Here is a 144,179-nt window from a genome sequence, read left to right on the forward strand (position 1 = left end):
ATATGAGGCCATACCACTCAAAGGATCAGAATCTACATATCATCAATGCTTGTCTGCATCTATCATAAGCAAACTTCATCTACCGCCAACTTGCTAGGCCTGTCACAGCTTCCCCAGACAAACAACCATTGACAACTACAGGCAATTTAGAGTACCCAGTTAGCCTAACTGTATGTCTTTGGATTGTGGGGGAAACTGGAACACCCAGAGGAAACCCATGCAGACACGGTGAGAACATGCAAACTCCACACAGTCCCAGTCAGCTGCTGGGCTCAAACCCAGAACCTTGTTGCTGTGAGGCGACAGTACTAACCACTGCACCATCATGCTATCTATAAGGACCAGGATCTTCTTCTTTAGTGTTCTGCCTGATGGTAGGTCCAAGTTTCTCAGGAAGAATTACAGTAGTGGTTTCCCATTGCCTTCTAGTGGATTATTTATCAAGGTTTACTCCTCTCAACCATTCACACCTATGGGCAATTTAGAGTAGCCAGTTAACCTAACTACATGTCTTTGGACTGTGGGGGAAACTGGAGCACCCGGAGGAAACCCACACAGATCTGGGGAGAACATGCAAACTCCACACAGAAAGGCTCCCCAGTCAGCTGCTGGGCTTGAACCCAGAACCTTCTTGCTGTGAAGTGCTGCTAACCACTGTACCACCATGCCACCTACAAGGACCAGAATCAAATCAATCAAAGTCCTTCCCACACTTTGTGGTGCATAGGGCGGCACCAATCTCCATTTCCGTAGCCCTCGGCCTCTCACCTATTACATAGCTAGGGTTACAGTGGGGGGCTAGTCCTCTGGTAACCGCGAGAGTTTGACTCCCCACTCACATCTGTATTGCAGCGTGCCTTGCCAGATGGCAGTAGGTACCATTTTTTTTTTTTATGATGGTGTGGCAGCGGGGGCATGGTCAAGCGTCGGTCTGTAAATGGAGGGCAGAGTCAGGGAAGGTAAGTGGTAGAATCACTGCACCTGATGGGAATTAACCTGTGTTTGTGTGTCTTCCCCAGTAACCACGCCCTATAAGAGGAGAGGGAGAGCAGAGGAAGGGAGCTCTCCCCCAACCAGAACACTTGTGTGCATGCGTGCCTGGGAGAGTGTATGTAAAAGATGAAAAGCTAAGAAAAAAGTGTTTTTTGAGAACTCAGTTCTGGCCTGCCGTGCTTCTGTGCTCCACCCACCTGGTCTGAATTCCACAGATGGTCTTTGGTATGACCCGACTGTGAATAAAACTCGTGATCTCCCGATCGAGAGGCAGACACGCTAACCACTAGGCCAACTCACGGTTAAGGACCAGAATATTACCACTAAATGGTCTGAATGGGCTTTAAAGTCCACAGAGAACACAATGACATCATCCACATAGACAAGAGTTTGACAACTGGAACCCCTGACACCTCTGCATCAATTCACCTCTGTCTCTTGTTGTATTTGTTTAAAAAAATGCATAGGTCATGGATCTAGTACACAAGTATAAGAAGGTCTCAAATTATTATTATTCTGAACCCCATATTGACATGCAGCACTACAAGGTTATAGAGAAAGCCACATGTGCTCTCCCAAAAGGTAGCAGTGCTCCTGATGAAACCATCAATAAAATGTATATATGCTTGTATTCAGATTTCACTGTATGAAACACTGATAAATAAGAAACATATTAAAGAAGCATGATGGTCTTGTGAGAAAATGCCAACAGTTTTTCTTCCCTCCACTAAGCTAAAAGTGTTTTATCAAGTTCTACAGTTGTATTTTTAAGTTTGTTTAACTAAGCAAAACAATTGCTATTTAGAAGTCTGCTGACATCCATTCCACCTTATGAGTTGATGACATTTGTCACAGCTAAATTAAATATTTTTTTTCAGATGCAAATTGATCTTGCAAATCAGATATTGCAAAATATGTGATCATAGATGACGGATAGCTAAATAAATTTGTGTGCTGCTTTGATCTTCCTTTCATCTTTCTTCTTGCATCATGAAAGCTCTTTTGCATGTGTTATTATAAATTATAATACATACCAGACACATTTTCCATGGAATAAAAACATGTATTCTACAACCCCGATTCCAAAAAAGTTGGGACAAAGTACAAATTGTAAATAAAAATGGAATGCAATAATTTACAAATTTCAAAAACTGATATTGTATTCACAATAGAACATAGACAACATATCAAATGTTGAAAGTGAGACATTTTGAAATTTCATGCCAAATATTGGCTCATGGGGTGGCACGGTGGTGTAGTGGTTAGTGCTGTCGCCTCACAGCAAGAAGGTCCGGGTTCAAGCCCCGTGGCCGGCGAGGGCCTTTCTGTGCGGAGTTTGCATGTTCTCCCTGTGTCTGTGTGGGTTTCCTCCGGGTGCTCCGGTTTCCCCCACAGTCCAAAGACATGCAGGTTAGGTTAACTGGTGACTCTAAATTGACCGTGAGTGTGAATGGTTGTCTGTGTCTATGTGTCAGCCCTGTGATGACCTGGCGACTTGTCCAGGGTGTACCCCGCCTTTCACCCGTAGTCAGCTGGGATAGGCTCCAGTTTGCCTGCGACCCTGTAGAACAGGATAAAGCGGCTAGAGATAATGAGATGAGATATTGGCTCATTTGAAATTTCATGACAGCAACACATCTCAAAAAAGTTGGGACAGGGGCAATAGGAGGCTGGAAAAGTTAAAGGTACAAAAAAGGAACAGCTGGAGGACCAAATTGCAACTCATTAGGTCAATTGGCAATAGGTCATTAACATGACTGGGTATAAAAAGAGCATCTTGGAGTGGCAGCGGCTCTCAGAAGTAAAGATGGGAAGAGGATCACCAATCCCCCTAATTCTGCGTCAACAAATAGTGGAGCAATATCAGAAAGGAGTTCGACAGTGGGCGGCACGGTGGTGTAGTGGTTAGCACTGTCGCCTCACAGCAAGAAGGTCCTGGGTTCGAGCCCCGGGGCCGGCGAGGGCCTTTCTGTGCGGAGTTTGCATGTTCTCCCTGTGTCCACGTGGGTTTCCTCCGGGTGCTCCGGTTTCCCCCACAGTCCAAAGACATGCAGGTTAGGTTAACTGGTGACTCTAAATTGACCGTAGGTGTGAATGTGTGAATGGTTGTCTGTGTCTATGTGTCAGCCCTGTGATGACCTGGTGACTTGTCCAGGGTGTACCCCGCCTTTCGCCCGTAGTCAGCTGGGATGGGCTCCAGCTTGCCTGCGACCCTGTAGAAGGATAAAGCGGCTAGAGATAATGAGATGAGATGAGTGCGACAGTGTAAAATTGCAAAGAGTTTGAATATACGTATCATCATCTACAGTGCATAATATCATCAAAAGTTTCAGGGAATCTGGAAGAATCTCTGTGCGTAAGGGTCAAGGCCGGAAAACCATACTGGGTGCCCGTGATCTTCGGGCCCTTAGACGGCACTGCATCACATACAGGCATGCTTCTGTATTGGAAATCACAAAATGAGCTCAGGAATATTTCCAGAGAACATTATCTGTGAACACAATTCACTGTGCTATCTGCCATTGCCAGCTAAAACTCTATAGTTCAAAGAAGAAGCTGTATCTAAACATGATCCAGAAGCGCAGACATCTTCTCTGGGCCAAGGCTCATTTAAAATGGACTGTGGCAAAGTGAAAAACTGTTCTGTGGTCAGATGAATCAAAATTTGAAGTTCTTTATGGAAATCAGGGGCGCCGTGTCATTCGGACTAAAGAGGAGAAGGACGACCCAAGTTATTATCAGCGCTCAGTTCAGAAGCCTGCATCTCTGATGGTATGGGGTTGCATTAGTGCATGTGGCATGGGCAGCTTACACATCTGGAAAGACACCGTCAATGCTGAAAGGTATATCCAGGTTCTAGAGCAACATATGCTCCCATCCAGACGACGTCTCTTTCAGGGAAGACCTTGCATTTTCCAACATGACAATGCCAAACCACATACTGCATCAATTACAGCATCATGGCTGCATAGAAGAAGGGTCCGGGTACTGAACTGGCCAGCCTGCAGTCCAGATCTTTCACCCATAGGAAACATTTGGTGCATCATAAAATGGAAGATACGACAAAAAAGACCTAAGACAGTTGAGCAACTAGAATCCTACATTAGATAAGAATGGGTTAACATTCCTATCCCTAAACTTGAGCAACTTGTCTCCTCAGTCCCCAGACGTTTACAGACTGTTGTAAAGAGAAAAGGGGATGTCTCACAGTGGTAAACATGGCCTTGTCCCAACTTTTTTGAGATGTGTTGTTGTCATGAAATTTAAAATCACCTAATTTTTCTCTTTAAATGATACATTTTCTCAGTTTAAACATTTGATATGTCATCTATGTTCTATTCTGAATAAAATATGGAATTTTGAATCTTCCACATCATTGCATTCCGTTTTTATTTACAATTTGTACTTTGTCCCAACTTTTTTGGAATCGGGGTTATATTCCCTTCTAGTGGGTTTACTGATGGCATGTAATATTCTTATCGTATCACTTATCCTCTGTGTATGACACCACTCTCCCCAATGGAGAATGAGTGTGCAATATTGTTATAATATTGCACGTTGCCAAGACAACATGACATCAGAGCTCATGCGACGATCCAATGACAAAACTTTTCTGCTGTGCATGCACACAATCATTTCTTTGTTGGCTGGGAAAGAGAGAAGATCCAGTGCTAGGGTTAAGCACTAAATAAATGAACTTAAACTAAAGTCACGCTGAACACCTGAAAGGCTACCAAAACTTCATTATATATTCTTTACACATATTTACAAGACAAAAATGTACCAACAGACATAAAAAAACTGGAAAAGAAATGTAAAACTTCAAAGCTAGGGAGTTACTGACAGTTTGTACACAAACATGGCTGCAAGGTTTGCTTCATTAAAAGCGGAAGATTTAGAGAGAATTTTGAAAGAGAAAGATGCGCTGAACACCCAAAAGGGTGCCAAAACTGCACTGGATATTCTGCATGCATTTAACCTTCTACATTAAATATATGGAAACGCTGGGAAAGAGACACGTCGGAGATGTAAAACTTCTGTGCTAGTGAGTGAGTGTGACAGTTTGTACACAAAGATTAGATTAGATTAGATTAGATTAGATTAGATTAGATTAGATTAGATTAGATTAGATTATTGCTATAATATCCGATATATGTACAGTGAGCAGGGTGGGCAAAAATCATGAATAATCCATCCATCCATCCATCCATCCATCCATTTTCTTCCGCTTATCCAAAGTTGGGTCATGGTGGCAGCAGGCTAAGCAGGATATTCCAGGTGTCCCTCTCCCCAGCAATGCTTTCCAGTTCCTCATGGGGGATCCCAAGGTGCTCCCAGGCCAAATGAGATATATAATCTCTGATTCTGGTTACAAGTGTCAGTTCCTTGTATTCATCATATTTTGCTGTCCAGGTCATGTGTATTAGCTGGTCACTAGGAGTCTCAGGGGATGGATTTTCAAAAACGAAAGCAAAACAATTGGCAAAGTACTGTCCCATTTCATCCATAACTGGAAGTTGAAACATTTGGAGAAGAAGGTGTTGTGTTTACCCATAAGATCTGATGTACTGCTGTTTAATTACTGCTGACTGGGAAGCCATGGCCTAAAGGTGAGAAAAGCAGCTTTGGGATCAAAAGGTTGCCCGTTTGATTACCTGGACCAGCAGGAATGGCTGAAGTACCCTTGAGCAAGGCACCTCACCCTTGGTCATTGTTGCCTTTTGCCAAGTGTAAAGCAACCTTGAACAGGGCAAACATGAATAAATGAGCTTGGCAGTTAGGTTTCAAATGTAGAAAAGTCATGACTGAGCACCAGTTTTTATTCGAGTTAATATAGCATACAAAATCTCCATTGATTAACTTCCCATGAGTTATGAACTACTCTCCTCTAGATGCCATATGTCAATTGATTTCTGTTGATTTCAAATGATTTTGGCCTGATGATGTCCTGATGAAGTAAACAACCCACACTCCACAATCCTAAAACTGGAAGAGAACTGATGATTGAATTCAGAGAATGAATAGATGACCCTTTGCAGTATTGTATAGGATCAGTTGTACATTTTGTTTAAGACATAGTCATGTACCCAGGGTCTTTGGAGAAAAAAAAAACATCATGATTAATCTTCCAACCATTAGGCCAGGGGAAGCCATGGCCTAATGGTTAGAGAAGTAGCTTTGGAACCAAAAGGTTGCCGTTTTGATTCCCTGATGCCCTTGAGCAAGGTACTTAACCCCAAATGCTCCCCAGGCTGCTCTGGCTATGTTGTACATTGCTCTGGATAAGAGGGTTTGCTAAATGTGATGAACATAATATAATGTAATGTCATCTAGCTAGTTTGATTTGGCACTTTAAACTCCCTATGAAATAATTTCCCAAAATGTCTGTGGAGATAAAAAGTATGAAAGAAGGCAATTTATTTAACAGATTAATTAACATGGGGGGAAAATGTAATGATAGCCTGATAACTGTTACGGATTCCTTCCTATTTACCCCACTAGCTTTATGCCCCTGGCTACAAGAAGACTTCTCTGAGAAAAATAATAATAATAATTTGAATTGCAAAGTGACAGCTTGAGCTCAGGTTGATTCAGAGCATATGAAGATCAGAAGTTATTTGACATTTTATGATATCTTAATTTGATAATTTGCCTTTAGCTGCTTTTTAGAGCTAATAATTTTGATATTTGATCTTACAAACCCCATATAACAGATTACCACTTATGATAATGTCCATGTTTGTTTGAGACTGCAAGGAACTGCCTATGAACAAGTTATATTAATTCATCCAGATGTTAGATGTACAGTATATATAAAACCCCTCCAAAAAGTATTCACTCCTAGTGTTTATTTCTCTTTTTGCAGTATTGCAACATCAAATTTAAGTACATTACAATTGGATATTTGTCTGTTCATTTTGATGTGACTCTCTAAAGAAATAAACATTAAATAAAGTATTTAGTTTTCCTTGGAATTATCTCATCTCATCTCTAGCCACTTTATCCTGTTCTACAGGGTCACAGGCAAGCTGGAGCCTATCCCAGCTGACTATGGGCAAAAGGCGGGGTACACCCTGGACAAGTCGGCAGGTCATCACAGGGCTGACACATAGACACAGACAACCATTCACACTCATGGTCAATTTAGAGTCACCAGTTAACCTAACCTGCATGTCTTTGGACTGTGGGGGAAACCGGAGCACCCGGACAACATGCAAACTCCGCACAGAAAGGACCTCGTCAGCCACGGGGCTTGAACCTGGACCTTCTTGCTGTGAGGCGACAGCGCTAACCACTACACCACCATACTGCCCTGGAGTTATGATTTTTTTAAGAAAAAGTCTGAAAACGGCATAATAAATATTCACCTCTTTTCTTTTAGCAATCGAAATTAGGACGAGTATTTAATTTTTCCAGGGTACACCCATGTTAGTATTAAATCCAGCTGTGTCCAGTTGAATGCATGCTTGCACAATGAATATCAATAACTTTGGGAGGTCTCACAGGTAAAAAGCCAGATCGCATTAGTCCTGCGGCCATGAAATCCAAGGCCCATGATGCTTTAAAACAGGGGTGTCCAAACTGATCCATAAAGGGCCGTGTGGCTGCAGGTTTTCATTCCAGCCATGCAGCAGCACACCTCATTTGGCTTATTCAATCAACTGACACACCCACCCTTTAACCAAGGGTGGGTGTGGCTGCAAGTATTTGACTGTGTGAAGACAGTTCAGTTGATTGAATGAGCCAAGTCAGGTGTGCTGCTGCATGGCTGGAATGAAAACCTGCAGCCACACGGCCCTTTATGGATCAGTTTGGACACCCCTGCTTTAAAACAATATCTATCTATCTATCTATCTATCTATCTATCTATCTATCTATCTATCTATCTATCTATCTATCTATCTATCTATCTATCTATCTATATTAGGAAGATACAAGATGGAGAAGGTTATCAAAACATCAGCAAAACTTTGAAACTCTTTAGGAGCACACTGAAATCCATTATACATTAAGTGGAAAAAAATATTGCACAACCCAGAAACTACTAAGATCAGGCCAAACTGAGTAAAAGGGTGGGGGGCAGTTTCAATCACCAATACATCTGTATTTAGGGTAAAAATATATGTTACAACAGGGCAATGAGCCAAAGCACATGGAAAATAGTGAACTGGGGGGGGGGGGGGGGCATACAGTGATGCTTGAAAGTTTGTGAACCCTTTAGAGTTTTCTATATTTCTGCATAAATATGACCTAAAACATTAGATTTTTACACAGGCCCTCAAAGTAGATAAAGAGAACCCAGTTAAACAAATGAGACAAAAAATATTATACTTGGTCATTTATTTATTGAGGAAAATGATGCAATATTGCATATCTGTGAGTGGCAAAAGTATGTGAACCTCTAGGATTAGCAGTTAATTTGAAGGTGAAATTAGAGTCAGGTGTTTTCAATCAATGGGATAACAATCAGGTGTGAGTGGGCACCCTGTTTCATTTAAAGAACAGGGATCTATCAAAGTCTGATCTTCACAACACACGTTTGTGGAAGTGTATCATGGCATGAACAAAGGAGATTTCTGAGGACCTCAGAAAAAGCGTTATTGAGGCTCATCAGGCTAGAAAAGGTTTCAAAACCATCTCTAAAGAGTTTGGACTCCACCAATTCACAGTCAGACAGATTGTGTACAAATGGAGGAAATTCAAGACCATTGTTTCCCTCCCCAGGAGTGGTTGACCAACAAAGATCACTCCAAGAGCAAGGCGTGTAATAGTCAGCGAGGTCACAAAGGTCTCCAGGGTAACTTCTAAGCAACGGAATGCCTCTCTCACATTGGCTAATGAGATGCACGAGTATATTCACCCCCCTCATATGAACCATCCTTGTGCAAGAACTGCAGATTTGAGTTGTCTTAGATACAGTGTGTGTGTGTGTATATATATAAAATTTTGAGGACATCTAGGTACTTTAATTTTAGGTCTGTAAAGATCACTTCAAAATGAGCAGGAAAACAAAACATTCTGATATATTAAATTGTATTTTGCAAACAATACATACTCTCTGACTTCACCTGATCTGACATAGTGTATTCATAGCTTGCCTTTGGGGTGGTGTAGTGGTTAGCACTGTTGCCTCACAGCAAGAAGGTTCTGGGTCGAGCCCAGAGGCTTAAAGGGGCGTTTCTATGTGGAGTTTGCATGTTCTCCCTGTGTCTGTGTGGGTTTACTCTGAGTGCTCTGGTTTCCCCCACAGTCCAAAGACATGCAGGTTAGTTATATTAATTGGAGGCTCTAAATTGACCGTAGGTGTGAATGTGAATGGTTGTTTGTCTCTATGTGTCAGCCCTGCGATCATTTGGTGACTTGTCCAGGGTGTACCCACCTCTCACCTGTAGTCAACTGGGATAGGCTCCAGCTTGCCTGCAACCCTGCACAGGATAAGTGGTTATGGATAATGGATGGATAGTTTGCCTTCATGAGTTGTTTTTCCATCATCTTAATGGATTTCTTGCACAAGTACCAATTTTCCAATTTTCACTTGTCATGCATGAAACCTTAAAAAATAAATACTTTAATGTCAACCATAAACACAACATTACAGTTTATTGAAGCATTACATTAATGGCATTTAGCAGACACGCTTATCCAGAATGACATATAACATACCCAGAGCAGCCTGGGGAGCTGTTGGGGGTTAGGTGCCTTGCTCAAGGGCACTTCAGCCATTCTTCCTGGTCCAGGGAATCAAGCCAGCAATCTTTTGGTTACAAAGCTAATTCTTTAACCATTAGGCCATGGCTTTACCACTGATTGATTGTGTAATAAATTCAGAATTCAGTTTCAGGGATTCACTGCTAAAGGGTTAACGATTTTAAACGGTTCATCACATTCATTAAAATGCCTTGGGGACTTTCATTAACCTGAGATCAAAAGGAGTAAAGGAGTTCCACCCCATCAGTGGTACCGTATAAAACTCCGTCCCTAGGATCAGACACTAATTCTGTTCTCACAGAATTTGCCTAGTGTGTGCATCTTCTCTTCTCTTCTCTTGCTTTTTGCCAGCATGAGCTGTCAGGGAAGAGGACAAGGAAGAAGAAGGGGTCGTCGTGACCATAGCAAGAGCCCTCCCAGGAGAGGGGGTAGTCGTGACCATAGCGAGAGCCCTCCCAGGAGAGGGGGTCGTCGTGACCAGAGCAAGAGCCCTCCCAGGAGAGGTAGTCGTGAGAGTAGCGAGAGTCCTCCCAGGAGAGGGGGTCGTCGTGACCAGAGCAAGAGCCCTCCCAGAAGAGGGGGTCATCGTGACCAGAGCAAGAGCCCTCCCAGGAGAGGGGATCGTCGTGACCAGAGCAAGAGCCCTCCCAGGAGATGGGGTTGTCGTGGCCAAAGCCCTCCCGAAAGGCCGTTTTTTGTAAGTAGTCTTCTGATGGTAATGCATTATTTGCTTTTGTTTGCAATAGTCAACTCTAAATCAGCAAAATATCACCCACCCCTCCCAGCTTAGTCCCTGCAATTTATTTGATTGAGTTGTATGTAGTTCTGTGCAAAAGTCATATAGCACATGCAAAAGAATGCTGTAGAGGAAACATGCCATCGAAAATAATGAAATTAAATGTTTCTATGTTAAAAAAAGACATAATATTAACTTCAGTAAACAGTAGTAAATGAAACAATATTTGGTGCGATAACCCAACAAAGCATGAGCTGATTGATTTCCTAACATAGGATTGCAGCATTCTCTCCTCTCGTCAGTGTACAATAGGATTTTGAACATTCATAACTGACAAAGCTTTTTTTAAATAAAATGTTTGGGGTTTTTTTACTTTAAAAGTGAAATGTAAGGAAATTTTGTTCACCTCAAAATAAAGTCACTTCGAACAACATTTGATGAACAGGAAACTGGCTTCAGCACATGAAGTCACACTAAACACGATTACATTTTAGAGTTATCACCTCAAAAATATATGACAATTCACTAATATGAAGAGGTTCCTCTCTCTGATATATTTTTCTCCCCTGTATATACTGCATATAATGTGTATACAGTGAGTATACCGTATACTGTTTCAGTGTCCTGTATGTTCATATAATGACAGTTATCTCAGGCAGTTCTTTCTAATTTTATCCTGTGGTCAAGTGTGATTATTTTTGGAAATAGGAAAAGAACAAAATGTAAAATTTTTGAGACCGTTCAACTTCATTCTAATGTCTACTTTTTTTTTTCCATCCAGCAGGGAGGATGGCCAGGATTGCCATGTACAGGGCAAATGAAAATCGGCATGGGAGTTTCATTTCAAACCAGCGGAACCATCCCATCTGAGGTTTCAAATCCAGTTATCCAACCTGTGAGTAAAAAAATGCACATAAAAAAAGATAAATGACTTGGCGTAATCATATTGATGATCTCTCTGGAAAAGTAGCTAAAAGATTATACCTTTTGAGGAGGATTAGAAAGTATCTCACTGTGGAGACGTACAAGTATCTTCATGACACTTTGGTTCAGCCTCTTTATGAATACTGTGATGTAGTCTGGTCTAATGCTGACAAAACAAGCCTTGACAGATGACTAAGGTTGCAGAAAAGAGGTGCTTGTATTTATTCTACAAAAGAAGAGCAGAGAAGAACAGTCTGAAAACTTGTTTAGAGAGCTGGGTTGGATCCCTTTAACTGATTGTTGGACTTTCCATAAATACCTATTTGCATTCAAATGCTTGAAAGGAGGGCAGCACGGTGGTGTAGTGGTTAGCGCTGTCGCCTCACAGTACGTTCGAGCCCCATGGCCGGCGAGGGCCTTTCTGTGCGGAGTTTGCATGTTCTCCCCGTGCCCGCGTGGGTTTCCTCCGGGTGCTCCAGTTTCCCCCACAGTCCAAAGACATGCAGGTTAGGTTAACTGGTGACTCTAAATTGACCGTGAGTGTGAATGGTTGTCTGTGTCTATGTATCAGCCCTGTGATGACCTGGCGACTTGTCCAGGGTGTACCCTGCCTTTCGCCCGTAGTCAGCTGGGATAGGCTCCAGCTTGCCTGCGACCCTGTAGAAGGATAACGCGGCTAGAGATAATGAGATGAGATGCTTGAAAGGATTTTGCCCATCATACCTCAAGAACATGTTTACCACAATGCTGAAGTATATAACTGCAACACTAGAAACAATTTTAACATTCACATGGTTGAAATATCATCCAAGTCTGGTTATAGATCCTTCAAATATTCCGCTTCTAAATTATTCAACCGTCTCATTTTATAGTTTAAAACTGTGTCAAATCATTTTGCTCAAATTATTGGTTATGTATATAACAAAAAATGTTCTAGATTAACTCTAAATTGTCCAATGTACTCAATCCTCTATGTTATTATAATTTTCATACTATTTCTGAAAGTTTCCATTATCAATACAAATCGTTATAGGTTTTAACATTTTATCCACATTATTATATTTTATTTATTCTATGTCATTATATATTTGCCATTAATTTATATTTATATTATACACAGCTTTCATGTAAATAGGTGTCAGCTTTTGAAATCCTGTGCCTAATAAAGTTTATTATTAAATACAACAATTCCTATTTTGTTTTTAACAACACTATGTCCAGTATAATGCACCAAATATTAATTTATATTAATGTCTTGGTAATTGTAATTTCTTCATTGTGCCACAGCCCATTCCTTATGTTGGAACAATAGATGGAGGTATAAGACCAGGAATGCGACTGCATGTCGAAGGGATTGTCCCTCTTCATGCCAAACAGTATGCTATCATTTCTTTCTAAATATTTTTTTAAACATTATAATTTTTGGTTTGTAGCTGCTACAGATATATAAAGTGCATTTATAAGTCAGCATTACTTTGAATGACATCTGTTCTATTTTGTGATTGTAATGTTTTTCCTATGCAGATTTCAAATAAATTTCAAAACAGGAGAAAAAGATGCTGATGACGTCGCTTTTCATTTCAACCCCCGGATTGGTCTTTACGTCTACATGAACATCTTCAGAAATGGGAGATGGCAGAAGGAGGAATTACGTCCCGGAAACTTTGAGATGGGGGCACCCTTTAAATTGCTGTTTCTCATCCATAAGGATTTCTATGAGGTGGGTTACTGAATGAATAAAAATAAATTGAAAATTAAAATAAACAAAGTATTTAAGTAAAATCTAAGCAAATGTGCAACTTTTCAACAGGTCCATCTGAATGGAGTGCTTTTCTACAAGTTCAGTCACCGCATTCCTTTAAACAAAGTTACTACACTTGCAATGTCAGGAGATGTTTTAATAATGTGGTTCGGATTTGAAGTAAGTACATTGGTTTATAGAAATTAATTGGATCATTTTTTATTATTTTAGATTATTATTTTTGGGGTGGGGGCTGCATGGTGGTGTAGTGGTTAGCGCTGTCGCCTCATAGCAAGAAGGTCCGGGTTCGAGCCCCGTGGCCGGTGAGGGCCTTTCTGTGTGGAGTTTGCATGTTCTCCCCGTGTCCGCGTGGGTTTCCTCCGGGTGCTCCGGTTTCCCCCACAGTCCAAAGACATGCAGGTTAGGTTAACTGGTGACTCTAAACTTGACCGTAGGTGTGAATGTGAGTGTGAATGGTTGTCTGTGTCTATGTGTCAGCCCTGTGATGACCTGGCGACTTGTCCAGGGTGTACCCCGCCTTTCGCCCGTAGTCAGCTGGGATAGGCTCCAGCTTGCCTGCGACCCTGTAGAACAGGATAAAGCGGCTAGAGATAATGAGATGAGATGAGATTTTTGGGGTGGGGGCTGCACATTGGTGTAGTGGTTAGCGCTGTCGCCTCATAGCAAGAAGGTCCGGGTTCGAGCCCCATGGCCGGCGAGGGCCTTTCTGTGTGGAGTTTGCATGTTTTCCCTGTGTCCGCCTGGGTTTCCTCCGGGTGCTCCAGTTTCCCCCACAGTCCAAAGACATGCAGGTTAGGTTAACTGGTGACTCTAAATTGACCGTAGGTGTGAATGTGAGTGTGAATGGTTGTCTGTGTCTATGTGTCAGCCCTGTGATGACCTGGTGACTTGTCCAGGGTGTACCCCGCCTTTCGCCCGTAGTCAGCTGGGATAGGCTCCAGCTTGCCTGTGACCCTGTAGAACAGGATAAAGCAGCTAGAGATAATGAGATGAGATGAGATTTTTGGGGTGTGGAGGGGGAGTCACTTCTTGAAAGCTCATTCTTGATTTATTTATTTCCTCACTAGAAATGGACACAGCCTTCATTCAAAAACAGCAAACTGATACTGATGGGAATCGGAAGCACAACATTCATCCCATTAGAGGTTTCTGATCTGATCACCAATCCAGTGAGTAAAGGAGGCTAAAAGAGACATTGGACATATGTAAAAAATATATTAAAAAAAGACATTTTCATGAAAAAAAGATATAAAATGTACAAAATATGCATTTTAACCTTAAATTTTGGAAGAGTTCTTTATAATTGACGTGATGGAAACTTGATGAAGCACATTGTCTTTTCTCTGCCAAGGCACTTCCATATGTGGCTGCAATCCCAGGATGGCTAAAACAAGACATAGCTTTTGTTTTCCAAGGGATTGCTCCTGAAGATAATAATCGGTATGCTATTAAAGCACTTTGTAGTCCAGGAGAGTGAGGAAGTTTTGATGGAGATATCTGCAATACCTTTGTTTCTCTTCACAGCTTTGAGATAAATTTCAAAACGGGGCCATCTGATGGTGATGACATCGCTTTTCACTACAACCCTCGCATTGGTAGTATTACTGCCCTGAACAGCTTCAGAAACAGAAGCTGGGAGCTGCAGATAGACGCACCTGTTAAACCCTTCACCAGTGGAGGAGCCTTCATAATTCTCATCGTCATCAACTCTCAGGGCTATGAGGTGTGTTTATTTCTTTCTAATAAAATACAGAAGATCATTGTAATCACAGGAATATTGGAATCGATAATCAAATAAATCTTCTTTCTGCAGGTCTATGTGAACGGCTTTAAACATTGCACATTCAAGCACCGCATTCCTCTCGAGAAAGTTTCTACAGTTCACGTTGGTGGAAAAGTTTCCCTCCTCCTCTGTGGTTTTATTGCTGTACGTTTACAAGTTTGTTGTTATTAATGGCAGAGTGCTGCAACCTGAATATATGTTTTATTTGTGTATGTATGGACAGTATGTATGTACAGTACTGTACAAAAGTTTAGGCACTCAATATATTAAATACGAACTTTATTTCATGACATATAAATTATCAAGACAGTACAAATCATTGTAGATGGTTAACATTAGTTTTCCAGAACAAAATAAAATGTCACATAATAATGTCTGGATATAATTAAAGAAAGCAGCATATTACATAAGCATAACTTATCAGACAAAAAAAAAAAACATAGAGAAGGCTGCTGGATTTTGGTTGAAAAATAACAGGCAAGTGTCAAAATTCAAAGTCAAAATTAAAGCCTCCAGAAGAATTGTGGCTGGTTCTGCAAGATGATCCATAAAGATTAGAGAAGCTAATTTCTATATTAGAGATATCACAAAACAAATTCTGTGTGAAGCGAGAATTGTTTTCACGATCTGAAAGGTTTCTCCATGAAAAATACTACAAAGAGCAGGAAACAGTTCTCAACGAAACAAAGTCAGTATTTGGTGTTATGAGACTTTGTAAGGAAAAACAAAAATAGTCGTCTCAGGTACAGTGAATGCAGTTTTATAAGGAAATGAGCTTTAGGTTTTACTGAGCAACTGAAAGAACCAGCCACAGTTCTTCTGGACACTTTGACTGTCACACTTGCTTCTTATTGTGCAGCGAAGCCCAGTTGCCTTCATTATGTTGTCTTTTTGTTTGTCTGAAAAAGTGACTCTGTTGCGAATTTTCTGTCCCATTTAATTTTGTGCTGGTAAACTAATGTTTAGAAGTCTAACATGTCTTTGTTAATGTAGAGGGGGGTGGCAAGGTGGTGTAGTGGTTAGCAATGTTGCTTCATAGCAAGAAGGTTCTGGGTTTGAGTCCAGTAGCTGACAGGGGCCTTTCTATGTGGAGTTTGCATGTTCTTCCCGTATCTGTGTGGGTTTCCTCCATGTGCTCCGGTTTCCCCAACAGTCCAAAGCAATGCAGGTTAGGCTAATCGGTGGCTCTAAATTGACCGAAGGTGTGAATGTGAGTTTGAATGGTTGTTTGTCTCGATGTGTCAGCCCTGCAATGATCTGGTGACTTGTCCACGGTGTACCAAGTCTCTCGCCCATAGTCAGCTGGGATAGGCCCCAGCTTGCCAGTGACCCTGGACAGGATAAGCGGTAACAGATAATAGATGAACAATAATGTGGATGTCAAAAAATCAAAATATATAACTAAGTTTGACCTAAGAAAAGAGGTGAACCCTTTTGCACGATACTGTATTGACTTTCTTTCTTACGTGTTTCCTGTTCAAGTGGCATTTCTACAACATGCTTGATATCTTCATTTTCTCCTCAGAGCTGGAGTACCACTTTATCCTATAAGGAACTAAAGAAAATCACAAGCACACAGACCACAACCTCGAGTTTGACATGCTTACCTTTCGACATTTCAAATCCAATCAGTATGCCTGTAAGTAAACCGGTACATTACTTGAACTAGAAAGACACAAAATGTATGAAGGAACTTTTTCAACTCCAACAACATAGTTTATAATAATGTGCAAATATGTATTATTAAGATTATGTCTTGGAATATTTGCTCTCCTTGCCATGATGGATAGCTGATAGTGCTAATGGTGCACATAATTTGTTCTGACTCCAGGAACTTCCATATGTTGGCAAAATCCCAGGAGGGTTAAAACAAGACATGGCTGTATTCTTACAGGGGACTGTTCATGGAGACGCAAAGAGGTACACTTCTAAAGCCCTCGGAATAATAATGAACAAAACCCCATCTGTAACTAGTACAGTTGGAAAAGCTTGCACAATTAAATTCAGGGATTTCTTTTTACACTGGAGTCCATGAGAGATAATCAGTTTCTGACAGATATTTGTAACACTTTTGTTTCTCTTCCCAGCTTTGCAATTAATTTCAAAACGGGCCCATCTGACGGTGATGACATCGCATTTCACTTCAACCCTCGCTTTGGTAGTATAACAGCCCTGAACAGCTTCAGAAACGGAAGCTGGGAGACGGAGGAAAACGCACCTGATGAACCCTTCACCACGGGAGGAGCCTTCCAAATTTTTATTGCCATCAATTCAAATGGCTATGAGGTATATTTTATACCTACTTCCACTTTATTGGAGGAAGTTATGTTTACAACTGTTTGTTTCTTTCTTTGTTAGTTTGTTTGATTGTTTATGTTTTACGAATTTAAATAAAAAATCAGTGAATGGATTTTGATGGAATGTTAAGGAAAATTGGTCCATGGGCCAAACAACAACTGAATAGATTTTGATGTAAATCTGGATATGTATGTGAATTCAAAATTTTTGTTTATTTGTTTCTTTGGTTGTTCCCCATGTAATTCAAAAAGTAATGAACAGCTTTTTGATTAAATTTGGTGGACAGCTTTTTTAGTGTCCTAGGTTCAAGTTATTTGATAATGATGTTGATAATATGTGGCGTTGTGGAGGTAAGCACTCTCTTGAGTGCCCTTCTAGTTCATCATCTGCAGCAGGATGCTGGAAATCAGACAATCATGTGATACAACAAGTCCTACTTTGTTTCTGCAGGTCTACGTGAACGGTTTAAAACATTGCACCTTCAAGCACCGGATTCCTCTCGACAAAGTTTCAGCACTTAGTGTTAATGGAGACATTTCCCTCCTCCTATGCGGTTTTATTCAGGTAAGTTAACGAGATCTTTCTATTAATGGTAAGGGCATAGTTTAATGATTTGTATTATTTCTTTTTATCATAAATTGTTCCTTTAAACATCATGCTTGGGATTTTCATTTTCTCACCAGAAATGGATGTGTCCTTCTTTGTTCGTGAAAGAGAAGAAATTTATACTGATGGGAAGTGGAAGCTCAACATTTATCCCATTAGAGGTTTCTGATCCAGTCAGCAACCCAGTGAGTAAAGCAGCCTATTACAGACATGATGAACTGGTATCAAACAGCACAATATGATTTCTTACAAATTCCTTTATAACATTAACAAAAGTAAAGAATGAATCCTTAAACCTTGGAACACTTCTTTTTAATTGACGTGATGGAGACTTGATGGAGCACATTGTCTTTTCTCTGCCAAGGCACTTCCATATGTGGCTGCAATCCCAGGAGCCCTAAAACAAGACATAGCTTTCGTTTTCCAAGGGATTGCTCCTGAAAATAATAATCGGTATGCTATTAAAGCACTTTGTAGTACAGAAGAGTGAAGAATTTCTGATGGAGATATCTGCAATACCTTTGTTTCTCTTCACAGCTTTGCGATAAATTTCAAAATGGGGCCATCTGATGGTGATGTCATCGCTTTTCACTACAACCCTCGCATTGGTAGTATTACTGCCTTGAACAGCTTCAGAAACGGAAGCTGGGAGCTGCAGATAGACGCACCTATTAAACCCTTCACCAGAAGAGGAGCCTTCATAATTCTCATCGTCATCAACTCTCAGGGCTATGATGTGTGTTTATTTCTTTCTAATAAGTTACAGAAGATCGTTGTAATCACAGGAATATTGGAATCAATAATCAAATAAATCTTCTTTCTGCAGGTCTATGTGAACGGCTTTAAACATTGCACATTCAAGCACCGCATTCCTCTCGAGAAAGTTTCTACAGTTCACGTTGGTGGAAAAGTTTCCCTCCTCCTCTGTGGTTTTATTGCTGTACGTTTACAAGTTTGTTGTTATTAATGGCAAAGTTGCAACCTGAATGTATATGTTTGATTTTTGTATGTATGTATGTATGTATGTATGCATAGTTCTGTGCAAAAGTTTAGGCACCCGATTTTTTAAATCCAAACTTTGTTACCGATTTGTATTTTATGACTGATATATTATCAAGACGGGCGGCACGTTGGTGTAGTGGTTAGCGCTGTCGCCTCACAGCAAGAAGGTCCGGGTTCGAGCCCCGTGGCCGGCAAGGGCCTTTCTGTGTGGAGTTTGCATGTTCTCCCCGTGTCCGTGTGGGTTTCCTCCGGGTGCCCCGGTTTCCCCCACAGTCCAAAGACATGCAGGTTAGGTTAACTGGTGACTCTAAATTAACCGTAGGTGTGAATGTGAGTGTGAGTGGTTGTCTGTGTCTATGTGTCAGCCCTGTAATGACCTGCCGACTTGTCCAGGGTGTACCGGTACCCCGCCTTTCGCCCATAGTCAGCTGGGATAGGCTCCAGCTTGCCAGTGACCCTGGACAGGATAAGTGGTGACAGATAATGGATGGATAATAATGTGGATGTCAAAAAATCAAAATATATAACTAAGTTTGACCTAAGAAAAGAGGTGATGAACACTTTTGCCCCATACTGTATTGACTTTCTTTCTTGCGTGTTTCCTGTTCAAGTGGCATTTCTACAACATGCTTGATATCTTCATTTTCTCCTCAGAGCTGGAGTACCACTTCTTCCTATAAGGAACTAAAGAAAATCACAAGCACACAGACCACAACCTCGAGTTTGACATGCTTACCTTTCAACATTTCACATCCAATCAGTATGCCTGTAAGTAAACCGGTACATTACATGAACTAGAAAGACACAAAATGTATGAAGGAACTTTTTCAACTCCAAGAACATACTTTATAATAATGTGCAAATATGTATTATTAACCTTATGTCTTGGAATATTTGTTCTCCTTGCCATGATGGATAGCTGATAGTGCTAATGGTGCACATAATTTGTTCTGACTCCAGGAACTTCCATATGTCGGCAAAATCCCAGGAGGGTTAAAACAAGACATGGCTGTATTCTTACAGGGGACTGTTCATGGAGACGCAAAGAGGTACACTTCTAAAGCCCTTGGAATAATAATGAAGAAAACCCGATATGTAACTAGTACAGTTGGAAAAGCTTGCACAATTAAATTTAGAGATTTCTTTTTACACTGGAGTCCATGAGAGATAATCGGTTTCTGACAGATATTTGTTACACTTTTGTTTCTCTTCCCAGCTTTGCAATTAATTTCAAAACGGGCCCATCGGACGGTGATGACATCGCATTTCACTTCAACCCTCGCTTTGGTAGTATAACAGCCCTGAACAGCTTCAGAAATGGAAGCTGGGAGACGCAGGAAAACGCACCTGATGAACCCTTCACCACGGGAGGAGCCTTCCAAATTTTTATTGCCATCAATTCAAATGGCTATGAGGTATATTTTATACCTACTTCCAACTTTGTTGGAGGAAGTTATGTTTACAACTGTTTCTTTCTTTGTTAGTTTGTTTGATTGTTTATGTTTTACGAATTTAAATCAAAAATCAGTGAATGGATTTTGATGGAATTTTAAGGAAAATTGGTCCATGGGCCAAACAACAACTGAAAAGATTTTGATGTAAATCTGGATATGTATGTGCATCCAGAATTTTTGCTTGTTTGTTTCTTTGTTTGTTCCCCATGTCATTCAAAAAGTAATGAACAGCTTTTGATTAAATTTGGTGGACAGCTTTTGTAGTGTCCTAGGTTCAAGTGATTTGATAATGATGTTGATAATATGTGGCGTTGTGGAGGTAAGCTCTCTCTTGAGTGCCCTTCTAGTTCATCATCTGCAGCAGGATGCTGGAAATCAGACAATCATGTGATACAACAAGTTCTACTTTGTTCCTGCAGGTCTACGTGAACGGTTTAAAACATTGCACCTTCAAGCACCGGATTCCTCTCGACAAAGTTTCAGCACTTAGTGTTAATGGAGACATTTCCCTCCTCCTATGTGGTTTTATTCAGGTAAGTCAAGGAGATCTTTCTATGAATGGTCAGGGCATAGTTTAATGATTTGTATTATTTATTTTTATCATAAATTGTTCCTTTAAACATCATGCTTGGGATTTTCATTTTCTCACCAGAAATGGACGTGTCCTTCTTTGTTCGTGAAAGAGAAGAAATTTATACTGATGGGAAGTGGAAGCTCAACATTTATCCCATTAGAGGTTTCTGATCCAGTCAGCAACCCAGTGAGTAAAGAAGCCTATTACAGACATGATGAACTGGTATCAAACAGCACAATATGATTTCTTACAAATTCCTTTATAACATTAACAAAAGTAAAGAATGAATCCTTAAACTTTGGAACCCTTCTTTTTAATTGACGTGATGGAGCACATTGTCTTTTCTCTGCCAAGGCACTTCCATATGTGGCTGCAATCCCAGGATGGCTAAAACAAGACATAGCTTTCGTTTTCCAAGGGATTGCTCCTGAAGATAATAATCGGTATGCTATTAAAGCGCCTTGTAGTCCAGAAGAGTGAAGAATTTCTGATGGAGATATCTGCAATACCTTTGTTTCTCTTCACAGCTTTGAGATAAATTTCAAAACGGGGCCATCTGATGGTGATGACATCGCATTTCACTACAACCCTCGCATTGGTAGTATTACTGCCCTGAACAGCTTCAGAAACAGAAGCTGGGAGCTGCAGATAGACGCACCTGTTAAACCCTTCACCAGTGGAGGAGCCTTCACAATTCTCATAGTCATCAACTCTCAGGGCTATGAGGTGTGTTTATTTCTTTCTAAAAGTTACAGAAGATCGTTGTAATCACAGGAATATTGGAATCGACAATCAAATAAATCTTCTTTCTGCAGGTCTATGTGAACGGCTTTAAACATTGCACATTCAAGCACCGCATTCCTCTCGAGAAAGTTTCTACAGTTCACGTTGGTGGAAAAGTTTCCCTCCTCCTCTGTGGTTTTATTGCTGTACGTTTACAAATTTGTTGTTATTAATAGCAAAGTTGCAACCTGAATGTATATGTTTGATTTTTGTATTTATGTATGTATGTATGCATAGTTCTGTGCAAAAGTTTAGGCACCCGATTTTTTAAATGCAAACTTTGTTATAGATTTGTATTTTATGACTGATATATTATCAAGACAGTACAAACCGTTTTAGACGAATAAACATTAGTTTTCCAGCACAAAATCAAATGTCACAAAATAATGACGGGATGTTAGGAAAGAAAGTGGCATATTCCATCAGAACAACTTCTCATTATCTCTAGCCGCTTTATCTTGTTCTACAGGGTTGCAGGCAAGCTGGAGCCTATACCAGCTGACTATGGGCGAAAGGTGGGGTACACCCTGGACAAGTCGCCAGGTCATCACAGGGCTGACACATAGACACAGACAACCATTCACACCTACAGTCAATTTAGAGTCACCAATTAACCTAACCTGCATGCCTTTGGATCGTGGGGGAAACCAGAGCACCCGGAGGAAACCCACGCGGACAACATGCAAACTCCGCACAGAAAGGCCCTCGCCGGCCACGGGGCTCGAACCCAGAACCTTCTTGCTGTGAGGCGACAGCGCTAACCACTACACCACCGTGCCACCCTAAAAACAACTATCAGATTAAAATAAATAAATAAATAACTTATTGTCAGCTGCTAGATTTTGGTTGAAAAATAACAGGCAAGTGTCAAAAGTCAAAGTCAAAATTATAGTCTCCAGAAGAATTGTGGCTGGTTCTGCAAGATGTTCCAGAAAAATCAGAGAAGTTAATTTATATATTATAGATATTGAAAAAAAATACGTATGTGAGGCGACAGTTGTTTTCACGATCTGAAAGGTTTCTCCATGAAAAATACTATGAAGAACAGGAAACAGTCCTAAAGGAAACAAAGTCAGTATTTGGTGTTATGAGACTTTGTAAGGAAAAACAAAAATAGTCATCTCAGGTACAGTGAATGCAGTTTTATAAGGAAATGAGCTTTAGGTTTGACTGAGCAACTGACAGAACCAGCCACAGTTCTTCTGGACACTTTGACAGTCACACTTGCTTCTTATTGTGCAGCGAAGCCCAGGGTCCTTCATCATGTTTTCTTTTTGTTTGTCTGTAAAAGTGTCTCTGATGTGATATGCTCTTTTTATTCGTGCCATGCAAAGATTTTTCTGTCATATTTAATTTTGTGCTGGAAAATGAATGTTTGGAAATCTAACAAGTTTTTGCACTGACTTGATAATGTAGAATTGGTTGGCACGCTGGTGTAGTGGTTAGCACTGTCGCCTCACAGCAAGAAGGTTCTGGGTTTGAGCCGAGTGGCTGATGGGGGGGCTTTCTGTGTGGAGTTTTCATTTTGTCTGCGTGGGTTTCCTCCAGGTGTGCCGGTTTCCCCCACAGTCCAAAGACATGCAGGTTAAGTTGATTGGAGGCTCTAATTTGACCGTGAAGAGCTTTGGCTGTCTCTGTGTCAGCCCTGCGATCATCTGGCGACTAGTCCAGGGTGTACCCCGCCTCTCACCTTTAGTCAGCTAGGATAGGCTCCAACTTGCCCGCGACCCTGCACAGAATAAGCGGGGATGGATAATTATGTAGAAGTCATAAAATCAAAACATATAACTAAGGTTGACCTAAGAAAAGAGGGGAACAAAGCTTTTGCACGATACTGTATTGACTTTCTTTCTTGCGTGTTTCCTGTTCAAGTGGCATTTCTACAACATGCTTGATATCTTCATTTTCTCCTCAGAGCTGGAGTACCACTTCATCCTATAAGGAACTAAAGAAAATCCCAAGCACACAGACCTCGACCTCGAGTTTGACATGCTTACCTTTCAACATTTCATATCCAATCAGTATGCCTGTAAGTAAACCGGTACATTACATGGACAAGAAAGACACAAAAAGTCTGAAGGAACTTTTTAAACTCCAACAACGTACTTTATAATAATGTGCAAATATGTATTATTAACATTATGTCTTGGACAGGCACGTGCACACATAGGGCTTTAGGGGTGCTTGAGCCCCTGCCCTTTTTGCCTTGAATTAAATGTTGCCCTTTTAAAATAATAATAATCCTAATAATAAATAATACAGTCCTGTTAGAAGTTTAAAACAATGGCGGTACAAAAACTCCACGGCAATCTACCAATGTTCCTGTAATGCGGGGTGGCTGTGTGCGTTGAGCTGCCGCTTCTCTGTGCATTGCTGCTCTGCTTGAGCGCGGCCAGAGAGAGGGAGCGCGCGGCCAGAGAGAGGGGGCGCGCACTGAGAGAGGGGGCGCGCGGACTGAGTGAGAGGGAAGAAGCCGCTGCGCGCGCTGCCACAATGATAACAGAGGAGCCGCGACAGTGAGGCAGCTTGAACATGTGAGTTATGGTCTAACAGTTAGCCCTTTCAAACTGTATGGACATGACATTTGGGCGTTTGTAGGCCTACTGACATTTGTGCAAATAATTTAAGTCTCTGTAGTTTAATAATCTGCTTGTTAACTGACGTGACCTGACCTGTTACTGTTCACAATTGATTACCTCGGCCATGCTTCGGTGTACATGCAAGTATCATATATCGTCGGGAAGCTTACATTCTCCTCTTGTATATATAACTAGTCGTCGACCTCTTCCACAACGTGCTCAAATCAAATGTGGGTTATGTTTCAGAAAAAAACAAAAACAAAAGCTTGTGAAAAATGTACTCAGAAGCCTGTGCAAAGAAGAGAGGCTCTCTGATCTCCTTCTCCTCTCGATTGAAAAAGACATACCCATAAATCACAATGAGGTCATTAATATCTACAGGGACATGGCCCCCAGAAGGTTATTGCTTTAAGGCCCCTGGAATGTTAGGCTTCTACCTTTATGAGAGGAAGGACTGATTTTTATCATTTTGTCCATCAGGCTATTTACTTATTTGTTCAAAGTTGAGGTTTCACTGTTCAATGTTAAATCTTTAACAATAAAAAAGCCTAATAATGCACCAGTGTTTTATTGCTTTGCATGTCTTCCAAGCCTATGATAATGTGAGTGACAATTTTGCTGACACAAAAGAAATGGCAATTGCATATCACTTTCACCAACACACTTACCTTCCTATTAGTACGTTAATTTTAATTCTACATTTCTATATTTTGGAAAGGACCGGGGAAAAAAATCATGCACTTGCTGCCCTTTTTCTGACTTTGAGCCCCTGCCCCTCTATAATCCTGTGCACGTCACTGGTCTTGGAATATTTGTTCTCCTTCCCATGATGGATAGCTGATAGTGCTAATGGTGCACATAATTTGTTCTGATTCCAGGAACTTCCATATGTCGGCAAAATCCCAGGAGGGTTAAAACAAGACATGGCTGTATTCTTACAGGGGACTGTTCATGGAGACGCAAAGAGGTACACTTCTAAAGCCCTCGGAATAATAATGAAGAAAACACCATATGTAACTAGTACAGTTGGAAATGCTTGCACAATTAAATTCAGGGATTTCTTTTTACACTGGAGTCCATGAGAGTTAATCGGTTTCTGACAGATATTTGTAACACTTTTTGTTTCTCTTCCCAGCTTTGCAGTTAATTTCAAAACGGGCCCATCTGACGGTGATGACATCGCATTTCACTTCAACCCTCGCTTTGGTAGTATAACAGCCCTGAACAGCTTCAGAAACGGAACCTGGGAGACGGAGGAAAACGCACCTGATGAACCCTTCACCACGGGAGAAGCCTTCCAAATTTTTATTGCCATCAATTCAAATGGCTATGAGGTATGTTTTATATCTACTGCCAACTTTGTTGGAAGAAGTTATGTTTACAACTCCGTTTGTTTGTCTGTCTGTCTTTTCCCAATGTAACACAAAAATCAGTGAACAGATTTTGATGGAATGTTGAGGAAAATTGGTCCATGGGCCAAACAACAATTGATTAGATTTTGATGTAAATCTGGATATGTATGTGCATCCAGAATTTTTGTTTGTTTCTTTCTTTGTTTGTTCCCCATGTAATTCAAAAAGTAATGAACAGCTTTTGATTAAATTTGGTGGACAGCTTTTTTAGTGTCCTAGGTTCAAGTGATTTGATAATGATGTTGATAATATGTGGCGTTGTGGAGGTAAGCACTCTCTTGAGTGCCCTTCTAGTTCATCATCTGCAGCAGGATGCTGGAAATCAGACAATCATGTGATACAACAAGTCCTACTTTGTTTCTGCAGGTCTACGTGAACGGTTTAAAACATTGCACCTTCAAGCACCGGATTCCTCTCGACAAAGTTTCAGCACTTAGTGTTAATGGAGACATTTCCCTCCTCATATACGGTTTAATTCGGGTAAGTCAAGGAGATCTTTCTATTAATGGTCAGGGCATAGTTTAATGATTTGTATTATTTCTTTTTATCATAAATTGTTCCTTTAAACATCATGCTTGGGATTTTCATTTTCTCACCAGAAATGGACGTGTCCTTCTTTGTTCTTGAAAGAGAAGAAATTTATACTGATGGGAAGTGGAAGCTCAACATTTATCCCATTAGAGGTTTCTGATCCAGTCAGCAACCCAGTGAGTAAAGCAGCCTATTACAGACATGATGAACTGATATCAAACAGCACAATATGATTTCTTACAAATTCCTTTATAACATTAACAAAAGTTAAGAATGAATCCTTAAACCTTGGAACACTTCTTTTTAATTGACGTGATGGAGACTTAATGGAGCACATTGTCTTTTCTCTGCCAAGGCACTTCCATATGTGGCTGCAATCCCAGGATGGCTAAAACAAGACATAGCTTTTGTTTTCCAAGGGATTGCTCCTGAAGATAATAATCGGTATGCTATTAAAGCACTTTGTAGTCCAGAAGAGTGAAGAATTTCTGATGGAGATATCTGCAATACCTTTGTTTCTCTTCACAGCTTTGAGATAAATTTCAAAACGGGGCCATCTGATGGTGATGACATCGCTTTTCACTACAACCCTCGCATTGGTAGTATTACTGCCCTGAACAGCTTCAGAAACAGAAGCTGGGAGCTGCAGATAGACGCACCTATTAAACCCTTCACCAGTGGAGGAGCCTTCACAATTCTCATCGTCATCAACTCTCAGGGCTATGAGGTGTGTTTATTTCTTTCTAATAAAATACAGAAGATCATTGTAATCACAGGAATATTGGAATCGATGATTCAGTAAATCTTCTTTCTGCAGGTCTATGTGAACGGCTTTAAACATTGCACATTCAAGCACCGCATTCCTCTCGAGAAAGTTTCTACAGTTCACGTTCGTGGAAAAGTTTCCCTCCTCCTCTGTGGTTTTATTGCTGTACGTTTACAAGTTTGTTGTTATTAATGGCAAAGTTGCAACCTGAATGTATATGTTTGATTTTTGTATTTATGTATGTATGTATGGATAGTTCTGTGCAAAAGTTTAGGCACCCGATTTTTAAAATCAAACTTTGTTATAGATTTGTATTTTATGACTGATATATTAGCAAGACAGTACAAGCCATTTTAGGCGACTAAACATTAGTTTTCCAGCACAAAATCAAACGTCACATAATAATGTCGGGATGTTAGGAAAGAAAGCGGCATATTACATCAGAACAACTTATCAGATTAAAATAAGTAAATAAATAACATATTGTCAGTTGCTAGATTTTGGTTGAAAAATAACAGGCAAGTGTCAAAATTCAAAGTCTCCAGAAGAATTGTGGCTGGTTCTGCAAGATGTTCCAGAAAAATCAGAGAAGCTCATTTCTATATTATAGATATTGGAAAAAAAAAAACGTATGTGAGGCGACAGTTGTTTTCACGATCTGAAAGTTTTATCCATGAAAAATACTATAAAGAGCAGGAAACAGTCCTAAACAAAACAAAGTCAGTATTTGGTGTTATGAGACTTTGTAAGGAAAAACAAAAATAGTCATCTCAGGTACAGTGAATGCAGTTTTACAAGGAAATGAGCTTTAGGTTTGACTGAGCAACTGAAAGAACCAGCCACAGTTCTTCTGGACACTTTGACTGTCACACTTGCTTCTTATTGTGCAGCGAAGCCCAGTGTCCTTCATCATGTTTTCTTTTTGTTTGTTTGAAAAAGTGTCTCTGATGTGATATGCTGCTTTTATTTGTGCCATGCAAACATTTTTCTGTCATATTTAATTTTGGGCTGGAAAATGAACGTTTGGAAATCTAACAAGTTTTTGCACTGACTTGATAATGTAGAATTGGTTGGCACAGTGGTGTAGTGGTTAGCACTGTCGCCTCACAGCAAGAAGGTTCTGGGTTTGAGCCCAGTGGCTGATGGGGAGCTTTCTGTGTGGAGTTTTCATTTTGTCTGCGTGGGTTTCCTCCAGGTGCGCCAGTTTCCCCCACAGTCCAAAGACATGCAGGTTAAGTTGATTCGAGGCTCTAATTTGACCGTGAACAGCTTTGGCTGTCTCTGTGTAATCCCTGCGATCATCTGGCGACTAGTCCAGGGTGTACCCCGCCTCTCACCTTTAGTCAGCTAGGATAGGCTCCAGCTTGCCCGCGACCCTGCACAGAATAAGCGGTGATGGATAATTATGTAGAAGACATAAAATCAAAACATATAACTAAGGTTGACCTAAGAAAAGAGGGGAACAAAGCTTTTGCACAATACTTTATTGACTTTCATGCGTGTTTCCTGTTCAAGTGGCATTTCTACAACATGCTTGATATCTTCATTTTCTCCTCAGAGCTGGAGTACCACTTCATCCTATAAGGAACTAAAGAAAATCACAAGCACACAGACCACAACCTCGAGTTTGACATGCTTACCTTTCAACATTTCAAATCCAATCAGTATGCCTGTAAGTAAACCGGTACATTACATGGACAAGAAAGACACAAAAAGTCTGAAGGAACTTTTTAAACTCCAACAACGTACAACCCCGATTCCAAAAAAGTTGGGACAAAGTACAAATTGTAAATAAAAATGGAATGCAATAATTTACAAATCTCAAAAACTAATATTGTATTCACAATAGAACATAGACAACAGATCAAATGTCGAAAGTGAGACATTTTGAAATTTCATGCCAAATATTGGCTCATTTGAAATTTCATGACAGCAACACATCTCAAAAAAGTTGGGACAGGGGCAATAAGAGGCTGGAAAAGTTAAAGGTACAAAAAAGGAACAGCTGGAGGACCAAATTGCAGCTCATTAGGTCAATTGGCAATAGGTCATTAACATGACTGGGTATAAAAAGAGCATCTTGGAGTGGCAGCGGCTCTCAGAAGTAAAGATGGGAAGAGGATCACCAATCCTCCAAATTCTGCACCGACAAATAGTGGAGCAATATCAGAAAGGAGTTCGACAGTGTAAAATTGCAAAGAGTTTGTACATATCATCATCTACAGTGCATAATATCATCAAAAGATTCAGAGAATCTGGAAGAATCTCTGTGCGTAAGGGTCAAGGCCGGAAAACCATACTGGGTGCCCGTGATCTTCGGGCCCTTAGATGGCACTGCATCACATACGGGCATGCTTCTGTATTGGAAATCACAAAATGGGCTCAGGAATATTTCCAGAGAACATTATCTGTGAACACAATTCACCGTGCCATCCACCGTTGCCAGCTAAAACTCTATAGTTCAAAGAAGAAGCCGTATCTAAACATGATCCAGAAGCGCAGACGTCTTCTCTGGGCCAAGGCTCATTTAAAATGGACTGTGGCAAAGTGGAAAACTGTTCTGTGGTCAGATGAATCAAAATTTGAAGTTCTTTATGGAAATCAGGGACGCCGTGTCATTCGGACTAAAGAGGAGAAGGACGACCCAAGTTGTTATCAGCGCTCAGTTCAGAAGCCTGCATCTCTGATGGTATGGGGTTGCATTAGTGCGTGTGGCATGGGCAGCTTACACATCTGGAAAGACACCATCAATGCTGAAAGGTATATCCAGGTTCTAGAGCAACATATGCTCCCATACAGACGACGTCTCTTTCAGGCAAGACCTTGCATTTTCCAACATGACAATGCCAAACCACATACTGCATCAATTACAGCATCATGGCTGCGTAGAAGAAGGGTCCGGGTACTGAACTGGCCAGCCTGCAGTCCAGATCTTTCACCCATAGAAAACATTTGGCGCATCATAAAACGGAAGATACGACAAAAAAGACCTAAGACAGTTGAGCAACTAGAATCCTACATTAGACAAGAATGGGTTAACATTCCTATCCCTAAACTTGAGCAACTTGTCTCCTCAGTCCCCAGACATTTACAGACTGTTGTAAAGAGAAAAGGGGATGTCTCACAGTGGTAAACATGGCCTTGTCCCAACTTTTTTGAGATGTGTTGTTGTCATGAAATCTAAAATCACCTATTTTTTCTCTTTAAATGATACATTTTCTCAGTTTAAACATTCGATATGTCATCTATGTTCTATTCTGAATAAAATATGGAATTTTGAAACTTCCACATCATTGCATTCCGTTATTATTTACAATTTGTACTTTGTCCCAACTTTTTTGGAATCGGGGTTGTACTTTATAATAATGTACAAATATTTATTATTACCATTATGTCTTGGAATATTTGCTCTCCTTGCCATGATGGATAGCTGTTAGTGCTAATGGTGCACATAATTTGTTCTGACTCCAGGAACTTCCATATGTCGGCAAAATCCCAGGAGGGTTAAAACAAGACATGGCTGTATTCTTACAGGGGACTGTTCATGGAGGCGCAAAGAGGTACACTTCTAAAGCCCTCGGAATAATAATGAAGAAAATACCATATGTAACTAGTACAGTTGGAAAAGCTTGCACAATTAAATTCAGGGATTTCTTTTTACACTGGAGTCCATGACAGTTAATTGGTTTCTGACAGATATTTGTAACACCTTTTGTTTCTCTTCCCAGCTTTGCAGTTAATTTCAAAACGGGCCCATCTGATGGTGATGACATCGCATTTCACTTCAACCCTCGATTTGGTAGTATAACAGCCCTGAACAGCTTCAGAAACGGAAGCTGGGAGACGCAGGAAAACGCACCTGATGAACCCTTCACCACGGGAGGAGCCTTCCAAATTTTTATTGCCATCAATTCAAATGGCTATGAGGTATATTTTATACCTACTGCCAAATTTGTTGGAGGAAGTTATGTTTACAACTCTGTTTGTTTGTTTGTTTGTTTGTTTGTTTGCTTGTTTGCTTGTCTCCTTTTCCCTATGTAACACAAAAATCAGTGAACAGATTTTGATGGAATGTTAAGGAAAATTGGTACATGGTCCAAACAGTTGAATAGATTTTGATGTAAATCTGGATATGTATGTGCATCCAGAATTTTTGTTTTTGTTTCTTTGTTTGTTCCCCATGTAATTGGAAAAATAATGAACAGCTGTTGATTAAATTTGGTGGACAGCTTTTGTAGTGTCCTAGGTTCAAGTCATTTGATTTTGATGTTAATAATATGTGGCGTTGTGGAGGTAAGCACTGTCTTGAGTGCTCTTCTAGTTCATCATCTGCAGCAGGATGCTGGAAATCAGACAATTATGTGATACAACAAATTCTACTTTGTTTCTGCAGGTCTACGTGAACGGTTTAAAACATTGCACCTTCAAGCACCGGATTCCTCTCGACAAAGTTTCAGCACTTAGTGTTAATGGAGACATTTCCCTCCTCCTATGCGGTTTTATTCGGGTAAGTCAAGGAGATCTTTCTATTAATGGTCAGGGCATAGTTTAATCATTTGTATTATTTCTTTTTATCATAAATTGTTCCTTTAAACATCATGCTTGGGATTTTCATTTTTTTACCAGAAATGGATGTGTCCTAATTTGTTCGTGAAAGAGAAGAAATTTATACTGATGGGAAGTGGAAGCTCAACATTTATCCCATTAGAGGTTTCTGATCCAGTCAGCAACCCAGTGAGTAAAGCAGCCTATTACAGACATGATGAACTGGTATCAAACAGCACAATATGATTTCTTACAAATTCCTTTATAACATTAACAAAAGTAAAGAATGAATCCTTAAACCTTGGAACACTTCTTTTTAATTGACGTGATGGAGCACATTGTCTTTTCTCTGCCAAGGCACTTCCATATGTGGCTGCAATCCCAGGATGGCTAAAACAAGACAGAGCTTTCGTTTTCCAAGGGATTGCTCCTGAAGATAATAATCGGTATGCTATTAAAGCGCTTTGTAGTCCAGAAGAGTGAAGAATTTCTGATGGAGATATCTGCAATACCTTTGTTTCTCTTCACAGCTTTGAGATAAATTTTAAAACGGGGCCATCTGATGGTGATGACATCGCTTTTCACTACAACCCTCGCATTGGTAGTATTACTGCCCTGAACAGCTTCAGAAACAGAAGCTGGGAGCTGCAGATAGACGCACCTGTTAAACCCTTCACCAGTGGAGGAGCCTTCACAATTCTCATCATCATCAACTCTCAGGGCTATGAGGTGTGTTTATTTCTTTCTAATAAGTTACAAAAGATCATTGTAATCACAGGAATATTGGAATCGATAATCAAATAAATCTTCTTTCTGCAGGTCTATGTGAACGGCTTTAAACATTGCACATTCAAGCACCGCATTCCTCTCGAGAAAGTTTCTACAGTTCACGTTGGTGGAAAAGTTTCCCTCCTCCTCTGTGGTTTTATTGCTGTACGTTTACAAGTTTGTTGTTATTAATGGCAAAGTTGCAACCTGAATATATATGTTTCATTTTTGTATGTATGCATGTATGTATGTATGCATAGTTCTGTGCAAAAGTTTCGGCACCTGATATTTAAAATCAAACTTGGTTATAGACTTGTATTTTATGACTGATATATTAGCAAGACAGTACAATCCATTTTAGGTGACTAAACATTAGTTTTCCAGCACAAAATCAAACGTCACATAATAATGTCGGGATGTTAGGAAAGAAAGCGGCATATTACATAAGAACAACTTCATCTCATTTCATTATCTCTAGCCACTTGATCCTGTTCTACAGGGTCGCAGGCAAGTTGGAGCCTATCCCAGCTGACTACAGGCGAAAAGCAGGGTACAACCTGGACAAGTCGCCAGGTCATCACAGGGCTGACACATAGACACCCATTCACACCTACAGTCAATTTAGAGTCACCAGTTAACCTAACCTGCATGTCTTTGGACTGTGGGGGAAACCAGAGCACACCCACACGGGGAGAACATGCAAACTCCACACAGAAAGGCCCTCGTCGGCCACGGGGCTCGAACCCAGACTTTCTTGCTGTGAGGCGACAGCACTAACCACTACACCTCCATGCCGCCGTGTTATGACACTTTGTAAGGAAAAACAAAAATAGTCGTCTCAGGTACAGTTAATGCAGTTTTATAAGGAAATGAGCTTTAGGTTTTACTGAGCAACTGAAAGAACCAGCCACAGTTCTTCTGGACACTTTGACTGTCACACTTGCTTCTGATTGTGCAGCGAAGCCCAGTGTCCTTAATCATGTTTTCTTTTTGTTTGTCTGAAAAATTGAGTCTGATGTGATATGCTGCTTTTATTTGTGCCATACAAACATTTTTCTGTCATATTTAATGTTGTGCTGGAATATAAATGTTTGGAAATCTAACAAGTTTTTGCACTGACTTGATAATGCAGAATTGGGTGGCACGGTGGTGTAGTGGTTAGCACTGTCACCTCACAGCAAGAAGGTTCTGGGTTTGAACCCAGTGGCTGATGGGGGGCTTTCTGTGTGGAATTTGCATTTGGTCTGCGTGGGTTTCTTCCAGGTGTGCACTTTCCCCCAAAGACATGCAGGTTAATTTGATTTGGAAGCTCTAATTTGACCGTGAAGAGCTTTGGCTGTCTCTGTGTAATCCCTGCGATCATCTGGCGAGTAGTACAGGGTATACCCCGCCTCTCACCTTTAGTCAGCTAGGATAGGCTCCAGCTTGCCCGCGACCCTGCACAGAATAAGCGGTGATGGATAATTATGTAGAAGTCATAAAATCAAAACATATAACTAAGGTTGACCTAAGAAAAGAGGGGAACAAAGCTTTTGCACGATGCTGTATTGGCTTTCTTACATACAGTACATGTTTCCTATTCAAGTGGCATTTCTACAACATGCATGATATCTTCATTTTCTCCTCAGAGCTGGAGTACCACTTCATCCTATAAGGAACTAAAGAAAATCACAAGCACACAGACCACAACCTCGAGTTTGACATGCTTACCTTTGAACATTTCAAATCCAATCAGTATGCCTGTAAGTAAACCGGTACATTACATGGACAAGAAAGACACAAAAAGTCTGAAGGAATTTTTTAATTCCAACAACTTGCTTTATTATAATGTGCAAATATGTATTAACATTATGTCTTGGAATATTTGTTCTCCTTGCCATGATGGATAGCTGATAGTGCTAATGGTGCACATAATTTGTTCTGACTCCAGGAACTTCCATATGTCGGCAAAATCCCAGGAGGGTTAAAACAAGACATGGCTGTATTCTTACAGGGGACTGTTCATGGAGGCGCAAAGAGGTACAGTTCTAAAGCCCTCGGAATAATAATGAAGAAAACACCATATGTAACTAGTACAGTTGGAAAAGCTTGCACAATTAAATTCAGGGATTCGTTTTTACACTGGAGTCCATGACAGTTAATTGGTTTCTGACAGATATTTGTAACACTTTTGTTTCTCTTCCCAGCTTTGCAATTAATTTCAAAACGGGCCCATCTGACGGTGATGACATCGCATTTCACTTCAACCCTCGCTTTGGTAGTATAACAGCCCTGAACAGCTTCAGAAATGGAAGCTGGGAGACGCAGGAAAACGCACCTGATGAACCCTTCACCACGGGAGGAGCCTTCCAAATTTTTATTGCCATCAATTCAAATGGCTATGAGGTATGTTTTATACCTACTGCCAAATTTGTTGGAGGAAGTTATGTTTACAACTCTGTTTGTTTGTTTGTCTGTCTTTTCCCAATGTAACACAAAAAGCAGTGAACAAATTTTGATGGAATGTTAAGGAAAATTGGTCCATGGGCCAAACAACAATTGAATCGATTTTGATGTAAATCTGGATATGTATGTGCATCCAGAATTTTTGGTTGTTTCTTTCTTAGTTTGTTCCCCATGTAATTCAAAAAGTAATGAACAGCTTTTGATTAAATTTGGTGGACAGTTTTTGTAGTGGCGGCACAGTGGTGTAGTGGTTAGCGCTGTTGCCTTACAGCAAGAAGGTCCGGGTTTGATCCCCGTGGCCGGCGAGGGCCTTTCTGTGCGGAGTTTGCATGTTGTCCACGTGGGTTTCCTCCGGGTGCTCCGGTTTCCCCACAGTACAAAGACATGCAGGTTAGGTTAACTGGTGACTCTAAATTGACCGTGAGTGTGAATGGTTGTCTGTGTGTATGTGTCAACCCTGTGATGACCTGGTGACTTGTCCAGGGTGTACCCTGCCTTTCGCCTGTAGTCAGCTGGGATAGGCTCCAGCTTGTCTGCGACCCTGTAGAAGGATCAAGCGGCTAGAGATAATGAGATGAGTTTTTGTAGTGTCGTACATTCAATTGATTTCATTTTGATGGTGATAATATGTGGCGTTGCGGAGGTAAGCACTCTCTTGAGTGCCCTTCTAGTTCATCATCTGCAGCAGGATGCTGGAAATCAGACAATCATGTGATACAACAAGTTCTACTTTGTTCCTGCAGGTCTACGTGAACGGTTTAAAACATTGCACCTTCAAGCACCGGATTCCTCTCGACAAAGTTTCAGCACTTAATGTTAATGGAGACATTTCCCTCCTCCTGTACGGTTTAATTCCGGTAAGTCAAGGAGATCTTTCTATGAATGGTCAGGGCATAGTTTAATGATTTGTATTATTTCTTTTTATCATAAATTGTTCCTTTAAACATCATGCTTTGGATTTTCATTTTCTCACCAGAAATGGACGTGTCCTTCTTTGTTCGTGAAAGAGAAGAAATTTATACTGATGGGAAGTGGAAGCTCAACATTTATCCCATTAGAGGTTTCTGATCCAGTCAGCAACCCAGTGAGTAAAGCAGCCTATTACAGACATGATGAACTGATATCAAACAGCACAATATGATTTCTTACAAATTCTTTTATAACATTAACAAAAGTTAAGAATGAATCCTTAAACCTTGGAACCCTTCTTTTTAATTGACGTGATGGAGACTTGATGGAGCACATTGTCTTTTCTCTGCCAAGGCACTTCCATATGTGGCTGCAATCCCAGGAGCCCTAAAACAAGACATAGCTTTCATTTTCCAAGGGATTGCTCCTGAAGATAATAATCGGTATGCTATTAAAGCACTTTGTATTCCAGAAGCGTGAAGAATTTCTGATGGAGATATCTGCAATACCTTTGTTTCTCTTCACAGCTTTGAGATAAATTTCAAAACGGGGCCATCTGATGGTGATGACATCGCTTTTCACTACAACCCTCGCATTGGTAGTATTACTGCCCTGAACAGCTTCAGAAACAGAAGCTGGGAGCTGCAGATAGACGCACCTATTAAACCCTTCACCAGTAGAGGAGCCTTCACAATTCTCATCGTCATCAACTCTCAGGGCTATGAGGTGTGTTTATTTCTTTCTAATAAGTTACAGAAGATCATTGTAATCACAGGAATATTGGAATCGATGATCAAATAAATCTTCTTTCTGCAGGTCTATGTGAACGGCTTTAAACATTGCACATTCAAGCACCGCATTCCTCTCGAGAAAGTTTCTACAGTTCACATTGGTGGAAAAGTTTCCCTCCTCCTCTGTGGTTTTATTGCTGTACGTTTACAAGTTTGTTGTTATTAATGGCAAAGTTGCAACCTGAATGTATATGTTTGATTTTTGTGTGTATGCATGTATGTATGCATAGTTCTGTGCAAAAGTTTAGGCACCCGATTTTTAAAATCCAAACTTTGTTATAGATTTGTATTTTATGACTGATATATTAGCAAGACAGTACAAGCCATTTTAGATGACTGAACATTAGTTTTCCAGCACAAAATCAAACGTCACATAATAATATCGGGATGTTAGGAAAGAAAGCGGCATATTACATAAGAACAACTTATCAGATTAAAATAAATAAATAACTTATTGTCAGTTTCTAGATTTTGGTTGAAAAATAACAGGCAAGTGTCAAAATTCAAAGTCAAAACTAAAGTCTCCAGAAGAATTGTGGCTGGTTCTGCAAGATGTTCCAGAAAAATCAGAGAAGCTAATTTCCATATTATGGATATTGAAAAAAAAAAACGTATGTGAGGCGACAGTTGTTTTCACGATCTGAAAGGTTTCTCCATGAAAAATACTATATTGAGCAGGAAACAGTCATAAACGAAACAAAGTCAGTATTTGGTGTTATGAGACTTTGTAAGGAAAAACAAAAATAGTCGTGTGAGGTACAGTGAATGCAGTTTTATAAGGAAATGAGCTTTAGGTTTGACTGAGCAACTGAAAGAACCAGCCACAGTTCTTCTGGACACTTTGACTGTCACACTTGCTTCTTATTGTGCAGCGAAGCCCAGTTGCCTTCATTATGTTTTCTTTTTGTTTGTTTGAAAAAGTGTCTCTGATGTGATATGCTGCTTTTATTCGTGCCATACAAACATTTTTCTGTCTTATTTAATTTTGTGCTGGAAAATGAATGTTTGGAAATCTAACAAGTTTTTGCACTGACTTGATAATGTAGAATTGGGTGGCACGGTGGTGTAGTGGTTAGCACTGTCGCCTCACAGCAAGAAGGTTCTGGGTTTGAGCCCAGTGGCTGATGGGGGGGCTTTCTGTGTGGAGTTTTCATTTTGTCCGCGTGGGTTTCCTCCAGGTGCTCCGGTTTCCCCCACAGTCCAAAGACATGCAGGTTAAGTTGATTGGAGGCTCTAATTTGACCATGAAGAGCTTTGGCTGTCTCTGTGTCAGCCCTGCGATCATCTGGCGACTAGTCCAGGGTGTACCCCACCTCTCACCTTTAGTCAGCTAGGATAGGCATCAGCTTGCCCGCGACCCTGCACAGAATAAGCAGTGATGGATAATTATGTAGAAGTCATAAAATCAAAACATATACAGTAACTAAGGTTGACCTAAGAAAAGAGGGGAACAAAGCTTTTGCACGATACTGTATTGGCTTTCTTGCGTGTTTCCTGTTCAAGTGGCATTTCTACAACATGCTTGATATCTTCTTTTTCTCCTCAGAGCTGGAGTACCACTTCATCCTATCAGGAACTAAAGAAAATCACAAGCACACAGACCACAACCTCGAGTTTGACATGCTTACCTTTCAACATTTCAAATCCAATCAGTATGCCTGTAAGTAAACCGGTACATTACATGGACAAGAAAGGCACAAAAAGTCTGAAGGAACTTTTTAAACTCCAACAACGTACTTTATAATAATGTGCAAATATGTGTTATTAACGGGCGGCACGGTGGTGTAGTGGTTAGTGCTGTTGCCTCACAGCAAGAAGGTCTGGGTTTGAGCCCCTTGGCCGGCGAAGGCCTTTCTATGCGGAGTTTGCATGTTCTCCCCATGTCCGTGTGGGTTTCCCCCACAGTCTAAAGACATGCAGGTTAGGTTAATTCGTGACTCTAAATTGACCGTAGGTGTGAGAATGAATGGTTGACTGTGTCGATGTGTCAGCCCTGCGATGACCTGGCGACTTGTCCAGGGTGTACTCCGCCTTTCACCCATAGTCAGCTGGGATAGACTCCAGCTTGCCTGCGACCCTGTATAACAGGATAAAGCAGCTAGAGATAATGAGATGTATTATTAATATTATGTCTTGGAATATTTGTTCTCCTTGCCATGATGGATAGCTGATAGTGCTAATGGTGCACATAATTTGTTCTGACTCCAGGAACTTCCATATGTCGGCAAAATCCCAGGAGGGTTAAAACAAGACATGGCTGTATTCTTACAGGGGACTGTTCATGGAGGCGCAAAGAGGTACACTTCTAAAGCCCTCGGAATAATAATGAAGAAAACACCATATGTAACTAGTACAGTTGGAAATGCTTGCACAATTAAATTCAGGGATTTCTTTTTACTCAGGAGTCCATGAGAGTTAATCGGTTTCTGACAGATATTTGTAACACCTTTTGTTTCTCTTCCCAGCTTTGCAATTAATTTCAAAACGGGCCCATCTGATGGTGATGACATCGCATTTCACTTCAACCCTCGCTTTGGTAGTATAACAGCCCTGAACAGCTTCAGAAACGGAAGCTGGGAGACGCAGGAAAATGCACCTGATGAACCCTTCACCACGGGAGGAGCCTTCCAAATTTTTATTGCCATCAATTCAAATGGCTATGAGGTATGTTTTATCCCTACTGCCAACTTTGTTGGAAGAAGTTATGTTTACAACTCCATTTGTTTGTTTGTTTGCTTGTCTGCTTTTCCCTATGTAGCACAAAAATCAGTGAACAGATTTTGATGGAATGTTAAGGAAAATTGGTCCATGGTCCAAACAGTTGAATAGATTTTGATGTAAATCTGGATATGTATGTGCATTCAGAATTTTTGTTTGTTTCTTTGTTTGTTCCCCATGTAATTCAAAAAGTAATGAACAGCTTTTGATTAAATTTGGTGGATAGCTTTTGTAGTGTCCTAGGTTCAAGTAATTTGATAATGATGTTGATAATATGTGGCGTTGCTGAGGTAAGCACTCTCTTGAGTGCTCTTCTAGTTCATCATCTGCAGCAGGATGCTGGAAATCAGACAATCATGTGATACAACCAGTTCTACTTTGTTTCTGCAGGTCTACGTGAACGGTTTAAAACATTGCACCTTCAAGCACCGGATTCCTCTCGACAAAGTTTCAGCACTTAGTATTAATGGAGACATTTCTCTCCTCCTATACGGTTTAATTCGGGTAAGTCAAGGAGATCTTTCTATTAATGGTCAGGGCATAGTTTAATCATTTGTATTATTTCTTTTTATCATAAATTGTTCCTTTAAACATCATGCTTGGGATTTTCATTTTCTCACCAGAAATGGACGTGTCCTTCTTTGTTTGTGAAAGAGAAGAAATTTATACTGATGGGAAGTGGAAGCTCAACATTTATCCCATTAGAGGTTTCTGATCCAGTCAGTAACCCAGTGAGTAAAGCAGCCTATTACAGACATGATGAACTGATATCAAACAGCACAATATGATTTCTTACAAATTCCTTTATAACATTAACAAAAGTAAAGAATGAATCCTTAAACCTTGGAAAACTTCTTTTTAATTGACGTGATGGAGCACATTGTCTTTTCTCTGCCAAGGCACTTCCATATGTGGCTGCAATCCCAGGATGGCTAAAACAAGACATAGCTTTCATTTTCCAAGGGATTGCTCCTGAAGATAATAATCGGTATGCTATTAAAGCGCTTTGTAGTACAGAAGAGTGAAGAATTTCTGATGGAGATATCTGCAATACCTTTATTTCTCTTCACAGCTTTGTGATAAATTTCAAAACGGGGCCATCTGATGGTGATGACATCGCTTTTCACTACAACCCTCGCATTGGTAGTATTACTGCCCTGAACAGCTTCAGAAACGGAAGCTGGGAGCTGCAGATAGACGCACCTGTTAAACCCTTCACCAGTGGAGGAGCCTTCACAATTCTCATCGTCATCAACTCTCAGGGCTATGAGGTGTGTTTCTTTCTTTCTAATAAGTTACAGAAGATCGTTGTAATCACAGGAATATTGGAATCGATGATCAAATAAATCTTCTTTCTGCAGGTCTATGTGAACGGCTTTAAACATTGCACATTCAAGCACCGCATTCCTCTCGAGAAAGTTTCTACAGTTCACGTTGGTGGAAAAGTTTCCCTCCTCCTCTGTGGTTTTATTGCTGTACGTTTACAAGTTTGTTGTTATTAATGGCAAAGTTGCAACCTGAATGTATATGTTTGATTTTTGGATGTATGCATGTATGTATGTATGCATGGTTCTGTGCAAAAGTTTAGGCACCCAATTTTTAAACTCCAAACTTTGTTATAGATTTGTATTTTTTGACTGCTATATTAGCAAGACAGTACAAATCATTTTAGATGACTAAACATTAGTTTTCCAGCGCATAATCAAACGTCACATAATAATGTTGGGATATTAGGAAAGAAAGCGGCATACTACATCAGAACAACTTATCAGATTAAAATAAGTAAATAAAGTATTGTCAGTTGCTAGATTTTGGTTGAAAAATAACAGGCAAGTGTCAAAATTAAAGTCTCCAGAAGAATTGTGGCTGGTTCTGCAAGATGTTCCAGAAAAATCAGAGAAGCTCATTTCTATATTATAGATATTGAAAAAAAAACGTATGTGAGGTGCCAGTTGTTTTCACGATCTGAAAGGTTTCTCCATGAAAAATACTATGAAGAGCAGGAAACAGTCCTAAACGAAACAAAGTCAGTATTTGGTGTTATGACACTTTGTAAGGAAAAACAAAAATAGTCGTGTGAGGTACAGTGAATGCAGTTTTATAAGGAAATGAGCTTTAGGTTTTACTGAGCAACTGAAAGAACCAGCCACAGTTCTTCTGGACACTTTGACTGTCACACTTGCTTCTTATTGTGCAGCGAAGCCCAGTGTCCTTCATCATGTTTTCTTTTTGTTTGTCTGAAAAAGTGTCTCTGATGTGATATGCTCCTTTTATTCGTGCCATACAAACATTTTTCTGTCATATTTAATTTTGTGCTGGAAAATGAACGTTTGGAAATCTAACAAGTTTTTGCACTGACTTGATAATGTAGAATTGGGTGGCACGGTGGTGTAGTGGTTAGCACTGTTGCCTCATAGCAAGAAGGTTCTGGGTTTGAGCCTGTAAGAATCATTAGAGGTGGGTGGAGCACAGAAGCATGACAGGCCAGAACTGAGTTCTCAATTTCTTTTTATTTCTAGCTTTTCAGCCTCAACATTCTCCCAGCCACACATACATACACAGTAGTGTTCTGGTTGGGGAGAGAGCTCCCTATATCTCCTCTCTCTCTCCTTTTAAAGGGTGTGGTCACTGGGGAAGACACACAAACACAGGTTAATTCACATCAGGTGCAGTGATTCTGCTACTTACCTTCCCTGACTCCACCCTCCATTCACAGACTGATGCTTGACCACGCCCCACTGCCACATACCCTCACCGCCCGACTCAGGCCAGGGAGCATCTGGCCTGCAGCTGACTCCTCCCCCCCCTCGATGGGAGAGGAAATCCACCACAACCACCTGCGCCCCCAGCCTGTCGACCACCTCGAACTTAAATGGCTGGAGTGCCAGATACCAATGGTTGATCCGCGCGTTGGCATCCTTCATGCGGTGGAGCCACTGCGGGGGCGCGTGGTCCGAACAGAGGGTGAAAGGGCGCCCCAGCAGGTAGTAGTGGAGTGCGAGGTTTGCCCACTTGATGGCGAGGCATTCCTTTTCTATGGTGCTGTATTGGCCCTCGCGCACCGACAGCTTCCGGCTGATTTACAGCACTGGATGGTCCTCCCCCTCCACCTACTGGGACAGAACAGCCCCCAGTCCTCTGTCCGACGTGTCTGTCTGCAAAACAAAGGGGAGAGAAAAGTCAGGGGAGTGTAACTGTGGCCCCCCACACAGTGCAGCCTTTACCTCAGAGAAAGCCCCCTGGCATTGCTCCGTCCACTGGACTGGATCTGGTGCTCCCTTTTTAGTGAGATCAGGCAGCAGGCTGGTGACGTCCGAATGATTAGGTATAAACCTACAATAGTAGCCAGCCAGCCCCAGGAACTGTCTCACCCCCTTTTTGGTCTTGGGCCTCGGGCAGGCCGCAATTGCTGCTGTCTTATTAATTTGGGGACACACCTGCCCATTGCTCAAGTAGAAGCCCAGATACCGTACTTCCCCCCGCCCAGTCGCACACTTCTTCGGGTTGGCTGCGAGACCCGCTCGCCTCAGCGACCTAAGGATGGCCCTTAGGTGGCCTAAGTGCCGTGGCCAGTCATTACTATAAATAATGATGTCATCCTTGTATGCAGCAGCGGAGGTGGCGTGGGGGCGGAGAACCCTATCCATAAGCCGCTGGAACATAGCGGGCGCCCCAAACAGCCCAAAAGGAAGTGTGACGAACTGTTGTCAGCTAAATGGTGTGGAAAAGGCTGTTTTCTCTTGGGATAGCAGAGTCAAGGGGATCTGCCAATATCCCTTTGTCAAATCCACTGTCGAATAAAAACGAGCCATGCCTAGTCGATCGAGCAACTCATCAATATGAGGCATTGGGTATGCATCGAATTTAGACACCGCATTGACTTTTCTATAGTCCACACAGAACTGGACTGACCCGTCGGCCTTGGGAACCAAGACCACCAGGCTGCTCCAGTCACTGTGGGACTCCTCGACAATGCCCAGTCTGTAAGGGTGGCTGCGCACTACTACCCCCGGTGGCATCTCAATGTGGTGTTCTACGAGGTGGGTGCTGCCGGGCAGGGGCGAGAACACGTCAGAAAATTCTGTCTGCAACTGGGCAACCTCCGTAAGTTGGGTCGGGGAGAGGTGGTCGCCACAGGGGACTGGAGCGGTGGGCGATGTCAATTTTTCTTTGTGAACCTCTGGCCCCAGCTCCACCTTCTCTGGAACCACCGACACCAATGACACAGGGACCTCCTTGTTCCAAAGTTTTAACAGGTTGAGGTGGTAAATCTGTAACGTCCCACCCCTGTCCATTCACCTCACCTCATAGTCGACGTCCCCGACTCGCTATGTGACCTCAAAGGGTCCTTGCCACCTAGCGATTAATTTGGAGCTCGACGTGGGCAACAACACGAGTACTTTACCTCCCGGTGTGAATTCCCTAAGGCGCGTGCCCCTGTTGTACAGACGGACTTGATGTTCTTGGGCCTGCCGCAAATTCTCCAAGGTTAGGTGCGTGAGTGTGTGGAGTTTGGCGCGCAGGTCAATGACGTATTGAATCTCATTTTTGCTTGTTGAAGGTCCCTCCTCCCAATTTTCACGCAGCACATCTAGAATGCCACACGGCTTATGCCCGTATAATAATTCAAATGGGGAGAACCCCGTGGAGGCTTGCGGGACCTCTCGCACTGCAAATGACAGGGGCTCGAGCCATTTATCCCAGTTGTGTGTGTCTTTGCTTACAAAATTTCCTAATTATGTTCTTGAGGGTGCGATTGAACCGTTCAACTAATCCATCCGTTTGTGGGTGATAAACGCTTGTGCGGATAGGCTTAATTCCCAGTAACCCATACAGTTCGCGCAGTGTGCGTGACATAAACGTAGTGCCTTGATCAGTCAGAATCTCCTTGGGGATTCCGACTCGGGAGATGATGCGGAAGAGCGCTTCTGCAATACTACGTGCTGAGATATTGTGAAGAGGCACTGCTTCCGGCTATCGCGTTGCATAGTCCACCAGAACTAAAATAAAGTGATATCCTTGTGTTGACCGATCTAATGGCCCGACAAGATCCATCCCAATTCTTTCGAATGGGGACTCGATTAATGGCAGAGGGCGCAAAGGCGCTTTTGGAATGGCCATGGGATTTACTAACTGGCATTTGCGGCACGCCGTACCCACCTACGGACATTGCTGCGAATCCCTGGCCAATAGAACCGGGCCATTATTCGGGCTAGTGTCTTATCCTGCCCCAAGTGTCCGGCCATGGGATTAAAGTGAGCCGCCTGGAATTTAAATTCCCGGTGGCTCTTTGAGATTAAAAGCTGTGTTATTTGTTCCTTAGTCTGAGTGTCCTGCGTCACTCGGTATAACCTATCCTTAATAATGGAGAAATAGGGGAAGGATGGGGTGGCATTTGGCTGGAGAGTCTGACCATCGATTACTCTCACTTGGTCAAACGCATGCCGCAGAGTCCCGTCTCGTGACTGCTCTAACAGGAAATCTGCGAGGGATTCCCCGAGAGAGGGAGGAGGAGCCTGTTGCTCCTCACTCTGACACGGAGATGACATAGACAGCTCTGTGACAGCTGCTCCTGCCAATGCCACTCCGGGACCTCCCCCCGCTGAACTATGGCAGGACCCACTCTTCACTAAATGCGTCATTAATTCCCGAAATCCCAGCCAATCAGTCCCCAAAATTATCGAGTGGGTAAGGCGAGGATTAACAGCTGCCTTTACTCTAAATTTCTCCCCTTGAAATAGAATGTGGACCGACACTAAAGGGTAGTTGTAAACATCCCCGTGCACACATAACACCTTCACCAATTGTGCTCTCCCCAATGCCTCGTCTTGCACCAGGCTTCGGTGGATTGAGGTCTGACTACAGCCGGAGTCCATCAAAGCCTGATACGTATCCCCTTGGATACTCACCAGTATGTGATACGCTCTGGCCCGATTGAGGGCGGTCCCTGGCGCATTGCGGATCTGGACCACCGCGCCCACCTCCATTGCTGAGCACTGATGCTGGAGGTGCCCCAGCTCCCCACAGCGCCAGCATACTGGCCCAGGCTCTCCCTCTGCACCGGTGTTTCGGAGCTCACTCACCTGAGGGGGGGAAGACACAGACACAGAAGTAGGAAACGGTAGGGCACCGCGGGTGCGGCAAGCCGGCTGGGGTGGGGCCAGCCCCCGCTTCCGCGGTGGGGGAATGGGGCGAGGACGAGGAACAGAAGGAGAGAGAGAAAGGAGGGGAGAAGAGGAGACACGTTGTCCTGCCGTTGGAACAGCCGCCATATGGTCCTCCGCCAGCACGATGGCCTGATCCAGCGACGCCGGGTGATGGCACTGGACCCACTCCGCTGTTCCTTCCGGAAGTCGGGCGATGAATTGTTCCAGCGCCACCAGATTGATGATTCCCTTAGCGTCGTGGTTGTCGGCCCTCAGCCACCGGCGGCAGGCATCCCAGAGTTGCTGGCCAAACGCAAACGGCCGGCCAACCTCCTCCAGGCTCAGCACGCGGAAGCGTTGCTGCTCCAGGGTGCGCTCCACGCATTGAAGGATGGCCCTGTGGAAGTCGGCATAGACCAGCCATCTGTCGGTGGGGAACTGTAGCACGGCCAGCTGCGTCTCGCCCATTAGCAGGGGGAGGAGGTGCGCCATGCGCTGTTCCACCGGCCAACCCCACGCCTCTGCGGCCTGCTCAAAAAGAGCGAGGAAGGCTTTGGGGTCATCCTGCGGACCCATCTTCGTTTTGGGTGAGGTGGGGAGGGTCCGCGGCGGTGGTGATGGTGGACCCCACTGACGCGAGGAGGTGCCGGAATGCCTGGCGATCTTCCTGCTGTGCCAGCACCAGGGCTTCGAACCGTTGTTCCTGCTCCTTCCGGAGGGCAATCAGCGCCTGGTGCTGGCTCTGTTGGGCTGTAGCGAGGGTAGGGACCAGGTCCTTGAAGGGGGAGGACTCCATGGGGCTATTCACTTCTGTACTCCATCCTGGGTTTCGGCAACACTGTAAGAATCGTTGGAGGTGGGTGGAGCACAGAAGCATGGCAGACCAGAACTGAGTTCTCAATCTCTTTTTATTTCTAGCTTTTCAGCCTCAACATTCTCCCAGCCACACACGCACAGACACTAGTGTTCTGGTTGGGAAGAGAGCTCCCTTTCTCTCCTCTCTCTCTCCTTTTAAAGGGCGCGGTCACTGGGGAAGACACACAAACACAGGTTAATTCACATCAGGTGCAGTGATTCTGCCACTTACCTTCTCTGACTCCGTCCTCCATTCACAGACCGCCGCTTGACCACACTCCCGCTGCCACAGAGCCCAGTGGCTGATGGGGGGCTTTCTGTGTGGAGTTTTCATTTTGTCTGCGTGGGTTTCCTCCAGGTGCTCTGGTTTCCCCCACAGTCCAAAGACATGCAGGTTAAGTTTATTGGAGGCTCTAATTTGACCGTGAACAGCTTTGGCTGTCTCTGTGTCAGCCTTGCGATCATCTGGCGACTAGTCCAGGGTGTACCCCGCCTCTCACCTTTAGTCAGCTAGGATAGGCTCCAGCTTACCCGCGACCCTGCACAGGATAAGCGGTGATGGATAATTATGTAGAAGTCATAAAATCAAAACATATAACTAAGGTTGACCTAAGAAAAGAGGAGAACAAAGCTTTTGCACAATACTGTATTGACTTTCATGCGTGTTTCCTGTTCAAGTGGCATTTCTACAACATGCATGATATCTTCATTTTCTCCTCAGAGCTGGAGTACCACTTCATCCTATAAGGAACTAAAGAAAATCACAAGCACACAGACCACGACCTCGAATTTGACATGCTTACCTTTCAACATTTCACATCCAATCAGTATGCCTGTAAGTAAACCGGACAAGAAAGACACAAAAAGTCTGAAGGAACTTTTTAAACTCCAACAACTTACTTTATAATAATGTACAAATATTTATTATTACCGTTATGTCTTGGAATATTTGCTCTAACTTGCCATGAAGGATAGCTAATAGTACTAATTGTGCACATCACTTGTTCTGGCTCCAGGAACTTCCATATGTCGGCAAAATCCCAGGAGGGTTAAAACAAGACATGGCTGTATTCTTACAGGGGACTGTTCATGGAGATGCAAAAAGGTACGCTTCTAAAGCCCTCGGAATAATAATGAAGAAAACACCATATGTGACTAGTACAGTTGGAAAAACTTGCACAATTAAATTCAGGGATTCGTTTTTACACTGGAGTCCATGAGAGTTTCAGTTTCTGACAGATATTTGTAACACCTTTTGTCTCTCTTCCCAGCTTTGCAATTAATTTCAAAACGGGCCCATTTGACGGTGATGACATCGCATTTCACTTCAACCCTCGCTTTGGTAGTATAACAGCCCTGAACAGCTTCAGAAATGGAAGCTGGGAGACGGAGGAAAACGCACCTGATGAACCCTTCACCATGGGAGAAGCCTTCCAAATTTTTATTGCCATCAATTCAAATGGCTATGAGGTATGTTTTATACCTACTGCCAACTTTGTTGGAGGAAGTTATGTTTACAACTCCGTTTGTTTGTCTGTCTGTCTTTTCCCTATGTAACACAAAAATCAGTGAACAGATTTTGATGGAATTTTAAGAAAAATTGGTCCATGGGCCAAACAACAGTTGAATAGATTTTGATGTGAATCTGGATATGTATGTGCATCCAGAATTTTTGTTTTTGTTTCTTTGTTTGTTCCCCATGTAATTCAAAAAGTAATGAACAGCTTTTGATTAAATTTGTTGGACAGCTTTTGTAGTGTCCTAGGTTCAAGTGATTTGATAATGATGATAATATGTGGTGTTGCGGAGGTAAGCACTCTCTTGAGTGCCCTTCTAGTTCATCATCTGCAGCAGGATGCTGGAAATCAGACAATCATTTGATACAACAAGTCCTACTTTGTTCCTGCAGGTCTATGTGAACGGTTTAAAACATTGCACCTTCAAGCACCGGATTCCTCTCGACAAAGTTTCAGCACTTAATGTTAATGGAGGCATTTCCCTCCTCCTATGCGGTTTTATTCAGGTAAGTCTAGGAGATCTTTCTATGAATGGTCAGGGCATAGTTTAAGGATTTGTATTATTTCTTTTTATCATAAATTGTTCCTTTAAACATCATGCTTGGGATTTTCATTTTCTCACCAGAAATGGACGTGTCCTTCTTTGTTCGTGAAAGAGAAGAAATTTATACTGATGGGAAGTGGAAGCTCAACATTTATCCCATTAGAGGTTTCTGATCCAGTCAGCAACCCAGTGAGTAAAGCAGCCTATTACAGACATGATGAACTGGTATCAAACAGGACAATATGATTTCTTACAAATTCCTTTATAGCATTAACAAAAGTAAAGAATGAATCCTTAAACCTTGGAACACTTCTTTTTAATTGATGTGATGGAGACTTGATGGAGCACATTGTCTTTTCTCTGCCAAGGCACTTCCATATGTGGCTGCAATCCCAGGATGGCTAAAACAAGACATAGCTTTCGTTTTCCAAGGGATTGCTCCTGAAGATAATAATCGGTATGCTATTAGAGCACTTTGTAGTCCAGAAGAGTGAAGAATTTCTAATGGAGATATCTGCAATACCTTTGTTTCTCTTCACAGCTTTGCGATAAATTTCAAAACGGGGCCATCTGATGGTGATGACATCGCTTTTCACTACAATCCTCGCATTGGTAGTATTACTGCCCTGAACAGCTTCAGAAACGGAAGCTGGGAGCTGCAGATAGACGCACCTGTTAAACCCTTCACCAGTGGAGGAGCCTTCACAATTCTCATCGTCATCAACCCTCAGGGCTATGAGGTGTGTTTATTTCTTCCTAATAAGTTACAGAAGATCATTGTAATCACAGGAATATTGGAATCGATGATCAAATAAATCTTCTTTCTGCAGGTCTATGTGAACGGCTTTAAACATTGCACATTCAAGCACCGCATTCCTCTCGAGAAAGTTTCTACAGTTCACGTTGGTGGAAAAGTTTCCCTCCTCCTCTGTGGTTTTATTGCTGTACGTTTACAAGTTTGTTGTTATTAATGGCAAAGTTGCAACCTGAGTGTATATGTTTGATTTTTGTATGTATGCATGTATGTATGTATGCATAGTTCTGTGCAAAAGTTTAGGCACCCGATGTTTAAAATCAAACTTTGTTATAGATTTGTATTTTATGACTGATATATTAGCAAGACAGTACAAACCGTTTTAGACAACTAAACATTAGTTTTCCAGCACAAAATCAAACGTCACATAATAATGTTAGGAAAGAAAGCGGCATATTACATAAGAACACCCTGGCGAAAAAAAAAATGTACTTCATCGTATTTAAAGTATATTCATATTTTCAATAGTATATTGAAAATGTACTTACACAAATTGTACTTTTTGTAAATATATAAAAAGTATACTAACATCACGCTTTCACGCTAACACTTTTAACACACTTTCAAATAATTATACTGTATTACACTTTATAGAAATATATTATACTAAAATATACTTTAAGTGAAAGTTATGTGTAATTTCTAAAGTGTACTAATTTTTAAGGTACTTATAATACAAACAAAGTACTAATTAAGCATATATTAGTACATATAAAGTCATATACTTAAATTATACAAAATATACTTTAAGTTGTTCCACGTTAGCACATAAAAGTACACGAAATACACTTCAAGTTGCACTTTTCTACAAATTATTACAATTAAAATATGTTTAGTACAAAATTAGTTGTTCCAAAATAGCATGCCTCAAGTTAACTAATCATAAACACACTTGAAGTACATTGATGATTAGTGTGGCTTCAAGTACACAAAAGTATGCTAAATTTTAGTACACTTAGCACATTTATTTTTCACGAGGGCAACTTATCAGATTAAAATAAATAAATAAATAAATAACTTATTGTCAGTTGCTAGATTTTGGTTGAAAAATAACAGGCAAGTGTCAAATTTCAAAGTCAAAGTCAAAATTAAAGTCTCCAGAAGAATTGTGGCTGATTCTGCAAGATGTTCCAGAAAAATCAGAGAAGCTAATTTCTGTATTATAGATATTGAAAAAAAAAAACGTATATGAGGCGACAGTTGTTTTCACGATCTGAAAGGTTTCTCCTACTATAAAGAGCAGGAAACAGTCCTAAACGAAACAAAGTCAGTATTTGGTGTTATGAGACTTTGTAAGGAAAAACAAAAATGGTCATCTCAGGTACAGTGAATGCAGTTTTATAAGGAAATGAGCTTTAGGTTTTACTGAGCAACTGAAAGAACCAGCCACAGTTCTTCTGGACACTTTGACTGTCACACTTGCTTCTTATTGTGCAGCGAAGACGAGTGTCCTTCATCATGTTTTCTTTTTGTTTGTCTGAAAAAGTGACTGTGATGTGATATGCTGCTTTATTCGTGCCATACAAACATTTTTCTGTCTTATTTAATTTTGTGCTGGAAAATGAACGTTTGGAAATCTAACAAGTTTTTGCACTGACTTGATAATGTAGAATTGGGTGGCACGGTGGTGTAGTGGTTAGCATTGTCGCCTCACAGCAAGAAGGTTCTGGGTTTGAGCCCAGTGGCTGATGGGGGGGCTTTCTGTGTGGAGTTTTCATTTTGTCTGCGTGGGTTTCCTCCAGGTGCTCCGGTTTCCCCCACAGTCCAAAGACATGCAGGTTAAGTTGATTGGAGGCTCTAATTTGACAGTGAACAGCTTTGGCTGTCTCTGTGTCAGCCCTGCGATCATCTGGCGACTAGTCCAGGGTGTACCCCGCCTCTCAGCTTTAGTCAGCTAGGATAGGCTCCAGCTTGCCCGCGACCCTGCACAGAATAAGCGGTGATGGATAATTATGTAGAAGACATAAAATCAAAACATATAACTAAGGTTGACCTAAGAAAAGAGGGGAACAAAGCTTTTGCACAATACTGTATTGGCTTTCTTGCGTGTTTCCTGTTCAAATGGCATTTCTACAACATGCTTGATATCTTCTTTTTCTCCTCAGAGCTGGACTACCACTTCATCCTATAAGGAACTAAAGAAAATCCCAAGCACACAGATCACAACCTCGAGTTTGACATGCTTACCTTTCAACATTTCACATCCCATCAGTATGCCTGTAAGTAAACCGGTACATTACATGGACAAGAAAGACACAAAAAGTCTGAAGGAACTTTTTAAACTCCAACAACATATTTTATAAAAATGTACAAATATTTATTATTACCGTTATGTCTTGGAATATTTGCTGTTACTTGCCATGATGGATAGCTGATAGTGCTAATGGTGCACATAATTTGTTCTGACTCCAGGAACTTCCATATGTCGGCAAAATCCCAGGAGGGTTAAAACAAGACATGGCTGTATTCTTACAGGGGACTGTTCATGGAGACGCAAAGAGGTACACTTCTAAAGCCCTCGGAATAATAATGAAGAAAACACCATATGTAACTAGTACAGTTGGAAAAGCTTGCACAATTAAATTCAGGGATTTCTTTTTACACTGGAGTCCATGAGAGTTAATCGGTTTCTGACAGATATTTGTAACACCTTTTGTTTCTCTTCCCAGCTTTGCAATTAATTTCAAAACGGGCCCATCTGACGGTGATGACATCGCATTTCACTTCAACCCTCGCTTTGGTAGTATAACAGCCCTGAATAGCTTCAGAAACGGAACCTGGGAGACGCAGGAAAATGCACCTGATGAACCCTTCACCACGGGAGGAGCCTTCCAAATTTTTATTGCCATCAATTCAAATGGCTATGAGGTATGTTTTATACCTACTGCCAAATTTGTTGGAGGAAGTTATGTTTACAACTCCGTTTGTTTGTTTGTTTGTTTGTTTGTCTGCTTTTCCCTGAGTAAAACAAAAATCAGTGAACAGATTTTGATGGAATTTTAAGGAAAATTGGGCCAAACAACAGTTGAATAGATTTTGATGTAAATCTGGATATGTATGTGCATCCGGAATTTTTGTTTTTGTTTCTTTGTTTGTTTCCCATGTAATTCAAAAAGTAATGAACAGCTTTTGATTAAATTTGGTGGACAGCTTTTGTAGTGTCCTAGGTTCAAGTCATTTGATTTTGAAGTTGATAATAGGTGGCGTTGTGGAGGTAAGCACTCTCTTGAGTGCCCTTCTAGTTTATCATCTGCAGCAGGATGCTGGAAATCAGACAATCATGTGATACAACAAGTTCTACTTTGTTCCTGCAGGTCTACGTGAACGGTTTAAAACATTGCACCTTCAAGCACCGGATTCCTCTCGACAAAGTTTCAGCACTTAGTGTTAATGGAGACATTTCCCTCCTCCTATGTGGTTTTATTCGGGTAAGTCTAGGAGATCTTTCTATGAATGGTCAGGGCATAGTTTAATGATTTGTATTATTTCTTTTTATCATAAATTGTTCCTTTAAACATCATGCTTGGGATTTTCATTTTCTCACCAGAAATGGATGTGTCCTTCTTTGTTCGTGAAAGAGAAGAAATTTATACTGATGGGAAGTGGAAGCTCAACATTTATCCCATTAGAGGTTTCTGATCCAGTCAGCAACCCAGTGAGTAAAGCAGCCTATTACAGACATGATGAACTGGTATCAAACAGGACAATATGATTTCTTACAAATTCCTTTATAACATTAACAAAAGTAAAGAATGAATCCTTAAACCTTGGAAAACTTCTTTTTAATTGACGTGATGGAGACTTGATGGAGCACATTGTCTTTTCTCTGCCAAGGCACTTCCATATGTGGCTGCAATCCCAGGATGGCTAAAACAAGACAGAGCTTTCGTTTTCCAAGGGATTGCTCCTGAAGATAATAATCGGTATGCTATTAAAGCACTTTGTAGTCCAGAAGAGTGAAGAATTTCTGATGGAGATATCTGCAATACCTTTGTTTCTCTTCACAGCTTTGAGATAAATTTCAAAACGGGGCCATCTGATGGTGATGACATCGCTTTTCACTACAACCCTCGCATTGGTAGTATTACTGCCCTGAACAGCTTCAGAAACAGAAGCTGGGAGCTGCAGATAGACGCACCTGTTAAACCCTTCACCAGTGGAGGAGCCTTCATAATTCTCATCGTCATCAACTCTCAGGGCTATGAGGTGTGTTTATTTCTTCCTAATAAGTTACAGAAGATCGTTGTAATCACAGGAATATTGGAATCGATGATCAAATAAATCTTCTTTCTGCAGGTCTATGTGAACGGCTTTAAACATTGCACATTCAAGCACCGCATTCCTCTCGAGAAAGTTTCTACAGTTCACGTTGGTGGAAAAGTTTCCCTCCTCCTCTGTGGTTTTATTGCTGTACGTTTACAAGTTTGTTGTTATTAATGGCAAAGTTGCAACCTGAATGTATATGTTTGATTTTTGTATGCATGTATGTATGTATGCATAGTTCTGTGCAAAAGTTTCGGCACCCGATTTTGAAAATCAAACTTTGTTTAGATTTGTATTTTTTGACTGATATATTAGCAAGACAGTACAAACCATTTTAAGTGACTAAAGATTAGTTTTCCAGCACAAAATCAAATGTCACATAATAATGTCGGGATGTTAGGAAAGAATGCGGCATATTACATGAGAACAACTTATCAGATTAAAATAAATAAATAAATAAATAAATAACTTATTGTCAGTTGCTAGATTTTGGTTGAAAAATAACAGGCAAGTGTCAAAAGTCAAAGTCAAAACTAAAGTCTCCAGAAGAATTGTGGCTGGTCCTGTAAGATGTTCCAGAAAAATCAGAGAAGCTAATTTCTATATTATAGATATTGAAAAAAAATGTATGTGAGGCGACAGTTGTTTTCACGATCTGAAAGGTTTCTCCATGAAAAATACTATATTGAGCAGGAAACAGTCATAAACGAAGCAAAGTCAGTATTTGGTGTTATGACACTTTGTAAGGAAAAACAAAAATAGTCATCTCAGGTACAGTGAATGCAGTTTTATAAGGAAATGAGCTTTAGGTTTGACTGAGCAACTGAAAGAACCAGCCACAGTTCTTCTGGACACTTTGACTGTCACACTTGCTTCTTATTGTGCAGCGAAGCCCAGTGTCCTTCATCATGTTTTCTTTTTGTTTGTCTGAAAAAGTGTCTCTGATGTGATATGCTCCTTTTATTCGTGCCATACAATCGTTTTTCTGTCATATTTAATTTTGTGCTGGAAAATGAACATTTGGAAATCTAACAAGTTTTTGCACTGACTTGATAATGTAGAATTGGGTGGCACGGTGGTGTAGTGGTTAGCACTGTCGCCTCACAGCAAGAAGGTTCTGGGTTTGAGCCCAGTGGCTGATGGGGAGATTTCTGTGTGGAGTTTGCATTTTGTCTGCATGGGTTTCCTCCAGGTGCACCGGTTTCCCCCACAGTCCAAAGACATGCAGGTTAAGTTGATTGGAGGCTCTAATTTGACCGTGAAGAGCTTTGGCTGTCTCTGTGTAATCCCTGCGATCATCTGGCGACTAGTCCAGGGTGTACCCCGCCTCTCACCTTTAGTCAGCTAGGATAGGCTCCAGCTTGCCCGCGACCCTGCACAGAATAAGCGGTGATGGATAATTATGTAGAAGTCATAAAATCAAAACATATAACTAAGGTTGACCTAAGAAAAGAGGGGAACAAAGCTTTTGCACAATACTGTATTGGCTTTCTTGCGTGTTTCCTGTTCAAATGGCATTTCTACAACATGCATGATATCTTCATTTTCTCCTCAGAGCTGGAGTACCACTTCATCCTATAAGGAACTAAAGAAAATCACAAGCACACAGACCACAACCTCGAGTTTGACATGCTTACCTTTGAACATTTCAAATCCAATCAGTATGCCTGTAAGTAAACCGGTACATTACATGGACAAGAAAGACACAAAAAGTCTGAAGGAACTTTTTAAACTCCAACAACATACTTTATAATAATGTACAAATATGTATTATTAACATTATGTCTTGGAATATTTGTTCTCCTTGCCATGATGGATAGCTGATAGTGCTAATGGTGCACATAATTTGTTCTGACTCCAGGAACTTCCATATGTCGGCAAAATCCCAGGAGGGTTAAAACAAGACATGGCTGTATTCTTACAGGGGACTGTTCATGGAGACGCAAAGAGGTACACTTCTAAAGCCCTCGGAATAATAATGAAGAAAATACCATATGTAACTAGTACAGTTGGAAATGCTTGCACAATTAAATTCAGGGATTCGTTTTTACACTGGAGTCCATGAGAGTTAATCGGTTTCTGACAGATATTTGTAACACTTTTGTTTCTCTTCCCAGCTTTGCAATTAATTTCAAAACGGGCCCATCTGATGGTGATGACATCGCATTTCACTTCAACCCTCGCTTTGGTAGTATAACAGCCCTGAACAGCTTCAGAAACGGAAGCTGGGAGACGCAGGAAAATGCACCTGATGAACCCTTCACCACGGGAGGAGCCTTCCAAATTTTTATTGCCATCAATTCAAATGGCTATGAGGTATGTTTTATACCTACTGCCAACTTTGTTGGAGGAAGTTATGTTTACAACTCGGTTTGTTTGTTTGTTTGTCTGTCTTTTCCCAACGTAACACAAAAAGCAGTGAACAAATTTTGATGGAATTTTAAGGAAAAATTGGTCCATGGGCCAAACAACAACTGAATAGATTTTGATGTAAATCTGGATATGTATGTGCATCCAGAATTTTTGTTTATTTGTTTCTTTGTTTGTTCCCCATGTAATTCAAGAAGTAATGAACAGCTTTTGATTAAATTTGTTGGACAGCTTTTGTAGTGTCCAAGGTTCAAGTGATTTGATAATGATGTTTATAATATGTGGCGTTGTGGAGGTAAGCACTCTCTTGAGTGCTCTTCTAGTTCATCATCTGCAGCAGGATGCTGGAAATCAGACAATCATGTGATACAACAAGTTTTACTTTGTTTCTGCAGGTCTACGTGAACGGTTTAAAACATTGCACCTTCAAGCACCGGATTCCTCTCGACAAAGTTTCAGCACTTAGTGTTAATGGAGACATTTCCCTCCTCCTATACGGTTTAATTCCGGTAAGTCAAGGAGATATTTCTATTAATTATCAGGGCATAGTTTAATGATTTGCATTATTTTTTTTATCATAAATTGTTCCTTTAAACATCATGCTTGGATTTTCATTTTCTCACCAGATATGGACGTGTCCTTCTTTGTTCGTGAAAGAGAAGAAATTTATACTGATGGGAAGTGGAAGCTCAACATTTATCCCATTAGAGGTTTCTGATCCAGTCAGCAACCCAGTGAGTAAAGCAGCCTATTACAGACATGATGAACTGATATCAAACAGCACAATACGATTTCTTACAAATTCCTTTATAACATTAACAAAAGTAAAGAATGAATCCTTAAACCTTGGAACACTTCTTTTTAATTGACGTGATGGAGACTTGATGGAGCACATTGTCTTTTCTCTGCCAAGGCACTTCCATATGTCGCTGCAATCCCAGGATGGCTAAAACAAGACATAGCTTTCGTTTTCCAAGGGATTGCTCCTGAAGATAATAATCGGTATGCTATTAAAGCACTTTGTAGTCCAGAAGAGTGAAGAATTTCTGATGGAGATATCTGCAATACCTTTGTTTCTCTTCACAGCTTTGCGATAAATTTCAAAACGGGGCCATCTGATGGTGATGACATCGCTTTTCACTACAACCCTCGCATTGGTAGTATTACTGCCCTGAACAGCTTCAGAAACGGAAGCTGGGAGCTGCAGATAGACGCACCTGTTAAACCCTTCACCAGTGGAGGAGCCTTCACAATTCTCATCGTCATCAGCTCTCAGGGCTATGAGGTGTGTTTATTTCTTTCAAATAAGTTACAGAAGATCATTGTAATCACAGGAATATTGGAATCGATGATTAAATAAATCTTCTTTCTGCAGGTCTATGTGAACGGCTTTAAACATTGCACATTCAAGCACCGCATTCCTCTCGAGAAAGTTTCTACAGTTCACGTTGGTGGAAAAGTTTCCCTCCTCCTCTGTGGTTTTATTGCTGTACGTTTACAAGTTTGTTGTTATTAATGGCAAAGTTGCAACCTGAATGTATATGTTTGATTTTTGTATGTATGCATGTATGTATGTATGCATAGTTTTTGTGCAAAAGTTTAGGCACCCGATTTTTAAAATCAGAACTTTGTTATAGATTTGTATTTTATGACTGATATATTAGCAAGACAGTACAAACCATTTTAGTCGACTAAACATTAGTTTTCCAGCACAAAATCAAACGTCACATAATAATGTCGGGATGTTCGGAAAGAAAGCGGCATATTACATAAGAACAACTTATCAGATTAAAAATAAATGAATAAATAAATAAATAACTTGTAGTCAGTTGCTAGATTTTGGTTAAAAAATAACAGTCAAGTCTCAAAATTTAAAGTCAAAGTCAAAATTAAAGTCTCCAGAAGAATTTTTGCTGGTTCTGCAAGATGTTCCAGAAAAATCAGAGAAGCTAATTTCTATATTATACAGTGCTCAGCGTAAATGAGTGCACCCCCTTTGAAAAGTAACATTTTAAACAATATCTCAATGAACACAAACAATTTCCAAAATGTTGACAAGACAAAGTTTAATATAACATCCGTTTAACTTATAACGTGAAATTAAGGCTAATAATATAACTTAGATTACACATTTTTCAGTTTTACTCAAATTAGGGTGGTGCAAAAATGAGTACACCCCACAACAAACCTACTACATCTAGTACTTTGTATGGCCTCCATGATTTTTAATGACAGCACCATGTCTTCTAGGCATGGAATGAACAAGTTGGCGACATTTTGCAACATCAATCTTTTTCCATTCTTCAACAATGACCTCTTTTAGTGGCTGGATGGAGAGTGATGCTCAACTTGTCTCTTCAGAATTCCCCAAAGAAAATAATTTATTTCCACCACAAAGGTGAAGGCTACAAGAAGATCAGCAAAGCTTTACTTATCAGTCAGAATACTGTCACAAAAGTGGTACAAAAATTTAAGAACGATGGAACTGCAACCATCTCACAGAGACGTCCAGGTCATCCACGGAAGTTAACACCTCGACAGGAGCGTCTTCTGATGAGAAGGGTTGAAGAAAATCGGCATGCAAGTTCACTGCAGTTATCTAAAACAGTAGAAAGCCAAACTGGGCTGACTATTTCCTGTGACACAATATGGCGTGCACTGCAGAGGAATGGCATGCATGGATGACGTCCACGAAAGAAGCCTCTCCTAAAGCCCAGGCACAAAAAAAGCCTGTCTAGAGTTTGCCAGGGCCCATGCTGACAAAGATGAAGACTACTGGGACTCTACACTCTGGAGTGATACGACCAAGATAAATGTTTTTGGAACTGATGGCTTCAAAACTGTATGGCGTCACAAAGGTGAGGAATACAAAGAAAAATGCATGGTGCTTACAGTGAAACATGCTGGTGGCAGTGTCCTTGTGTGGGGCTGCATGAGTGCTGCTGGTGTCGGGGAGCTGCATTTCATTGATGGCATCATGAATTCACAGATGTATTGCTCTATACTGAAAGAGAAGATTCTACCATCACTCCGTACCCTTGGTCAGTGTGCACTTTTCCAACATGACTAAACACACGTCTAAGGCCACTGTTGGATTTCTGAAGAAGAACAGGGTGAAAGTGATTCAGTGGTCAAGTATGTCTCCTTATCTGAACCCAGTCGAACACCTATGGGGAATTCTGAAGAGACAAGTTGAGCATCACTCTCCATCCAGCATCCACTCACGAAAAGAGGTCATTGTTGAAGAATGGAAAAAGATTGATGTTGCAAAATGTCACCAACTTGTTCATTCCATGCCTAGAAGACTTGGTGCTGTCCTTAAAAACCATGGAGGCCATACAAAGTACTAGATGTAGTAGTTTTTGTTGTGGGGTGTACTCATTTTTGCACCACCCTAATTTGAGTAAAACTGAAAAATGTGTAATCTAAGTTATATTATTAGCCTTACTTTTTCACGTTATAAGTTAAACAGATGTTATATTAAACTTTGTCTTGTCAACATTTTGGAAATTGTTTGTGTTCATTGAGATAATGTTTAAAATGTTACTTTTCAAAGGGGGTGTACTCATTTACGCTGAGCACTGTAGATATCGGGAAAAAAACTGTATGTGAAGCGATAGTTGTTTTCACGATCTGAAAGGTTTTTCCATGAAAAATACTATAAAGAGCAGGAAACAGTCATACATGAAACAAAGTCAGTATTTGGTGTTATGACACTTTGTAAGGAAAAACAAAAATAGTCGTCTCAGGTACAGTGAATGCAGTTTTAAAAGGAAATGAGCTTTAGGTTTGACTGAGCAACTGAAAGAACCAGCCACAGTTCTTCTGGACATTTTGACTGTCACACTTGCTTCTTATTGTGCAGCGAAGACCAGTGTCCTTCATCATGTTTTCTTTTTGTTTGTCTGAAAAAGTATCTCTGATGTGATATGCTGCTTTATTCGTGCCATACAAACATTTTTCTGTCATATTTAATTTTGTGCTGTAAAATGAATGTTTGGAAATCTAACAAGTTTTTGCACTGACTTGATAATGTAGAATTGGGTGGCACGGTGGTGTATTGGTTAGCACTGTCACCTCACAGCAAGAAGGTTCTGGGTTTGAGCCCAGTGGCTGATGGGGAGATTTCTGTGTGGAGTTTGCATTTTGTCTGCGTGGGTTTCCTCCAGGTGCGCCGGTTTCCCCCACAGTCCAAAGACATGCAGGTTAAGTTGATTGGAGGCTCTAATTTGACCGTGAGGGTGAATAGTTGTTTGTCTCGACAGTATGTGTCAGCCCTGCGATCATCTGTCGACTAGTCCAGGGTGTACCCCGCCTCTTGCCCATAGTCAGCTGGGATAGGCTCCAGCTTGCCTGCCACCCTGGACAGGATAAGCGGTGATGGATAAGAATGTAAAATCATAAAATCAAAACATACAGTATAACTAAGGTTGACCAAAGAAAAGAGGGGAACAAAGCTTTTGCACGAGACTTTCTTGCGTGTTTCCTGTTCAAGTGGCATTTCTACAACATGCTTGATATCTTCATTTTCTCCTCAGAGCTGGAGTACCACTTCATCCTATAAGGAACTAAAGAAAATCACAAGCACACAGACCTCGACCTCGAGTTTGACATGCTTACCTTTCAACATTTCACATACAATCAGTATGCCTGTAAGTAAACCGGTACATTACATGGACTAGAAAGACACAAAAAGTCTGAACGAACTTTTTAAACTCCAACAACTTACTTTATAATAATGTACAAATATGTATTATTAACATTATGTCTTGGAATATTTTGTTCTCCTTGCCATGATGGATAGCTGATAGTGCTAATGGTGCACATAATTTGTTCTGACTCCAGGAACTTCCATATGTCGGCAAAATCCCAGGAGGGTTAAAACAAGACATGGCTGTATTCTTACAGGGGACTGTTCATGGAGACGCAAAGAGGTACACTTCTAAAGCCCTCGGAATAATAATGAAGAAAACACCATATGTAACTAGTACAGTTGGAAAAGCTTGCACAATTAAATTCAGGGATTTCTTTTTACACTGGAGTCCATGAGAGTTAATCGGTTTCTGACAGATATTTGTAACACTTTTGTTTCTCTTCCCAGCTTTGCAATTAATTTCAAAACGGGCCCATCTGACGGTGATGACATCGCATTTCACTTCAACCCTCGCTTTGGTAGTATAACAGCCCTGAACAGCTTCAGAAACGGAAGCTGGGAGACGGAGGAAAACGCACCTGATGAACCCTTCACCACGGGAGGAGCCTTCCAAATTTTTATTGCCATCAATTCAAATGGCTATGAGGTATGTTTTATACCTACTGCCAAATTTGTTGGAGGAAGTTTTGGTTACAACTCTGTTTGTTTGTCTTTTCCCTATGTAACACAAAAATCAGTGAACAAATTTTGATGGAATTTTAAGGAAAATTGGTCCATGGGCCAAACAACAGTTGAATAGATTTTGATGTAAATCTGGATATGTATGTGGGTCCAGAATTTTTGTTTTTGTTTCTTTGTTTGTTCCCCATGTAATTCAAAAAGGAATGAACAGCTTTTGATTAAATTTGGTGGACAGCTTTTGTAGTGTCCTAGGTTCAAGTGATTTGATATTGATGTTGATAATATGTGGCGTTGTGGAGATAAGCACTCTCTTGAGTGCCCTTCTAGTTCATCATCTGCAGCAGGATGCTGGAAATCAGACAATCATATGATACAACAAGTTCTACTTTGTTTCTGCAGGTCTACGTGAACGGTTTAAAACATTGCACCTTCAAGCACCGGATTCCTCTCGACAAAGTTTCAGCACTTAATGTTAATGGAGACATTTCCCTCCTCCTATACGGTTTTATTCAGGTAAGTCAAGGAGATCTTTCTATGAATGGTCAGGGCATAGTTTAATGATTTGCATTATTTCTTTTTATCATAAATTGTTCCTTTAAACATCATGCTTGGGATTTTCATTTTCTCACCAGAAATGGACGTGTCCTTCTTTGTTCGTGAAAGAGAAGAAATTTATACTGATGGGAAGTGGAAGCTTAACATTTATCCCATTAGAGGTTTCTGATCCAGTCAGCAACCCAGTGAGTAAAGCAGCCTATTACAGACATGATGAACTGATATCAAACAGCACAATATGATTTCTTACAAATTCCTTTATAACATTAACAAAAGTAAAGAATGAATCCTTAAACCTTGGAACACTTCTTTTTAATTGACGTGATGGAGACTTGATGGAGCACATTGTCTTTTCTCTGCCAAGGCACTTCCATATGTGGCTGCAATCCCAGGATGGCTAAAACAAGACATAGCTTTCGTTTTCCAAGGGATTGCTCCTGAAGATAATAATCGGTATGCTATTAAAGCACTTTGTAGTCCAGAAGAGTGAAGAATTTCTGATGGAGATATCTGCAATACCTTTATTTCTCTTCACAGCTTTTCGATAAATTTCAAAACGGGGCCATCTGATGGTGATGACATCGCTTTTCACTACAACCCTCGCATTGGTAGTATTACTGCCCTGAACAGCTTCAGAAACGGAAGCTGGGAGCTGCAGATAGACGCACCTGTTAAACCCTTCACCAGTGGAGGAGCCTTCACTGTTCTCATCGTCATCAACTCTCAGGGCTATGAGGTGTGTTTATTTCTTTCTAATAAAATACAGAAGATCATTGTAATCACAGGAATATTGGAATCGATGATCAAATAAATCTTCTTTCTGCAGGTCTATGTGAACGGCTTTAAACATTGCACATTCAATCACCGCATTCCTCTCGAGAAAGTTTCTACAGTTCACGTTGGTGGAAAAGTTTCCCTCCTCCTCTGTGGTTTTATTGCTGTACGTTTACAAGTTTGTTGTTATTAATGGCAAAGTTGCAACCTGAATGTATATGTTTGATTTTTGTATGTATGCATGTATGTATTTATGTATGCATAGTTCTGTGCAAAAGTTTAGGCACCCGATTTTTAAAATCAAACTTTGTTAAAGATTTGTATTTTATGACTGATATATTAGCAAGACAGTACAAACCATTTTAGGCGACTAAACATTAGTTTTCAAGCACAAAATCAAACGTCACATAATAATGTCGGGATGTTAAGAAAGAAAGCGGCCTATTACATCAGAACAACTTATCAGATTAAAATAAGTAAATAAATAACGTATTGTCAGTTGCTAGATTTTGGTTGAAAAATAACTGGCAAGTGTCAAAATTAAAGTCTCCAGAAGAATTGTGGCTGCTTCTGCAAGATGTTCCAGAAAAATCAGAGAAGCTAATTTCTATATTATAGATATTGAAAAAAAAAAAATGTATGTGAGGCGACAGTTGTTTTCACAATCTGAAAGTTTTATCCATGAAAAATATATGAAGACCAGGAAATAGTCCTAAACTAAACAAAGTCAGTATCTGGTGTGATGAGACTTTGTAAGGAAAAACAAAAATAGTCATCTCAGGTACAGTGAACACAGTTTTATAAGGAAATGAGCTTTAGGTTTTACTGAGCAACTGAAAGAACCAGTCACAGTTCTTCTGGACACTTTGACTGTCACACTTGCTTCTTATTGTGCAGCGAAGCCCAGTGTCCTTCATCATGTTTTCTTTTTGTTTGTCTGAAAAAGTGACTCTGATGTGATATGCTGCTTTTATTCATGCCATACAAACATTTTTTTGTCATATTTTATTTTGTGCTGGAAAATGAATGTTTGGAAATCTAACAAGTTTTTGCACTGACTTGATAATGTAGAATTGGGTGGCACGGTGGTGTAGTGGTTAGCACTGTCACCTCACAGCAAGAAGGTTCTGGGTTTGAGCCCAGTGGCTGATGGGGGAGCTTTCTGTGTGGAGTTTGCATTTTGTGTGCGTGGGTTTCCTCCAGGTGCGCCGGTTTCCCCCACAGTCCAAAGACATACAGGTTAAGTTGATTGGAGGCTCTAATTTGACCGTGAACAGCTTTGGCTGTCTCTGTGTAATCCCTGCGATCATCTGGCGACTAGTCCAGGGTGTACCCCGCCTCTCACCTTTAGTCAGCTAGGATAGGCTCCAGCTTGCCCGCGACCCTGCACAGAATAAGCGGTGATGGATAATTATGTAGAAGTCATAAAATCAAAACATATAACTAAGGTTGACCTAAGAAAAGAGGGGAACAAAGCTTTTGCACAATACTGTATTGACTTTCTTGCGTGTTTCCTGTTCAAGTGGCATTTCTACAACATGCTTGATATCTTCATTTTCTCCTCAGAGCTGGAGTACCACTTCATCCTATCAGGAACTAAAGAAAATCCCAAGCACACAGATCACAACCTCGAGTTTGGCATGCTTACCTTTCAACATTTCACATCCAATCAGTATGCCTGTAAGTAAACCGGTACATTACATGGACAAGAAAGACACAAAAAGTCTGAAGGAACTTTTTAAACTCCAACAACGTACTTTATAATAATGTACAAATATTTATTATTACCGTTATGTCTTGGAATATTTGTTCTCCTTGCCATGATGGATAGCTGATAGTGCTAATGGTGCACATAATTTGTTCTGACTCCAGGAACTTCCATATGTCGGCAAAATCCCAGGAGGGTTAAAACAAGACATGGCTGTATTCTTACAGGGGACTGTTCATGGAGATGCAAAGAGGTACACTTCTAAAGCCCTCGGAATAATAATGAAGAAAACACCATATGTAACTAGTACAGTTGGAAAAGCTTGCACAATTAAATCCAAGGATTTCTTTTTACTCAGGAGTCCATGAGAGTTAATCGGTTTCTGACAGATATTTGTAACACCTTTTGTTTCTCTTCCCAGCTTTGCAATTAATTTCAAAACGGGCCCATCGGACGGTGATGACATTGCATTTCACTTCAACCCTCGCTTTGGTAGTATAACAGCCCTGAACAGCTTCAGAAACGGAAGCTGGGAGACGGAGGAAAACGCACCTGATGAACCCTTCACCACGGGAGGAGCCTTCCAAATTTTTATTGCCATCAATTCAAATGGCTATGAGGTATGTTTTATACCTACTGCCAACTTTGTTGGAGGAAGTTATGTTTACAACTCCGTTTGTTTGTTTGTTTGTTTGTTTGTTTGTCTTTTTTCCCTATGTAACACAAAAAATCAGTGAACAGATTTTGATGGAATGTTAAGGAAAATTGGTCCATGGTCCAAACAGTTGAATAGCTTTTGATGTAAATCTGGATATGTATGTGCATCCAGAATTTTTGTTTTTGTTTCTTTTTTTGTTCCCCATGTAATTCAAAAAGTAATGAACAGCTTTTGATTAAATTGGGTGGACAGCTTTTGTAGTGTCCTAGGTTCAAGTCATTTGATTTTGATGTTGATAATATGTGGCGTTGTGGAGGTAAACACTCTCTTGAGTGCTCTTCTAGTTCATCATCTGCAGCAGGATGCTGGAAATCAGACAATCATGTGATACAACAAGTTCTACTTTGTTTCTGCAGGTCTACGTGAACGGTTTAAAACATTGCACCTTCAAGCACCGGATTCCTCTCGACAAAGTTTCAGCACTTAGTGTTAATGGAGACATTTCCCTCCTCCTATACGGTTTTATTCGGGTAAGTCAAGGAGATCTTTCTATGAATGGTCAGGGCATAGTTTAATGATTTGTATTATTTCTTTTTATCATAAATTGTTCCTTTAAACATCATGCTTGGGATTTTCATTTTCTCACCAGAAATGGACGTGTCCTTCTTTGTTCGTGAAAGAGAAGAAATTTATACTGACGGGAAGTGGAAGCTCAACATTTATCCCATTAGAGGTTTCTGATCCAGTCAGCAACCCAGTGAGTAAAGCAGCCTATTACAGACATGATGAACTGATATCAAACAGCACAATATGATTTCTTACAAATTCCTTTATAACATTAACAAAAGTAAAGAATGAATCCTTAAACCTTGGAACACTTCTTTTTAATTGACATGATGGAGCACATTGTCTTTTCTCTGCCAAGGCACTTCCATATGTGGCTGCAATCCCAGGATGGCTAAAACAAGACATAGCTTTCGTTTTCCAAGGGATTGCTCCTGAAGATAATAATCGGTATGCTATTAAAGCCCTTTGTAGTCCAGAAGAGTGAAGGATTTCTGATGGAGATATCTGCAATACCTTTGTTTCTCTTCACAGCTTTTCGATAAATTTCAAAACGGGGCCATCTGATGGTGATGACATCGCTTTTCACTACAATCCTCGCATTGGTAGTATTACTGCCCTGAACAGCTTCAGAAACGGAAGCTGGGAGCTGCAGATAGACGCACCTGTTAAACCCTTCACCAGTGGAGGAGCCTTCATAATTCTCATCGTCATCAATTCTCAGGGCTATGAGGTGTGTTTATTTCTTTCTAATAAGTTACAGAAGATCATTGTAATCACAGGAATATTGGAATCGATAATCAAATAAATCTTCTTTCTGCAGGTCTATGTGAACGGCTTTAAACATTGCACATTCAAGCACCGCATTCCTCTCGAGAAAGTTTCTACAGTTCACGTTGGTGGAAAAGTTTCCCTCCTCCTCTGTGGTTTTATTGCTGTACGTTTACAAGCTTGTTGTAATTATTGGTTTTCTGCAATCTGATTACATTCATTAATTAATTCTTTTTTCTTTAAATAGTTACTCACATTTCCTGTTCAAGCTGCCTTTCACCAACATGCTTGATATCTTTATTTTCTCCTCAGAGCTGGAGTACTACTTTATCCTATAAGGAACTAAAGAAAATCCCAAGCACACAGACCATAACCTCGAGTTTGACATCTACACCCTTAGAGATTTCACGTCCAGTCATTAACCCTGTAAGAATAATATATATATATATATATATATATATATATATATATATATATATATATATATATATGTGTATGTATGTAATTTCTTCTAAGAATGATCAGTGTCTGATTGTGAACTTCACTTATTTTGTCACCAGGCACTTCCATATGTGGCTCAATTTCCCAGAGAGATGCATCAAGACAGGGCTTTATTCTTCCAAGGCACAGTTGAGGCAGATGCAGAAAGGTATGCTGTCTCACCCTATGGTATTCAGTGGCAGAAATCAGCATCTACCGGTACATTTTCTTACTGATGTATTCTCTCCCACTGCACTTTCTCAAGTTTTCTGATTGTGTTACCACCTAAAGTCGAAATGGACTTACTGTATTTTAAGTACTTTCTCAGTATATTTCTAGACTATTCAAAATACTTTCCATTGCAACACAAATGGTAATTTATTCAAATAAGCAGACATTTATTGGTTGCAGATTAGTATTAACATTAATTACCAGAATTACCCCCTGTTTCTGGACTTGTTAGAACCTCTTTCATCAGAAATTGCACATGCAAGTCTTTTCAGATATACAGTATATATCACATTTGTGCCAGTGGGTTTTTCAGAGTTTGAGCCCTCAGCTGAGAATTATTCATGGTAGTGACTGGCCATGGCACCTGCAACATGTCCATGTCATCCTAAAGTCCTCAAGACAAACCAACTTCATGTAAAACTTGGCAATTAGCAAATAATTTCCCCCATCTGCTTGTAATATGTTTGCCTCTTCCACTTTACAAAATTGCTCAAGTTCTGTGAATTTGGATAGAGAGTCAGATTCTCAATCAGATTGACACCTGCACTTTAACTGGACTGTTTTACTACATTCAGCTGCTCGGTTTTCATCCACCTAGTGTAGTTTTGGCATTGTTCTTAAGGTTGTTACAATCTACCACACTCTCAAAGTTTCTTTCATTCTGGAATAGGTTTTCTTCTAGGATTGCCCTGTACTTGGCTTCATACATCACACCCTTATTCCTGAACAGTTTCACAGTTAAGGCTAATGTAAAGCATCAACAGAATATGATCATACCACCACCGTGCTTCAATGTGGCAGTGTTGTTCTTACTGGGATGAGCACTGATGGATTTCTGTCAAACACTGTGCATTGTGTCAAGACCAAAATTTTACATTTTGGTCTCATCTTTCCAGAGAACCATTTTCCAGATGTTAATTCAGTCTACAATATGCATTTTGGCAAACTCATATGGCTTTGATCGTTCCTTTTATTTATAAAGCCCTGTTTTGTGAAGTGGCTGGATGATTCTGGTCATATGAACAGCTCCTCCTGTCTGAGCTGTGGATCTCTCTATCTCCTTCAGAATTACTCTTGGTATCGCCATTCTTTCTCAGATTTATGCCCTCCTTCCAGAATCACTGACTTGTTGGTGACAGCACCTTTGGGCAGAGTCACAATTCTGCCACATTCTTTCCATTTTCATTCATGGATTTGATGGACTATAGTAGGATTTTAAACGTTTTGGAATACTTGTTCTATAGCCGGGCGGCACGGTGGTGTAGTGGTTAGCGCTGTCGCCTCACAGCAAGAAGGTCCTGGGTTCGAGCCCCGGGGCCGGCGAGGGCCTTTCTGTGTGGAGTTTGCATGTTCTCCCCGTGTCCGCGTGGGTTTCCTCCGGGTGCTCCGGTTTCCCCCAAAGACATGCAGGTTGGGTTAACTGGCGACTCTAAATTGACCGTAGGTGTGAATGGTTGTCTGTGTCTATGTGTCAGCCCTGTGATGACCTGGTGACTTGTCCAGGGTGTACCCCGCCTTTCGCCCGTAGTCAGCTGGGATAGGCTCCAGCTTGCCTGCAACCCTGTAGAAGGATGAAGCGGCTAGAGATAATGAGATGAGATGTTCTATAGCCAAATTCTCATTGCTACTTTTCGAGAACCTTGTCCCAATATTGATTTGACAGCCCCTTGGTCTTCAGAATGTGGTTTTATCTGGGTATTTTCCTACCGTACTATCCAGAAACAGGCGTATTAAAAAAGAGAACACCTGAAACTTTACTTGCCAATATGTGGACTCAATTCATCTAATTATGACACTTCTGAAGGCAACACGTTGCAGCATTATTAATTTAGGGGTTTCACAGCAACAGGGGTGAAGAATTATGCATTCCACAAAACAATTATATTTTTATTTGCAAGTAATCTGGCAAACTCTATAGAGTTTTTGCCCCATTTCAATATTATGGACTATTTTGTGTAGATTTACCTCAATTAAATCCACGTCAACTGCAGGTTGTAAGATCATAACATTTGGAAATGTCCAAGGGGTAAATATTTATGCAAGGCACTGAATACATACTACAATATTATAAACATCATGAGCAAAAATATGTGTTATATACTTTTGTTTTTGTTCACAGCTTTGAAATAAATTTCAAAACGGGGCTTGCTGATGACATCGCTTTCCACTACAAGCCTATAATTGGTAATTATACGGCCCTGAACAGCTTCAGAAATGGAAGCTGGGAGACGGAGGAAACTGCACCTGATACACCCTTCACCAGGGGAAAAGCCTTCCAAATTATTGTAGCCATAAATTCTGAGGCTTATGAGGTGTGTTTTTATGATTATTTGCAGACATTCATTTAAATAAAAGAACAGCATTAACTGCATTTTGCATCTTTTTGCAGGTCTATGTGAACAATGTAAAGCATTGTGTGTTCAAGCACCGCATTCCTCTAGAGAAAGTTTCAACACTTATCATTCGTGGAGACGTTTCCCAACTCATATGTGGTTTTATATATGTATGTTTAAGTTTTGTACTATTAATGACAGTTGCAAACTAATCATACCATATGGTTTTCATTCTTTTTTTTTTCCACCTTTGTCAAAGCTCTACTGAAAGAACTTGCTAAATATTTTAATTTTGTCTTCAGATCCAGAATGCTAGTTCATTCTTTACGGAACTTCAGAAAATAGCAACCCCAGAGAGTGTAACCACAGGTCCAGTTATTCCACCTCCAGTTGGCAGCCAAGTAAGATAAACAGTACATAAGATGAACATGAAAACTTCAAAATGTCACGAAAATATATTTAGCGTCAACCAACTTACCCTACAATAACATGCAATTTTATTTATTTTTTTTTCTAATATGTGCTCTCTCCAGGAAATTGGCTATTTGGGTGAAATACCAGGAGGGATTAAAGAAGACATGGCTGTATTGTTCAAAGGGTCTATCCCTCCAGATGGCAAAGGGTACGCTTTGAAGCCCCATTGAATGGGAATATAGAAATCACATATTTGTCCGATGACCACAGAAGCGTGAACACATGCATGTTTTTTTTTTTTTTGGCTTACATACTGTAGATTACAACATTTAAATACACTGTTTGGACACAGATAATTGAAAACATGTTTGTTTTTCTTCACAGATTTGAAATAAATTTCAAAACGGGGCCGGCTGATGGTGATGACATCGCTTTCCACTACAAGCCTGTAATTGGTAAATATACGGCCCTGAACAGCTTCAGAAACAGAAGCTGGGAGACGGAGGAAACTGCACCTGATCCACCCTTCAGCGTTGGAGAAGAATTCCAGATTATTGTAGTCATCAATACTGAGGATTATGAGGTGTGTTTTTAGGATAGTTTGTAGACATTGAGTTAAAAAAAATAACAATATTAACTTAATTTCGCCTCTTTTTGCAGGTCTATGTGAACAGTGTAAAGCATTGTGTGTTCAAGCACCGCATTCCTCCAGAGAAAGTTTCAACACTTTTTGTTCTCGGAGATGTTTCCCAATTCACATGTACTTTTATACAAGTATGTTTAAGTTTTGTACTTTTAATGATATAGTTGCAAACTGATCATATGGTTTTCTTTCATTTGTTTTTCTGTTGAAGATCAATTTAAAGAACTTTCTAAATATTTTAATTTTGTTTTCAGGGCTGGAGTACTTCTTCATACTTTATAGGACTTCAGAAACCCACAACATGCATTTTTCCTCCAATCATTCAACCAGTAAGTTAAATAGTACATAAAATGAACAGGAAAGCACCAAAATGTCAGAAAAATATCTTTAGAGTCAACTAATTTACTCCATCATAACATGCAAAAAAAAAAAAATTGTGATATTTATTTTATATATATATTTTTTCCGAATACGTGCTCTCTCCAGGCACTTCAGTATTTGGGTGAAATACCAGGAGGGATTAAAGAAGACATGGCTGTACTGTTCAAAGGGTCTATCCCTCCAGACGGCAAAGGGTATGCTTTGAAGCCCCATTGAATGGGAATATAGAAATCATCACCAGGGCTTTGAACCAGAATTTTTTTTCCTATTGGTTCGTTCCGAACAGAAACGGAATTTTAACGTTTCCGGTTTTGGGTTCCACCATTAAATAGACGTTCCCGAACCGGTTAGAACAAAAAAAATTTCGTTCCCGGAACGGTTAATTACGTTCCCTGTCAGCTGTTTAACAAATGGCTATAAAATTATGTCTCTGTCTCATCCAGCTTAAGCCAAATGTAGGCTAATTCTATTACAACCTTCATTAAATAAGACAAGAAATAATTCAAAACAATTATTATTTCAAATGTTGGCGATTTGGATTCTCAGTATGTCTTCCCATCTATACAAACAGAAAAAGTGCCAAAAATGAAAGATAATTTGTTTAGTGTGTTACCAAAGGCTAGTCAGGCCCTATGCATTGATAGGCTAACAGAGGTTAACGTCATTTAATGTTCGCGAGCCTCTCATTAACGTGGCCAAATATATTGATATCGTGTTTGAAATTGACGTTTTTGAATAACGATAGACTGCAATATTTACCTCTTATTTAAGATGTGGAGACGTAATAGTAGTCCACCCTCCCGCTCTCTCCATTCAGTCAGCGAACGTCACACAGGAAGTGAACCCCAGCGGGTCATGGAAACTTGCGCAGGAGAAGAATGACTTTTTTATTTGTAGGCTACGGAAACTTTGAGGAACGAAATAAAAACCGGTATTAACCGGTTACCATTATTTTTAATAAGCGTTTCTGTTCCGGAACATCTCATCTCATTATCTCTAGCCGCTTTATCCTTCTACAGGGTCGCAGGCAAGCTGGAGCCTATCCCAGCTGACTACGGGCGAAAGGCGGGGTACACCCTGGACAAGTCGCCAGGTCATCACAGGGCTGACACATAGACACAGACAACCATTCACACTCACATTCACACCTACAGTCAATTTAGAGTCACCAGTTAACCTAACCTGCATGTCTTTGGGGGAAACCGGAGCACCCGGAGGAAAGCCACGCGGACAACATGCAAACTCCACACAGAAAGGCCCTCGCCGGCCCCGGGACTCGAACCCAGGACCTTCTTGCTGTGAGGCGACAGCGCTAACCACTACACCACCGTGCCGCCGCTGTTCCGGAACATAAAAAATAATAAAGTTTCTGGTTTCGTTTCTGTTCCATGTGAAATAGAAAAAGTTCCCGGTTTTCGTTCCTTGAACCGGTTCAAAGCCCTGATCATCACGTATATGTACTATGACCACAGAAGCGTGAAGATTAAAAATTAGAGTGAAAACGTGCATGTTTTTTTTTTTTTGGCTTACATACTGTAGATTACAACATTTAAATACACTGTTTGGACACAGATAATTGAAAACATGTTTGTTTTTCTTCACAGATTTGAAATAAATTTCAAAACGGGGCCGGCTGATGGTGATGACATCGCTTTCCACTACAAGCCTGTCATTGGTAAATATACGGCCCTGAACAGCTTCAGAAATGGAAGCTGGGAGACGGAGGAAACTGCACCTGATCCACCCTTCAGCGTTGGAGAAGAATTCCAGATTATTGTAGTCATCAATACTGAGGATTATGAGGTGTGTTTTTAGGATAGTTTGTAGACATTGAGTTAAAAAAAATAACAATATTAACTTAATTTCGCCTCTTTTTGCAGGTCTATGTGAACAGTGTAAAGCATTGTGTGTTCAAGCACCGCATTCCTCCAGAGAAAGTTTCAACACTTGCTCTTCATGGAGATGTTTCCCAATTCATATGTACTTTTATACAAGTATGTTTAAATTTTGTACTATTAATGATATAGTTGCAAACTGATCATATGGTTTTCTTTCATTTGTTTTTCTAAATATTTTAATTTTGTTTTCAGGGCTGGAGTACTTCTTCATACTTTATAGAACTTCAGAAACCCACAATATGCATTTTACCTCCACTCATTCAACCAGTAAGTTAAATAGTAAATAAAATGAACAGGGAAACACCAAAATGTCAGAAAAATATCTTTAGAGTCAACTAATTTACTCCATCATAACATGCAAAAAAAATTGTGATATTTATTTTATATATATATTTTTCGGAATACGTGCTCTCTCCAGGCACTTCAGTATTTGGGTGAAATACCAGGAGGGATTAAAGAAGACATGGCTGTACTGTTCAAAGGGTCTATCCCTCCAGACGGCAAAGGGTACGCTTTGAAGCCCCATTGAATGGGAATATAGAAATCATCACGTATATGTACTATGACCACAGAAGCGTGAAGATTAAAAATTAGAGTGAAAACGTGCATTTTTTTTTTTTTGGCTTACATACTGTAGATTACAACATTTAAATACACTGTTTGGACACAGATAATTGAAAACGTTTGTTTTTCTTCACAGATTTGAAATAAATTTCAAAACGGGGCCGGCTGATGGTGATGACATCGCTTTCCACTACAAGCCTGTAATTGGTAAATATACGGCCCTGAACAGCTTCAGAAATGGAAACTGGGAGACGGAGGAAACTGCACCTGATCCACCCTTCAGCGTTGGAGAAGAATTCCAGATTATTGTAGTCATCAATACTGAGGATTATGAGGTGTGTTTTTAGGATAGTTTGTAGACATTGAGTAAAAAAAAAAACAATATTAACTTAATTTCGCCTCTTTTTGCAGGTCTATGTGAACAGTGTAAAGCATTGTGTGTTCAAGCACCGCATTCCTCCAGAGAAAGTTTCAACACTTGCTCTTCACGGAGATGTTTCCCAATTCATATGTACTTTTATACAAGTATGTTTAAGTTTTGTACTATTAATGATATAGTTGCAAACTGATCATATGGTTTTCTTTCATTTGTTTTTCTGTTGAAGATCAATTTAAAGAACTTTCTAAATATTTTAATTTTGTTTTCAGGGCTGGAGTACTTCTTCATACTTTATAGAACTTCAGAAACCCACAGGGTGTATATTTTTACCACCAGTCATTCAACCAGTAAGTTAAATAGTACATAAAATGAACAGGAAAGCACCAAAATGTCAGAAATATTTCTTTAGAGTCAACTAATTTACTCCATCATAACATGCAAAAAAAAAAAAATTGTGATATTTACAGTTAGGTCCATATATATTTGGACACTGACACAAATTTAGTTTTTTTTTACCTGTTTACTGAAACATATTTAAGTTATAGTTATATAATGGACATAAAGTCCAGACTTTCAGCTTTCATTTGAGGGTATCCACATTAAAATTGGATGAAGGGTTTAGGAGTTTCAGCTCCTTAACATGTGTCACCCTGTTTTTAAAGGGCCCAAAAGTAATTGGACAATTGACTCAAAGGCTATTTCATGGGCAGGTGTGGGAAATTCCTTCATTATGTCATTCTCAATTAAGCAGATAAAAGGCCTGGAGTTGATTTGAGGTGTGGTGCTTGCATTTGGAAGATTTTGCTGTGAAGAAAACATGCGGTCAAAGGAGCTCTCCATGCAGGTGAAGCAAGCCATCCTTAAGCTGCGAAAACAGAAAAAACCCATCCATGAAATTGCTACAATATTAGGAGTGGCAAAATCTACAGTTTGGTACATCCTGAGAAAGAAAGAAAGAAAGAAAGAAAGAAAGAAAGAAAGAAAGAAAGCACTGGTGAACTCATCAATGCCAAAAGACCTGGACACTCACAGAAGACAACAGTAGTGAATGATCACAGAATAATTTCCATGGTGAAGAGAAACCCCTTCACAACAGCCAACCAAGTGAACAACACTCTCCAGGAGGTAGGCATATCAATATCCAAATCTACCATAAAGAGAAGACTGCATGAAAGTAAATACAGAGGGTTCACTGCACGGTGCAAGCCACTCATAAGCCTCAAGAATAAAAAGGCTAGATTGGACTTGGCTAAAAAACATCTAAAAAAGCCAGCACAGTTCTGGAAGAACATTCTTTGGACAGATGAAACCAAGATCAACCTCTACCAGAATGATGGCAAGAAAAAAGTATGGCGAAGGCGTGGTACAGCTCATGAGCCAAAGCATACCACATCATCTGTAAAACACGGTGGAGGCAGTGTGATGGCTTGGGCATGCATGGCTGCCAGTGGCACTGGGTCACTAGTGTTTATTGATGATGTGACACAGGACAGAAGCAGCTGGATGAATTCTGAGGTATTCAGAGACATACTGTGTGCTCAAATCCAGCCAAACTGATTGGTCAGCGTTTCATAATACAGATGGACAATGACCCAAAACATGAAGCCAAAGCAACCCAGGAGTTTATTAAAGCAAAGAAGTGGAATATTCTTGAATGGCCAAGTCAGTCACCTGATCTCAACCCAATTGAGCATGCATTTCACTTGTTAAAGACTAAACTTCAGACAGAAAGGCCCACAAACAAACAGCAACTGAAAACCGCTGCAGTAAAGGCCTGGCAGAGCATTAAAAAGGAGGAAACACGGCATCTGGTGATGTCCATGAGTTCAAAACTTCAGGCAGTCATTGCTAACAAAGGGTTTTCAACCAAGTATTAGAAATGAACATTTTATTTACAATTATTTAATTTGTCCAATTATTTTTGAGCCCCTGAAATGAAGGGATTGTGTTTAAAAAAATGCTTTAGTTCCTCACATTTTTATGCAATCATTTTGTTCAACCCACTGAATTAAAGCTGAAAGTCTGAACTTCAACTGCATCTGAATTGTTTTGTTCACAATTCATTGTGGTAATGTACAGTACCAAAATTAGAAAAATGCTGCCTCTGTCCAAATATTTATGGACCTGACTGTATTTTATATATATATATATATATATATATATATATATATATTTTTTTTTTTTTTTTCCGAATAAGTACTCTCTCCAGGCACTTCAGTATTTGGGTGAAATACCAGGAGGGATTAAAGAAGACATGGCTGTACTGTTCAAAGGGTCTATCCCTCCAGATGGCAAAGGGTACGCTTTGAAGCCCCATTGAATGGGAATATAGAAATCATCACGTATATGTACTATGACCACAGAAGCGTGAAGATTAAAAATTAGAGTGAACACATGCATGTTTTTTTTTTTGGCTTACAAACTGTAGATTACAACATTTAAATACACTGTTTGGACACAGATAATTGAAAACATGTCTGGTTTTCTTCACAGATTTGAAATAAATTTCAAAACGGGGCCGGCTGATGGTGATGACATCGCTTTCCACTACAAGCCTGTAATTGGTAAATATACGGCCCTGAACAGCTTCAGAAATGGAAACTGGGAGACGGAGGAAACTGCACCTGATCCACCCTTCAGTGGGGGAGAAGAATTCCAGATTATTGTAGTCATCAATACTGAGGATTATGAGGTGTGTTTTTAGGATAGTTTGTAGACATTGAGTTAAAAAAAATAACAAGATTAACTTAATTTCGCCTCTTTTTGCAGGTCTATGTGAACAGTGTAAAGCATTGTGTGTTCAAGCACCGCATTCCTCCAGAGAAAGTTTCAACACTTTTTGTTCTCGGAGATGTTTCCCAATTCACATGTACTTTTATACAAGTATGTTTAAGTTTTGTACTATTAATGATATAGCTGCAAACTGATCATATGGTTTTCTTTCATTTGTTTTTCTGTTGAAGATCAATTTAAAGAACTTTCTAAATATTTTAATTTTGTTTTCAGGGCTGGAGTACTTCTTCATTCTTTATAGAACTTCAGAATCTCACAATACCAGGGGCTATATGCACTTTACCTCCAATCATTCAACCAGTAAGTTAAATAGTACATAAAATGAACAGGAAAGCACCAAAATGTCAGAAAAATATCTTTAGAGTCAACTAATTTACTCTATCATAACATGCAAAAAAAATTGTGATATTTATTTTATATATATTTTTTTCCCGAATACGTGCTCTCTCCAGGCACTTCAGTATTTGGGTGAAATATCAGGAGGGATTAAAGAAGACATGACTGCATTGTTCAAAGGGTGTATCCCTCCAGAAGCAAAGGATACGCTTTGAAGCCCCATTGAATGGGAATATAGAAATCATCACGTATATGTATTTCTTTCTTTCTTTTCAATTCATAATCTACAAGTTTGCTGCATGGCCTGCTTGGATACTTCTCTTATTAGCCAATGGAGATGAAAACATAACATTTGTCTATGCCAAAATGCAGAATGAAGTGATAAGACCTCCAGAAGCTACAAATGAACTTCTGGCCTGATTTTTGTTGAAGGGTAGCTTGCCAGGCCAACAGTCTACATTGGAAAGGCTTTGATGTGTTTAAGCTTGCATTATGATCCTCCATTAGAGAGAATCAAAGGGGGAATTTAGGAAAGATACGGTATCTTTACCTGTACTTGTCGTATATGCTAAGGGGCACACTTTGGATAACTGATACTTAGTCCTGTTTTAGATTAAAGAGTCCCTTTTTGGGTAGTATGGTGAAAAAAGCTTCCATATTTGCAAGGCCTTTTTCCTTCTGGCTCACTGCTTAATCTGTGCTGAAATTTTAATTTGTTAAACTGATTTACTGCTAAATTTCTCTGTTAATTCTCAATAAAAAGAATGGGAATCTGAAGCTTCATTCAGTGTCTTGGTTTTCTCTCAGTGCATATGCACTCTTAGAAGGAATGTGTAGATAAATTACAAATTATGTTCACACTATAGTTTACACATTTTGTGTCAATATTAAAGACAACTGTGTTAGAATAATTCAGCTTTTTTCGACTCATACTTACATGTAGTTTTAAGATGAGGACAACCTGTGAATTTCTTCACAATATTCAATACAATATGTGTAGACTGAGCTGCTCTGCACATACTCAGTGTCAGCTTTTTTAATGCATGAACTGTTTGATTTAGCTGAACAGCAGCCAGCCCGTAGTCTGATAATGACATTGGCTTGCCATTTTGTTTTCATTTCATTGCATACTGCTGTACATAAAATATTATAATCAATTCATTAGATGAATTGCTAAATAAATAAAAATCTGCAGCTCAGTGGCTATTGAACACGCTTCTCTGTTTCTCAGAGACGATGTAAATGACACTTCTAACATCAGCCATTAAGGAGCTAATCAGTACTTACTTACTACTACTTGCAGTATAATACACTGGCCTATATTGAACCCAGGCTAGTGGATTACAAACCTAGCGAGTTGACCACAAGACAAATGAAGTGGACCCAAACACAGAGGTAAAATTCCAAAGTTAGATTTAATAACAAGTAAAATGCTCAGAGGATCCAAACACAAACAAAACCCAAAAATTCCACAAACACAAAAATCCTTAAACAGGGCAGCATAAATTCAAGGGAAAATCCAAACAAGAAGCAGAAAACAGTCCAAAGTCAGTACAGGGTTCAGGCAAAGAGACCACAACAATCCAAAGGGACAAAACCAAAACAGTAATCCATAGAACAGGCAGAAAAAATGAGAACTCAACTGAGAGGGGGAAAAAATAAGACTCAATAATCTCATCAGAAAACACAAAGACCCACTGAAGACAACAACAGAGAACCAGGTATAAATACACAGGATAAATAATCACATAAATGAGTAACAGGTGGGAGTGGAAAAAAAGCAAAAAAGCAGACAGAATGAGAGGTGGAATCAGGAGCAAATGGCAAACAAAATTCAAGACACATGGTTGGTCAAGCAAATTAAAAGTCAAAAAGAGTCCCTGGAGGCCTGTAGAGGCCAAAAAGAGTCCCTGGAGGCCTCTAGAGGCCAAAAAATGTCCAACTCATGACAGGATACCCTCATCTAGGACTTTCTGCCTTTCCTTGGACAGTCAGGATGTAGATGGTGGTAGTCCCTGAGGAGATATTTGTCCAGAATGTCCCAGGATTGGACCCATGAACATTCTTCAGGACCATAGCCCTCCCAGTCCACCAGATACTGAATCCCACCCTGTAGCCAGGAGGAGTCCAACAACCAGATTACTGTGAAGACTGGCTGGCCATTGATGATTTGGGGAGAGGAGGAACTTTTGGAGAGGGGCAAGAGGTATAAGAGCACAGGTCGCAGCAGGGAGACATGAAAGGTGGGGTTGATGCTTAGTGAACGGGGCAACTGGAGTTGGAGGGGACCGGGTGGATTCTATGCACCACCTTAAAAGGATCTATATATCAAGGGCAAGCTTCTGGGACTCAACACACAATGGGAGATCCCTTGAGGACAACCAAACCCTCTGACCAGGGCGAAAATATAGGACTGGCCTCCAACATCAATTGGCCTGAGACTGGTTTGCCTTGGAGGTTTGCAGCAGTGACTGACAAACCTTTTTCCAGGTCCTTGTGCAGTGTCTCATGAAGTGAAGAACTGAAGGCACTCCAATGTCCTCCTCCTGTTCGGGGAACAGAGGTGGCTGGAATCCAAACTGGCATTGGAATGGAGACATCTTGGTAGCAAATGACTGGAGTGTGTTATAGGGGCATACTCAGCCAAGAGCTCCATGATGAGGAATTGTCCAATGCCAGACTTCTCAGGGTGGCCTCAAGTTCTTGATTGGCCCTCTCCATCTGCCCATTAGATTGGGGGTTGACACCAGAGGAGAAACTGGCAGTAACCCCGTTAAGTTTACAGAATGCCCACTATACCTGAGTGGAAAACTGGGGACCTCAGTCAGACACAATATCCTGGGGAAGGCCAAACACTCAGAACATATAATTAAATGTTAGTTTGGCAGTCTCAAGGGCAGAATATAGTGTATGTAAAGGAATAAACTGACAAGCCTTGGAAAATGTGTCAAGCACAATCAGAATAACAGTATTACCTTCTGATTCAGGCAGGCCAGTGATAAATTCAAGAGACAGATGAGATCAGGGGTGACTTGGAATGGGAAGAGGGTGCAGCATCCCTTGGAGACATTGGCAGGGATTCTTGCTCTGGATGCACATTAAGCACACCACCAGAAAAGTAATATCCTTAACATCCTTTTCAATGTCTGGCCACCAAAACCATCTCTTCAGAAACTCCAAGGTTCTTTGAGACCCAAAAGGGAGCAGTAAAGTAGGAAGAGTGCCCCCACTGACAAACTTGGGATTGCATCGCTCGAGGGATGTACAGGAGTCCAGCAGGACCTGTTCCAGGGTCTGGTTCCTGTTGTAGAGCATGTCTGAACATTGTCTCAATTCCCCAGTGAATTGGCACCACAATCCAAGATGCTTGAATGACAGGCCTTTCAATGATCTCTTGGTTAGCAGAAAGGAACTACCTAGACAGGGCATCTGGCTTCAGGTTTTTGAAATCTGGATGGTATGAAAGAGTAAAGTCAAAACGGCTGAAAATACCCCCCCAGCCTGATGAGGGCTCAAATGCTTAGCTTGCCAAGGGAATCCAAGTTTCTGTGTTCAGTCCAAACCAGAAACAGATGAGAGGAGTCCTCTCCAGCCAATGCCACCAATCCTCAAGATTTATCTTAACTGCCAGCAGCTCATGATTGCCAACTTTGTACCTGGACTCAGTGGAATCCAGACAATGTGAAACTTAGGCACAAGGGTGCAATTTGCCATCAGAGGAACGCTGAGAGAGGACTGCCCCATACCCATATCTGAAGCATCAATCTCAACAATGAAAGGCTGTGAGGGGTCAGGTAGAACTAGAATGGGCACAGAAGAGAAATGTAGCGTGAGATCCTGAAAAGCAACTTCTGCTTTATGACTCCAACCAAAAATGACTCCACTTTTCTTGGTAAGGGCATAGATGGGTGCTGCCACAGAACTGAATCCCTTGTTGAACTTGCAGTAAAAATGAGCAAATCCCAGGACCTGCTGGACCTCTTTGACAGACTTGGGATTAGGCCAGTCCTGCACTGTCCAGGTCTTCTTAGGATCCATCTGGATTTGACCCTCCCTTGGGATGAATCTAAGAAATGAGACCTCTGAAACATGAAACTCGCATTTCTGTGGTTTGACATAAGAGATGATTCTTGAGCAGTCTCTGGAAGACCTGTTGCACATGGCAGCGATGTTCCTGTCAAGACTTAAAAAAGATGAGTATGTTGTCTAGATACACAAAGACAAAATGATTGATCATGTCTCTGAGAATGTCATTGATGAGGGCCTGAAAAACAGCAGGGGCATTACTAAGGCCAAACAGCATGACCTGGTACACATAGTGATCAAGGGAGTATTGAAGGCAAGGCAAGTTTATTTATATAGCGCATTTCATACACAGTGGCAGTTCAATGTGCTTTACAGAGGTAAAGGCAAAACAGTAAACAATAGAAAATAAAATTACATAAAATAAAGGGGGAAGAAGAGAGAAAAAATAAGAATTAAACAATAGTAGAAATAAAATAATAAAATGAAGTAAAAGTTCAGTAAAAAACAGCAGAATAAAATAGAATAAAATAGAATAAAAGTTAAGTAAAGTTTAAAACATGTAAAGATGATGATATTTATCAGTTAGCAGAAATAATCTGAAAACAGCTTGGTCTTTAATCTAGATTTGAAGCTGCCAAAAGCAGGAGCATTTTTAATGTCCTCTGGGAGTTGGTTCCACAGCTGTACTGCACAATAGCTAAAAGCTGCTTCACCACACTTTGTTTTAACAACAGGTTTTACCAGTAAATTTTGCTGCTGCGATCTGGTAGATCTGATTGGGTTAGGCCACTGCAACATATCAGAGAGGTAATTGGGCCCTGTACCATTTAGAGATTTGTACACCAGCAGCAATGCTTTAAAGTCAATTCTGTAGCTTACTAGAAGCCAGTGAAGGGACCTTAGAATTGGAGTAATGTGCTCTGTTCTTTTTGTTCATGTGAGAACCCTAGCCGCTGCATTTTGAATCACCTGAAGTTGTTTGATGGTCTTTTTTGGCAGGCCTGTGAAAAGGCCATTGCAGTAGTCAACCCTACTAGAGATGAAGGCATGTATAAGTTTTTCCAGATCATTTTTTGACATAAGTCCTCTTAGTCTGGAAATGTTTTTAGGTGATAAAATGCCGATTTAGTGATTGCTTTCATGTGACTGTCAAAGTTTAGCTCGCTGTCAATGAAAACACCAAGATTTTTAACCATATCTTTTGTTTTAATCCCCTTTGTGTCAAGAATAGTGGTAATCCTGAGTCTTTCATCTTTTTTCCCAAATAGAATTACTTCTGTTTTATCTGTGTTCAGCTGAAGAAAATTTTGTGACATCCAGTTGTTGATTTGGTCGATACACTGGCAGAGACATTCAAGGGGGGGCATAATCATTAGGTGATAGAGCAAAATAAATTTGGGTGTCATCTGCATAGCAGTGATACAAAATTGAGTTGTTCTTGATAATTTGTCCAAGTGGGAGCATATAAAGGTTGAATAGTAATGGTCCAAGGATCGACCCCTGGGGGACACCACAGGTCAAGGACATTGATGTTGAGGTATAATTTCCCATGGTAACAAAGAAGCTTCTATCTTTTAAGTATGATTTTAACAAATTGATAACTTTACCAGTCAACCCAACCCAGTGTTCAAGTCGATATAGCAGTATGTTGTGATCAACAGTATCAAAAGCTGCACTGAGGTCCAGTAACACCAGGACCGATGTTTTGCCTGCATCAGTATTAAGACGCATGTCATTTATAACTTTAATCAGCGCTGTTTCAGTGCTGTGATTGGCACGAAATCCTGACTGAAAGTTATCAAAACAGCTGTTTGATATCAAGAAGGCAGTTAATTGATTGAAGAAAATTTTTTCAAGGATTTTCCCGATGAATGGTAGATTTGATATTGGCCTGTAGTTGTTCAATACTGAAGCATCCAGATTATTCTTTTTAAGTAGGGGTTTACAACGGCTTTTTTCAGGGACACAGGAAAAATGCCAGTCTCTAGGGATGTATTTATGATCTGAAACGCATCTGTAATTATGAGGTGAAGAACAGACTTAAAAAAGTTGGTGGGCAGAATGTCCAATTCAGATGTTGAGGAACTGAGATTTTGTACAGTTTTTTCAAGAGTCTCGTAATTAATCAAACAAAATTCTGACATTGTGTTGAAATTTTCTGTCTGTGTCACTGGTGATTGCAGCTTTTCAGTTATTTGCAACTGAGATATATTATGAGCAATATTCTGCCGTATTTTATCAATTTTACCTTTGAAGAAGGATGCAAACTCATTGCATTTATTAACTGAGAGAAGTTCAGGTGCTAATTGTGGTGGGGGATTAGTTAGCTTCTCTATTGAAGGTGGTCTTCCATTCATTGCCCTCCCATACCCAAATCAGGTGGTAAGCATTACTCAAATCCAGTTCAGTAAAAATGGAGACTCCCTCAAGCAGGTCAAATGCAGAGGACATTAAGGGCAATGGGTAGTGATTGCAAATAGTAATCTTATTAAGGCCTACATAGTCAATACAAGGCCCCAAACCACTATCCTTCTTGCCAACAAAGAAAAATCCAGACCCAGCAAGGGCGAATGAAACCAGAAGCAAGAAAATCCTTAATGTAGGCATCCATGGCATGTCATTCAAGTAAGAAGAGTGAGAAGATACAGCCACATGGAAGGTTAGTACCAGGAAGGAAGTCAAAAGACCAATCATAAAGTCTGTGAGGAGGGAGTGCAGCAGCTCAACGCTTACTGAATAACTCTCTCAGGTCCACATACTCGGTGGGGACTCGGGACAACTCGGCAGGATCAAGACGCTCAGGAGGAAAAGGGGTAGGACTAGAAAAGAGGCAGATGGCATGACAGGTGGGGCCCCACTCTCGTATACATCTAGTCATGTAATCAATAAGAGGACTATAGCAATTAAGCCAGGGAAAATCCAGAACCACAGTAAAGTCTGGTGAGTGGATAAGGTGCAGAGAGAGCTCTTCATGGGCTTTGGACTGTAAACATAGAGGGGAAGTAGCTAGGGTCACCTTGCCATCACCCAGAGAGTGACCATCCAGAGGGGTCACTGAAAGTAGGGTATTAAAAACTACTTGGGTAACCTGAAGCCGATGTACTAAGTTAATGTCCATACAGTTCTCAGCCACCCTCAAGTCTACCAAGGCCTGGTAAGAGTGACTAAACTCACCCCAGGAGAAGGTGATGGGTAGGTAAGCTCCTTGGCCAGAAAATTAGGGAGATAAGGTGGTTCCTGTCAAAGCCCTCCTTCAGCTGGACAGGCTTGCTCTTTTTCTGAGAGCTTATGGCAAGATTGTCAAATGTGACCAGGTTCTCCACAGTAAATACAGCACCTCTCTCTTCTTCTGTGGTCCCTCTCAGCTGCAGATAAGCAGGTGCACCCAAGTTGCATGGGTTGTGGATCCTCAGGGAGCAGTAATGAGGGGCTCCAGGTAGGGCCTGGAGTATCAAGAGATCTCTGGGAGTAGACCTGGTCTCTATGGTGCTCCCTAAGATAGTTGTCAAGGCATATGATGGCATGGCCAATCAAAGGCTCCAGATCACTGGGGCAACCTATAGAAGCCTACCCATCTTTCATTATGTCCAAGCGGTCATGGTGGAATGCAGAGACAAGAGTACTCTTGTTCCATCCACTCACAGCAGTGAGTGTTTGGAAGGTTATAGCATAATGTGCCATGCTGCTCCTGCCTTGGTAGATGGACATGAGTTGCTTGGCCACATCCTGGCCAGTGACTGACTGGTTAAATTTTTGCAGCATGTCTCCTGTAAAAGTCTTAAAGTTTGAACATTCCGGCCCCTGTCTCTGCCAAATGGCAGTTTCCCATGCCAGGGTCTTGTCTGTTAGCACAGTAATTCAGTAAGTGATCTTGGATCTGTCAGTGGGATAAGTGGTGGGTTGAAGTTCAAAATTGAGTTGGCACTGGGTAAGGAAACCATGGCACCCACCTAGATTTCCATCATATCTCTGTGGTGCTGGAAGGTGAGGTTCTGTGCTGGGAAGTTGAGGAGGTAATGGCTCTGGAGGAGCTGGTGGAACTGAGAGAGTTGGAGTCAAGCTCTGAATTGACAGAGCAAGTCGTTGCAAAATATGATCGTGACAAGCCAGTGTCCCCTGTTGGCTAGTTAGGGTCCGTCCATGAGTGTCCATAGTGGATCCAAAACTATTCAGAGCAGACATAATCCTTTGAAATTCAGTCACAGAAATGTTCGCATTGCAGGGTGCCTCTGCTGGGTCTGACATGACTGAGTCTTTCTGTCAGGCCAGGGATTGAACTTGGGCTGCTGGATTGCAAACCTAATGAGTTGACCACAAGGCTAAGTGGACCCAAATGCAGAGGTGAAGTTCCAAAGTTAGATTTAATAACAATTAAAAAGCTCAGTGGAGCTAAACACAATCAAAAACCCAAAAATTCCACAGACACAAAAATCCTTAAACAGGGCAGCATAAATTCAAGGGAAAATCCTAAAGAGAAGTAGAAAACAGTCCAAAGTCGGTACAAAGTTCAGGCAAAGAGAAAGCAACAATCCAAAGGGACAAAATCAAAACAGTAATCTGTAGAACAAGCAGACAAAATGAGAAGTAGACTGAGGGGGAGAAAATAAAACTCGGGAATCTCACCAGAAAACACAAAGACTTAGTGAAGACAGCAACAGAGGACCAGGAATAAACAAAGGATAACTAATCACATAAATGTGTAATGGGTGTGGGTGAAAAAAAGGTGGGAAAGCAGGCAGAATGAGAGGTGGGGTCCGGAACACATGGAAAACAAAAATAAATTCAAGGCACATGGGTCAGGCAAACTAAAAGTCCAAAAGAGTCCCTGGAGGCCTCTAGAGGCCAAAAAATGTCTAAATCATGACACCTGTGGACTTTGGTGGGATGAAAGTAACTCACTACCTCACTTGTGGTGGGGCAGTTTGCATGTCCCAACAACCCCTAGAGCTATATCGGCTGAAGTTTCATACTCCTGGGAGGGGCACCAGTGCTGAACAGGTCAAAGGATAGGGGTCAGACTAGGAGTGTTCCCACTCCCCCCACTACCTTGTGGGCATCTTCGGGAGAAGAAAAGGAGTAAACCTGATGTACTAAATTTAAGGGAATTCAAATGCCTCCCAACAACTCCTGCAGCTGTGCTGGTATCAAATTGTATTGGTCCATCCTCTCCTTTAGGTCATATCAGCAATGCTAAGAGGGAAATTTTGATGTCCAAGCAGCCCAAGCCTTGTAGCACAAGTAGAGAGGACACTCCATCGATGTCACAAGATATCAGCAAAACACAAGAAGTGACAGTTACCAGTGATGAGCTTTATCCAATTGGCATAGACAGAAGCACCAGGGGCCACTTCTGATGGTGGGAGAGATTATAGTGTCTTATCGGAATGCTACCACCTGTCTCAAGCTGGGCAGCCCCCAGCCAGTAAGGTGCTGTCCCACCATGGTTTGCCCATTCCACTGGGTGCGTGGGGCTTACATCAAACATTGACAAGCACACTGTAAATCCACACCAGTGAATAATAAAAGATACAAGAAGATTCCAGCTCTTCACTTCACAAGCTGAAACATTTGTACTATGTGCGCTAGACTGACCAAAGATCTTCAGCAGATTAATGATGCATGAAAGTCTGCCATCTTCGACAAGGAGTTGGCAAGACTGAACATCAATATCGGTTGCCTGCAGGAGACCCGTCTTGTTGACAGGGGTTCCACACTGCAAAAAATTGACATCTAAGCAAGTGAAAATATCTTGAAAATAGTTGAAATGATCTAGCATTTCCTATTAGAATAAAAGACAATAGTAACAGACTAAGTTTAATAATCTCAATTCTGAGATTATTAAACCTAGTTATAGATTGCAACCAATTTATTCCAAGATGTCTTGTCAAGTAAAATTGTCTGTCCATGCAGCAAGATAACTTCACTAGTATTAAGTAATTTTCTCCTCAAATTCAGTTTTCAATTTTTTGCAGTGTATCAGAGAGTCAAACTACACCTTCTTTTGGCCAGGCTTGTCACAGGATTAACCAAGACACTATGAGTTCTTGTGAAGAACTCACTTATTGCTACTACAGTAAATCCTTCAGGTGGGTCAGACAGAATCCTTACTCTTCACATGTCAACACTTTCAGGTCCTGTCACCATCATCAACACATATGCCCTGACACTCTAATCCAAGCCAGAGGTTAAAGATCAGTTTTATGAGGCATTAGATGCTAGATTATCCAGGATACCCAGTGCTTAGGAGACTTCAATGCCAGGGTGTGAGCTGACAGCAAATCTTGGCCCGTATGCTGAGGTCATCATGCATTGGCAGGATAAATGAAAATGGTCAGAGACTGCTTGAACTGTGCTGTTTCCACGGCCTATGTGTTCCCAATTTATATTTCGAATGTAAGGAGATCCACAAAGATTCTTGTAGGCACCCACGGTCTTGCCACTGGCACCAGCTTGACTTTGTCATTACCAGGTGCTGTGACCTGAGCAGTGTCCTCCTCACCCACACTTATCACAGCTGTCCATAGGACCACTTTAAGCCATACACTCCACAAAGCAGGCCTTTATGGAAGAGTGGCCAGAAAAAAGCCATTGCTTAAAGAAAAAACAAGACAATACATTTGGAGTTTGCCCAACAGCATGTGGCAGACTCCCCAAACACATGGAAGAAGATTCCCAGGTCAGATGAGACCAAAATTGAACTTTTTGGCTATCATGGGAAACACCATGTGTGGTGCAAACCCAACACTTCTCATCACTCTGAAAACACCATTCTTATAGTGAAGCATGGTGGTGGCAGCATCATGCTACGGGGATGTTTTTTTCATCTGCAGGGACAGGAAGGCTAGTCAGGATTGAAGGAAAGATGGATGGCACTAAATACAGAGCAATTCTGGATGAAAACCTGTTTGAGTTGGCCAGAGGTTTGAGACTGGGACAAAGGTTGACAATAAGCCTCAACATACTGCTAAAGCTACACTGGAGTGGTTTAAAGGGAAACATTTAAATGTCTTGGAATAACCTAGTCAAAGCCCAGACCTCAATCCAATTGAGAATCTGTGGTATAACTTGAAGATTGCTGTACACCAATGCAACCCATCTAACTCGAAGGAGTTGGAGCAATTTTGCTTTGAGGAATGGGCAAAAATCCCAGTGGCGAGACGTGTTAAGTTAATAGAGACATACCCCAAGAGACTTCCCAATGTAATTGCAGCAAAAGTAGGCTCTACAAAGTATTGACTTCGGGGGTTGAATACCTATTCACACTCCAGATTTCTGTTTGTGTTTTTTTTTTTTTTTTGGGGGGGGGGTTTCATCTTAATTATTGTTTGTGTAATAATAATAATAATAATTTTGCACATTTAAAAATGGTGCTAACCCCCAAAACCCATTTTAATTCCCAGCTTGTAATGCGACAAAACAGGACAAACAGCAAAGGGGATGGATACTTTTGCCAGACACTGTCCCTTGCAATAACACCTGCTGCACCAATGACTGCAAAAAAAAAAAAAGCTTGTGGATTCTTCCAAAGAAGCAATAAAGACCTCCACATTCAGCAATGCCACTGTTCATTCTAAGTGGTTTAACTTCATGATGCTATCTATAGCTCTTCTCTCACAGCATATAGACAAAAGGAGCATAGAAATGCAGACTGGTATGAAGCTTCATGGCAAGTGATGCAGCCTGTAAATGGAAAGCATTGCTGGCCTTCAAACAGAACCCCTGTTCCAACACACATGATGCCCTGACAGCAGAACAAAGTTTTGCACAGCAGACCACCCATCATTGTGCAAAAGATTACTGGCTGAATTTATGTAGCAAAACTGAGACAGTTGCAGCTAATGGGGATGCCAGAAGAATGTATGATGGCATCAAAGCAACCATAGGTCCCACATCCACTAAAGCCACTCTCCTTCAGACCAAGACAGGGGATATCACCAACCCCTGCAAACAACTCCAACATTTTTTGAAACACTATTGTGAAGGAAATTTAGTGAATGAACATTCCTATTCTCTGTGTTTCTGTGTGTTGGGCTCAAGTGGCCTAGTGTACTGAGAAAAGTTGTTTTTCCAATGCTGTAATCACCTTTCTGTGGCCTTGGCTGGTGATAAGCAGGGTGTCTGAATTCTCCCTAACTACGCATCCGCCTGCAAAAAAAGCACCAGAGCACACCAGGTGCATGCTTTAACAAAGCTTCATAGAAAATCTTGAGCCAATCACGTGAAGGTGCAAGCAGTAAGCGAATGCCTTTAGAGTATAATAGATAACAGCCACTAAAACACAACTCAGAGTGCGCGTACTCTCAGCATCATCGGAAATGGTGTCTTCTCCTCTTCTTTTCTTCTTCTTCTTTTTTCCTTTCCTATTTTATATATATCTGTTTTATATGATCTACTATAATAAATAACTGAAAAGACAACTGCTAAGCATTCTGAAGTGTTTATTAGAAGTTTCCATTACAATTTGGCATCCCTGGGTGGGCCCTACGTGTCTGATCCTTGGACGACAGGACACTCCCAAGGCTACGGTGCGGAGCTGAGAACTCGGACGAGAGACCAGACTGTCAGGGCTCACCGAACCAGTAAGTGATAACTTTGCATTCTTGTGTAAAGAAATTAGTGGAAACAGTATTTAAAGACTGAAACAAGAGATGGACAGAGATTTGTCTTAGTCAATGAAGACTGATACAAGAGACGGACAGAGATTGTCCCAGTCAAGGAAGACTGATATAAGAGACAGACAGAAGTTTGTCCGAGCCCAGGAGGACTGCTAAGCTGTGGTACCATCAATATGTTTGCAGAAACGGATAAAACACAATTTTGAGATAATAAACCGCGAGCAGTTTATTGGGTTGTGAAAGAGAAAATCCGTCTAAGTGACGACTGGGTAATGGCTCACCTACTTGAGCGAGGGAAGTACGGGTGCGTGTTTCGACGGATTCACGTTCAGCGATTCGTAACTGGGAGAGAATTGAATCTTGCTCCCTTTGTTCTGTGTGAACAACTGGCCTGTCTTAGGAACGGGATAGAGAGGTTCGATCACGAAGTCGCCAAGACACACCGGTGTGCACACAAAATATTGATGAATAAACAGAGTACTGTCCTCCTCCAAATTCTGAAACAGAGAAATAGATCTTGTACACATGCGTGAGTTGTCTTTGAGGTTGTTGTGCTAAATGATACCTACTTTTAGCTTAAGGTAAATGTCAGATAAATTGTTTACTAATAAGAACATACCTAAAGGATTATTGCGTCGCATTTTTGGACACAGTCCAACCTATTCTTCTTGTGATCCTAGTAAAAACTCAGCTATTGTTGTCACAACCTATTGATATAAGAGTGTACAATGGGGAACAGAAACGGTAAGTTAGGGAAAGAAAAGAAAAAAGCAAGTAAGCCTGAGGCTACATGTGCTATAATAAGAATTGGGTGTTTCTATGACAGCCCAAACATCCAGTTTATGAAAACCTCATATGGCGAGGATTATTTGGCACAGTTTGACATATGGGTAAAGGACTTAGGATTCCCTGAGAAGGGCAGTTTTAGTCCCAGGCAGATAGAACAGTTAGAAGAAAAGTTGAAACGGAAGGAAAAAGAAGAGTCTGCAGATAATGTTAAGTTCTTAGGGGACTGGAGGGTGTTTTCTTCATGGAAAGAATAAACACTTAAGAGAGAGTACAAAAGAGAGAAACAACAGGCAGGGCTCTCACCCTCTTCTCAGTGTTTGAAATTTCAGATGGACGCTGACCTGGAGTCTGCCCCCCCACCCCAACACACACTGTCTCCTCAGCAAGGCGGAGCATCACTCCCACAAGTGCCTCACCCACAGAAAGGGGGAGAAGTCGAGACAAAGCAAAAAAACAAAACAAAAACTGAGCCTCTGGAATCTCTCCCACCCTACCAGCCGCCTCCAGCATCAGTGCTTCTCTTCGCTTCTCCATCACACACGAGATCCGGTCTTGCATATGGTGACGGAAGAGATGCCCTCCTGGACCGGACCACATGCTCACCAGTGGGTCCACAAGGCCATAACCTAAAGTCTGAAGTCCTTCATCTTCCAGTGGTGGAAGTGGCTGGAGCTGACAGCGTGCTTCTAGTCCACAGACCCTGGATGACAGCTGACATGAAGGAAAGCATGGCTTCTCTTCCCAATGTGAGAGAGGTAGGAGGAAAGAGATTTGGTAATGAACTGTTGATATTTTGCAGAGAATTCCGAACGACCACCCATGAACTTCGCCGCCTGCTCATGACCAAGATGGGTATAGATTGGAACAAAGTTTCCAGAGAGTGGCCGGAAGCTGACCAGCAAATGACTATACCAGACTGGAGCGCGGCTGGCAATGGTGAGTACAGAGATACCATCACTGCTTTCTGTGCTCGTATGGGCAGTGCCTTTCCCTTGAACATAGACATGACTAAGATCAGTATGTGTAAGCAAGAAGATGGTGAAGTGGTGTCAGCGTTTCTCGCCCGTCTCACCGCCGCCCATGAGAAACACAGTGGCCTGACCAGACCCGTGACCCTGGCTAGAGTGGAAGGCACTCCTGAGGTCTGGGAAGCGCACTTACGGAACAGTTTCATGAACGGTCTGAATCCAGCAGTGGCCAAGTCAGTAAAGCAGCTCTGTTTCCTGTGGGAAACCGCCAGCCTCACCAAAATCAAGCAGTACGCTGTGCATGCAGAAAGGCTGCTGAAAGAGAAGGAGAAGACAAAGTCAACACAAAGAGACCAAGACCTACATGCTGCCACTCTCACTCTTCTCCAGACTGCTCAGCCTGGACAAAGAGGAAGAGGTCGAGGTAGGGGACGAGGCAGGATGACCTGGGATGACCCGTCCTGGATAAAAGGCGCAACCTGCTACAACTGCAATCAGAAGGGACGCATTGCTTGAGATTGCCTCCACAGTAGCAGCCAGAGGCCCCGTGAGGAGTACAGCAAAGCAGACTGATGGGTGGACTCCGGGAACAGGCCCCGCACAGAGAACAGGGGAGGTAACACACACACACCTGATGATATACATACACATAGACAGGAACATTCACATAATGTTAAACACATTAGTAGCAGCACCTGCATGCAACAGCAAGACTACACAGAAACGCCCGATACACCAGTCCAAATAGATACACCTGAAGTTGCATTAAGTTTGTTAAAATACACAACTACCTTCTCTAAACTCCCTTGTATGCCCCTCACTGTATGTGGGCGTGTGTTGATTTTTTTTTTAGTAGATTCTGGAGCGGGACACTCAGTCATACAACATGGGGTACTTCCAGTAGACCCACCGCTCAGCACAAATTCTATTCAGACAATGGGCATCTCAGGACAACCTGTGACCGAAACTTTCTTAGTCAACCTCCCGTGTAAAAGCAAGGGAGGAATAGTTACGTCCCACTCATTCCTCATCTCACATACATGTCCAGTAAATTTGTTAGCACACGATTTAATGTGCAAATTAGGAGTAAATCTCACGTCCACTCCAGATGGACTAACTATTGAAGTAAGTGAAATGTGCGGTGTGCAGTATGGTCTTGGAAGCCCCCTGTATGTGTATGTCTGGCGGCTCTGCTCAGATCAACTCACACAAACTCCCAAACACCTTGTACAGCTCGCACACTTGAACACCTCATCAGTTGACACAGATTATATGAAAGAGGAAGATTTGCATTGCACAGCACATGTTCACCAAGGGCAAGATGTAGAGTTTGAAAGACTTGGTTTGCAGACCCCCATGCACGTGAAAGATTGACCCCCAAAACTACATATTGGTCTAAACATTATTGTGCTGTGCAGGTCCATTTTACTCGTTGTCCGAACAGCTGCATCAATGTTCATTGCAGTGTTCTCAAACATGTAATGCGTGGCCTCGTGTCAGAGGACTCTGAGGTCGGCTGCTGCCAGCATGATTTCTTTGACATCATTAATTCTATACCCCATGTCTGATTAGCAAAGCCACGAGTCGCCCATTTGAAAGACGTGGGGAAATGGGTCAAGAAGTGCGTAGTCAATGGCAATGAATGGTCCCAAAACAGAGGACCCTAGTGTGTTGTTTTGCCAAAAGCTTGGGGTCTACAAACAAAGTCATGCTGTGTGTGTGCATGTTAAGCACAGCGTAATATTAGCCACTGATGACCAGGGTCCTGGGGACCCCGGCCATAGTGGCCTGTTTGTCTCTGTTTCCACAGGCATAACTCCAGCAGAGGTGCACCCCAAATTGGCAGGAGTTCCAAATTCCGTTTGGGCGAAGGGTAAACATGATGTAGGTCTAATAAAGAATGCTGAACCAGTGGTGATCACCCCCAAATCAGATTTCAGGCCTAAACAGACCCAGTACTCACTCAAACCAGAAGCAATTGCAGGTATAAGACTGGTCTTTGATTCGTTGCTGAAGGCAGGTGTAATTGTCCCTTGCCAGGACTCTCCAGTGCGCACTTCTATTTTCCCAGTTAAGAAGGCAAGAAAACCGTCCCAGCCCGATGAGTGGAGGTTTGTCCAAGATCTGCAAGCAGTCAATGCTGCGGTTGTTCCACGCGCACCTGATGTCCCTAAAGAGCACTCTGCAGACCACACCCACTCTGGGATTGCCTGACCCCAATAAACCATTTGTTCAAACTGTAGATAAAAAGAAGGGTTTCATGACCTCTGTTCTTTTGCAGAAGCACAGGGATAGATTGAGACCTGTAGCCTACTTCTCCAGCAAGCTGGATCCAGTGGCAGCTGGACTTCTTGTTTGCCTGCGTGCAGTTGCTGCAGCTGAAAAGGCAGTAACTGCTTCCAGAAATATTGTGGGGTATTCTAACCTCACCCTTTTGGTCCCACATGCTGTCTCCCTGCTTCTGTTGGAGAAAAAGATGTCACATTTGTCAGCACAGAGATGGTTGAAGTATAACACTGTCATACTTGATATGCCTAACATCATTGTGAAATGTTGTACTGTTCTGAATCCTGCCTCTCTTCTCCCTACAGAGGACAATGGAGAGCCACATGACTGTGTTGCTCTCACTAACGATTTTTGTTCCCCCAGGGCAGACTTGAAGAGCGACCCTTTAGGAAATCCAGACATGGTCCTCTATGTGGATGGTTCAGCCTCCAGAGACCCAGAGACGGGAAAGAACAAAGTAGGTTTTGCCGTAGTCTCAGATCACGAGGTCCTCAAGGCGTTGTGTCTGTCCTCAAACCTGTCGGCGCAGGGCCGCAGAGCGCCGTGCCCTTATTGAGGCATGCAAATTGGCTGCAGGGCAATCTGTCAATATTTTTACAGACAGCAGGTACACATTTGGCATTGTGCATGATTTTGGCACCATTTGAAAAAACAGAAATTTTCTCACTAGCACAGGATCTCCCATTGCACATCATAAATTGGTCTCTGAGTTGTTGGATGCTATTCTACTCCCTAGAGCCATTGCTGTGTGCGAGTGTGCTGCACATACTAACAATACTGATCTTGTGTCTCAAGGAAATGCCAGGGCGGATGCGGCAGCTACAGTAAGTGTGCAGCCCCAACTTCCAGTTCACCCGCTAACCTTGCTTTTCCTCAGGTTTCTACCCCCTGTTCACAGCTAGCGGACCTTCAGAGCACTGCCACCCAGGACGAGAGATGAGTCTGGAAACAGGCCGGCTGTATCTTTGCAAACTTGGTCTGGGTTTGTCCCTCAGGCCGTCCCTGTCTACCAAAACACATGTTCCCTTTCTATGCAAAATTGGCACATGGGCTCACCCATGTGTCAAAAAGGGGGGATGGTAGCAGAAGTAACAAAGAGATGGTTCACAAAGGGGTTTTCAAATTATGCTGCGAAATTTTGCAAGCAATGCTTGATATGCACACAACATAATGCAGGTCAAGGTATCAAACTAACTCAAGCAGCACACCCAATACCAGACAAACCATTTGCTCATCTCCAAATGGACTTCGTTGAACTGACACCTAGTGAAGGGAAAAGGTATTGCCTGGTAATAGTTGACATGTTTTCAAAATGGGTTGAAGTATTCCCCACAGCTAAACAAGACTCAGAGGCAGTAGTCAAAGCACTCCTGAGAGATATAATTCCTAGGTGGGGTATACCTAGCTAAATCTCAAGTGACAATGGAACACCCTTTGTTAATGCAGCCCTAAAGAAAACAGGAGCATTCCTAGGGATAGGCCTGAAACAACATTGTGCCTACCATCCTGCCAGTGTGGGAGCAGTAGAGAGGGAAAATGGGTCCCTTAAAAATAAACTAAGCAAAGCTTGTGCAGAAACAGGGCTAGGATGGACAAAGGTCCTTCCTGTAGTACTCACACAAATGAGGATGCAAACTAGGCCTAAGCATGGGTTAAGCCCATTTGAAATTCTGTTTGAATGAGTACTCAACACGGGGATAGGGCCAGCCCAAGGAACACTGCCGGACACCAGACTGTGAGATGATGCAATGTTGAATTACTGTGCAACATTGTCCTCTGCTTTGAAATCTATCCACAAACAGGTAAAAGAAGCACTTCCCAAGCCCACTGAGAGACCTCTGCATGATCTACAACAAGGGGATTGGATAGTGGTGAAGGACTTCCGACAAACCAAGTGGAACAAGCCACAGTGGAATGGCCCATTCCAGGTCCTGCTCGCAACCCCAACGGCAGTGAAGGTCACGGGCAGAGTGACGTGGATCCACGCTAGCCACTGCAGGAGGGTTCCTGAACCGGCTGAGCAGGAGGAAAAGGAAGGCCTAAGTGACCCAGACGCTGACTAAAGCTTGTGAGGAAGAAAGGCATCACTACATGGAACAGTGCGAGTATCACATCAATCACGCATGCACTCGAAAATTAGTGGACACTGGAAGGTGTAACCCATTAGGAGACGGGCTGTGGCTCCTTATCACGGATGAAGAGGTCACAGTGACAGCTCCGGGAGGACAATCCCAGCAGACAAATCTGAATGACACCAACGAGGAGAAAGAAGTGTTAATTGAGTACATCTTAGCACAGAACCCCAACCCTAAGGTGAGACAAGTGGTAACCCGAGACTCAGGAGGAGAGGTAAGTGATTATCATTTAGAAGGTGCCCCACATGTCCGCTTTCCCACCTTGATCCAAACCATGTGGCGAGCAAGTTCCGCGGAACTGAGCGCAGCAGCACAGTTACACTGTTGCACCCTCAATAGAGAAGAGTATTTCAGTATCTAGTCAGTAAACTGGTTTCAGAAGTCCCGAGTTTCTCCAAGCCCCGGTGAGGTGGGACGAGGGCTGATAGGGCGTGCCCGCCCTCTGAGCACCAATACATGTCAAGAAGGGCAAGGGTTAACTCAGAGACCTAGTTAACATAAAATGAAGGGGGTAAATCATTATAAGCTAGGTCCAGTCATGGGCCTGAGCATCCTGATCCTGCTGGGGCTCACGGGAGGATTCGTGTGGTGGTCGATACAGGGAACCCAGACTGACACAGAGTCGAGACAAGGGAGACATCCAACTCATAATTTGTATTGGCAGAATGCTAATTTTACAGCTAAATAGGCTAACAGGTCAAATTGTCTAGTTTGCTCCACCCTGCCACACACCGTTACACAACCATTCGTGTTTGAGACCGCCGGCACAATTGATGAGGATACTGCATAAGCATGGCGAGCCGTGATGTAAGCTGTCTGTGGTGATGTAAAAAAAAGACTGTAATGTCACGTATCGAGGTGGGGAGACAACCCAAGAGTAGAAATTAGCGTAAATGAACCAGGAAAGGGGATAAATTATACCTTATGTGCAGGCCAAAAGGGCGATCCAAATTCTACCCCCATGGGGAAGGTCAAGGAAGCTAGGTGTTCAACCGTTTGCACAGTGCAGGGTTCAGTCTCAAATCCAAACATGACCTGCACGGGACGAAATGGCACTCTGTACAAGCAAGGCAGAAAAGTGACAATAGGAGGTAACTTAGGGCCAGGAGGGAATCTAACTCAGTTAGCGGGTCCAACCTTTTATTACCCAGGCTGGCAGTGGAAGTGTGGTCACCATGTGTACAACTTCCTCCCGGTAGATTGGAAAGGCATGTGCGCCCTGATCCAATTCAATGCCCACCTAATAACAGCAACCCCTGAGGCGAGTGGCAGATGGCGCAGAAGCACTGACGATGATTTTCCTCCTCCAGAACATCAATTGCAACCCAAGGTGAAGAAATTCTTCCAGGCACTGTTTCCACAGTATGGGATAACACAACTCTGGAATGAACTTGAGGTGGTGCATTATAGACTGGCACAGTTCGTGAATTCAACCATAGAGGCCATGGAGGGCGTGAGAACTGAGTTGACCGCACTCAGATTAATGACAACACAGAATCGCATGGCCCTTGACATCCTTTTGGCAAAGGAAGGTGGAGTGTGTGTCATGATAGGAGAACATTGTTGTACGTACATTCCTGAAAATGACAGGAATCATGGTAACATCACTGAGGCACTGAACAAGATGCACAAGGTTGCTGAACAATTTCGAGCAGATGAACATGGAGGAGTCAAAGACAGCTGGTGGTATTGGTTTAGTGGATGGAAGACTCTGATTCTATCCACCATACCGGTCCTGGGCTTAGTGATTGCGATGCTATGTTTGCTCCCTGTTTTCTGTCAATGTTGTATGTCTGTGTTTCAGAGGCAGCTGACAAATATTGGTTACCAGATGGTGAAAATAGACCCAGACTACTTGCCTGACTGGCCTCCAAACCCACACGAAGACTACAACCCACCATTTGATGACATCAGCACAGCTGACATGAAATTTGCCCTAACTTAAAACACTCTCATTTGTGGTTGTTTCCTGTTCTATTGTTTCCTGATCTATGTATATAACTTTCTAGCATTAACTTAAGACGTCTATGGTCTTACAAAACAGCCTTAGCATTATCCCTGTACACTCAATGACGTGTTAAGTCGAATCTCTCTGGGAATTCTTACCACTGAAATTGTGTACATTTCTTTCTTTTAGCAATTATTATCCTGTAGGATAAAAAGGGGGGAAATGTGAAGGAAATTTAGTGAATGAACATTCCTATTCTCTGTGTTTCTGTGTGTTGAGCTCAAGTGGCCTAGTGTACTGAGAAAAGTTGTTTTTCCAATGCTGTAATCGCCTTTCTGTGGCCTTGGCTGGTGATAAACAGGGTGTCTGAGTTCTCCCTAACTACGCATCCACCTGCACATACCAGAGCATGTCAGGTGCACGCTTTAACAAAGCTTCATAGAAAATCTTGAGCCAATCATGTGAAGACGCGAGCATTAAGCGAATGCTTTTAGAGTAGAATAGATAACAGCCACTAAAACAACTCAGAGTGCGCATACTCTCTGCATCATCGGAAGTGGTGTCTTCTTCTCTTCTTTTTTCCTTTCCTATTTTATATATCTGTTTTATATGATCTACTATAATAAATAACTGAAAAGACAACTGCTAAGCGTTCTGAAGTGTTTATTAGAAGTTTCCATTACACTATCTTGACTGCACCACAGATGATGCCACTTCAACTGCCCTCCATCTGACAATTTGCTTACCACCAAAGCTACACCACAGACGATGCCATTTCAACTGCCCTCTAACACCTTGACAAAAAGGACAGTTATGTTAGAATGCTGTTTATTCACTTCAGTTCCACATTCAACCCAATCATTCCACAGAACCTGGTATAGCATTTGGACCTGCTGGGCATGAACATCTCTCTCTGTAATTGGATCCTGGACTTCCTCACTGATAGGCCCCAGTTAGTCTCCATAGGACACAACACCTCCAGGGTCCTCAGGCTGACCACAGGCACTGCCCAGGGCTGTGTGCTCAGCCCATTGCTGTTTAATCTGCTGATGCACAACTGTGCTGCCCAGCACAGCTCAAATTACATCATTAAGTTTGTTTGCAGATGACAAAACAGTAGTAGGTCTCATCAGTAACAATGATGAGTCTGCATACAGAGCAGAGGTCAAACACCTGGTGGGATGGAGTCAGGACAACAACCTAACTCTTAATTTCAAGAAGACTAAAGAGATGGTTGTTGACTTCAGAAAGAATCCCACTGCTCACTCCCTGCTGCACATCAACGGCTCCACTGTTGAAACAGTCAGCAGTGTGAAGTTCCTGGGAGTGTACATAGAAGACAACCTCTCTTGGAACCTGAACACCACCACCATCACCAATAAAGCTCAAAAGTGTCTACATTTTCTGTGAAAGCTGAAGAAGACCAGTCTCCCTCCTCTCATCCTTCTACCGAGGGACCACTGAGAGTGTTCTCTGCTGTTACATCACTGTCTGGTTCAGGAACTGCAATGTTGCTGAACAAAAATCCCTGCAGCGGACAGTGAGGACAGCAGAGAGGATAATTGAGGTCCCTCTCCAACCCATCTCCCAACTTCCTAAGAAGCACACTGTCCGCCATGCCAACAGCAAAATGCAGGATAAGTCCCACCCATCACATGCACTGTTCTCCCTCCTGCCATCTGGCAGAAGGTACTGAAGCATCTGAACCATTACTGTAAGACACTGCAACAGCTTCTTCCCCCAGGCAGAGTCCTCAACCCACTGTTACACCTGAAGAACTGACAAAAAGTTGAAACCAAAACCAGTTTCTCATCCATTTGCACTACACTGCCCATTTGTGTACACACGCACAATGCTCACTTTGCACCCGTCTTTGTCTTGTCATTTATGTTGCTTATTGTACTTACTGTAGATAACTGTTAGGACTTGGACTGTTTTGGCCTCTAGAGGCCGCTGTTATTTCCTTTTCGTGTCATATTTATTTTGGCCTCTAGAGGCCGCCACTGTTCCTGTGTTTTGTGTTTTTTTTTTTTTGTTAATTGCCTGTTAGTCCTAATTATCTTCACCTGTGTCCTTAATTAGTTTGTGTATTTATACCCCTGAGTTCAGTCCTCTTGTCACGGAGTCTTTGTGCTGTTATGTTTATCTCCAGTTTCCTTTGTACTGTGTTTTGTGGATCTTCTGAGCTTTTGCATTTTTGCCTTTTTCTTCTTGAATTATACTCTTTGTTTTTGTTTTTTTTGTTTTGCCTTGGATTGTATATAGTGTACATAGTATAAATAATCCTTTTGTTACTTTTTCTACTTCCGCCTCACGCCTCTGCATTTGAGTCATTCCCCTGGTGGCCTAGTGGGGGTTTGCTGGATCATCACACCAACGAACCAGGTTCGAATCCCAGCAAAACCCTAACAGAAAGACTCCGTCATGACCGACTCAGCAGAGGCTGCTTCAACTGTCTACCCGGCCAACCTTCAGGGAATTATGGCAGCTTTGACACGCTTCGGAGCGACCATGGACGCTCATGGACGTACGCTCACCAGCCAACGTGAGGCCCTTGCTCGCCATGAGGAACTGCTTCAGCAAATTGGGAAAACCCTGGCACAGCTGACATCTCTGCCTGCATCTCCTGCTCCTGATCCAGTTCCTGCTCCTGATCCAGCTCCCACTCCTGCTCCAGTGCCTCCTGCCATGCTGCCTTCTTCACCTTGCGAACCCAGCCTTCCTGCACCACAGAGGTATGACGGCAAGCACAGTGAGTGCCGAGAGTTCCTTACCCAGTGTCAACTCACCTTTGAGCTTCAGCCTACCACCTACACTACGGATCGCCGCAAGATTGCCTTTGTGATTACCTTATTAGCTGGTAAGGCGCGAGCCTGGGCTACTGCTATCTGGCAAAGACAGGGACCTGAGTGCTTTGATTTCCAGCTGTTTTCTGAAGAGATGCTTCGGGTCTTCGATCAGGCAGACATCAGTACCGACGCAGCCCGAAAGCTCATGTCCATCCGGCAAGGAGGAAGCGTCGCAGATTACGCCATCTCGTTCCGAACACTCGCAGCAGTAAGTGGATGGAACGAGACTGCCCTGGTGTCAGCCTTCCACCATGGTCTGTCTGACCCCATCAAGGATGGTCTGGCCTCTATTGGATGCCCAAGTGACCTCGAAACCCTCATCTCACATGCTATTCGTCTGGACAACAGGATGAGAGAACGCCACCAAGCCTTGAGCCCCCCCAGCCTCCCTACCTCTACCTGGAGACCGTCTACCTCCTTCAGTGACTGTCCAGAACCCATGCAAGTGGGTCATACTCGCCTCTCCGCATCTGAGAGGGAGCGCAGAAGGAGGGACAAGTGCTGCATCTACTGTGGCAAGCCTGGTCACTTCCGAGCATCATGTCCCGAACTCTTGGGAAAAGGACCGCCCCGTCCAGCCGAGGGAGGGTTGTGACGGGGCCTACCCTCTCTCCCGGACTCCCTGGCCAAGGAATCTACATCCCGGTCTCCATCTCCTGGGGTGAGTCTGTCCACTCTTGTCAAGCTTTGATAGACTCAGGGGCGGCTGGGAACTTTATGGATATTCACTTCGCCCAAAGCATCAATATACCTACTGCACCTCTTGAAGTCCCTCTGTCTGTGTCTGCCCTCGATGGCCAAGCGTTAGGTGATGGAAGAGTCACTCAAGTTACTTCTCCAGTCTTCCTCCAGTCTCAAGGTCACAAGGAAGAAATATCCCTGCACCTGATTCCTTCACCTGAGTTCCCAGTTATTCTAGGCCTTCCTTGGCTTACTCGCCACAACCCTCGCATAGACTGGGTAACAAGCCAGGTTGTGGAATGGGGCCCTGCATGCCATGCCTCTTGTCTGCTCTCTAGCTCTCCTGTGTCTCCTGCCGAGCCCCCTGATCTCACCGAGTTATCTCAAGTTCCCACAGAGTACTGGGATCTCAAGGAGGTATTCAGCAAGAGCAGGGCCGCCGTTCTTCCTCCGCACCGGGCCTACGACTGTGCCATCGACTTGCTCCCTGGGACTACCCCTCCTCGTGGCAGACTGTTTTCCCTCTCTCAGCCAGAACGCAAGGCTATGGAGGAATACCTCAAAGACGCCCTGGTCTCTGGGTTCATTCGACCCTCCACCTCACCTGCTGGTGCCGGCTTCTTCTTTGTCGGCAAGAAGGATGGGGGGCTTCGACCATGTATTGACTACAGGGGCCTGAACAAGATCACTGTGCGCAACCGATATCCCCTTCCGCTGATGTCCACTGCTTTCGATCTGCTCCAAGGCGCCACCGTCTTCACCAAGTTGGACCTACGGAACGCATACCACCTCATCCGTATCCGACAGGGAGACGAGTGGAAGACTGCCTTTAACACCCCGTCTGGGCACTACGAATACCAGGTGATGCCCTTCGGACTCACCAACGCACCAGCTGTTTTTCAGGCCCTAATCAACGACGTCTTAAGGGACATGATTAACCTGTACGTCTTTGTCTACCTCGATGACATCCTTATCTTTTCCAAGACCGTGCAGGAGCACCGCCACCATGTCCGCCAGGTTCTCCAGAGGCTGCTACAGAACAATCTGTTCGCCAAGGCCCAGAAATGCGAATTTCATGTTCCCGAGGTCTCCTTTCTGGGATTTATTGTACGGACAGGCCAACTCCAAATGGACCCTGCCAAGACCCTGGCCGTCCGGGACTGGCCTACTCCCAAGTCCGTTAAGGAGGTTCAGCGGTTCTTAGGATTCGCTAACTTCTACCGCAAGTTCATCAGGAACTTCAGTTCTGTGGCAGCACCCATGTCAGACCTCACCAAAGGGACAGGTGGATCTTATGTCTGGTCTCCTCAGGCGGAAAAGGCGTTCAGAGACCTCAAGGACCGCTTCTGCACGGCACCCATTCTGGTCCTCCCGGACACCTCCCAACCATTCATCGTGGAGGTGGACGCCTCGGACAGTGGTGTCGGCGCGGTACTCTCTCAACATTCGGAAGGAAAGCTGCACCCCTGCGCTTACTTCTCCCACCGCCTGAGTCCTGCGGAGTCCCGGTACGATGTGGGGGATCGAGAACTGCTAGCGGTCAAACTGGCCCTTGAGGAGTGGAGGCACTGGCTGGAGGGAGCGCAACATCCATTCCTGGTTTGGACTGACCACAAGAAGCTGGAGTACCTCCAGCAAGCCAAGAGACTGAACCCTCGACAGGCTAGGTGGGCCCTGTTTTTCAGTCGGTTTGACTTCACCCTCTCGTACCGTCCCGGCTCCAAGAACACCAAACCTGACGCACTGTCCAGGCTGTTCTCTGCCACTAACAGGGAGAATGAAGTCGGGCCTATTATCCCGGTGTCCCGGATTGTGGCCCCTGTCCGCTGGGGTATTGAGGAGGCTGTTCGACGAGCCCAACGCCAGGACCCCGGTCCTGGGACGGGGCCACCGGGCCTCTTGTACGTCCCACATCAAGCCCGGGCCAAGGTTCTCCAGTGGGGTCACTCTTCCCCTCTCACCGCCCACCCGGGAGCTCGGAGGACCCTGGACTTCCTGAAAAGACGCTTCTGGTGGCCTAACATGGAGCAGGAAGTAAGGTCATTTGTCCTGTCCTGTGAGGTTTGCACCAGAACCAAGAACCCACGACAGCGTCCCCAGGGTCTCCTGCATCCTCTGACCATTCCCCGGCGTCCCTGGTCCCACGTGGCAGTCGACTTCATCACGGGTCTCCCTGAGTCACAAGGTAACATGGTCATTTTGGTCATTGTTGACAGATTCTCCAAGGCCTGCCGCTTCATACCTCTGTGCAAACTCCCCTCTGCTCTTGAAACAGCGAAACTTATATTTAATCATGTCTTCCGAGTCTTTGGTCTTCCACAGGACATCGTCTCAGACCGAGGGCCCCAGTTCTCCTCCCGAGTGTGGCACGGGTTCTGCAAGGTCATCGGAGCCACTGCCAGCCTCTCCTCTGGGTTTCACCCACAGTCCAATGGTCAGACAGAGAGGCTCAACCAGGACCTGGAAACCACCCTGCGAGGCCTGGCTATGGATAACCCGACATCGTGGAGCACCTGGCTGCCATGGGCAGAGTACGCCCACAACACCCTGCAGTCATCGGCCACCAAGCTGTCGCCATTCCAGTGCCAATTCGGGTTCCAGCCACCTCTGTTCCCAGACCAGGAGGAGGACGCGGGGGTGCCCTCGGTGTCGCAAGACCTGGAGCAAGGTCAGGAAGACCCTCATACAGACCTCCAGAACCAACCAGACTCAGGCCAACCGCCATAGAAGACCTGCACACACTTTCCGCCCTGGGCAGCGGGTTTGGCTGTCCACTAAGGACCTTCCGCTGCGGGTGGAGAACCGCAAGCTTGCTCCTCGCTACATTGGCCCCTTCAAGGTGGTGCGCAGGGTGAACTCTGTCTCCTACCGGCTCCAGTTGCCCCGGACTCTGAGGATCAACCCCACTTTCCATGTTTCCCTGTTGCGGCCTGTACTGACGTCTACGTATGCCCCTGCCCCTAGGAACCCCCCACCCCCCGCATCTTCCAGGGGCAGACTGTGTTCACTGTGCATCGCCTGCTTGACTCCCGCCGGGTCTGCGGCGGGTTGCAATATCTGGTGGACTGGGAGGGCTATGGTCCTGAGGAGCGCTGCTGGGTTCCTGCTCGGGATGTCCTGGATAAAGAACTGTGTCGGGACTTCCATTCGGCCCATCCGGATCGCCCTGGGAACGTCAGGAGACGCTCCTAGAAGGGGGGGTCCTGTTAGGACTTGGACTGTTTTGGCCTCTAGAGGCCGCTGTTATTTCCTTTTTGTGTCATATTTATTTTGGCCTCTAGAGGCCGCCACTGTTCCTGTGTTTTGTGTTTTTTTGTTGTTGTTGTTAATTGCCTGTTAGTCCTAATTATCTTCACCTGTGTCCTTAATTAGTTTGTGTATTTATACCCCTGAGTTCAGTCCTCTTGTCACGGAGTCTTTGTGCTGTTATGTTTATCTCCAGTTTCCTTTGTACTGTGTTTTGTGGATCTTCTGAGCTTTTGCATTTTTGCCTTTTTCTTCTTGAATTATACTCTTTGTTTTTGTTTTTTTTGTTTTGCCTTGGATTGTATATAGTGTACATAGTATAAATAATCCTTTTGTTACTTTTTCTACTTCCGCCTCACGCCTCTGCATTTGAGTCATTCCCCTGGTGGCCTAGTGGGGGTTTGCTGAATCATCACACCAACGAACCAGGTTCGAATCCCAGCAAAACCCTAACAGATAACCATATGTTAGAAAGATAGATGTTTAGATAGCTTACTTCGATAGCTACATATAGTTATTTATATACCTTGTTTTGTTACATGGACAATGGGGAGTCTGAGGGAAACAGTTTTTCAAGCAATGTATACTTTATATGGATGTACTGACAATAAAGCTCTCTTGAATTTTGAATCTTGAGATGTATGGTGCTAAAAATTGTACTGCAGGCAGCCAACAAGGGCAGTAGACCTGTGGTGGCTTCACTTTTTAGAGATGTTACACTGTCCATGTTTTCTACAGTTGATGGGACAGACAATACAATATGGAAAAATTTTAACATTTTATAACAGGCATACAGAACAAATAATAAAACAAGTTAGCATAGAAAGTGCAAAGCACTGGCACTTAGTACAAACAGAGCACTCAAATCAGTAAACAACGTGTATGGAAGAGACAAAATGCTGCTTGTCATTGCTGACATGTACAGTATGCTTCAAAGATAGGTGCATCAAGGAATCATCACAGCTCCTGCTTGATGGAAAGAATTTGGAAGTTCTTAATGGCCAGGGCCTGCCGGGGCCTTTTCTTCCACAGGTCACACCTGCCCTTGCTCCATTTGTTTACCAAGGTATGCTACTCTAGCTTTACCAAATTCACAAATTTGTTAGGTTTATGCTCAAAGAGGCTTTTTTCCAGCCTCTAAAAGACTACAGATAGTTGTCGACTTACGACTGCGTTTGGTTACGACTGACCGGTCGTAAACCAGCCTATGTTAAATGAACGCAAGTATATTGTGACGTGTAATGATATTGTAATCACCTTAAAGTCATATTTTTCAACATTTTCTTATTTCATTACCTTGGCTCATTATTTGGTTTAAGTCAAACACTGCATATTCAGGGGTGAAAGTAACTTTTATTTCTTGCCGGTATATTATTTTGAGTCGAAAAATACACCTAATTATTTATTATTGTCTACTTATCAAGCATTCACTAGGACTTCTTATCACTCAGTAGTACTAGTATGGTACTTTTTTTATCACACTATCACTCTTTCATCCACCTGTATCAGTTTTTGATTATAAATAAATTGCAAACACATCATTTCAACAACACAATCGTTTTAATTACATTTTTTTTAGCTGAACAGTTGAAAACTAACTTCATTTTGGACATTGGACACAGAACAGTGTAACAGAACAGAAAAGTGAAAGTTACTTTGACTACCAGCTGCGCACGTTATAGCACAAGATCTGGTTAAGCCATACGCGCACTGTAGCTCGCTCGTTGTTTGTCCAGCAAAACACTGCACACATAATAGAAGAGGCTGGATGTAGTATTGCCAGATTGGGCGGTTTTAAGTGCATTTTGGCAGGTTTTGAACATATTTTGGGCTGGAAACTGTCAGCAGTATCTGGCAACACTGGCTGGATGCTGGGCGCTGCCGGGAGCTGGGGCGGAAACTGTCGTACGCTCAGCTAGCTCAGCTGGGAAACACTTGCCAGTCATAACCAGACGGTCATAAAGTCGATCGGTCGTAAGTCGACGATGACCTGTATGTGCAAGAACCCCACATGAATGGGCCAGTCCAAAGTATAAACCACCAAGGCATCAAGGGAAGCACTACAGTTAGTTACATCAGCCAAAACTGTAGTTGGAGAATTTTTTTTTTTTTTTTTACTTTGTTAGAGGAATTCAAAAATTCTCTGCCTTAGAAGGTATCTGAGTTCATCTCTCTCTTTCTATCTAAATGAACCTAAGGTGGATGGCCCCACATGGAAACCCTAAAAATTGTTGTGACTGGTCCCCCATAAATATGCTAAAGATGTTGGGCTGTTGGTGGGTTTCTTCACATGAACTGCTTGCTTCAGGTCCTTTCACAACACTTCTGTTGGATTAAGGTCAGGAATTTGACTTGGCCATTCTAATACATGAACTTTATTCTTGTTTAATCATTCTTTGGTAGAGCAAATCGTGTGTTATATTGCCAGTCTCTGCCCCTTTCTCAGCTTTTAGGATACAGAAATTTTGATTCATGCTTTCATGAGATCACAACTTGATTACTGTAACTCACCTTTCTCAGGTCTCCTCCCTCAAAAAACTTCAGTACGTCCAAAACTCTGTGGCTAGATTACTCACTTATGATTGTGGATGTCGGAAATATGGACTTATTCCCCCCACGTGGTTTCTGAATTTTGGTTTACTATGTTTTTTTTTTTAATTGCTACCTAAGGTTATTTGTTTATTTATTAAAAGTTCACACAATTGTTATTTAGGAGCTGATAATAAAATCATAGAATTGAAGGAGGGTGTAGTTTCTTTTTCCCGTGACTGTACATAAAAAAAAAATCAGGACAGACATGTTCAATAAGTTTCTCTTCCCACACACAATTAATACAACTTCTTTATCTGCTATACCTGTGGTTCTTCGTAGTGTTCTAGTACGCCAGACCAGTCTCAGTCTTGTCTCAGACTCAACCGCATTTTTACTCAGTCTTGTCTTGGTCTCGTACATAGAAAACTTTGGATTTTATTACAAGACTGGTCAAGACCACAACTGTAGGGAGATCACTAAATTGCCTATGCACTGTTGGATTTATTTGTTAATATCATTACAGAGATTGGATGCAAAACCTCCTGCTTCAATTGCAACCAATAATGTGACTCATTGCTAATTTGAAATTTTTCTTACTGTTAATGGCGGTCATCCCTCCCCACCCCTCTTCACACCCACTGGTGTGGTCCTGGTCTTGACTGTCTTACTCTGCTTTGGTCTTGATTTGATCTCGACCCCTCAAAGTCTTGGTCTTGTCTCAGTCTCGATACACTCCGTTCTTGGTCGCAGTTTAGGTGCAGCTACAACACTAGTTTTTTTTTGGCAACCACTCCTTATAGAATAATTTTCTTTTTTAAACTGTCAGTTGCATAGTTGAGTTTGTATGCTTTTTTGTAAACTTTATGCTCAGTAACGTGACCTTGGGGTTATATAAAACTTAATAATACAATAGTATGTCAAATTATCAATCCACCTTTGGTAATCCATGGTGACATACATAATTGACAAACTGTTGAGTATAGTATGCAATTTGCATGCACTTTTGGGCACGTCAACACGAGAACTAAAGAAAAACACCTCTTTTCAAAAGAACACACCAATTAGATATTGCTTTGTTTATTAGGTCAAAAATTTTTTAGACATGACAATTTTATGAACACGGGACAATAAAGAACAAGGCAGACTTGAAGTGCAGTGAACAACCTTGTCAGACGTGTCACTAGACCTACAAAGGACAAAATTAAAGATATTACAAACTATTTCAAATTGGAAAAAATATATAGCAAAACAGCTCAATAGTGCACCTTTTAATCATCTCCAGAGCATTCTTAACATAAAGCAATATCTACATGGAGTTGTCAGATTCTTAGCTCCTTGTAGTACATGTAAACCTCATAGCAAACAAGTTATAAACACTAATATGTTGATGTCATTTTCCATTAATAAATGGAGCTAGAGTAGGGATTACATGGTATGCAATAACAGTCAGCAATTGTATATCTATACAATGGAGGGTTTCCAATAATCTCAACTTCGTGTGCATGTTTTAAATACTTAATGGTTAGAATCTAACATTTATTTGCTCCAAACTTTAGTAGCACACAGAAAGTACTGTACTGTAGTAACACACATTTCCTGCAATCATTGCATTTTCAGATAGATAGATAGATAGATAGAGAGAGAGAGAGAGAGAGAGAGAGAGAGAGAGAAAACAAAAAGTGCATTTTGGACAGCCAAGAGCTTAGCTGCGACTGTTCAGGAAAAATGGGAACAGTCTTAAGTCTACATTTTAAACTTTGATACATTTATATTTTCCTCAACATATGAAAATTTCAGATTTTTCAAGTGTAGGTCATAAAAAGAATTTTCCTGACACACAATTATTTTTGTTTAGTGGACCAAAAGCTACTGAATTCGAATCACAGACTTCCAATTTTACGAGTTTTTTTCTTTCTTAAATAGAACAATTAATTAAATTAGGGCCACATGGCCCTAAATTTTCTGCTATTTTTGCCTGCTTCACCATGACCCAATTCAAAATACTAAGTCATGCATCACATGGCAGGCTTTCGCTGTTCGCGCAAGGCATTGTGGGAAACAAATTTGAAACAGGAGAGAAAAATTGAATACGTGAGTGTGTGAATGAAATGTGAAAGACCGACTACAGTAACGGAAAGCGAGAAGACGTTATGTTGCGAAGGAAAGGAAACACAGGACCGAACTAATAAATATCGGCGATCAGCGAGCACCTTGGTGTGATCAGCTGTTTGTTTAGTGACAGGATGATGTAACTGTCAGTGCATGGTCAAGGTAAACCTGTAGATGGCAGTAATGAACACTGGATGCCAGCTGCCGTAAAACCCAAAAGGAGAAGGTGGTAAACATGCACATGAGCACACGGACTTCCTCTGTCTGCACAAAGCAAACGATTTTCAAATTAAATAACTTCCCAGCCACAGAATGGCCTGATCTTTTTTTTTTTAGATATTACAGAATAAACATCACATCGACCAAATTTCAGAGGGAACTAAATTTCACCGATTTTATGAAATTGAAAGGCCGTCTAGCTTGAACATCAGGCAGGTTGATGGTCACAAATTTCTCACACAGAAAGCATTCGATGGTTCTACATGGCCAACATTTTTCACTGCTGATCTGCTGCTGCTCTATCCCTTTCAAAGGTTTTTGACCAATTTAGGCTGCATTTTTTCAGTGACATCCCCAATAAATTTTAACTATACACGTCTAATATCAAATAAGCTGGATATTATTTCACATTAATGAACTCGGGCATTTTCCATTTACCTTGACAGAAAGTAAATGCATCTTTCCACTGGGAAAATCATGTTCGGACAAGAGCACTGGCCAAAATATTACCAGGGCTCTACATTAACTTTTGAAACCACTTGTCCTGTCGGGCAAGTTGAAAGGAAATTTACTTGTCCGAATGTGAAGTTGACTTGTCCAAAGAAAAATTTGAGAAAAAAAAACCAAACTATTTGTAATAAACTAATTTCACCAGAATTACTTTAACACAAAAATCTATTCACTGCAGAAAAAAATTGGACTCCATCAATCATTAATTTATGAGAAATTGAAAACCAGAAAATTAAAATTCTATTTTCATTTTTAAATTATTAACTTTGAATATATATCCTCCACTGATTAATTGTTGTTGTCTAATTATTCAGTGTGGCTCCAGTATGGTATTTAATAGTTGCGATGAAAGTTGCGGTGTTTTTTAGGTTTTTGTTGCGATTACATTGCGGGAGGAAGTGAAAGTTGTGAGAAATTGTTGCGATTTTCTCTTTTTGTGATTAAAATTGAGTGATATGTTAAATATTACGTTATTACTGAAAAACTATTGATTAAAAAAACAGACACTGAGAAATGGTCCTATAAACAACTTTACCAATATAAAAGATTACCAGGAATACAAAAATGCAGAAAAATAGGCTTTACTTATCCAAATGCACCTGTTGGTTCAAAAGTTAAAGTGCAGAGAACCTCACAGCACAACATGAAGTTACCTTAAAATATAATATAAATGCCTCAGCTTTCATGTAAGAAAAAAAAAAACTATTACCGTATTTTCTGGACTATAAGCCGCTACTTTTTTCCTAGGTTTTGAACCATGCGGCTTATACAAAGGTGCGGCTATTCTGTGGATTTTTCTTCCACCGCTAGGGGCGCTCTAACCGGAAGTAGAATCAAAAATAAGAGATAGACGAAAAATCAATGCAAAGAAGAATTAGCAGATCTTTAGCAGATAGAACACGCACAACAAATTACTAACTGGTAATTATTTTCAAATCCAGCGAAGATGATTAAAGTGACTTGTGGTTTCAAACACAGGAGAAATGAAGGTAAATAAATACCGGTTATTTTCTCTTGGTTCTGTTCCGTTTTAATCAGCAAAGTTGCTGCCGTGTTAAAAGGCACTGTTCGGAAAGAATCTGTTCAGGTACATACATGTACATTTACAGTACAAAATCGTTCTGTACATGCAGTAAATATCTAATTTTTCAACATAGATATCTGCGGCTTATAGCCCGGTGCGGCTTGTATATCTTTTTTTAATTTTTTTAAAAAAATAGAGCGGATGCGGCTTATATACAGGTGCGCTCTATAGTCCAGAAAATACGGTAATACTAGTACTGTGTGCAGGCAGTCTCTCCTGAAGACTAAATTAAACAATAATTATGAACTAATAAAATAAATGGCTCAGGCTTCATAGAAGAAAAAAAAACAATTTGAACAGAATCTCACAGTATGATGCTGAAGCTGCCTAAACAATGGAAAATAAAATACCATTTTGGCAAAAATGTTGGCATCCATTAATTTCTTGTATTAAGTAAAAAATAATGCAAAGTGCACACAGTGCTTCACTGTAAACATAACACACTTTCAGTAACAGAATTTAAGCCTACATAAACAGTGACTCCCACATGCTGCTTTTATTGAACGTATACACGGAAGTAAGGTGGAAGGTAGTTTGTCGACGTCACCTCAAGACGACGCCAACGATTGGTCAAATTTGCGGGAAAGTTGCGGTGATTGGATATAATTGCAACAACGCCCTGAATTCATGGGGATTGGTTGAATTTGCATTGATGTTGCAAATCGCAACATCGCGAAATCCTGGAGGGTCTGGTAAACGACAGTTTACTTTTCAGCTCAAATACACGAAGCGGCATTGGCCGGTTTCGCAAGCGGAATATTGTGCATGCGCACATCGCTCTTTCCGAAGAGAAGCATCTGGCGATTCATCAAAACAATATGTCGAGTGAGATGCTTCGGAAATCATGTGAATAAACTGATAAATTTGATATGTAACCCGAATATCGGCGTATTTTGGCACTTGTCCAATCGGACAAGTAACTGAGACGATGAACTTGTCCGACATAAAGGATCACTTGTCCCGGACAAGCGTTAATGTCGAGCCCTGATTACTAATCAGAGATAGGAGGCAAGTAGGTGGGACTTACAGTGGGTGTTGGTTAATATCTGAGAGTTTAAAAACACCTGTCAATCATTCCGGAATCATCTGTTGATTGGTTCATCTGCTGTATTTACTGAGGTGAGAAAGGAAATGGCTCCTGTGCTCACATTTTGAGTGATAACTTCTACCAGCACGTTAAAATGCAGTGTTGCTACACAAAATACACACAGGTTGGGCGGTCTGAACTCTGAGATCTCTGTAAACAATGATGACATTCATGCTGCTCCAGAGGGCAAGTCAGCATGCTGTCAGTGAGGAAAGTGCATGGACGTTTAATAGCAACAATACTGAAAATTAGAATTTTTAAATTAATTATTAATTAGATTTGTCAAACATTTTTGCAGCTTTATTCCTAACACTGAGGAAAATTCCCCCAAGTGTTAAATTAACATCAGCCAAATGCTTTAATTAATAAATAAATAAATAAATAAAAATAAAATCACACAACAATGTTCACATGACAAGAAAAAGCAACTCTGTAATGACACTCCCTGAATGCACCTGCTTAGGCTTTATGGATGCCCAGTTCCTCTGGGGTTGAGATGCCTAGTTCCATAAGGGTGGGGTGAAGCTCCTGAATCACATATGGATAGATCTCTTTATGTGGTCCAGACTTATCCTGAGAAGATGATCAATATGACCAGTTGTGAGTGGAGGAGAGGAAAACATTTGGTTTAGAACTGATAAACTTTAATGATTGTTATAAGGTGTAGCACCACCCATCCCCATGTGTTTCAATGACAAAATAGCCTATTTTCCATGTGACTTCGCATCTAAACCGTCTTTCCATCTACAGTGTCCAATTTGAATAGTTAGTTTTCCCCTATGCTGATATATGCACATCCCCCCCAGGAAATTAGTTGTTAAAATGTTATTCTTCTAGATCATAAGATGACGTGGATATATTGGGAAAGAAGTGATAAACAGCCTCGGTGACACACTGGATCTTGCGAGAAGTGGCCGAACAAATGACTAGATGTACCTGACTTCAACTTTTGTCTCTACTGCACAAGGTCTGGCTCCAAGTATGACAAGTTGGAGGAATTTTGGTTTCATTTCTACATTATAATTTTAGCAGTACGAACAGATGATCATAATAATCCTGAAAAATGGGACCATCATGAAATTGTGTTTGCAACATACAAGGCACCTGTTTTGATAAAATTGCCTCATGTTTGTTGGCTGCTTCACAACCATGCAAAACAATTGGCGGACCTAATGATTTCTGGAAGAAGGCTACCCATACCATTAAGAATCTACCACTATATTTAAAGTCCCTATTAAAGCTGTAATTTGATTCTGAATGTCGATGTCCACAAGTCTGAGTGACATTATGTTCAAGTGCTTGATTGATTTACAAGCGTTCAAGATATGCCACATCTCTACTGATACAGAGAACAGCAAAAAGTTTAACAAGAGCCTTTGCTTTCAAGTGTGGAGGATTTCTTTTGCTGCCTTGATGCGCACCAGTCGACTTCAAAAAGGATGCAATTTTAGATACCGCAGTGTGTTTCTGAAGACATGCTGATCAAGGTTGAGCAAAGGTCGGCCAGGTACAAAAAGCTCCGAAATGCTAGTTAAGTCTTCTGAGGCGCGTTAACAGTTGTCAGCAGATACTGTGGGTCATAGCCAGACTCTGACTTCCTCACTGGCCTTTGATACAAAATGCTTCACAACAAAAATTCTTGTTGAGACTGGGTCATAGTTTGATCATTGAATTCTATGGCTATTATGTATATTATTTATTATATTTCCTGTAAAATGTCAGCATGCTTTGACTTGAACACACTTCTTTACAGTGTTTATGGGTAGTGTTTGTCCAGGTTTGACCTCTTTTAAAGCACTCAATAATAGGCATGTAGTGATTCACCCAATTCATGATTCGGTTCAATTCACAATACTGGGTTCAGGATTTGATTTTCCCACGATATTTTTGAAAAAAAGAATAAATAAAATAAAATAAGATAATAAATGGGAAATCATCATTTTATAAATAAATATAAATTCTATTTTTAAATAAATATAATTTTGTATAAATTTACCAATAAATAAATACATAAATAAAAGCTATTTATTTTCCTATTCGTTATCAACTTGAAATATTCCTTTAAAAAAAATAAATTATATATATATACACATACATACACACACATTATATATATGTCTTTTTTAAATAATCAATAATTATTTACCCATATTTGTAAAGGTTGGTGTAAAATAAAATAGCCTATTAACTAAAATAGTCCTTTTATTAAACGCACAACAAAAAAAAACTTATAGGCATTTTCTTAATTCCTTAAATAAGCACTTTCTTTTCTCCCTCGCTTACATCAGTCTGTAAAAGGAGAGCTCCGATTTCTTGTTAAGTCTATTTGTACAGTCAGTCAATCACACAACAGCTCTTTCCCATTTTAGTTCAGTTTGTATGTTTTAGCAGCTTTAGTGCTGCGTTACTTCCACCTATTGTGAAGTCACGTGTATTCCCGCTAATTTACTGTATTGCACCCTCTGCTTTCTAAACAACACAATTACAGCTAGGAAAAACTAAGATTACACAGCCTGATAATTATGATTCCTTTTTTTTATTTCATCAATTTGAATCGTCATAAATTTGTATTGTGGTTTACTGTTGCACGATATATCGTCACATGCCTATGAAATAACTGTACAATTTTTGTGCATGCTTATACCTGTAATTCAGGTACCCACTATCTGAGCTCTTTGGAACTGTTTGTCTAATTTTGCCTTGAAATCTCACATAGCAAAGTGTTCAACATCACATCGATTTTTTGGCTGACACATATTCCATTAGCTAGCAATCAATGTAATAGAAATAATCTGAACAGCCATGTAATTAATATTTATCTCTTTTTTTTTTTTTTGATGTGGTGTTATATTCTCCACCCCTTGTAGTAATGTATAGCTTGTATCACATCCATTAGAGGTGAACAAACCCACCTTGACTGCCTCTAAGATGCGGACTGCACTGGCCAAGTCATTTAGCCTCCTGCAGGCTCTCAGTGCAGAGTCAAGGATCTTTGGTTCAGGGACCAGGTCATACCCAATCAGAGTGTTCACACCTGAATACAAAAGGCACAAAAAGCTTTAAAAGGCCTCTGAGCAAAGACAATTTTACATTAATTTGAATGGATACATAAAGCATGAGTACAATTTAAAAAAAATTGGATAATTGTGTCATGGACTGAATTACTGAAGCAATTTCTGAAGGTAATTTCTGAACAGATAGCAATAAATATATGATTTTACAAACTGATTTCACAACACCTTAACTAAACTTATACTAGTAAGAAACTGTAAAGTGTAGAATTCTGTCTTGTGGATTTTGCTGGGGTGAAAAACGAAATTAACAACCTTTGACACTGGAGAATCCTTCAATAAATGCTTCATTAACATACCCTTGCAGAAAACTTCAGAATAATTGCACCATTTTTGTACGAGTGCATTAATATAAACCTATAATTTTGGATTACAGCCTGCACTATTGTCAGAGTTACTGTTCTAGAAAATTAATCAACACCTAACATATTAAGATCAATCATAATGAGATAAGTGTACTAAACAGTGCTGCCAAAGCAATCCAGCTATTGTCGTAACATGCCGCCGATTTTCTCAACAATACTTTGATTTTTTTCTTTACCTTGGTACAAACATAAAACATTCCAATCTCACTATTCTCTATTAAGCTGAATATTTTAGCTTTCATTCTCGCCTTGTCTCCCATCATCAGCTTTGCTTTTATAAATCAGTAAAAAATAAGATGGGGGGGGGGGGGGGGGGACAGTGGTGGATGTGGTATGATGCTGGTTTTACAGGACGGGTGCAACACCGGCTTTATTTAATTCATTTAACCCCCATCAACAGTGATGTATGCCAGTGAAGGAACTGGCATATGCCTTACATTTTACCTTTTCGAAGTTCCCAGTCATCAAGGTTGGGCTTGCTAAAATAAGTGACCCAGCGAGCGTCAAACTCCTCATCTGTCTCTGCTTTGGCATGAGAGTAGCATCGGGAGGCTAAGGAGGCTAGCAAGAAAACAAACAAAAACAAAAAAATGCAATCTTCACCTCTTAGGATGCATTATAATAAATACGAAGGAAGACATGTTATAGGACTTGCACATTAACTGGGTTATGAAGTAGGGTTGTTCACAGTTTCACCATGGTGCATGATCAAAATGTTACTTCACTGTCAACTTTCTCAAAATGCACCTTCACCTACCTGTTATTTATGGGCTTTTTTTCCTTCTTCTCTTTCCTTGTGCATCTGGTGATTACTCTATTACACTGCTAACCGTGCTGCAACCCTTAACATGTTTGTAACTTTGTCATATGCAACAGCTATTAAAACACACAGGATATCATGACCTGTCCTCTCACCCACTCTTTCATCAGCTTACACACACACAAAAAAAGGGATAAATACTAAAAATTAGCCTAATTTCTGGGCTTGACATTAAGGACTGCCCGATTGCCCGGGGCAAGTGAAACATGCATTCGGGCAAGTTGGAATGAGCATATATTACAAACTAGCACCACAAAAATTAGGCTTTTTGATCTTTTATTTCAGTTCCGAAAAGCATCCCTCACTACGTTATCCGCCATTATGTCTTGGCTGTTTTCTTAGTCTCAGTTTCATTTACTGTTTTGCAAGTTATTTCATATTCCCCCCCGCCATTGTAGTATGGTATGCGTACTGTTTATAGACCCCTTGTGCATGATGTCACGCATCACGTGATAATCACAGCTGGGGTCAGACAGATACTGCCTTTCATGCAAGCAAGGCTTAATCTGTCTTCAGTATGGTTAATTAGGGGCCAAGCAGCGAAGCTGGCGAAGGCCCCTAATGTGTTTGTAGGTTTTCTTATTATTATTATTATAGACAATTCAACTTTCTCCTTAGGGATGTCTATGGCAGCCCATAGAACCGTACGTAGGAAAATGCTCAAATTTGGCACACACATTCTGGACAGTCTCGTGATTCTCCACAACAAATTCTAGGTCCCCACCCCCAACCCTCTAGCGCCACCAGCAGGTCAAAGTTGCAGGTACATTTCTGCTTGTAACTTTTGAACCGTTGGTCCGATTTTCAAAAACTTGATATCCCTGGAATCCTTGGGCCAAGACGAATCCAACGCACCCTATGACATCATTTTCCGCCCGGATAGTTTTCCTGCCATTTTGAATTTTGTGAAAATCAATTAAAATGCTTCTCCTCCCTCAATTTTGGACCAATTTCTCCCAAACTTGGTAGATGGCAACTTTGGACTAAGCTGCACAAGAAACTTACCCGGTTTTTAGAATTTCATAAGCGTTTGGCCGTGGCAGCCAATCAAAATTGGCTGCGCAGACACCAAACAGGAAGTGTGCTCATATTTCGGCCGCCCTTTGGCGTATCTTAATGAAACTTGGTGAGATTATGCCCCACCCCTCCATGAAGGACCACAAAAAAATTGGAAGAAATTGGCTGCTAGGGGGCGCTATAACTAGGAAAAATGTCTTTTGGCTCATATCTCATGATGCGTTTGGGGTAGAAACAAAATTCCACTATCTCTGGAATCCTTGGTTCAAGACGAATCCATCGCGACCTATGACGTCATATTCTGCCTTGAGGATTTTCCGCCATTTTGAATTTTGTTAAAATCAATGAAATTCTATTGCAACCCATAGAACCGTCAGACGAGAGGTATTCAAATTTGGCACACTGATTCTAGGCTGTCTCAAGGTTCTTGTCACCAAATTTCAACTCACCACATCAAACTCTCTAGCGCCACCAATGGGTCAAAGTCACAGGTACATTTCTGCTTGTTACTTTTGAACCGTAGGTCTGATCGTCAAAATCTTAGTATCGCTGGAATCCATCTTTGAAAACGAATCGAACGCTCCCTGTCTCGTCATATTCCACCTGGTAGATTTTCCGCCATTTTGAATTTTGTGAAAATCAGTTAAAATGCTTCTCCTCCCTCAATTTTTGAACAATTTTTCCCAAACTTGGGAATTGGCAAAGATGGACTAAGCTGCACAAGAAACTTACCCGGTTTTTAGAATTTCATATGCGTTTGGCCGTGGCAGCCAATCAAAATTGGATGCGCAGACGCCAATCAGGAAGTGTGCTCATATCTTGGCCGTCCTTTGGCGTATCTTAACGAAACTTGGTGGCTTTATGCCCCACGCCATCCCAAAGGAAAACAAAACATTTGGACCAAATAGGCCGCTAGGGGGCGCTATAACTAGGAAAAATGATTTTTGTCTCATATCTCATGATGCGTTTTGGGTAGAAACAAAATTCCACTATCTCTGGAATCCTTCCCTCAAAACGAATCCAACACGCCCTATGGCGTCATATTCCACCAGGTCTATTTTCCACCATTTTGAAATTTGTGAAAATCTATTAAAATCCTTCTCCTCCCTCAATTTTTGACCAATTTCTCCCAAACTTGGTACATAGTAACTTTAGACTAACTGTCTGCCTGGTCAGTTCTTTCTGTTGCCATGGCAACTTAGGCTGGGTCACACTGCTTGGCCCCGCATTGCTGCTTGCAGCTATATTTTTTGCACTGTTTTTGCTTGTTCAAACAGAGAAATAGATAAAAAACACACTGTCTCCCCGCTATCAAGAAAAAAAAAGTTAACAAATAGAAGCAAATGCTTCAAGAACAATGAGGAAATGAGTGGTTAAAGAATACAACGAGAAGACCTCAGCCTGAAAATCATCATCTGTAGCCACTTTATCCTGTTCTACAGGGTTGCAGGCAAGCTGGAGCCTATCCCAGCTGACTACAGGCGAAAGGCAGGGTACACCCTGGACAAGTCGCCAGGTCATCACATGGCTGACACATAGACACAGACAACCATTCACACTCACATTCACACCTACGGTCAATTTAGAGTCACCAGTTAACCTAACCTGCATGTCTTTGGACTGTGGGGGAAACCGGAGCACCCGGAGAAAACCCACGCGGACACGGGGAGAACATGCAAACTCCGCACAGAAAGGCCCTCGCCGGCCACGGGGCTCGAACCCGGACCTTCTTGCTGTGAGGCAACAGCGCTAACCACTACACCACTGTACCGCCCCAGATTTGCTTCATACCTTCTGGAAATATTGACAGTGTGCCCAATAAATAGTGTACAAAATTTTAGGCTTGTACCTTCATTAGTTTCTGAGATATAGGGGCTTTAAAAAAGGGGCGTGGCCCCAATTTCACTGTTGAAACGCGTGCTACAGAAAACGGACCTAACTTCCATAAGTCATTACTTTTAAACTATTCATGCAAGATATGTGAAATTTTCAAGGATTGTTCTTCAATGCCAGACGGCTTTAAATACTAAAATAGAAAGTTCACAGTTCAATATTTGCCAAGTCATGGCTTGCTGAAAATCATTAAAAAAACAAAACAAAACGTGCTTTGGAGCAACTTTGACGCCCCGTATCTCCACATTAAAGCACACCAGATCTTTCAAATTTTCTTATTTATTCCTCATGTTATAGTACTCTTTAGGCAACTGTGTGTTCAATAGAAATCAAACTTTCTGATTTATTAGGCTTTTAAAAAAAAAAAAAAACATTTTGCACCTATAATTCAAATGCATGACAAGGTCAATCATAAAAACAATTATACCACTGGAAAGAGCTTGTTTTGATTAGCAAATGCACAAAATATGAAGGTGGTACCCTAAACCAAACTATATTAAGGTATCCAGTATGGCATGTTTTACGGTATCAATATGTAAATGATTGTTTTGTTTCCTTTATTGTATAGAAAGGGACATACAAAGACACTTGTGTAAGAACATTTCCCTTTCATTCTCACCACTGGCTTGTGTGTGTTTTAAAAGGTTGATGAATACTGCAACTAGGGTTGCAAAGGGGCGGACAATTTCCGGTATATTTCCGGTAAATTTCCAGAAACTTTCCATGGAAACTTTAGTTAGGGAATTTTGGGAATTTTGCTTCCACACACTGGATGGCGTATGTGGCATTTTTCTGTTAAATAAGATGACAAAAAAATGTAGATAGCAAGCTGAACTAATGGAAAGGTCTTCAAAACATTTAAAATTGATGAAATCTTGTGTAGTTACATAAAACCGTCTAGCAGGAGGCAGAAGAAACAGCATCACATTTTGCGGTAGCTAGCACCATGATAAGCTAACTTCTTTAATTAAATGGTGCTAGCTAGCTTACATTTAGCATATCTGGTTTACCAGTAAGCAATAGATTTTGATTTTGCTAGTTAAACTTTAACACCGTAGATCAAATATTATCTACCTCATATCATCATCAAAACATACTTGACTGTATGTACGTAGTCCTTTGGCTCAAATGCTTCAATAGTCTGTATCTGTGTTGTGGGCTCAAAAAAGTTGCTTTAGTAGTTCAGAATTCTAGAAATCATTGTGCATGTGATGGAGGAATGCACAATGCATGTAGGGGGTGTGGCCTCAATAGCTCTACAGGAAGTAGTGTGCTAGGTCCCTGTGATTGAGGAATAGCAAATTATACTCAACTGTACTCACATCAAATCTGATAGTTTTAGCCAAGACTATGCTACAATATTTTTTTCTACCAACTATATTTATGTTCCCAACCTTCAACTTTTGATAATTCCCAGTTTATTCCCAATAATTCCTGTTAATTCCCATGGAAAGTTTCCAACTTTGAAAATTCCCGGAATTTTGCAACCCTAACTGCAACACTGTGAAACCCTGATATGTTTAGATTCCTTTTTGAAATGAAAGCTTGGAACTGAGATACTCTTATTCAAGAATTGGATAAAACTTTGTACTTTTATAAGTGACAAGAGCCTCAAATGTTGTCATTGCTGTAATGAGAAAGCAAGTTCAGGGACAATAAAGTGCACCAGTTATGACTGAATCAATGGCTTTAAAAAAATGGAGAAGTGGACATCAGATCCACTCCAATTTGCATATCAAAGCCATAAAGGTGTCGACGATGCCAAAGCCTTCATCATCGACACTATCCACAGACACCTGGAGCTTCCCAATACCTCCGCCAGACTCCTGTTTGCAGATTTCTCCTCGGCCTTTAATACCCTGCAACTGCATATTCTGGCAGAGAGACTCCACCGGAACTTCAACATGAGCAGCCAGCTCATCCTCTGGATCCTGGACTTTCTAACTAACTGAACCCAGCGTGTCCAGATTAACAATAACCTGTCTGATCTCCTCACCACCTCCACTGGCTCCCCACAAGGCTGTGTGCTTTCTCCGCTGCTCTTCATTCTGTACACTGATGACTGCAGATCAACGTACTCCAACTGTCACCTGGTTAAGTTTGCTGCTGACACAGTTCTCCTGTCCCTCCTGTCCGGCCCTTCCGTCCATCATGGACCCGCTCTTCAGCAGTTCATAGAGTGGTGTGACTCTTCCTGCCTGGAGTTGAATGTTAGTAAAACTAAGGAGATGGTGGTGACCTTCTCCAGCAGCCAAAGGGAACTGGCTGCGGCTGTCACCACTATGGTCCACGGTTTTCCGGTCGAGACAGTTGAGGAATATAAATACCTGAGAACCATTCTGGACTGCCAACTGAGGTTCTCTTCCAACACAGAAGGGATCCTGAGGAAGTGCCACCAAAGGATGTACCTACTAAGGAAACTGAACTCTTTTTCTGTCAGTCAGAACATCTTGTTGACATTCTATTATACATTCATTGAAAGTGTTGGTATTACTCCATTACTGTACAGGATAGGAACCGCCTGCATAATATTGTCAAGGTGTGCTCTAAGATTATTGGACTTCCTGCTTGCCACCTGAATACTGTGTACGAGCAGCAGGCTAGCGGCCTGGCTCGTCGAATTCTTAAGGACTCGACTCATGCTTTGTTCCCGGCATTTGAGCAGCTGCCATCTGGTCGCAGGTTCCGCTGTCCAGCCTGTAAGACCCAGAGGAGGACAGCAACCTTTGTTCCAAGTGTTATTCTCCTCCTGAACTCTAAGAAGTCATAGACAGTTACAATAACTTAAGTCTTCTGTACAATACTCTAGTGCAATATCACATGTCCTGATGTGCAATATTACAATATCACCTTGTCACTTTAACTACAATGTCACTCTAATCCAGGGGTCATCAAACTACGGCCCGCGGGCCGACTCCAGCCCGCCACCCCCCTTTGACCGGCCCCCCAGCCCCTCTGCCCCCCACCACTTGAACCGGTCCTATGAGGCAATCCCCAAAAGTGGTCATGGCCTATTTTTTTTAAATTGCTTTTTGGCAAATAATAACATGGCTGCATCTTGTATTTTGTTGATTTTATCAATTAAAATTGATATTTAGTTCTAAAATGAACTATTCATATTTTCCGAATTTTCGTCATATGCTCGCGATCAAGCAGTGACAGGCAGCGCACGCGCAGAGAACTGTCAGTGTTCAGGACAGCAAAATGGCTAGCAGTCAGCGAAAAGCTAACAGAGTGCGCAGAGTTTTTTAAAGAACAGTGGACCACCGATTATTTTTTCGTTCAGTGTAAGGACCGTGCAGTTTGTCTTGTATGTAAAGAAAGTGTGTTGGTTTTCAAAGAATATAATCTGCGTTGTCACTACGAAACCCGCCACAAGAGTATGCTAGTTTGCAAGGGCAAACAAGAGAAGACAGGATTCGGAGGATGAAATGCGGACTGGCTGCACAACAGAATGTATTCCTTCGCCAAACCCAGATCAACCAGGCTGCTGTCCAAGCTAGCTATAAGGTAGCTCACCTACTAACTAGTATGTGACTAACTAGTATGCATGCCTGCTGTGGCCGAGGAGGTGTGTCCCGACAAGAAGGATGCGCTCAACGCGGTGAGTCTCTCCGCACCTACTATGACCAGGCGAACCGAAGATTTGGGGGACAACGTTGACAACCAGCTGAATGAGAAAGCGTCAGAATTTGAGTTTTTTGCTTTGGCCATAGATGAGAGCAATGACGTGCAGGACACAGCACAACTGCTGTGATCTATTGATCTACTGCTCATATTATTATAATTTCACTGTTTTTTTAATGTATTTATTTTATAGGCCTATTTATTTGACCTTTATTAAGTGCTGCACACAATTATTATTGATATTATTAATAATATCAACAGGCCTACCTACAATTTATAATTTTCCACTCACCTTTGCCAGTGTCAATCACCTCAACTAGGCAGATGTTTCTTACCTTGACAGCTTTGATGTTATTTTTATTAGAAAATAAATAAATGGAATATCTGTGGTATTTCAAATTAAAATAAAGTGTGAAGACTCGATTACTACTTTTGCAAACCACTAGTAAAGATAAACAAATATGTGCCAGGAATCAAGTGTTGATATAGTCGTGGGGGATATAGTAGTGGGGATGGCTGTGCCAGGCTAGTAATCTCTACTACACAATGAGGCCTGCTGGTGGTCATATTTGTCTGGGTCATACAATTCTATGTTATATAGCTGTCACAGTCAGGAACGACAATGTGGCCCCCAGAGAAAAAAAGTTTGGTGACCCCTGCTCTAGTCATATTGTCATTTTAAATTTTACCCACGCTTCATTTTATTTATTTGCCATATTTTATCTGCTGCCTTTTTTCCCCCCCACCCATTTTTGTGATTTTATTCTTTTTGTGATTTTATTTTCTTGCTCTTTTTTTATGTACCGGTCTTTACCCTTCTAATTGCTCTTCGGGGATAAATAAAGTTTTGTCTGATCTGAAGTATAAAATCCATAAAGTTTATATTAGTTGAAGTGTACTCTTTTCTTCCAACAAATGAATAAAATAAATTACAGATTCTGTAAATAATTAATAGTTAACTGGAACTGAATCTTGAATGAATGAATGAATGAATTTATTTTTATTTTGAACATGTATAAAAAAGTAACTATTTGTACATACAAAAGAAAGAAAACGAGAAAAAAAATAAAATAAAGAGCCAAGACATTACAAAACATCGCACATTGTTCGAAAAAGGAGTGGGAAGAAGCAGGGGCGCAGATAGGATTTTTGAACTGGGGGGGACTGAGCTGTCAGCAAATGATTCCATTTTGTGTATGCATGTATGTGTGCGTGTATATATATATATATATATATATATATATATATATATATATATATATATATATATATATATATATACACACACACTACCGTTCAAAAGTTTGGGGTCACTTTGAAATGTCCTTATTTTTGAAAGAAAAGCACTGTTCTTTTCAATGATCACTTTAAACTAATCAGAAATCCACTCTATACATTGCTAATGTGGTAAATGACTATTCTAGCTGCAAATGTCTGGTTTTTGGTGCAATATCTCCATAGGTGTATACAGGCCCATTTCCAGCAACTCTCACTCCAGTGTTCTAATGGTACAATGTGTTTGCTCATTGCCTCAGAAGGCTAATGGAGGATTAGAAAACCCTTGTACAATCATGTTAGCACAGCTGAAAACAGTTTAGCTCTTTAGAGAAGCTATAAAACTGACCTTCCTTTGAGCAGATTGAGTTTCTGGAGCATCACATTTGTGGGGTCGATTAAATGCTCAAAATGGCCAGAAGAATGTCTTGACTATATTTTCTATTCATTTTACAACTTATGGTGGTAAATAAAAGTGTGACTTTTCATGGAAAACACAAAATTGTCTGGGTGACCCCAAACTTTTGAACGGTAGTGTGTATACATGTTATTTCACCTCCCTCACTGCCATCACCAGGAACTACCTGCAGGCCAGGGCAATGATAACATTTTAACATAGCCTATGGAAATCCAAAGTTTACACATTATCATCACGCACAGAAATTGCAAAACTGCAAAACTAGTTTTAAAACCGCTAAGTTCCAACTGTTAAACATAGCGAGAGGCTGGGCTACGTGTGTGTGTGTAAGGTGTAAACCAGTGCATCCTGACTTTCTAACTATGCCTGTGTGTTGCGTGAGCGGCAGTCAGTCAACAACTCTTCGCAAAGTTTCCTTATGAAACAATATGCTCGCTGAAATTATGGCAGAGAACGCCAGATTAAACATTAAAACTGCCTTCTGAGCACTGTATCTACAGGCTACCACCGAAAGAAGGAGGCTACCAGAAAGGCTTCTCTACTCCGTACGATTTTACTTTCACTACGACATTACTTTGAACAGACTATCAAAAAATTGCAAGGTGATATGATAAAGTAAGGCACAGTTTACTTACAGTCGTTTTTTTTTTTTAAACGATGCAATCGTTTTCTGCCTTTTGGCACCCTTCATCATGCCGTGTTGGGGTCCTGAACTAGGAGGCGCTGTCCCCGATATGCCTGTCAAACTCGTTGTGGGTAACCATAGCAACCAAGCTCGAGCTCGCAACCTGTGCAGTCTGCGCAGTTGCAACTACGTCTGTACTGCTGCGCACCTCAATAAACCGAATGGTAATTAAGTCTTTTGATTTTTCCGTGAGGTTTGCCTTATGCAAAGAAAGACAGCATAGACGTTTTTTCCTCCCTATAAGTGGGGGGGACCGAACAAGGTGAATTTAAATCTGGGTGGGATGAATCCCCCCCGTCCCCCCCTCTATCTGCGCCCGTGGGAAGAAGTACAATACTTTAATTTCCCACCCCTTTTTAACTGCCCGAAATCCAAACTACATTAATACACCTATAAAAATATATACCATATATACACTTCATGAATATCTATATAAATATATAATTACAAAAGTATATACTACATACCAATATATTATATATATATATATATATATATATATATATATATATATATATACCGTAAAATACCAAATAATAGCCGAGTTCCAATTAACCGCCGAGTTCCCTTTAACGGCCGGGTGTACGCGTGTGTTGTGACAAATAAAGGCCGGTTCCGAATACTCGCCGGGGTCTAAAAAAAAAAAAAGCGTCCGAACGTTCTATCTAGAATCTTGAGGCCCAGCACTTTTCTGGTTTTCTGGTGTTTAAACGATTCTGCATTGCATAGTTTTCTACCGAAACAATATGAATGAATGAATGAATGAATGAATGAAAAATGAAATTATTTCTATAATACTGTTTACAACATTTTGTTACGTGATAATAAACATGCCATTTCAATGTTATAATCTTGGTCTACCGTAATATTTCTTGAGGAATGCAACTCCGTAACTTTTGACAGATGTCTTAGCCAATTACGTTTGACATGGGTGTGTGGGATATCACTTACGTCATCGAATGAGGAATACCCCTTTGGGGTATTCACCCAACGAAAGCCAGCGTGTGTGGTGACATTGAGGACTGCGGGTTTCCAAGGTTGGACTGCTGCTTCTGTTAAACGACCTAAATTGCCGAATGCATGCGTCAAAGCACACACTGAGTTTTATTAAAGACCTTATACCATTTCACTTGCCCTTACCCATTCGGATCTGGAAGACGCTTTACAAAAAAGGTGAGAGCGTTCTAACATGCATTTCAGTCTGCTCGCGGCCAATCTAATCCAAGGGGCCTTTTCAACAAGTAATCTGTCGTGCAAGTTGGGCAGAAGCACGCGTCAGGCAGGCAACATGTAGGCCTACAAGTCAGTAACCTATTCAACTAACTTTCATCCGAACTTTAAGTTTTCTACGGGGTCGAGCCACCGTACCAACTCACTCTGGGAATAGGCTCATATCGGCCAAATAGGGAGACGTCTTGGAGAGAAACATGAGAATGCAAGATGACAGTATGTAGCCACTGCAGGTCACTTATTTTTCAGCATAAGAAAAAACCCTTTGGTTTGACACTTCGCACCCTAATTATGTTGCTTCAACGTCGCGCCCTCCATGCAATTTCAGATTGACAGACATCGCGAAGCGCAAAGGGTGGAGGCTGCATGGGTGAGGGTGATAGCAAGTGACCATAACTTTGCAGAGTAATTAAATCACAGTGCTGCGCACAGACAATGGTGTGGTTTCTTGATTATTTTGTAAAGCATGCGCTTAACTAGTCATTAACAGGAAAAGGTGTGTGATTTATCCTTTATCCACCCCGACTGTGCCATGCGAAGATGCATTCTGCGTCTTCAAAATTCCCCGAAGTCGGCACCGTGCTATCTGTAATCTAACTCTAAACAAACTGTAAGTTATACTGGTTAAAAGTAGACCTATCTGAGAATGATTTTTTCCCCGTTTTGAGGTAGATTTTGGGGAAGGTGTTTGTGAAGAAGGAATTAATCGCCTGTTCCAAATAGCCGCCTAGTCTCTAATACGCGCCGGGTCTCTTACGTGATTGAGACAAATAATCGCCCGGGCTATTATTTGGTATTTTACGGTATACACACACACACACACACACACACACACACACTTCATAAATCTCCTCTCATCATCTCTAGCCGCTTTATCCTTCTACAGGGTCGCAGGCAAGCTGGAGCCTATCCCAGCTGACTATGGGCGAAAGGCGGGGTACACCCTGGACAAGTCGCCAGGTCATCACAGGGCTGACACATAGACACAGACAACCATTCACACCTACGGTCAATTTAGAGTCACCAGTTAACCTAACCTGCATGTCTTTGGACTGTGGGGGAAACCGGAGCACCCGGAGGAAACCCACGCGGACACGGGGAGAACATGCAAACTCCACACAGAAAGGCCCTCGCCGGCCACGGGGCTCGAACCCAGGACCTTCTTGCTGTGAGGCGACAGCGCTAACCACTACACCACCGTGCCGCCCCACTTCATAAATATCTATATAAATATTTAATTACAAAAATAAATATATACTATATATACACTTCATAAAATATCTATATAAATATATAATTACAAAATATATATATATATATATACCATATACACACTTCATAAATATCTACTACATACCTATCCCTGTAAATATGAATATATAAACTATCCCCATAAATAAATATATACCATATACTAAGTTAGTTCTAATATAACAATCAACCCTATTCTATTTATCCCTCATCATCCTCTGTTAACATACTTCCTCTTCTATATACTTGTTTAAAAATATTTTTGTACCTTTTTTTAAACAGATTTATATTTGCACTTTGTTTTATTTCTGTCTCCAGTCTGTTCCATGAAGTCACCCCACAGCTCGATACGCACATGCTTTTCATATTTGTTCGAACCAATCTTTACTCTGTCTATGATTACTCGGTCATCACAAGGACATAAACTCTATTAGCTAACATGCTAACCAGTGAATGTTACACGGCAATGACATGAGTTTGGACACATTTCAGCCTTTCTGGAAAATACAAAGCGGCTAAGGGCGATATATATATTAAATATCAGACACTTACCTGTACACTGAGGACCTGTCCGGGTTAAACTCCTAACGCCGGCCGCAGAAACACGAATAACGGCAGAAAACATAGTGATGTCCGCCTGCCGAAAGGTTCACTACTTCCCTCAGGCAGGGTTAGTGAAGTGAAAGGTACTGTAGCGTGCGCATGCGTGTACAAATGTGGCGCGTGCGTTATGATAACTGAGGTATGGCAGGCACACGGACACAAAGAGGAAGCTGGAGTTGCCAGATTCGTCGTTTTCGCGTATTTTGGGAGTCTATTTTAATTAAAGTGCATATCCTGGACCAATTTCGTTTTTTGTTTGTTGTTGTTTTTTAGATGAAAGTATGTCCCTTTACATACTCATCCAGAAGGGTCATTTTGCACAAGGCCATCTGTCTACAGCAGAAAAAAATAAAATAACAAAACGCGTCTGGGGCACAGTGGTGTAGTGGTTAGTGCTGTCGCCTCACAGTAAGAAGGTCCGGGTTTGAGCCCCGGCGAGGGCCTTTCTGTGCGGAGTTTGCATGTTCTCCCCATGTCCACGTGGGTTTCCTCCGGGTGCTCCGGTTTCCCCCACAGTCCAAAGACATGCAGGTTAGGTTAACTGGTGACTCTAAATTGACTGTAGGTGTGAATGGTTGTCTGTGTCTATGTGGCAGCCCTGTGATGACCTGGCGACTTGTCCAGGGTGTACCCCGCCTTTCGCCCGTAGTCAGCTGGGATAGGCTCCAGCTTGCCTGCGACCCTGTAGAACAGGATAAAGCGGCTACAGATAATGAGATGAGATGAGAAAACGTGTCTGGAAAAATCCCAAGGGAGTCTGGAGCCAGATTCGTGACGTCATGTGCATATCTGCCAGCAGGCTGAGAGAGCTTGCATGGATTTAGTGCACAGTCTGTGTAGACCAAGTTTAGCAGCTAGCGATTTTGCATTGAAATATGGAATTGTCCGTGTGGGTTTCCTCCGGGTGCTCCGGTTTCCCCCACAGTCCAAAGACATGCAGGTTAGGTTAAGTGGTGGCTCTAAATTGACTGTAGGTGTGAATGTGAGTGTGAATGGTTGTCTGTGTCTATGTGTCAGCCCTGCAATAACCTGGTGACTTGTCCAGGGTGTACCCCGCCTTTCGCCCGTAGTCAGCTGGGATAGGCTCCAGCTTGCCTGCGACCCTGTAGGACAGGATAAGCAGCTACAGATAATGGATGGATGGATGGATGGATGGAAGGTTCCTAATGGAAAAATAAAGTTCTTTGAATTGAATTGAATTAATCTTTAATACTGTCCTTTACTTAGGATGAGAATGACAATCTATTAATACCATACATTATTGAAGATACTAATTATTATATTTATTAATACTGAAAATGAGAATCACTAAATTACATTTGTTTTAGTTGAGGACATGACTCGGTAAACATTCCATTATTGTACTATATTAAGTGAGTTTGGACCAGAGGAACTTTTTCATAGTGCTTAGAACTGTTGGAGGAAATACCCTCTTTTTTGTGTAAAAGTACCCCCTTTATCCTAGAACAGGATAAGCAGCTACAGGTAATGGATGGATGGATGGATGGATGATAACGGGGAATGTGTTTCCACCACGTCAGAAAAAAGAAAGAAAAAAACAAATTAGTATTACGTTAAGGGCAGCACAGTGGTGTAGTGGTTAGCACTTGCACCTTACAGCAAGAGTTCGAGCCCAGAAGCCAGCAAGGGCCTTTCTGTGTAGAGTTTGCATGTTCTACATGTCTACGTGGGTTTCCTCCGTTTTCCCCCACAGTCCAAAGACATGTAGGTTAGGCTAGTTGGTGGCTCTAAATTGACCGTAGGTGTGAATGTGAATGGTTGTTTGTCTCTGTGTCAGCCCTGCGATAACCTGGCGACTTCGCCAATAGTCAGTTGGGATAGGCTCCAGCTTGCCTGCGACCCTGTAGAACAGGATAAGCGGCTACAGATAGTGGATGGATGGATGGATGGATTGTATTATGTTATAATGTGGCAAGTTTCTTGCTATAACAAAATATTTCCATGATATTATAACTAATATACTATTTAATTTGTTATAACCTGAAAATTTCTTTACCAAGTTTAATTTACAAGTTAAGCAATTTTGAACCAGTTCACCATTTTGATAACGCACATCCAGTCAGCGGGAAAACACTGGAAAATATTGGAAAATATGTCGCTCGGATCTGCATACCCGAATTTATCAAAACAATTCATCGATTTCCTTGTGAGTGACTGAAAGAGATTTATGTCTGAAAGATTCCCCAGCTACCTCTACATTTATTAACCTAATCTACTTGGGGGGGACATCATTATTGCCAAATTTACCAAACTGTAAATTTGTTTGCAATGGGAAATGAGTGGGAAATTAATGACTTTATTAACTTCATCCACATGAGTCATCAATTGAGATAAAAGTCACGCAAAGCATTTAAACATGAGCCTCATCGTTGTCTCTTCACATGACTGGTATCTGTAAACACTAACATCAGTGGGAAAATAATCACCGATTCATCCAGTCAGTTCTGTCCTTTTGCCTGAACTTCTTGTTATTAATGTATTTTTATTAGCTCATTTTAACATCATTAAAACCTTTTCCACTGTCCTCTGTAGAGTGTCTATAAGCACTCTTCTCTTTTACGATGATGATTCCATCACATAACTAATATCTGACTACAACTGTTTTAATTGGGCTTATGTCTGAAGGAATGTAATGATTCAAGCTCTCAATAAAATCATGAGAAAAGGACACTTAGCTTGCAATGTATTAAACATCCATAGGCAGACTGATTGTTCTTACCAGTGCCTCCTACTAGACATGGAAGGAAGTGGTCACCCAGGACTTGAGAGAGTGGTGCCTCATGCCCAGGGATGCACTGGACAGGGTCTACTGGAAAAGAAGTCTACGAACGCACCATGCAACGTCCAACCCACCGGTGGTGAATGACAGACATTAAACTGGATAGTGAGTGAGTGCGTTTGTTAAACTGACTTCTTACCCAGCTTAATCTTTGCAGGCAGACACCAAGGCAAAATCAAAAAGTAGCCCAAATAAATAAACAAACAAACAAACAAACAAACAGATAATTTTGGTTAAATATACTGTATTTATATTTTCTTCATTCATTCATCTTCAGTAACTGTTTTGTCCTGGTCATAATGGATCTGGGTCCTTGGAGGCAAGAACACACTCTGAATGGGACACCAGTTCATCACAGGGCACCACACATGTTTCTTTCTTTCTTTCTTTCTTTCTTTCTTTCTTTCTTTCTTTCTTTACTTACTTACTCAGAAAATATTGACCTACGTACATGTCAGTAAACTCTAAAATGTCCAAGTTTTCAAAACAGCATTTGTATTGACATTATTCATTATGTTACTTTTCACCAACAAAGGTCTAGCTAATTTTTTTTCTTATTTTAAATACTTAATACAAAACGTCAAACCATTACATAGTATATTGTGTCTTGCATCCAAAGGAAAAAGCAGTTGACGAAAGTCACCTCTAATCAGTTTTAAACAAGACAGAAATTCTGTTTTGTCAATGCTTAAAATTGGGATGTTCAATATTTTTAACAGAAATTAAATGACACAAGAAACATCTAGCGCTGACTTAGTATTTTGTCATCTATATGTTCTTCTTGCTTGAAGGACTCTATCCCAGTCATGGAAAGCCATCTGTTCGGAGAATGAGGAAATGGTGCATCTCTTAGATATGATTAAGTAAGATACAAATCACACTAAAAAAATGTTGTTAATATTTATACTTGGATTTAGAACCTGCATTTGTTGATTTGTATATCTATTCCTTTACCTCAGTAGCAGAAGAAATTCAGCTTCTCTTTGCAGTTTCTGTTCTCCCAGACATTACTCTTAATGTTGTAAGCACCACAGCTGTAGGGTTGAACTACACATGCTGGCAGTGAGTTTGGTATCCCCAACAGCTCCCCACTCACCCACACCCAAGTTCCACTGAGAAAACGCAGGCCGGTCCACACACTGTCAGTTTGGATCTGCTTGATATCATTTTCAGCCAGGTGTAGTTGTGACATAGAGGAGAAGCCAGTGTAAAGAGTCCTACAATAGTCAAGAGCCCCGTCCCATGTCTTTTTCTCTGTCACCAAGATATCCATGCCCGTATTACAAATAAAAGGTAGACTGCTGTCACACGCTAAATCATTCCCACCATATGAAGTCATAGCCGCACAGTTCTGGACTCCTGCATAATTATTTGGCTGCCCGATGAGCCAGTGAAATAAAATACTTGGTTGTCCATTAGACCAGACCCACATGTCTTTATTTACTTGGCTTTTATGAAGCCCAATCCAGGCATCATTGCTTGCAATCATTTTAAGCATCTGGATTTCCTCATTAGTAGTGCTGGTAGCCAAGCCTCCATAATTTTGTGTGCAGTGCTTGTGAGCATCAGTCCAGTTCAGTTTTTGAGAAAGGAAAATATATTCTCTCCTCAGAGCTACAGCCATCCCACAAAAAAATGGCAAAAGAAAAACAGACACTGTCATTTCTGCAGTTATTTTTCTCAACTAAACTTTATTTTTTTACAGGCATCTCACTTACATATATAGCTCACATTTCACATATTTACATTACATTTACATTCAGCTGCTTGGAAAAAAAGGCGTTTATTCAAAGAGGTTTACAAATGAGATAATAAAAAAAAGAGAGTTCACATGTAACCGCAAAAGTTAATTTTGCTTGTTTAGTCTTGCTGGTCTCTTATATTGTATGTAAGTTAATGGCGAGCAATACCAAAGGACTACAACTCCATTTCCATAAAAGTTGGGATATTTTCCAAAATGCAGTAAAAACAAAAATGTGTGATTAATTAATTTGTGTGAACCATTATTTAACTGACAAAAGTACAAAGAAAAGATTTTCAACAGTTTAACTGACCAATTTAATTGTATTTTGTAAATATAAAGAAGTTAGAATCTGATGCCTGCAACACACACTGAAAAAAGTAACCTATAGAATTTACCCAATAAATCTGAGGTAACAATTTGCATTGACTTGTTTGGGGTAGATTTAATTCCATATATTGAGTATAAAATAACTGAAATAAAAAGCTATGAAATAAATAAATTGGGTAAAATTTACCTCACATTTATGTATCTATTCAACAGCTACTTTCTCATTGAAATTGGGTAAAATTATCTCTTGTTTGCTATTAGGTAATACCGGATAATTACTAATCAAAGGTCATTTATATCAGTTAGTAACCATTACCAGTAAGATGTACCCCCCCAAAAAAGACTTTCAGATGGTTCATCATCTCAATGTTTTTAATCCATAAAATCATTAAAAAAACACAGAATAAAGTGCAGTACAACAGCTTCACACAACATTTCAAGTAATGAACCTGTTTTATAACTCACTAACAGCTTCAAATGTTGTTTCTGGACTGACCAAATCTGCAGTCCAGGTGCATTTATACAACAAATAACTGAACCGCCTTGTTTATATGCAGCAATGATGCACCAAATGATCAAAAAACACAAAATAAAGTGCAGTACAACAGCTTCACACAACATTTCAAGTAATGAACCTGTTTTATAACTCACTAAACTAACAGCTTCAAATGTTGTTTCTGGATAATTGGCCAATGCAAACAACACTTTCAGCCAGAGAGAGGAAGATGGCAGTCCGAAAGTTCCCTGTCCCGCTCACTCAAACGCGTGGTCTGACGCATGCGCAATTTGGAGCACAGGACTCATGGCTTTGGGGTATATTTTACCGTATTTTTCCATGTATCGGTTGTTACTGTTAACGAATAGGTAGCATATGTATAATTTACCCATTACTTTATAATTCCTTGGCTGACTGCAATAATCGAGTACATTTTATATGGTTTGCATAGATTATATTTACCACTCTCCAAAATCACTTCTTACAGTGCACTCAAAGTTGGGACAGAGGCAAAATAAGACTGAAAAGTTCATAGGCTATTCAAGTAACACATTTTGGAAGATTCCACAAAAAGCAGGTTAATTGGTAACATGATTGGGTATAAAAGGAGCATGCACCAAAGGCTCAATCCTTACAAGCAAAGATAGGTTATGGCTCACTCCTTTGTGCCAAAATTTGTGAGAGAATTGTTAGTCAATTCAAAAAGAACATTTCTCAATGCAAGATTTTAGTTATTTCAAAATCTACAGTACATAATGTTGTGAAATGATTCAGGGAATTTGGAGACATTTCAGTGCATAAAGGGCAAGGTTGGAAACCACTGTTGAATGTGTGTGACCTTCGAGGCCTCAGTTGGCACTGCGTGAGAAACCATCATGCTAATGTGACAAATATAGCCAGTGGGCGGAGGAGTACTTCGGAAAACTGCTGTCACTTAACACAGCCTGCCACTGCATCCAGAAATGCAACATGGAACTATATTATTCAAGGAGGAAGCCATTCATCAATTCTGTGCAGAAACAGCACCGATTTCTCTCAGCCCAAATTTATCTCCGATAGACTGAAAGACAGTGGAAACATGTGCTGTGGTCAGATGAATCCACATTTCATCTTGTTTTCAGGAAAATCAGATGTCAAGTTCTCAGTGCCAAAGGTGAACACAACCATCCAGTTTCTCATCAGAGAAAGGTGCAAAAGCCAGCATCTGTCATGGGGGCATCAGTTCCCATGGCATGGGTGAGTTGCATGTGTGTGAAGGTACCATTGATATATTGGGATTTTATAGAGACATATTCATCAAGGCAACGTCTCTTCCCGGGAAGTCCATGCTTATTTGAACAGGACAATGCCAGGCCTCATTCTGCAGGGCTACAACAGCATGGCTTTGTAGACACAGAGTGTGTGTGCTTGACTGGCCTGCTGCCAGTCCAGATCTGTCTTCTATTGAGAATGTATGTGGCGTCATGAAGAGAAGAATCAGACAATGGTGACCACAGACTGTTGAGCAGCTGAAATCTTGTATCAAGCAAGAATGGACAAAAATTCCAATTGCACAACTGCAACAATTAGTATCTTCAGATCCCATATGGGGCAGCACGGTGGTCTAGTGGTTAGCATTGTCGCCTCACAGTGAGAAGGCCCGGGTTCGAGCCCCGTGGCCGACGAGGGCCTTTCTGTGTGGAGTTTGCATGTTCTCCCCATGTCCGCATGGGTTTCCTCTGGGTACTCCAGTTTCCTCCAAAGACATGCAGGTTAGGTTAACTGGTGACTCTAAATTCACCGTAGGTGTGAATGTGAATGGTTGTCTGTGTCTATGTGTCAGCCCTGTGATGACCTGGCAACTTGTCCAGGGTGTACAGTACTCCGCCTTTCGCCTGTAGTCAGCTGGGATAGGCTCCAGCTTGCCTGCGACCCTGTAGAACAGGATAAAGCGGCTAGAGATAATGAGATGAGATGAGAATTAAGTTGGTCAGTAAAACTATTGAAAAGCTTTTCTTTGTACTTTTGCCAGTTAAATGAAGGTCCATGTGAAATAACAAATCACAGATTTTTGTTTTTATTGCATTTTGGAAAATATCCCAACTTTTCTGGAAATGGGGTTGTAGTTGTCATTTGAATCAGTATAATTTTATCTATAGGTATAACCCATTGTAGGACTAAGGAGATAGCATGTTCATAGTCACCTATTATGTCACAAGATGGCAGGATTTGTAGCGAAGCAGTACAGTATTTGCCTTTTCAGAATATGTAGTGTTGGCAGTTCTGGGAATAATGTACATGTCTATAATTTTTGGGGTCTTGTCTCCACTGGCTCTTAGAGATATTTGCTGTGAAGTCACTTGGGCAAGAAGACCCTTTCTTTGTAAAGGAAACAGGGGTCAGAAAAGATTGGGACTGGAAGTTCTTGCACTGAATACTATGGATCAGGGCTTTTCAAATTGTGGGGCACGCCTCCCCTAGGGGGCGCCAGAGTTCTTCAGGGGGGGTGCAATGTGAGGAAAAATAAACCAGAATAAGTTATGATTGCGGGCGGCACGGTGGTGTAGTGGTTAGCGCTGTCGCCTCACATCAAGAAGGTCCTGGGTTCGAGCCCCGGGGCCGGCGAGGGAGTTTGCATGTTCTGTCCGTGTGGGTTTCCTCCGGGTGCTCCGGTTTCCCCCACAGTCCAAAGACATGCAGGTTAGGTTAACTGGTGACTCTAAATTGACCGTGAGTGTGAATGGTTGTGTGTCTGTGTGTCAGCCCTGTGATGACCTGGCGACTTGTCCAGGGTGTACCCCGCCTTTCGCCCGTAGTCAGCTGGGATAGGCTCCAGCTTGCCTATAGAAGTAGAAGGATAAAGCGGCTAGAGATAATGAGATGAAGTTATGATTGCGGACATTTAGCGAACTTCAGCTAGCCTTTGCCAGAGACAAAATGGATCGATTTTTAGTACCTAAAGCTACAGTGAGTGAGGAGACAGAGTCTGGGCCAAACAAAAAAAAAGAAGGAAGTATGACCACGATTATTTAAAGTTTGGATTTTCACGGACTGGATCTGAAGATGCTCCACTGCCACAGTGTGTTGTCTGCCAAGAGGTGCTAGCTAACGATGCTATGAGATGTTTAAAATGAGTAAAACAAGATGTTTTTTTAAAAAAGCACAGATGTTTAAAATGTGTAAAAAAAGAGGATTTAAAAAAGCTCATATGTTTTAAATGTATAAAAAAAGATGTTTTCAAAAAGCACAGATGTTTAAAATGTGTAAAAAAAGAGGTTTTTAAAAAGCCCATATGTTTTAAATGTGTAAAAAAGATGTTTTCAAAAAGCACAGATGTTTAAAATGTGTAAAAAAAGAGGTTTTAAAAAAGCTCATGTTTTAAATGTGTAAAAAAGATGTTTTCAAAAAGCACAGATGTTTAAAATGTGTAAAAAAGAGGTTTTAAAAAAGCTCATGTTTTAAATGTGTAAAAAAGATGTGTTCAAAAAGCACAGATGTTTAAAATGTGTAAAAGAAAAAAAATGTGTACAACACCCATTTTTTTAAAATACAAATGGAACATTAAGAATAGCAACAAACAAAAATTGTAAGGGGGGGGGGGGGCGCTGTTGTTTATTTGCTCTCGGGGGGGGGGGGGGGGGGGGGGGGGGGCTGACTCTCCCACACTTTGAAACCCCCTGCGGATAATTGCACATGAAGGTGCAAAAGATTTCAGGAGAAAGACAAATCAGTGTTCTTACCAAACAAATAGTCACAAAATCAGCATAATGCAAAATAATGCAAACTCTGGTCTCAAAGCTTCTTTAAATATGACTATGTGCTTGAGTGTGGTTTGGGGTATTTTACAAGTCACCTACAGCTTGGATTAATTAAATAAATGACTATGGTTTATGATGTTTGGGACAAAATATGTGCTATAAGCATAAACAAGCAAGTTTGACCAGATACTTTTAAAATCAAAAACATTACAGCAATGCAGTATTTTATAGTGACTTTGTACTTCAAATAAATGTTTTCATGTGTTCAGTCTTATATTTAAGCAATAGAACACAAGATAGAAAGATAGAGAGAATTTTTTTCATTTAGAATTGGAAATAAACAGAAGGTTTTATACCACATTATATAATGTCACAGGTAGACCCCATTTTAACTAATTATATTGCATTGCAGCTGAACAATTAATTCATTAATTCATTTTCTATACCATTTATAGATGACTTGCAACCACGTGATCAAAATGTGCTACGTCATGAGCGTCCGCCATGATGGTGGTGGATACGTTGCAGGTTAAATCCGGTCTTAGGTTAAACCTGGATTCAACCTAGGTAGAATTGGTGAACCACATTCAATGCTCTCTCTCTCCTCTTTCTACCCACTAACCTCCCCTCGCTGGTCCTCATCACCTGGACTCCCTTCCCTTGATGTCATACCTTCTCATCTATCTCTCCACAAACCACAATGAAATAAAGAATTTTTACTGTACTCACCAGGATTTAAACACACACTCTCCAGAGCTATAGTCCACAGTGTTTACCACTACACTACACAGGTTAACATTACAAATTCTCCCATACCCTAACAAAAAGCTAACCTAAACCCTAAAATAAAACTAACCCAACCCCAACAAAAAGCTAACCCAAACCCTAACAAAAAGCTGTCTCAAAACATACAAAAATTACAAATTTAACCTAGATTGAAAGCTGTCTACATATTTAAGCTAGGTAAAATGTGGTTCACCAATTCACCCTAGGCTGAATACAGGTTTAACCTGAGAATGGATTTTACCTGCAACAGATATACAGTAATACAAAGCAACTAGGATGGCAGCCACTGAATGCATGTCTGTAAACAATGCTGAAGTTTCTCAGTATTACCACGATTTTAATGGTCCAGTGAAGATTCGATACAAAGAGAAGATAGATACAGTGGTGCTTGAAAGTTTGTGAACCCTTTAGAATTTTCTATATTTCTGCATAAATATGACCTAAAACATCATCAGATTTTCACACAAGTCCTAAAAGTAGATAAAGAGAACCCAGTTAAACAAATGAGACAAAAATATTATACTTGGTCATTTATTTATTGAGGAAAATGATCCAATATTACATATCTGTGAGTGTCAAAAGTATGTGAACCTTTGCTTTCAGTATCTGGTGTTTCCCTTGTGCAGCAATAACTGCAACTAAATGTTTCCGGTAACTGTTGATCAGTCCTGCACACCGGCTTGGAGGAATTTTAGTCCATTCCTCCATACAGAACAGCTTCAACTCTGGGATGTTGGTGGGTTTCCTCACATGAACTGCTCGCTTCAGGTCCTTCCACAAAATTTCGATTGGATTAAGGTCAGGACTTTGACTTGGCCATTCCAAAAGATTAACTTTATTCTTCTTTAACCATTCTTTGGTAGAATGACTTGTGTGCTTAGGGTCGTTGTCTTGCTGCATGACCCACCTTCTCTTGAGATTCAGTTCATGGACAGATGTCTTGACATTTTCCTTTAGAATTCTCTGGTATAATTCAGAATTCATTGTTCCATCAGTGATGGCAAGCTGTCCTGGCCCAGATGCAGCAAAACAGGCTCAAACCATGATACTACCACCACCATGTTTCACAGATGGGATGAGGTTCTTATGCTGGAATGGAATGTTTTTCTTTCTCCAAACGTAACGCTTCTCATTTAAACCATAAAGTTCTATTTTGGTCTCATCCGTCCACAAAACATTTTTCCAATAGCCTTCTGGCTTGTCCACGTGATCTTTAGCAAACTGCAGACGAGCAGTAATTTTCTTTTTGGAGAGCAGTGGCTTTCTCCTTGCAACCCTGCCATGCACACCATTGTTGTTCAGTGTTTTCCTGATGGTGGACTCATGAACATTAACATTATCCAATGTGAGCGAGGCCTTCAGTCACTTAGAAGTTACCCTGGGGTCCTTTGTGACCTCACCGACTATTACACGCCTTGCTCTTGGAGTGATCTTTGTTGGTTGACCACTCCTGGGGAGGGTAACAATGGTCTTGAATTTCCTCCATTTGTACACAATCTGTCTGACTGTGGATTGGTGGAGTCCAAACTCTTTAGAGATGGTTTTATAACCTTTTCCAGCCTGATGAGCATCAACAACGCTTTTTCTGAGATCCTCAGAAATCTCCTTTATTCGTGCCATGATACACTTCCACAAACATGTGTTGTGAAGATCAGACTTTGATAGATCCCTGTTCTTTAAATAAAACAGGGTGCCCACTCACACCTGACTGTCATCCCATTGATTGAAAAACACTTGACTCTAATTTCACCTTCAAATTAACTGCTAATCGTAGAGGTTCACATACTTTTGCCACTCACAGATGTGTAATATTGGATCATTTTCCTCAATAAATAAATGACCAAATATAATATTTTTGTCTTATTTGTTTAACAGGGTTCTCTTTATCTACTTTTAGGACTTGTGTGAAAATCTGATGATGTTTTAGGTCATATAATGCAAAAATATAGAAAATTCTAAAGGGTTCACAAACTTTCAAGCACCACTGTACGTGTGATTTTGACCCATATTATTTAAAAAAGTGTGACTTTTCTGAAGACAAGACGCTTCTATCGACCATCGAGTACGAATACAGGTCATTTCATCCAATGACCATTTTGTCCAAAGCCTTTTTCATATGCACTATCAATTAGTTTATATTTCAGGTATGTTTGTTCAAGAACAGGAGGAATTCTCAATGGAATTTGACCGAAGCAAAACACATTTTTGTAAAGCAAATGAGTGCCATTGTCAGTCCTGTGCGCTGTGGCATGTGCACCTGAAGGTGCACCTCGGGCTGTGCGCGTGCCAACTAAGCTCCAGCATGCGCGCCATGAACAAGGCGCACCTGTTCTCAATTAAGGAACTAAGGCGATTTAAGGATTGCACTGATGCAAGGACAATGTGCACGTCAAGAAGAGCAAGGATTAACTCAAGCATACATCTCTTAATATTGTTAATATTCTACTCCATTCTATTTTACTATTTCATCTAGAAGGCTAGAATTCTTCTGTGACCTTGGGTCTCATTGTGTACTGTACTGTTATGATGACACATTGCTCGAGACATAATATTGGTATCTTTTTGAACATTCTATCAGGAACATCTTGCCCTTTGCTATCTCTGACCTAAGGAATGGCCTTTGATATCTGTCTGCACATTGTTATCATATCATAAGAATATCTTATTATTGTATACCATCGCCAAGGTTTCACTCACACACATACATCTGAACATTCATTAGAACAGTGATATAATTAAGACGTGACCTGCTCAAGGTCTGACTACAGGCTCAGTTTTTATTTATCCTCATGCAGGCATTTGCAACGATTAATATCCCTTGAGATCACACCTCAGCCCGGTAGGTGGCGGTAATACACATCGATTGTTAACCGCCAATAAATCGACAGAAGAAGAAGAAGGACAATGTGAAGTATTACTCTACGTTCAGTGCGCATTACCGAGTCTTTTTCCTGTGTTTGTGGCTTTCCTGGTTTCTCGACTCCTGTTCCTGTTTCTAGTTCTTGTTCTCATTTTGCCTCTGACATCCTGTTTGCACCTTGACCGACCCATTGCCTGTTTTCTTGTTTATGACCTTGCCTGCCGATTTGGACTGTTTGCTTTTGTGTGTGTTTCATGCACTTTATGTATAGATCGCACTTTATTCAAATAAACACTTCTGCACATACATCCGCCTCCCTCGCACATTTGACAGCCATAGTACGTGCGCTTCAACACTAAAGAGCATACTAAGGGGGGTAACCATGTCGGTCCATGCCACTTGCTGACCCTGGGATGAGGTAACTCCCTTGTCATTGCAGGCTGCTCACTTGCATGTCTATGTTTCCGGCTGGATCTTATCTTTAGGCGCTGGATCTCAGCTTTAGGCGCTGAGCAGTGCTCTCGCGGGGGCTTCGTTGGCGAATCCCAGGCCGAGGCACAGTCCTACCGACCTGAGACCATGCTCTTTCGAAGAGGAAGACTTAGAGGGAGGTGCCTGTAAAATTTGGCTTTGATGCAAGCTCCCATGGCCGAGTTATTAATTTTTAAATTCGGCTGGATCATATTAAATCTTTAAGCACCGAGCAGTGCTCTCACAGGAGCTTCGTTCTCGAATCCTGGGCTGAGGCATGGTCCTACCAGCCCGAGACCATGCTCTTTCAAAGGGAGAGGCTTAGAGGAAGGTGCCTGTAAAATTTGGCTTTGTTGTGAGCTCTGGTGGCCGAGTTATTAATTTTTAAAGCCAGCTGGATCATGTTAAATCTTTAGGCACCGAGCAGCACTCTCGTGGGGCTTTCGTTCATGAACACCGGAATAGCTGAAATATTAAATAATTGATAGTGCATATGATAAAGGTTTTTGATGAAATGTCTTAACTGTTGGACGAAATGGTCATTGGACGAAGTGTCCTGATCCCCTCGTCTCCTCTCCATACTAAGCTTCAGAGTTTCCTCACCCTCTTTCCGAATCATGGACGGACTTCTAAAAAATCGGAATGTGCCACGGTCACGAGTACTGTTGTGACCACAACCATATACAGCACAAAGATATGGTATAACTAAAAGAATGCTTAAAGCAGTGGAAAAACAAAGAGAGTCATGAACATGTGACTGTTTTGCATGGAATGTCGCTTAACCCTGCATTTGTATATCCACCGACATGGCCAACATCCAGCTTTCTATTTTGCTTTGATGTTACTTGCAAGTCAAGGATTCATTGCAGGTTATGGGGAAGCTGTAGCCAATCCCAGCTGAAATCAGACAAGAGGGAGGGTACACCCTGGATTGGTCACCAGTCAATCAAAACGACAATCCAGACAGCCATTCCGGCTGTCACAGGCAATTTACAGGAGCCAAATGAACTAATCTGCATGTCTTTGCATGAAACCCATGCAGGCATGAGGAAAACATGCAAACTCCACAAAGAAAGGCCCCAGTCAATGCAAGGCTTGAACCCAGAACCTTCATGCTATGCGGTGACAGAGCTAACCACTGCCCCACTCTGTGTCAGAACCAGCTGTTCTATAAATATATCATAAACCCGAATTTTAGAAACACAATTCTTTTTAAGGGAATCCTTTTCTTAAAATCATTTGCGTAAATTAACCTCACCTCTATGTAATAGGTGAGAGGCCGAGGGCTGCGGAAACGGAGATCGGCGCCGCCTGATGTGCCACACGGCACAGGAAGGACTTTAACTAAGTGTAAAGATAAATAGAATCTTAATTAGGTGACAGACCAGCCATTTCAGAAAAGAATAAAACAAGAATCAACAGGACTCATTCATCTCTGCAATGATGTTTTCTTTGCAAATGTTAATAAAAATGTACTTCTACCTCACAAACTCAGAAGAATGTAGAAAAAAAAAACCTATTGGACCATTTTGTAATCTTCAGTGACTTCCTCTCACTACACAGTGTCATTAGCTCTATAGCTAGTGGTATGCATCTAAATATCAGTTCCACATCCCAACCCTACTTTTTGTTTTTAACTTTGTTAGTCTCTTGTCTTTGCTAAGTTCAAGTTAGATTAACATCAGTTCCAGTAGCTATAACATAATTTGGCTCGGCAACAAGTCAAAGTTTTGCTAATGGTATATATTGGTTATTTTATTTTTGATTAATTCATGAAAAAAAATTACACAGTGTAATTCATACATCTCATCTCATCCCATTATCTCTAGCCACTTTATCCTTCTACAGGGTCGCAGGCAAGCTGGAGCCTATCCCAGCTGACTACGGGCGAAAGGCGGGGTACACCCTGGACAAGTCGCCAGGTCATCACAGGGCTGACACATAGACACAGACAACCATTCACACTCACACCTATAGTCAATTTAGAGTCACCAGTTAACCTAACCTGCATGTCTTTGGACTGTGGGGGAAACCGGAGCACCCGGAGGAAACCCACGCGGACACGGGGAGAACATGCAAACTCTGCACAGAAAGGCCCTCGCCGGCCCCGGGGCTCAAACCCAGGACCTTCTTGCTGTGAGGCGACAGCGCTAACCACTACACCACCGTGCCACCCGTAATTCATACATATGACCTGCAAACTTACATAGACTGGATGATGGTTTCAGGCAAACTGGCACATTTGCTTTAAATCTAAACTCATTTTCTAACAGTTTTAGATATAAAATTACTTTTCACATTGTTCAGTGTTTTGACTTAATTCCATGAATAAAAAGGTTTACTTGATGGAAATGTTTTAAACTTTTATTTGAATACATCTTTGACTGGATAGCACATTCATTTTCTTTTTCAAAGAGAACATTTACATTTCTGAGTTTCCCATATATTTCCAAAGAGATCTGTGATTTGTTTATTGTGGGCTGACTTATGCAAAAGGGTTTTTGGCCAGTGTTTTTGAATGTACAGTGGTGCTTGAAAGTTTGTGAACCCTTTAGAATTTTCTGTATTTCTGCATAAATATGACCTAAAACATCATCAGATTTTCACACAAGTCCTAAAAGTAGATAAAGATAAAATTGGTTGATGGTTTCTGGCAAACTGGCTGTGGCAGCGGGGGCGTGGCCAAGCATTGGTTTGTGAATGGAGGGGGGAGTCAGGGAAGGTGAGTGGCAAAGTCAGTACACCTGTTGTTGATTAATGTTGTGTTTGTATGTTTTGCAGTGAGGACGGAAGGTAGAAAAGGAGGGAGAGAACGATGAGGGGGTGCACTCCCAAGGAGAGCACATGTGTGTGTGCCAAGTAAAGTTGAAAAGCAAAGCAAAGAAAATAAAGTTTGTGTGAACATCATCTCCTCTCTGCCGTGCTTCAGTATTCCACCCATGCCAGGGACATACTACAGTGGTGCTGGAACCCGTGATGCTGAAGAGAACCACTGATGGAGTCCTCTCCATTTAACGACTTGATCCATGCCCTCGCTATCACCCAACAGAACCAGCACCAAGCACTGATTGCCCTCTAGAAGGAGCAGGAACAACTGTTTGAAGCCTTGATGCTGGCTCAGCAGGAAGATCGCCAGGTGTTCTGGCACCTGTTTGCGTCTTGTGTCGGCGGGGTCCTTGACCGCCACCACAACTGACCCTCCATG

General features: G+C 41.3%; 2 protein-coding genes across 7 annotated transcripts; one reads left to right on the forward strand and one right to left on the reverse strand.

Annotated features, from left to right (window-relative positions):
- Positions 1 to 9,979: 9,979 nt before the first annotated feature.
- Positions 9,980 to 77,197, forward strand: LOC132887734 (uncharacterized). Of its 6 annotated transcripts, none has more exons than XM_060923288.1 (119): positions 9,980 to 10,399; positions 11,220 to 11,333; positions 12,650 to 12,738; positions 12,887 to 13,082; positions 13,173 to 13,283; positions 14,192 to 14,293; positions 14,476 to 14,564; positions 14,649 to 14,847; positions 14,938 to 15,051; positions 16,433 to 16,546; positions 16,739 to 16,827; positions 16,995 to 17,193; positions 17,656 to 17,769; positions 17,889 to 17,996; positions 18,176 to 18,264; positions 18,349 to 18,547; positions 18,638 to 18,751; positions 19,468 to 19,581; positions 19,774 to 19,862; positions 20,030 to 20,228; positions 20,687 to 20,800; positions 20,920 to 21,027; positions 21,196 to 21,284; positions 21,369 to 21,567; positions 21,657 to 21,770; positions 23,540 to 23,653; positions 25,082 to 25,170; positions 25,339 to 25,537; positions 25,982 to 26,095; positions 26,215 to 26,322; positions 26,502 to 26,590; positions 26,675 to 26,873; positions 26,964 to 27,077; positions 28,471 to 28,584; positions 30,384 to 30,472; positions 30,641 to 30,839; positions 31,306 to 31,419; positions 31,539 to 31,646; positions 31,815 to 31,903; positions 31,988 to 32,186; positions 32,277 to 32,390; positions 33,854 to 33,967; positions 34,156 to 34,244; positions 34,412 to 34,610; positions 35,414 to 35,527; positions 35,647 to 35,754; positions 35,934 to 36,022; positions 36,107 to 36,305; positions 36,396 to 36,509; positions 37,917 to 38,030; positions 38,579 to 38,667; positions 38,836 to 39,034; positions 39,479 to 39,592; positions 39,712 to 39,819; positions 39,988 to 40,076; positions 40,161 to 40,359; positions 40,450 to 40,563; positions 46,811 to 46,924; positions 47,106 to 47,194; positions 47,361 to 47,559; positions 47,999 to 48,112; positions 48,232 to 48,339; positions 48,519 to 48,607; positions 48,692 to 48,890; positions 48,981 to 49,094; positions 51,070 to 51,183; positions 51,377 to 51,465; positions 51,634 to 51,832; positions 52,279 to 52,392; positions 52,512 to 52,619; positions 52,799 to 52,887; positions 52,972 to 53,170; positions 53,261 to 53,374; positions 54,783 to 54,896; positions 55,089 to 55,177; positions 55,345 to 55,543; positions 55,993 to 56,106; positions 56,224 to 56,331; positions 56,511 to 56,599; positions 56,684 to 56,882; positions 56,973 to 57,086; positions 60,136 to 60,249; positions 60,443 to 60,531; positions 60,699 to 60,897; positions 61,332 to 61,445; positions 61,565 to 61,672; positions 61,852 to 61,940; positions 62,025 to 62,223; positions 62,314 to 62,427; positions 63,828 to 63,941; positions 64,134 to 64,222; positions 64,391 to 64,589; positions 65,044 to 65,157; positions 65,277 to 65,384; positions 65,553 to 65,641; positions 65,726 to 65,924; positions 66,015 to 66,128; positions 66,275 to 66,388; positions 66,523 to 66,611; positions 68,793 to 68,985; positions 69,063 to 69,176; positions 69,309 to 69,407; positions 69,540 to 69,628; positions 69,805 to 70,003; positions 70,081 to 70,194; positions 70,318 to 70,392; positions 70,550 to 70,638; positions 72,049 to 72,247; positions 72,325 to 72,438; positions 72,535 to 72,609; positions 72,761 to 72,849; positions 73,043 to 73,241; positions 73,318 to 73,431; positions 73,555 to 73,632; positions 75,483 to 75,583; positions 75,779 to 75,977; positions 76,055 to 76,168; positions 76,292 to 76,378; positions 76,531 to 77,197. In XM_060923288.1, exons 1-119 carry the CDS (start codon positions 10,055 to 10,057, stop codon positions 76,627 to 76,629), a joined length of 15,288 nt encoding a protein of 5,095 aa, XP_060779271.1. In that variant the 5' UTR covers positions 9,980 to 10,054; the 3' UTR covers positions 76,630 to 77,197. The 6 variants fall into 6 exon arrangements, with proteins under 6 accessions (XP_060779271.1, XP_060779273.1, XP_060779272.1 ...); XM_060923290.1 differs by having other exon boundaries at positions 75,495 to 75,583; XM_060923289.1 differs by having other exon boundaries at positions 11,223 to 11,333.
- Positions 77,198 to 107,550: 30,353 nt separating this feature from the next.
- LOC132887736 (cytochrome c oxidase subunit 5A, mitochondrial) lies at positions 107,551 to 127,843 on the reverse strand. The gene is made up of 5 exons (XM_060923294.1): positions 127,703 to 127,843; positions 115,379 to 115,495; positions 114,411 to 114,532; positions 111,954 to 112,071; positions 107,551 to 107,675 (listed from the first exon to the last, which is right to left on the reverse strand). The coding sequence occupies exons 1-4, from the start codon at positions 127,773 to 127,775 to the stop codon at positions 111,958 to 111,960; spliced, it is 426 nt and encodes a 141-aa protein (XP_060779277.1). The 5' UTR covers positions 127,776 to 127,843; the 3' UTR covers positions 107,551 to 107,675; positions 111,954 to 111,957.
- Between the last annotated feature and the right edge of the window lie 16,336 nt (positions 127,844 to 144,179).

Source organism: Neoarius graeffei, chromosome 6, assembly GCF_027579695.1.
Source record: "Neoarius graeffei isolate fNeoGra1 chromosome 6, fNeoGra1.pri, whole genome shotgun sequence".
NCBI lineage: Eukaryota > Metazoa > Chordata > Actinopteri > Siluriformes > Ariidae > Neoarius > Neoarius graeffei.

Bases quoted from the DNA above. Each gene is read 5' to 3' on its own strand.
- LOC132887736 (XM_060923294.1), bottom strand. From the start codon at position 127,775: ATGTTTTCTGCCGTTATTCGTGTTTCTGCGGCCGGCGTTAGGAGTTTA. The intron at 114,533-115,378 runs GTAAAATGTAAG...TTTTGTATTCAG, and splicing joins TGACTGGGAACTTCGAAAAG to GTGTGAACACTCTGATTGGG. The intron at 112,072-114,410 runs GTGGGTTTGTTC...TCATCTTCTCAG, and splicing joins GCATCTTAGAGGCAGTCAAG to GATAAGTCTGGACCACATAA.
- LOC132887734 (XM_060923288.1), top strand. From the start codon at position 10,055: ATGAGCTGTCAGGGAAGAGGACAAGGAAGAAGAAGGGGTCGTCGTGAC. The intron at 39,035-39,478 runs GTATGTTTTATC...TTGTTTCTGCAG, and splicing joins TCAATTCAAATGGCTATGAG to GTCTACGTGAACGGTTTAAA. The intron at 72,248-72,324 runs GTGTGTTTTTAG...CTCTTTTTGCAG, and splicing joins TCAATACTGAGGATTATGAG to GTCTATGTGAACAGTGTAAA.